Genomic DNA, 144,179 nt, shown 5'->3' on the forward strand with positions numbered 1-144,179 from the left:
GAATCACTTTCAATAGTGTCAAAATCTTTTTGACACGCAATAGCATGAAGCTTAAGATATCCGAAAATAAAGCTTCGTTTCTAGCTGACTGTCATATTCCGAAATGGCGTAACATCTGCTTTATAAACACTAACCAAGCAATAAAACAACGCATACTATTCACATTCAAAATAATAAATATGTGAAAATCATTCAGTTAAAGTACACTTTTTGATAACATACGCTTCTCTGTTCATGTACAGTAATCATATTAAGAAACGTTAGCAAGCCTACAAGATTCTGAATAAAAAAAGGCGTAGAGTGACAGTTTTTAGACATATACATAAATTTGATGTAGGTATAATTGCAAGCAATCTGTTGGACATATCACTGATAGTGTAATGGTGAACGGGAAGGACTAGGAAGCATGGTGAATTTATAGTAACGGTTCGAAACACCTTGAAAGACAAAATTTTTTTCTGTTATATTTTGTTATTTATTCGAATTATCTGTGAGTCTATACTCAATGTGCCTATTATCCACAATGATCATTGATTAGCAGGATGGGTGTATTACCCATACTAACTGAATGTGGGAATCCCAGTAGCATATCAGTTGTTTCTGCAGTTTGCTCCCACTTCCAGTTCGTTTGTAGTGGTTCTTCTGTCTTCAGCTATGGCTGTCCTCAGCCAATTGAAAAGTATGAAAGTCACACGACACGGAAGCAGCGCATTTGCTGCAGAAATACGAAACTGCCAAGACGCCTAAGTGATAATTTCATACTTTCTGCGATATGATTAGCGCTCTCGCAACTCATTTGTGTTTATGTGGACATACTTATACAGTAGACAGTCAAGATGATAAAATATGTAGGTTTATTAGATTACAAAACACAAACTGTTTCACTGTTTTGAAACGGCATATCGAAACATTACATTGTACTGTTTCATTTGTTTCGAAACAGTTACGTGTTTCAGTTTGCCCATCTCTACTGTATACGTGTACCATTTAAACACTGCCGGTTTTTCAGATAGGACAAACAATACAAGTGGATACAAAAATACTACCTGGAATAACATAGTCGTGGGCGGAGCTTGTGTAGTACGCATTTCAGCCGCTAGACTCATTTCCAGTACAGTGTCGCCTGTGTTGTCGACTTGGATTGTTCTGTTCATCTGCAATGAGTATTTTTGCTAGTCCTGTTTTGTTCTTATTTGTTTTTTATGTTGACAGGTGACCAACGTGCAACTGTGAAATTTTGTTTTCTGCTCCGTAAAACTGCTGCTGAAACCGTTTTAATTCTGAAACCAGCTTACCAAGAAAAAGCTAAGAGAAAAACTCAAAGAGTATGAGTGGTTTGCTCGATTTAAAAATGGCGACGTCGGCTGATGATAAATCTCGTTCTGGAAGTCCATTACCTGCACGAATCAACGACAATATTGAAAAAATTAGAGAGCTTGTGCTCACAGACCGTCGACAGAAAATATGAAAGTTTTAAGAAGATTGTGCGGCAGTGTTAGTAAAAAAAAGATCCGATCTGTGGCAGAACAGGAGTCTGGTTTTCCAACACAACAATGCACCTGCTCACACAGCCATCTCTGTTACACAGATTTTGGCTAAAAATGGGCAGGTTCCACTGCTCCACGTACCTTATTCGCCTGGCCTAGCTCTGTGCGGCTGTTTCTTATTTCGATACATAAAAAGGGGCATCAAAGGACACCGACTGGACAACATTGAAGTCAAGAAAGAGAACTAGGGAGAAGCTATCAGCCATTTCTAAAGATGACTACAAAAAATGTTTCGAATATAGGAAGCACTTGTGGGACAAACAAATGTGTTAGTTGTAATGGAGAGTATTTAGAAGGAAATAAGGAGAGAAAAGAGAACTACCTGTATGAATATCAAGAGCTCAGATGGAAAACTAGTCCTAAGCAAAGAAGGGGAAGGAGAATGGTGTTGTGTTGATCTCAAAAAATTTCTCCAGAAGCTGGACCATTACAGAATACGGAGAGTAGCTCATAATTGGTTCACCTCTTACTTTAGCAAGACAGCAAAAGGTCCACAATGTTGAAAATGGCTGTGACGTTGGGTCTGAGTGGGGTACGGTCGAGTTGGGAGTGCCCCAGGGATCAGTGTTGGGGCCACTCCTGTTCCTTACTTATAAAAATGATATGCCCTCTAGTGTTATGGGTACCTCTAAAATATTTGTGTTTGCTGATGACACTAGCTTGGTAGTACAGGATGTTGTGTGGAACATTGGCTTAGTTTCAAATAGTGCAGTTCATGACTAAGTTCATGGCTTGTAGAAAATAAACTAATGCCAAATCACAGTAAGACTCAGTTTTTACAGTTTCTAACACATAATTCAACAAAACCTGACTAATTTCACAGAATGGGCACGTGATTAGTGAAACCGAATAGTTCAAATTTGTAGGTGTTCAGAGAGATAATAAACTGTCGTGGAAAGCCCACGTTCAGGATCTTGTCAAAGACTTAATGCTGCCATTTTTACTATTCGAACGGTATCTGAAGTGAGTGATCGTTCGAAACGAAAATTAGTCTACTATGCTTATTTTCATTCAATAATGTCGCATGACATTATATTTTGGGGTAACTCTTCCCATTCTAAAAGGATATTTTTGGCTCAGAAATGGGAGGTTCGGGCAATAAGTGCTGTAAATTCACGAACCTCTTGTCGACCCCTGTTCACGAGTCTGGGTATTTTGACAATGGCCAGTCAATATCTATATTCCTTAATATCATTTCTTGTTAACAATATTAGCTTATTCCCAAGAATAAGCAGCTTTCATTCAGTTGATGCTCTGCAGAAATCGAACCTGCATTTGGATCGGACTTCCTTAACTCTTGTGCAAGGAGGTGTGCAGTATACTGCTGCATCCATTTTCAATAAGCTGCCACTCGAATTCAAAACTCTTAGCAGTAATCCACGCGCTTTCAAACCGAAACTGAAGAATTTTCTCATGTGTCACGCGTTCTATTCTGTCGAGGAGTTCCTTGGAAATTTAAGCTGATTCTTGTTGTATTGTTGATTGAGTTTACTTAAACATAAGGATTGACTTTTTTCGTGTTTATAAACTTTTATTTTTATCTGCTATTACTTTTACGTTGTAGTTTCATGTACGGAAACGTTCCATGACCTTTTAGATTTGCTCCTCAATTTGGTCCTACGGAACTTCACGTGTAAATAAAATAAAATAAATGGTGGAAGGCCTATATAGAGGGTCTATGGAAGGGCGATGCACTTGAGAGCAATATTATGCAAATGGAAGAGGACGTAGATGCAGATGAAATGAGAGATATGATACTGTGTGAAGAATATGACAGAGCACTGAAAGACCTAAGTCGAAACAAGGCCCCAGGAGTGGACAGCATTCCATTGGAACGACTGATAGCCTTGGGAGAGCCAACCATGACCAGACTGTACCATCTGGTGGGCAAGATGTACGAGACAAGGGAAATATCCTCAGACTTCAAGAAGAATATAATAATTCCAATCCCAAAGAAAGCAGGTCCTGACAGGTGTGAAAATTATCGAACTATCAGTTTAATAACTCACGGCTGCAAAATACTAACACGAATTCTTTACAGACGAGTGGAGAAACTGGTAGAATCCGACCTCGGGGAAATCAGTTTTGGATTACGTAGAAATGTTGGAACGCGCGAGGCAATACTGACCTTACGACTTATCTTAGAAGAAAGATTAAGGACAGGCAAACTTACGTTTCTAGCATTTGTAGACTTAGAGAAAGCTTTTGACAATGTTGACTGGAATACTCTTTTCCAAATTCTGAAGGTGGCAGGGGTAAAATACTGGGAGCGAAAAGCTATTTATAATTTGTACAGAAACCAGATGGCTGTTATAAGAGTCAAGCGGCACGAAAGGGCGGCAGTGGTTGAGAAGGGAGTGAGGCAGGGCTGTAGCTTGCCCCCAATGTTATTCAATCTGTATATTGAGCAAGCAGTAAAGAAACAGAAGAAACCTTTGGAATAGGAATTAAAATCGATTAAAAAGACATAAAAACTTTGAGGTATGCCGACGACATTGCAGTTTTAGAAGAGACAGCGACGGACTAGGAAGAGCAGTGGACCGGAATGGACAGTGTCTTGAAAAGAGGATATAAGATGAACATCAACAAAAGCAAAACGAAGATAATGTTATGTAGTCGAATTAAATCCGCTGATGCTAAGGGAATTAGATTAGGAAATGAGACACTTAAAGAAGTAAAGGAGTTTTGCTATTTGGAAGCAAAATAACTGATGATGGTCGAAGTACAGAGGATATAAAATGTAGACTGGCAATGGCAAGGAAAGCGTTTCTGAAGAACAGAAATTTAACCTCGAGTATGCAGTTAAGTGTGAGGAAGGCCTTTCTGAAAGTATTTCTGTGGAGTATAGCCATGTATGGAAGTGAAACATGGATGAGAAACATTTTAGACAAGATGAGAAAGAAGCTTTTGAAATGTGATACTACAGAAGAATGCTGAAGATTAGATGGGAAGATTATGTAACTAATGAACTGAGTAGAGAAATTTGCGGTATAAACTGATCAAAGAAGGGATCAGTTGGTAGGACACTTTCTGAGACATCAGGGGATCACCAATTTAGTACTGGAGGGAAGCGTGTGGGTTAAAAATCGTAGAGGAAGACCAAGAGATGACTATGGTAAGCAGATTCAGGAGAAAGTAGGTTGCAGTAGTTACTCGCAGATGAAGAAGCTTGTACAGGATAGAGTAGCATGGAGAGCTGCGTCAAAGCAGTCTCTGGACTAAAGACCACTACAACAGCAACAACAACAAAAATTTTGTTTTGTAAATATTTCTCTCTAGTAAGCAATGAGACCCTGGTTCAAGACCCGGCCGTGGTACCAATTTTAATTCATTTCTTCATCTTCCATCATTATCGTTTCGTAAACAATTTGAAAATATATAACTTTTAAAAAATAACTCCTGTTTTTTACTTTTTGGATTCGCCCTCGGAATGTCATTATTGAGGCTCAAATACGTACAAAATCAAAAATACGTAAGATATTTCTAGTCATGCTTGCAATTAGTCATGTTCCTTTCTTTGTATTTTCGGTCTAGTGTACGAAAAATTACAGCCAAAAAGGACGCATGTATTGAGCGTTATGTCGCAACTGTAAATTTAACGTAGCTGCATCAGTTTATCTTACGACTGTTATATCTGTAAAAACGAAAAAACAAAAAACAAGAAATAGCTGTGTACCCGTCCTTTGCGCTCCCCTGCAAACTGCGATTCTAAAGTGCTGGCTTCAGTGACCCCACTGATACTGTATACGGTATTGCATGGAGGTAAAAGAAGAAAGAGGGTGTCGTTACGTTACATTGAACCCGATGTCCGCCATCTTAACTAGGCCACAACATTAGGTTCACCGCATTCATTCATACCCTCATGGTTCACCGCCGTGGTACTTCCCAGTGACGTCACTCTTTGCCCGTGCCTAGTTTCGACAGCGTTGGAGACGCAGTTTTACCAAATTCCAGCTTGCATTGCACTGATCATTCCGATCGTAATCTAAAGTTTAAAGGAATCACATTTCATTCGTAAGTGGAGCTGTCCAAGCAATATTTTCTTATTTTCATTTCTGTGATTTGACTTTTAGATTTGCCTTACTTTACTCAGTGTCCATTCTTTCTCTTCTTGCCTGTGTTTTTCATTGCGCTGCAAATCGCAAAAGGTCCGACATACGCAGCACGCTGTATCAACGGTCTCGTCCCCGCACAAAACACGGCTACCTATCAGCGCTGGTTCTTGGCGTAGCATCTCGTAGCGTAAGTTCCTCGCGCCGAAAAATCTTCATTGTTTACATTTCCTCACTCTTTAAGAAAGATTCTCGCTACAATAGCCGGAGACAGCGGTCACGTGTTTGTGCTTTTGTGTCTGATTGTGTGAATGTGTATGTAAGCCTTTCTTCCGTTCTGAAGAAAGTTGTTGTTGTGGTCTTCAGTCCTGAGACTGGTTTGATGCAGCTCTCCATGCTACTCTATCCTGTGCAAGCTTCTTCATCTCCCAGTACCTACTGCAACCTACATCCTTCTGAATCTGCTTAGTGTATTCATCTCTTGGTCTCCCTCTACGATTTTTACCCTCCACGCTGCCCTCCAATACCAAATTGGTGATCCCTTGATGCCTCAGAACACGTCCTACCAACCGATCCCTTCTTCTGGTCAAGTTGTGCCACAAACTGCTCTTCTCTCCAATCCCATTCAATACTTCCTCATAGCCCGCATCTCGTGGTCGTGCGGTAGCGTTCTCGCTTCCCACGCCCGGGTTCCCGGGTTCGATTCCCGGCGGGGTCAGGGATTTTCTCTGCCTCGTGATGGCTGGGTGTTGTGTGCTGTCCTTAGGTTAGTTAGGTTTAAGTAGTTCTAAGTTCTAGGGGACTTATGACCACAGCAGTTGAGTCCCATAGTGCTCAGAGCCATTTTTGAATACTTCCTCATTAGTTATGTGATCTACCCATCTAATCTTCAGCATTCTTCTGTAGCACCACATTTCGAAAGCTTCTATTCTCTTCTTGTCCAAACTATTTATCGTCCATGTTTCACTTCCATACATGGCTACACTCCATACAAATACTTTCAGAAATGACTTCCTGACATTTAAATCTATACTCGATGTTAACAAATTTCTCTTCTTCAGAAACGCTTTCCTTGCAATTGCCAGTCTACATTTTATATCCTCTCTACTTCGACAATCATCAGTTATTTTGCTCCCCAAATAGCAAAACTCCTTTACTACTTTACTGAAGAAAGCTTCGGCTGAAAACTTATGTTAGAACTTTTCGTCGTGCCTGTTTGCTGCTCGGCGTCTGAGTAGCAATTTCTCCATTCCACAGTATAATTATTTCCCAATGAAGTTTGTTGTAAATAATCCACTGCACCCCAACAGGAACAATGATAAACATAATTACAATACCAGATGAACAAAATGGCATTCATTACGCCACATTAAGATTTTCTGTAGCGCAAACAGGGTTCACAATGCTGCAACCAAAAGTTTTGATCGCTTACCCATTGATAAAAAATGCCTGACACACAGCAAAATAAAATTTGAAACTAAACTGAAAACGTTTCTCTTTGATAATTCCTCTTATTCCGCAGAAGATTGTCAGTTACTGAAACGTGTAAATGGTAATGGGTAGGAATCACTGACTAACATCTGTCTTTAATTAAAAAACGTAAAAACTAACAAATGATGAGCATGGAGACATATTTACAAAAAAATTGATGTCAGTATATAAAGACTCGTTCCGTATCATTACGATTTACCACGCAGATGATACATGGAACAAGAAAGCAAGGAAATAATTATTGATATATCACAAAGCATGGTATAGGTTTACATACTTTGAAAACCTCAGAATGAAATTCAAAAGTAAAACTAAGAAGGTGATCAAAGTAGACGTACATTCCAATTGTGCTATGTTTTTTTATGCCTGAAAAACTGACAGTTACTGGCGAGAGATATCCTGGGAAAAGAAGAAAATGGGCTACTGTTGGAGAGGTAAGCCTACAAGGACCACGGGTTAGGCTAACGTTACTAAAAACTACTCCCATACATGTTAAGACAAAATATCCATATTGAAGGGTCTTAAGTGTTTGAGACCATGGCCTTAATCACATTTATAGCATTCCACAATGCTGGAAGATGTCTGAAAATTTTTATAGTTTTTTTTTGCTGTAAATTGCAAATACCGGTCACAGACTGAATGACACATAATGAGTAAGATTTTGAAGTGAGAAAATATGTAAACTACAGTGAAAGTAATGAACTGGCAAGCTAATAAAACGAACTCTGTTCTGCATGTAGATATAACTAACTCTATGCAGTCGTGTTTCCATGACATTTCAGTAATCGTTCGCTTCGCTGGCATGCACAAGATACAATAGCACGCCTAGCTTCTTTCCTCGTTGCACACGTTTATTTTAGAATCATTTTTACAAGCATCTATGTCTTCTGATATTACATAAACTCTTGGAGGCAAAAAAATAATTCAAATATTTCGTAAATCACGTAGGAAACGGATCCAAACCAAACACTACGCTTACGACGCATCTAAAGTTCTCCTTTCTCGCCACTTGGAACGCTAGTGTCGCTTCAGTTGTCAAACGGTAGCAACTTGTACAGCAGTGAGTGTCGCGTCTGTTATGTTAGACTGTGGTATTGCGTAAATCTGTAGTGTCACCTCCCTTCTTATTTTACCTCCATGACGGTATTGCCAGTCCAGCAATGCATCTGTGTAGTGTAAGCTATGCTCACTCCATAGATATTCCTACCTACAGATGGGACCAAAGTTATTCTATGCATCGATTTCAGAGATGATACTCTGTCGAATGTATAGCTGACATCATATGATGATCTAGAGACAGTAAACAATAAATAACGTGGTGCTTCCTCCAGCGTGTACAAAATTTTGTGTGAGCTTTCGTCGGCAACAAGTTAGTCGTTTGTGAAAGGGAGTGCGATAAAATTGTATAGGATAATCTTCTTGTTGGAAAGCGCGCCGATCATAAAATTTCAGCGAGACACTGAATGCAATTTACGTGTGACAGTCTGGATAGATAGGCGTCTGTTGAAGGACAGCGCAGCAAATTTTTTCTACATTGTCGCTGGTGGGCCGACAGCGAAAGTTGCCTGCAGACGCCGGACAAAGGAGTTGCGTATTGTACGAGTGGGGGGCATGGAGTTGGTGCTTCGGATTGTCGTGTGGAGCTCTGTCGTCGCGCCGATTGGGTGCGGCCTGAATACACCAGAGGAACTGCGGATGGGGAGAGAAGCCATCGAGCAGTGGCGCTCCGAGAGGGAAGACAACGGTTGTCTTGGGAACAGAGTGTTTGGAGGATTCGTGACCCACGTCAGCCAGTATCCGTTCGCCATCTACTTCATGGGGAAGGAGGAGGGGAGAGTCTGGGACTGCTCCGGCAGTATCCTGGCGCCCACGTGGATCCTGACTGCGGCGCATTGCATGGGCCTCAAGAGAATCTGGGCGGGTGAGTACAGCTCGCAGATGCGTATTCAGTTTCCAGAATGCGTGTATATCTAAATGTCAAAAAGTCGTATTCGTGTGCTGCGCTTGTTTACAGTAGATGTCTCCACGTCAAGTTGGTGGTAGCCACAGTAAGGATATTATGTTTCCAAAATGAGATTTTCACTGGGTAGCGGAGTGTGCGCTGATATGAAACTTCCTGGCAGATTAAAACTGTGTGGCGGATCGAGACTCGAACTCGGGACTTTTGCCTTTCAGGGGCAAGTGCTCTACCAACTGAGCTACCCAAGCACGACTCACGCCCCGTCCTCATAGCTTTACTTCTGCCAGTACGTCTCCTACCTTCCAAACTTTACAGAAGCTCTCCTGCGAAACTTGCAGAACTGCACTCCTGAAAGGAAGGATATTGCGGAGACATGGCTTAGTCTCAGCCTGGGGGATGTTTCCAGAATGAGACAGCTCAGCTGGTAGAGCACTTGCCTGCGAAATGCAAAGATCCCGAGTTCGAGTCTCGGTCCAGCACACAGTTTTAATCTGCCAGGAAGTTTCAGGATATTATGTGGTAGCCAAGAAAAATCTGTTACCTCTTGCTATTAACATAAGAGTTCATCATATTTCGTGGACGCCCCTTCTCCATATTCTGCTTTTGCTGCATACTGACATTTTGTTTATATACTAAGGTGACAAAAGCCATGGGATACCCCCTAAGATCGTGTCGGAGTTCCTTTTGCCTGGTGTAGTCCAGCAACTCGACGTGACAACGACTCAACAAGTGGATGGAAGTTACCTGCAGAAATACGGAACCATGCTCCCTCTATAACAGTCCATAACTGCAAAGGGTTTACCGATGCAGGATTTTGTGCTCAAAGTGACCTCTCGATTATGTCCCATAAATGTTCGATGGGATTCATGTCGGGTGATATGGGTGGCCAAAAAATTCGTTCGAACTGTACAAGGTGTCCTGACATGGCTTTTTGTCATCCATAAAAATTTAATTGTTGTTTGGAAACGTGAAGTCACATGAACGGCTGCAACTGACGTCCAAGTAGTCGAACGTAACCATTTCCAGTCAATGATCCGTTCACTTGGATCAGAGGACCCAGTCGATTCCATGCACACACAGCGCACACCATCATGGAGTCACCACAAGTCTTGTAAGTAGGCTGTTTAGGTTTTCATGTTGGTAACGCCACGTAGCGCTCTGTATGAAAATCACTGACTGTGCTGTGTGCAGTCTGTGGCTGGTTGGCATGGTTGGAATAGTCGCTATTGTTGGATGTGAACAGCGCGAAGCGTTGCGCATTTGGAGGTGAACCGCCAGCAGTGGTGGATGTGGGGAGAGAAATGGCGGAGTTTTGAGAGCGGATGATCTGGACGTGTGTCCATCAGAGACAGTAAATTTGTAAGACTGGATGCCATGAACTGCTATATATATTATGACTTTTGAACACTATTAAGGTAAATACATTGTTTGTTCTCTATCAAAATCTTTCATTTGCTAACCATGCCTATCAGTAGTTAGTGCCTTCAGTAGTTTGAATCTTTTATTTAGCTGGCAGTAGTGGCTCTCGCTATATTGCAGTAGTTCGAGTAACGAAGATTTTTGTGAGATAAGTGATTCATGAAAAGTATAGGTTATTGTTAGTCTGGACCATTCTTTTGTAGGGATTTTTCAAAGTCAGATTGCGTTGCACTAAAAATATTGTGTGTCAGTTTAATGTTGATCAGAATAAGTAAAGAGTTCAGTTTTGCTCAGCTGTTTGAAAATCAAATAACGTAAGAGGTTTATAAGCACAGTAATTCATTAATTTTTCTAAGGGGACGTATCAGTCTCTAGAGTTGATAACGTGGGTCTTCTGCTGCCATACTCCATAATGGCCAAATTTTGCCGCACAATCTAAATGGATACGTTCGTCGAACGTCCTACATTGATTTCTGCTGTTATTTCAGTCTGATACCACTGACATGTGCAAACGCCGCTGCTCCCAAGTGAAAGCCGTCGGCCACTACTTTGCCCGTGATGAGAGGTAATGCCTGCAGTTAGGTATTCTCAGTACACCCTTGAAACTATGGATTTCAGAATACTGAATTCCCTAACGACTTCGAAATGGAATGCCCTATGCGTCAAGCTCCAACAACCATTCCGCGTTAAAAGTCTTAATTCCCATCGTGCTGCCACAATCACGTCTGAAACCTTTCCACAATGATCACCTGAGTATAGTCAGTCTGCGTAGCTGTGTAGTAACGTGTTTGCCTCCCGTGCAAGCGGACCCGGGTTCCATTCCCGGCCGGTTAGTTGAAATAGCTCTGAGCACTAAGGAACTTAACATCGGAGGTCATCAGGCCCCTAGAACTTAGAACTACTTAAAACTAACCAACCATAGGACATTACACACATCCATGCCTGAGGCAAGATTCGAACCTGCGACCGTAGCGGTCGCGCGGTTCCAGACTGAAGCGCCTATAACCGCTCGGCCACAGCAGCCGGCTTCCCGGCCGGGTTGGACTGGATGTTGTGTTGTCATCATCATTTCATCCTGATCACCGGCGCGCAAGTCGCCCAATGTGGCGTCGAATGAAATAAGACTTGCACTTCACTGCCGAACTTCCCTGAATGGGGCCTCCCGGCCAACGATACCATACGCAAATGACAGTTCCGCCAATGTACTGCCCTTGTATACTTTGTATACGCGATACTACCAACTTCTTTCTACACTGCTGGCCACCGTAAATGCAACACCAAGAAAGACAAGAGGTAGCTCAACAAGATTTATTTTGTAGATAAGATGTTGACCAAGTATCAAATGATTACGTTTACAGACGTCTGTGACATGTGGTTCCTGCCAGAATCAGTAGCCAGAGTAGCCGCCATTGTTGGAGATCACCGCTGCCACACGTCTCGGCATTGAGTCAAAGAGACGTTGGATGTGTTCCTGGGGTACAGCAGCCCAAGCAGCTTCCACACGTTCCCAAAGATCATCTGGTGTGGCAGCTGGGGATGTAATATGGGTCACTCGTTGAGCAACCATGGACCACATGTCTTCTATCGGCAAAAGATCCGGAAAGCGAGCCGGCCAGGGAAGCAATTCAATCTGGTTATTGACGAAGAACCTTTGGACAATGCGTGCTACGTGTGGTCGCGCATTATCCTGTTGAAATATGGCTGTGGCCGAGCCCTGAAGGTAAGGAAGGACAACTGGCTCCAGCACCTCGGATATGTAGCGCCGGCTATTTAAAGTACCAGCAATGCGTACTAGAGGCGTGCGAGAGTAATATCCAATACCGCCCCATACCATAATACCCGGTGCAAGACCAGTGTGGCGGTGCATAATGCAGCTGTCCAGCATCCTCTCTCCACGGTGTCTCCACACTCGAATCCGATCATCGTGGTGCTGCAGACAGAAGCGTGCCTCGTCAGTAAAGACAACGTCATTCCATTCTGCCGTCCACATCCGTCTCTCATCACACCATTGGCGACGGAGACGTCTGTGGTTCTGCATCAATGGTAGACGAAGCAATGGACGTCTTGCGGACAGACCACTCTGCTGTAAACGGCGTCGAATGGTACGCGCAGACACTGGATGATGCGTTACAGACGCAATGTGCTGTGCTATGGTTCGGGATGTCACTGAGCGATCCGTCACTGCCATGCGCACAATTTGCCTATCAGCACGTGCAGTGGTGCACCGAGGTGAATGCGATCGACCACGTCGGTCCGTCGTACCCTCCTGCATCCAACGGTCACATATCCGCATTACAGTTGTTTGGTTTCGTCCAACATGACTAGCGATTTCTCTGTATGATAATCCACAATCTCGGTAAGCCACTATCCTTCCTCTGTCGAACTCGTATACTTGATCAAAAGATGTTCCCTGTTGTCTACGAGGCATAACTGATCGTCTTGTGAAACAACCACAAGGTAAACACACGTGCCGAACGTACACTCGTCGAAATCGCCAAGCCTTAAATGGCGCTATGAGGTGGCGCCACAGACGCGCGTGATGTGCGTCTGCGCTGAAATTCTAATCAGTTGCATATCTCATCGCTGCAAACCCATGGTGTAAATTTCACTTGATTCGGATGCTTCCTTCAGGGTGTTGCATTTACGGTGGCCAGCAGTGTATATGAATATCTCTATCCTATGACTTATCACGTCAATGTATACAGGCTGTTATATAAACTAGTTACACAAAAGTAACATTGAGTTGCGAAAAGGATAAACAACTTACGGAAATGTTTGATACACCGATGAATGCAGTGTATCGTCAAGTTTTACTCCCGGCTAACACTGTTAGTTCCGGAGGTTAAATTTTACTTATGGCAGCGGCGGCGTAGTGTGCTGATGTTGGCAACGAACGTTGAATGCTGGGATTTAGATGACGTTGATGTTAGCCAATCAACTGATAGTATACGGTATCCAATGACATTCGCTGTTTTGTTTTAGCGGAATATACGAACGTACATTGTTTGTCAAACTGGAGCTTGGGTAATGACTTATGGTGATCTTGTTACCATGGACTTTAAGATACAATCACGTTCTTCCGTATTTTTCGGTTTTTGGTATGTTTGTCGGACAATATTAGGGGTTTCGTTTTTCAATAGAGCTGCTTCAATTTGCGGGGTGAAAGAGTGGATTGGTGCTTTTCATGGCATTCTCTTCATATTAACGCAAAAAAGTTTGTTACGAAATTTTTGCCTTACGAGGATATTAGGGGTTTCGTTTTTCAATAGAGCTGCTTCAATTTGCGGGGTGAAAGAGTGGATTGGTGCTTTTCATGGCATTCTCTTCATATTAACGCAAAAAAGTTTGTTACGAAATTTTTGCCTTACGAGGATAATCAATGTAGTGTGTGCAAGTGTATATTGTAGAACCTGTCAACCACAGGGCAGGAACAGCAATAATTTTTTACTTCGTGGCGAACAAAACAAACTACTCCCCTCATTCCGTATGGTAGGGTTTTCAAGGAGTAATGATGTCTTGGTAATTAATTTGTAGCGTCTTGTTGATTATAATACTGCTTGTCATAAATGTTTTAATGTTTCTGTGTCAATTTCTTCCCGGTTACGATAGAATAATTACTTCAGGATCGCGACAAAACTACATACAACAGTTTAACGGGAATAGTATTCTTTCTTTTCAGTGATGGAGAACAGGCAGGATTATCCTCGTGAACCTGTGTAGCTAGGTTTCCATTCAAGATTTCCACACGGGCAGTTTGTTCGGCCATTCAACATTAAAGACAATTTTTCGTAAGCAAATTTAACGTGTCAGACACTAAAATATTGTGAGCATTCTGCTACGGGTAAGGAGTTGTTGTGTATCTACATCTATGCTCTGCAAACCATCGTGAGGTGCATGGCAGAGGGTACGTCCCATTGTACTAGTTATTAGAGTTTCTTCCAATTCCATTCACATATGGAGCGCGGGAGACATTATTTGGAAGTGTGAGCAGTAATTGTTCTAACCTTATTCTCACGGTACCTATGTGAGCGATACGTGGAGGATTCTAGTATATTCCTAGAGTGAGCATTTAAAGCCAGTTCCAGTTCTTGAAAGTTTGTTAATGAATGTTGCCGGGATAGTTCACGTCTATCTTAAAGAGTCAGCCAGTTTTCTTCAGTATCTCGGTGACATTCTCCCACGGATCAAACAACCCAGTGACCATTCGTGCTGTCCTTCTCTGTACATGTTCAGTATCCACTGTTAGTCCTTGTGCAATATTCTAGAACCCGTCGCACGACTGATTTGTTACCAGTCTCCTTTCTAGACTGATTGCTCTTCCCCAGTGTTCTACGAATAAACCGACTGAGATTATGTGATCATTCCATTTCATATTCTTACATAGTGTTACAGATACGTATTTGTATGAGTTGACAGATTCCAACAATGATTCAATCATAATACCGTCATAGGATACTACACATTGTGATCAGAAGTATCCGGACACCTGGCTGAAAATGACTTACAAGTTCGTGTCGCCCTGCATCGGCAATGCTGGAATTCAGTATGGTGTTGGCCCACACTTAGCCTCGATGACAGCTTCCACTCTCGCGGGCATACGTTCAATTAGGTGCTGGAAGGTTTCTTGGGGAATGGCAGTGCTGAACTGAGGAGAGGTATCGATGTCGGTCGGTGAAGACTGGCACGAAGTCGGAGTTACGAAACATCCCAAAGGTGTTGTGTAGGATTCAGGTCAGGACTCTGTGCAGGCCAGTCCATTACAGGGATGTTTTTGTCGTGTATCCACTCCGCCACAGGCCGTGCATTATGAACAGGCGCTTGATAGTGTTGAAATATGGAATCGCCATCCCCGAATTGCTCTTCAACAGTGGGAAGCAGAAATGTGCTTAAAACATCAATGTAGGCCTTTGCTGTGATAGTGCCACGCAAAACAACAAGGGGTACAAGCCCCTCCATGAAAAACACGATTACACCATAACACCACCGCCTCCGAATTTTACTGTTGGCACTATACACACTGGCAGATGACGTTCACCAGGCATTCGCCATACCCACACCCTGCCATCGGGTGGCCACATTGTGTACCGTGATTCGTCACTCCACACAACGTTTTTCCACAGTTCAGTCGTCCAGTGTTTAAGGTCCTTACCCCACGTCGTTTGGCATTTACCGGCGTGATGTGTGGCTTATGAACAGCCGCTCGACCATGGAATCCAAGTTTTCTCACCTCCCGCCTAACTGTTATAGCACTTGCGGTGGATCCTGATGCAGTTTGGAATTCCTGTGTGATGGTCTGGATAGATGTCTGCCTATTACACATTACGACCCTCTTCAACTGTCAGCGGTCTCTGTCAGTCAACAGACGAGGTCGGCCAGTACGCTTTTTTGCTGTACGTGCCCCTTCACGTTTCCACTTCACTATCACATAGGAAACAGTGGACCTAGGGATGTTTAGGAATGTGGAAATCTCTCGTACAGACGTATGACACAAGTGACACCCAGTCACCTGACCACGTTCGAAGGTGGTGACTTCCGCGGAGCGCGCCATTCTTCTGTCTCGCGATGTCTAATGACTATTGAGGTCGCTAATATGGAGTACCTGGCAGTAGGTGGCAGCACAGTGCACCTACTATGAAAAACGTATGTTTTTGGTGGTGTCCAGATAGTTTTTATCACATAGTGTGCGATTTTTGCACTTTTGTACCTTTAAAGCAAGTTGCCAAACTTTGAACCTCTTTCAAATCTTATCAAGATCTGTCTGTACATTTATGTAGCTTTTCTCAGACAGTACTTCATTATAGACAACTGCATCATCTGCAAAAATCTGAGGTTACTGTTAATATTGTCTGATAGGTCATTAATATACAACATGAACAGCAAGGGTCACTGCACACTTCATTCTGAAGTTACTCCTACAGCTCGCGATGACTCTCCATGCAAGATAAAGTGCTGCGTCCCCCTCCCCCTACCCCTCTCCGCAATGCGAGTGACAGCTGGTACCACTTCCGTGGCATTAATGAAAACTTCAGTCAAGCAGTTTACAAAAGATTTTCCAGTTGGAGGAACAATTTTAGCCCCTAATGCTCCTTGTGTGAAACTCTTACACTAAAGCGCCAAAGAAACTGGTACAGGCATGCACATGAAAATACAGAGATATGTAAACAAGCAGAATACAACCCGCCAGGTTAGCCGAGAGCGCTAACGTGCTGCTTCCTGGATTCGGGATCCGCCCGGCGGATTAACGACGAGGGCTGGTGTGCCGGCCAGCCTGGATGTGGTTTTTAGGCGGTTTTCCACATCCCCCTAGGTGAATACCGCGCTGGTCCCCACGTTCCGCCTCAGTTACACGGCTCGCAGACATCTGAACACTTTCGCATTATTCCATGGGTTACACAACTCGCAGACAGTTGGGGTACACTAATTCCTAGAGTGATCATTTAAAGCCAGTTCCAGTTCCTGAAAGTTTGTTAATGAATGTCCCGGGGGTACAGGCTGGCGGCAGGAAGGGCATCCAGCGACCACTTAAACTAACATTGCCACATCCGATTAACCAAGCCGACCCTGCGTCTCCGCGGGAAAACAGGCACAAACGAAAGAAAGAAAGTAAACAGGCGGAATACAACGTGCGGTCGGCAACACATACGTAAGACAACTAGTCTGGGGCAGTTGTTAGATCGGTTACTGTTGCTACAATGGCAGGTTAGCAAGATTTAAGAGAGTTTCAACGTGGTGTTATAGTCGGTGCACTAGCGATGGGACGCAGCAACTCCGAGGCAGCAATGAAGTGGGGATGTTCCCGTTCGACCATTTCACGAGTGTACCGTGAATATCAGGAATCCGGTAAAACATATATCCAGATCACTGCGGCCGGAGAAAGTTCCTGCAAGAACGGGACTAGCGACGACTGAAGAGAATCGTTCAACGTGACAGAAGTGCAACGCTTCCGCAAATGGTGGTATATTTCAATGCTGGGTCATCAACAAGTGTCAGTGTGCGAACAATTCAAGGGAACGTCATCAATATGGGCTTTCGGAGCCGAAGGCCCACTCTTTTATTCTTAATGACTGCATGACACAAAGCTTTACACCTCACCTGGGCCCGTCAACACCGACTACCAGACTCCCGAGACACGAACATTATTGAGGATATCTGGGATGCGTTGCAAACTGCTGTTCATAAGAGATCTCCAACCCCTCTTGCTCTTACGGATTTATGGAAAGCGCTGCAGGATACACGGTGTCAGTTCGCTCCAGCACTACTTTAGACCCTAATCGAGTCCATGACACACTATGTTGCGGCACTTCTGCTTGCTCACGAGTGGCCTACACGATATTAGGAATGTGCACCAGTTTCTTTGGCTCATGACTGTACTTATATTACAATCTGTGCACTAGGTAAAGTCTTATTTTAAACCACCATCCCATATTTGTCCCTAGTTGTGAAACGAACTCCAGATCGAACTTATCAAAGATATTTGTGATAAATTCCTACGGGACCAAACTGCTAGGCCTACACACTACTTAGTCTAACTTAAACGAACTTACGCTAAGGATAACTGACACACACAGTGGTTACGGTTACTACAAGCCACACCACAAGCTGGGAAACGGGGCCAAATTTCTTGTAGTTTACTGTCGAGTTGAGATTTTCACAAATGTTTTATTCCTATCTTACAGAAACTAGCAGTACGGCAATAAACAGCCTTTTAAAACACGCCGCTAACGCCAGTCAAAGTAATTTATAGCAATACAACAATTTAAAAAAATTTAAGAACATCAGTAAACAGGCTACTAAAGTAAATACAGAACTTTGTTAATAAGGTACGGAGAGGTAGTGAAGCTACCAACACCGCCAGGTCTCAGCAAACACACGATTAATGGCAATAAAAGGAATTTACAAACTTGGAGGAATTTAAAAAAAATCATTAGAACATAACAGATATGGCGGACCCGTGTAAGGCGGCCACAAATCACCCACTCAGGGATGCTCAGGCTAGGCAGAATACTGACCAATTCAAATACGCCCGTAAACACAATTGCCACTCCCAGGCTGGTCACTGCACCGCCTTTTAGCCAGCGAAAACTTGTTATAAGATGGCTTAACTTGCTGACAGTGTTAGAGCTAACCTGTGCAAGGAAACATTACACCACACAGTCCTGAATGAGCGACCACATGATCAACCAACAAGAAGCATGATTTTACTCATAACCCACGACAGAATAGCGAAACAATTAAACTGCCCAAAACTACACGAGAGGAGGAGGAAAGATCACTGTCTTCAATTACACCGGTGCCGGGGATAGGAGACCCGGTCACCGGTCGCCGGAGGCCACAATGGCAGAAGAGACGCTGATTACACAAAATTATTACTTAATGATTAAACTTTCCACGAACTTAACTTGCAATTATGCTCGAACAGGCAGTACACGACCGCCGATATCAAGGATCCACACATCCGACCGCGCACGCGTCGCCAGCGTACCCAACGCGCCACGGTCACGCGACAACACGCTCTGTCACCGGAGTTCACGTCTTCTCTGCAACGTTGACGGTTAGTGACCGCTCCTTCATGTTAGGTGTCTCCTTTTAAACTCCAGTGTTGAAAGGGAGGATTTAAAGAAGCTTGTTAACGTCCCACCAAGGCGAAATGAACAGCAACTACTCGTGGGGCGATTCAGTATACAATCAACACGCGGGGAGCTCTTCCGTCAACTCGACCCGCTCGTTACACACAGCCGACATACGTCATGTGGCGACTCGGTACAACCATGGAGGTAAGAATAGAGGGAGACGCCGTGACGTCACAGCTGTGAAGCTATGTGAAGCCGAGGGTAGCCATCTCAGTCAGACCAAAACATTGCTGCTGTAAGCTTGTGTGCATAGGCTTGTCGCTCGCTTTTGGAAGGATTTTGCGCTATTATGGTGACTTGTGTGGTGTTCGGATGTACGAATCGTTCTGATAGCGATGCGAAATCGAAGGGAATAACATTTCATGTGTAAGTTGTCTCGTTAAGTGTGATTTTACAACTTCATTGTGAATGAACGTGTGCTACATCGGTACTTGTACTATAGCGTGTTTTTCTCCTGTATGATTTTAATTTCCTAAAAATGAAAGTCGGAAAGCTCTGTGGGAGAATGCCGTGAGGAGGAAGAATTGGCGTGCGTCTAAATGGAGCACTATATGTTCTCAGCATTTCCGAGAAGAGGACATAGACCGAACTTCCCTTTCAACAGTAAGGTTCCGAGAAAATGCTGTACCATCAGTTTTCCCTACACACCCAAAACATTTGCAAAAGGTATGTTAATTCAAAGAATTAAATTCTTAGTTTTCAAGTTCACGTTTCAGTATAATACGTACGTATCGTCGATAATCGAAGTGTTGAGTAACTCACTTTGTCTTCTTCATGTACCAAATTAAAAGCTAACACTACATTAACTGGCGTAAAGTACAGGCCTAAACAGGACACTGTGTAGATTTGCCATTCTATGTACCGTATTTCAGTAAATATTGGTGGTAATGAACAGTGTTTCCCATTAGTGTAACGTAACTGAAATGTCCCAGTACGTATTACAAACAAGATGTATTTATGGGGCTTTGGAGGGAGGGTATAGCTAACTTAGTTTTCAGTTTCTATTATTTAGTTTGTGATACACGTTTATTACTGAATTAACAAAATTGTATCGTTTACATTGAAGACTAGCTATTCGTAATATTACATAATATTACATTAAAAACTATTTATAATCAGAAGACACGCGGAATTTCGCCTTTACGAGATTTTATTTTAAACAAAAACTTTGAAACAACCAATCTGATGACGTTACATGCGTATATGGTGCAATTAGCGACTGTAATACTCGCAGCGCTATAGCACACTGGCAATGTTTTGGTCAGAGTGTCATGGCAGCGAGCCACGCCCCCATGGCTTCAAAACGTAGTACGGCTGGGATACGTAGCGCCACCTCCCCTTATTCTTACCTCCATGGGTACAACCGACCACGGCTGCTTCGCGCTCGAGAGCCACACTGCCCTCCCGTGTCCACCAGACTCTCACCGCGCAACGCCCCTACTTCCGCGTCACCACCTGAGGTTACCACCGGTCAAAGATCTCCCTTCCTGCATAGCAGTTTCCCGGAAGCAAAAACGCAGATGCCGATAGCAGAGGGAAAAGACAACCAAGCAGCCACTTAATGACAGACAACATATCGAACAAACGTATCAGGGGAAGAAAAGGAAAACCAATGCAATCTAAACACAAGGTGTAGCACGAGTCGACACACGGCTCAATAACATACATAGCCACGTTCGAGGGAGGACTCTAACCTCCAATGGGGGAGCTGTGCGGACCGTGGCAAGGCGCCCTAGAGCGCGCGGCATCTTATCAAAATTATTATCTTTATCGTGGAGAGAAATTAGATGTTGCCGGCTGAAACCTGATTGGTTACCTGCTTCTGTTTTGAGATTGGTCGTCGTGAAATCCCAGCATTCGACGGTCGTTGCCAACATCTGTGCACTACACCACCTGTACCGTAAGTAAAATTTTACTATTCTCGACATCCCCCCTAGGTTTCCTCCGCGAATGACTTACTCCAACATTCGTCATCGAGTCTTACATCGGTGCAGAGTGTGTGCAGTGTTTAGGGTTTCATGAATTCAAATCCACTATATATTCCAGCGACAATTGAGGACTAAATATCGCAAGCCACCACCCCGAAGGCAGCTATTAATTGGTACAATCGTTTCACCAAAACTAGCTGTAAATCACGTAGGGCGCATAGTCAGTCTCCGACGTAGCAATTAAACTAGTTCGACAGTCTTACATTCGTAGTCCGAGTAAATCAATGAGACGTGCCAGCTGAGAAAATGCCTTTCGTAACAGTGTTGAAGGTATTACGGAAACGTTTGTTGTCCAAACCCTACAAACTGGAATTGTTGAAAGCTTTATGAGAAAGTGACAAAGAAAACAAGCTGAGTTTTGTGTAGAAATGCAGAAATGATTTAATTGCGTAGGCTTCCGCGGCCAGAGTGAGTCGACATAAAAGTTTTCTGGGTGTAGCACCGCGTCATAATGTAGAAACTACTGCTGCTGGAGAAAAGCCAACGTTTCGACCACGATTGCAGCGGCCTTCTTCTGGGTCTAATGGTGCGTTCTAGCTATGCAGTGCCCTTTATATTTTGTTGTTAGTGTTCACTGCGCATGGCATTACGTCATAATTTTAAAAAAGTAGTTAGTTTCATCGGTCACTTAAGGAAGAAGCAGAGGCAACTTTATTTTTAATAGGCTATTGCGGTGGAGGGAGAACGTGACCTCTGTTGTCTATTGGTCCTTGTGTTGTGTGCCATGACTGGTGGTCACCGTCGAATGAGAAGTTAGCTGCTGTTTGCCAACTGCTGGACGTCGGCAGTCACTCGCCGGCGGTGCTCGTGCCTCGTGTTGACAGTGCGGTCTGTTGGGCTCTGATTGCTGGCAGCCAAGATGGGGTAAGCCTGAGTCCATCCTCCCTGTTCATGTTGTTAGGGTGTTTCAGTATTTCGATTGCCTATGATTTTGCGTTTCGTCATTATTGGCTGCTTGGACAACACACGAGGCACGAGCACTGCCGGCGAGTAACTGCCGACGTCCAGCAGTTGCTAAACAGCGGCCAACTTCTCATTCGACGGTGGCCACCAGTCATGGCACATAACACAAGGACCAATAGACAACAGAGGTCACGTTCTCCCTCCACCGCAATAGCCTATTAAAATTGTGGTGTCACCGCCAGACACCACACTTGCTAGGTGGTAGCCTTTAAATCGGCCGCGGTCCGTTAGTATACGTCGGACCCGCGTGTCGCCACTGTCAGTGATTGCAGACCGAGCGCCGCCACACGGCAGGTCTAGAGAGACTTCCTAGCACTCGCCCCAGTTGTACAGCCGACTTTGCCAGAGGTGGATTACTGACAAATTACGCTCTCATTTGCCGAGACGATAGTTAGCATAGCCTTCAGCTACGTCATTTGCTACGACCTAGCAAGGTGCCACTACCAGTTTCTATTGAGATTGTTATTAATGTACAGTCAGACCGATGTACACCAATTATGGATTAAAGTTAAGTATTACATCAGCTACGTACTTTATTTGCTACTATATATTCCCTTAACTGTTCCAGACCTCACGCCAGTCTGCGTGAGCTTAACGCGTGCCTTTCAGCATCCTCGCATAGTGACTTGGCTGTCTTGCCAAGTCACAACAAAAATAAATTTCCCTCTCCTTCTTCCTTAAGTGACCGATGAAACTAACTACCTTTTTTAAAATTATGACGTAATGGCATGCGCAGTGAACACTAACAACAAAATATAAAGGGCACTGCAGAGCTAGAACGCACCATTAGACCCAGAAGAAGGCTGCTGCAATCGTGACCGAAACGTTGGTTTCTCTCCAGCAGCAGTAGTTTTTACATTATGACGCGGTACTATACCCAGAAAACCTTTATGTGAACATGATTTCCTTAGTAAAATTGTGTTCAGAGATGAAGCCACCTTCCATATCTCTTGTACAGTGAATCGGCACACTGTTCGGATATGGGGCGAACAGAAAGCACGTCATGTAGTCGAATATGTACGAGACTCGCCTAAGGTAAATGCTTTTTGCGCTTTAAGCTGTGAAAAGATTTACTCTCCTTTCTTTTTTTCTGAGTCAGCTGAAAGTGGCGTATCCTCCCTGGACATGTTTGAACATTATCTAACGCTTCAATTACAACAGGATATGGGCAGAAAATTTATTTTCCAGCAAGACGGTTGCCACCTCATTGCCAGCGTGATGTTGTGTATCTTCGTAGGAATGCGCCGACTTGGAATGGACGTGGTGGAAAAATACCCTGGCCACCAGATCACCTGATTTAACCCCACTGGACTTTACTGTATGGGGTTACATGAAAGACAGACTGTTTGTTTCTCCGCTTCCGGGACAAGTCGACGACTTGCGACAACAGATGACGCAAGCAGTTGCCACCATACATAAAGACTAGATTCATAGGATTTGGCAGGAAACTGATTACACATGGGACATTTGTCGTGTTAAAAAAGGTAGAAACACTGAACATTCGTAAATAAAACGTGAAGATTACTGCCTTCAGTGCTGTATCAAGCATATCTGCAAGTTATTCACGATTTTCACAATTAATGGACACTAGTTATTAAAGGTAACTAATTTATAAACAACCTGTATACAGGTTGACGTACTTAAGACAGACCACTTTAATACGTCAGTCACTTTTAGTGACAGAAGAATACCTTTGAAACAAACCCTGTTGAACTTGGAGGGGACACACAATGGTGTTCATAATTTTTCGTAGGTGGAAGGATAGGGGAGATATGATATTCAAGCTCGTTGTTTTAAATGGACTGGCATGTGATATTATTTACGTTTTACTTATACAGGGTAACACAGGAAAACGGGCACATTTCCACAATCCAATAAAACTAGAACTGATGAAGGAAAGAAATTACATTCATAGTAATTGAAACCTTACAATTTGGTAAATTTACGAAACATTCAGGGCATTTATCACTTTTTTAAAATTACGTCCTTTAGATGGTGTCCTCCTGTACGAATACATTCGTGAAATCTGCTGTTGGGTCTCTTCATTGACCGCTACAACATCTCAGCTGGGATACTGTGAATTGCATCCCGAATTCTCTGTTTTAACTCGTCCGGGGTTCTTGGTCGAGTCGCGTACCCTTAGCTCTTGAGATAGCCCCACAAGAAAAAAAAAAAAATCACAAATGCATAAATATGGCGATCTAGGGGGCTAGGAAATGTTACCAAATCGTGAGGTCACACGGTTGCCAAACAATTCTCGCACATAAGGCGTTGACTGCCGTCCAGTGTGTGATGTCGCTCCGTCCTGTTGAAACCAGTCTCCTTGAACTTTTGGAACATTGAACAATGCAGGCATAACGAACGTTCCTAACATCTCCACGTAACGATCGACATCGACAGTTATTAAGCTTCCCTGTTCATTTGCGAAAAAATACGGTCCGATAATTACATGTGATGAAACACCACAACATACTGCCACTTTAGTAGTGTGTGAAGAGCGCTCATGAAAGTCATTTCGATTTGTATTTTGCCCGCATTTGGTGGTCGTGCGGTAGCGTTCTAGCTTCCCACGCCCGGGTCCCGGGTTCGATTTCCGGCGGGGTCAGGGATTTTCTCTGCCTCGTGATGGCTGGGTGTTGTGTGCTGTCCTTGGGTTAGTTAGGTTTAAGTAGTTCTAAGTTCTAGGGGACTGATGACCATAGCTGTTAAGTCCCATAGTGCTCAGAGCCATTTGAACCATTTGATTTGTGTTTCCCCAGTAACGGTAGTTCTGTTTATTCGCATAACCTGTGAGATGAAAATGTGCCTCATCTGACACCCACAACTTGTTTAGAAATTCGTCATTGTTTCTTTTCGTTCTCAGTTGTTGACAGATTCCTAGTCTTAACCGGTAATCGTTGCCATTCAATTGTTGCCCTTCAATTGATGCACCATTTGACCATCTGTAGTTAGAACGGATTACATTTTAAATCAAGTTGAAGAATTCTGGAAACACTCTCCCGGGACATTCCAACCACTGCTGCTTGCTTACGAATTGAACGCCCTGGGCTCCGTCAGACAGACTCGCGTACGGTATCTATGTTCGCTGAAAAACGCACACTTCTTGGTCGTCCTGTTGGTTTCTTACATCTACATCTACATTTACACTCCGCAAGCCACTCAACAGTGTGTGGCGGAGGGCACTTTACGTGCCACTGTAATTACCTCCCTTTCCCAGTCGCGTATGGTTAGCGGGAAGAACGACTGCCGGAAAGCCTCCGCGCGCGCTCGAATCTCTCTAATTTTACATTCGTGATCTCCTCGGGAGGTATAATTAGGAGAAAGCAATGTAATGGATATCTCATCCAGAAACGCACCCTCTGGAAGACTGGACAGCAAGCTACACCGCGATGCAGAGCGCCTCTCTTGCGGAGTCTGCCACTTGAGTTTGCTAAACGTCTCCGTAACGCTATCACGCTTACCAGATAACCCTGTGACGAAACGCGCCGCTCTTCTTTGGATCTTCTCTATCTCCTCCGTCAACCCGACCTGGTACGGATCCCACACTGATGCACAATACTCAAGTATAGGTCGAACGAGTGTTTTGTGAGCCACCTCCTTTGTTGATGGACTACATTTTCTAAGGACTCTCCCAATGAATCTCAACCTGGCACCCGCCTTACCAACAGTTAATTTTATATGATCATTCCACTTCAAATCGTTCCGTACGCATACTCCCAGATATTTTACAGAAGTAACTGCTACCAGTGTTTGTTCCGCTATCATATAATCATACAATAAAGGATCCTTCTTTCTATGCATTCGCAATACAGTTCATTTGTCTATGTTAAGGGTCAGTTGCCACTCCCTGCACCAAGTGCTTGTTGAGGGCAAAGTTATTAATCCAACATTTTATCGCGTCTTTCGACGGAACTGCATTATGACGTCCTAAATCATGAAAACATCGAAACTCCCTCTGCGCCGCTACCAAACTGTCATTGTTTTTATAAAACTTTTTTGGGCTAATGCAGCCTGTTGTCCGTTCCACTGATCCATGATTACTGAAATGGCGGAGTGTTTGTTCGCTAACTGCCACGATCCCGCAGTGCTGCCACCTGCCCATGGCTGCCACTACTCATTTCAAACATTCCGTTATTCTCTGTCACCCCGTACGTTCGGAGACACATACAATGTATTAGGTTCTGTTGGATTTGGTTTTGTGTAGGGTCTGTTAATCATGGAGTATCAGCGATAAAGATCAAGCATACTACGTGGTTGTTTTGGTGTATAGGTTACACTGAATGTAAACAACATTCTACCCACCGCAGGGTTCGCCTGTTTATCTGCTGATGAAAGCTATTAGTCTGTAGTTTGAAGTCGTGGCGCATAGACGACAGTTATCAGAGTGTCCGCCTAGTTATACTGTGGCCATCATAAAATAAACCTGACAAACATTACGCCATGTATTCTTCCGCTTTTGCTTGAACCTCGTTGGATTTCGTATCAAGTGGAGCGGAAGCTAAGCTGTATCCAGTGCAGTCCAGTACGGCCATAGGGATAGGTTTTATGCTGTGTTACGCGCGCATAGATTGAGCGATAATGCGAGATAACTTTACCGACGCATTTAATTTGAGTATGTGCCAAGCAAGGTCGTAAGAGATGGAAAAGAGCCACCGTGGTACAACAACCGAGCTAGAAAACTGCTACGGAAGCAAAGGCATCTTCACAGCAAACATAAACATAGCCAAAGCCTTGCAGACAAACAAAAATTACACGAAGCAAAATGTAGTGTGAGGAGGGCTACGCGAGAGGCGTTCAACGAATTCGAAAGTAAAGTTCTACGTACTGACTCGGCAGAAAATCCTAAGAAGTTTTCGTCTTATGTCAAAGGAGTAGGTTGATCAAAACAAAATGTCCAGACACTCTGTGAACAAAATGGTACTGAAACAGAGGATGACAGACTAAATGCCGACATACTAAATGTCTTTTAACAAAGCTGTTTCATAGGAAAGACTGCACTGTAGTTCCTTCTCTAGATTGTCGCACAGATGACAAAATGGTAGATACAGAAATAGATGACAGAGGGATAGAAAAAACAATTAAATTCACTCGAAAGAGGAAAGGCCGCTGGACCTGAGGGGATACCAGTTCGATTTTACACTGAGTACGCGAAGAAACTTGCCTCCCTTCTTGCAGCAGTGCACCGTAGGTCTCTAGAAGAGTGTAGCGTTCGAAAGGATTGGAAAAGGGCGCAGGTCATCCCCGTTTTCAAGAAGGGACGTCCAACAGATGTGCAGAACTATAGACCTATATCTCTAACGTCGATTAGTTGTAGAATTTTGGAACACGTATTATTTTCGAGTATGACTTCTCTGGAGACTGGAAATCTACACCGTAGGAATCAGCATGGGTTTCGAAAAAGACGATCGTGTGAAACCCAGCTCGCGCTATTCGTCCACGAGACTCAGAGGGCCATAGACACTGGTTCCCAGGTAGATGCCTTGTTTCTTGACTTCCGCAAGGCGTTTGATACAGTTCCCCACAGTCGTTTAATGAACAAAGTAAGAGCATATGGACTATGAGACCAATTGTGAGATTGGATTGAAGAGTTCCTAGATAACAAAACGCAGCATGTCATTCTCAATAGAGAGAAGTCTTCTGAAGTAAGAGTGATTTCAGGTGTGCCGCAGGGGAGTGTCGTAGGACCGTTGCTATTCACAATATACATAAATGACCTTGTGGATAACATCGGAAGTTCACTGAGGCTTTTTGCGGATGATGCTGTAGTATATCGAGAGGTTGTGACAATGGAAAATTGTACTGAGATGCAGCAGGATCTGGAACGAATTGACGCATGGTGTAGGGAATGGCAATTGAATCAATGTAGACAAGTGTAACGTGCTGCGAATACATAGAAAGAAAGACGCTTTATCATTTAGCTACAATATATCAGGTCAACAACTGGAAATTATCTGGGAGTAGGCATTAGAAGTGATTTTAAATGGAATGACCATATAAAATTAATCGTCGGTAAAACAGATGCCAGACAGATTCATTGGAAGAATCGTAAGGAAATGCAATCCGAAAACAAAGGAAGTTGGTTACAGTACGCTTGTTCGCCCACTGCTTGAATACTGCTCAGCAGTGTGGGATCCGTACCAGATAGGGTTGATAGAAGAGATACAGAAGATACAATGGAGAGCAGCGCGCTTCGTTACAGGATCATTTAGTAATCGCCAAAGCTTTATGGAGATGAGAGATAAACTTCAGTGGAAGACTCTGCAAGAGAGACGCTCAGTAGCTCGGTACGAGCTTTTGTTGAAGTTTCGAGAACATACCTTCACCGAGGAGTCAAGCAGTATATTGCTCCCTCCTACGTATATCTCGCGGACCATGAGGGTAAAATCAGAGAGATTAGAGCCCACACAGAGGAATACCGACAATCTTTCTTTCCACGAACAATACGAGGCTGGAATAGAAGGGAGAATCAATAGAGGTACTCAAGGTACTCTCCGCCACACACCGTCAGGAGGCTTGCGGAGTATGGATGTAGATGTATACACCACTGGTCAGCCAGCTGGCCCAAATAACCTGCAATGATGTGAGCAGTTAGATGTCAGACGTAAAAAGAGACGAGCAGAGAAACAATATAGCTTTGAATGTTATTTAATTTTTAAAGAGAATGAAATAATATTCGGCAAACCTCGAGCACTACCACATACTGCTTAGGTGACTAGACGGAAAGCATAAAATGCCCTCGTTCTCGCCTAACAAAGTATTCTAATTAAAAATAAGCGTGATGAAAATTTCTGATTAAACACAGGGTAATTGTTTTTATTTATTTACGCGTCAAGTTCCGTAGGACCAAATTGAGGAGCAAATCTGCAAGGTCATGGAACGTGTCAGTACATGAACTTACAACACAAAAGTAATAACAGTTCATGAACCTGAAAAGGTCACTCCATAAGTTTAAGTGAACGCTATCAGCAATACAATAAGAATCTGCTTAATTTTTCAAGGAACTCTTCGACAGAGTAGAAGGAGTGACCCATTAGGAAACTCTTCAGTTTAGATTTGAAAGCGCGTGGATTATTGCTAAGATTTTTGAATTCGAGTGGCAGCTTATTGAAAATGGATGCAGTAGTATACTGCACACATTTTTGCACAAGCGTGATAGGACCTTTATTGTTTACAATATACATAAATGACTTAGTTGACAACATCGGTAACTCCGTGAGGCTATTTGCAGATGACACGGTTGTCTACAAGAACATCAGAAGACTCGTACGTACTCCAGGAGGACCTGCAGAGGATTAATGCATGGTGCGACAGCTGGCAGCTTTCCCTAAACGTAGATAAATGTAATATAATGCGCATACATAGGGGCAGAAATCCATTCCAGTACGATTATGCCATAGGTGGTAAATCATTGGAAGCGGTAACGACCGTAAAATACTTAGGAGTTACTATCCGGAGCGATCTGAAGTGGAATGATCACATAAAACAAATAGTGGAAAAAGCAGGCGCCAGGTTGAGATTCATAGGAAGAATTCTAAGAAAATGTGACTCATCGACGAAAGAAGTAGCTTACAAAACGCTTGTTCGTCCGATTCTTGAGTATTGCTCATCAGTATGGGACCCTTACCAGGTTGGATTAATAGAAGAGATAGACATGATCCAGCGAAAAGCAGCGCGATTCGTCATGGGGACATTTAGTCAGCGCGAGAGCGTTACGGAGATGCTGAACAAGCTCCAGTGGCGGACACTTCAAGAAAGGCGTTACGCAATACGGAGAGGTTTATTATCGAAATTACGAGAGAGCACATTCCGGGAAGAGATGGGCAACATATTACTACCGCCCACATATATCTCGCGTAATGATCACAACGAAAAGATCCGAGAAATTAGAGCAAATACGGAGACTTACAAGCAGTCGTTCTTCCCACGCACAATTCGTGAATGGAACAGGGAAGGGGGGATCAGATAGTGGTACAATAAGTACCCTCCGCCACACACCGTAAGGTGGCTCGCGGAGTATAGATGTAGATGTAGATGTAGATTTAAGGAAGTCCGATCCAAATGCAGGTTCGATTTCTGCCGTATATTAACCAAGTGAAAGCTGCTAATTCTTGGGAATAAACTAATATTGGTAACAAGAAACGACAATAAGGAATATACATATTGAGAGGCCAATCTCAAAATACCCAGACTCGTGAACAGAGGTCGACAAGAGGTTAGTGAACTCCTACCACTTATTGCCCGAACCGCCCGTTTCTGAGCCAAAAATATCCTTGTAGAATGAGAAGAGTTACCCCAAAACATAATACCAGACGACGTAAGTGAATCAAAATAAGCAAAATAGACTAATTTACGTGTCGAAGTATCACTCGCTTCTGATACCGTTCGAACAGTAAAAATGGCAGTACCAAGTCTTTGAACAAGATTCTGTACGTGGGCTTTCCACGACAGCTTACTATCTATCTCAAATTTGAACTGTTCAGTTACACTAATCACATGCCCGTTCAGTGAAATTAAAATGTCAAGTTTTGTAGAATTGTGTGTTATAAAATGTAAAAACTGAGTCTTACTGTGATTTAGCGTTAGTTGATTTTCTACATACCATGAACTTAGGTCATGTACTGCATTATTTGAAACCGAGCCAATGTTGCACACAACATCCTTTACTACCAAACTAGTGTCATCAGCAAACAGAAATATTTTAGAGTTACCCAAAAATACTAGAGGGCATATCATTTATATAAATATGGAACAGGAGCAGCCCCAACACTGATCCCTGGGGCACCCCCCCCACTTGACCGTACCCCACTCAGATCCCACATCACAGCCGTTAACAACATTGTGAATAATGACTTTTTGCTGCCTGTTGCTAAAGTAAGAGGTGAACCAATTGTGAGCTACTCCCCGTATTCCGTATTTGTCCAAATTCCAGAGCAATATTTTGTGATCAACACAATCAAATGCCTTAGTTAAATCAAAAAATATGCCAAGCGTTCGAAACCGTTTGTTTATCCCATCCAGTACCTCACAGATCCGTGTGATATAAAATGATCAATTATCCTTACATACACATCCTTTCCAGTAACTTTTGCAAACACTGATGGCATAGAAATAGGTCTAAAATTATCTACATTATCCCTTTCTCCATTTTTATAAAGCGGCTTTACTAGTGAGTACTTTTCGCTCGGGAAACTGACCATTCCTAAAAGAAAAATTACAAATAAACGGCTAACATGTGCAGCGCAGTACTTTAATATTCTGCTAGACACTCCATCATAACCATGAGAGTTCTTAGTCTTCAGTGATTGAAATATTGACTCAATCTCCCTCTTGCCTTTAACATAGAGGAGTATTTCAGACATCAGTCTCCAAAAGCATTTGCCAAGAAAGTTATATGATTTCCTGTAGAAACTAAATTTTTATTTAATTCACCAGCATTGCTCAGAAAGTGATTGTTAAATACTATACATATATCTGATTTATCAGTAAAGGAAATATTTTTACTGCGAACTGACTTTGTATCATCGACCTTGTGCTGCTGACCAGACACTTCCTTCACAACTTACCACATGGTTTTAATTTTATCATGTGATTTAGCTATTCTATTTGCATACCACGTACTCTTTGCCTTCCTAATAACATTTTTAAGCACCTTACAATACTGTTTGTAATGGGATACTGTAGCTTGAGTGTGGCTACTTCTAACATTTTGATATAATTCTTGCTTTGTTCTACATGATATCCTTATCCCACTTGTCAGCCACAATGGGATGCCCATTACTGCTAGTACCCCATTTAGAATGTTCTAATGGAAAGCAACCCTCAAAGAGCATGAGAAATATGTTATGGAAAGCATTGTATTTATCATCTATATTATCGGCACTATAAACATCCTGCCACTCTTGTTCCTTGACAAGGTTTAAAAAACTCTATTGCCTTTGGATTAACTTTCCTACATATTTTGTAATTACATATGACATTGGTTCGAGTGCAAAAGCCTTTATGTCTTAAATTTGTGCATCATAGTGTGAAAGGCCATTCATGCTTTTACTAACAGAACGCCCATCATCTAGTAATGAAGAATGAATGAAAATATTGTCTATCGTCCTGCTAGTGTTCCCCTGCACCCTAGTTGAAAAAAAAAAAAACAGTCTGCATTAGATCATATGAATTTAGGAGATCTACCAACATCCTTTTTCTTGCACCATCATATACAAAATTTATGTTGAAGTCACCACATATAATTAGTCTCTGGTACTTCCTACAAAGTGAATCAAGAACCCTCTCTAGCTTGAGCAGAAATGCTCTGAAGTCAGAGTTAGGGGTCCTATAAACAACAACAACAACAACTAGAAGTTTAGTTTCACTAAATTCAACCACTGGTGCACAATATTCAAATATCTGTTCAGTGCTGTGTTTTGATACGTCTATGGACTCAAACGGAATACAGTTTTTTTTTAACGTACATAGCCACTCACCCACCCTGCCAGGAACTCCTTGAGAAACAGCCAGCTAATCTGCTAATCTGTAGCCTGGTAAAGGAAGCCTCTGAATTGTCAAATTATTTAAGTGGTGCTCTGATATACCAATAATTTCGGGGTCAACATCTATAAGCATTTCACTAACTTTATCTCTAATACCTCTTATGTTTTGATGAAATATGCTAATTCCTTCTCTACTTGGAAACATTACATCCTTGGAAGGTGAGCCCTTTGTTAGAGGGACTTCCTTTAAGCAGGTATACCTATCAGCTGACTTCAATCTAAAAAATGTGCAGCTCTAACACCAACTACTACAGGAATTTTTCCATGAGTGACACCACCACTACTACCACTACCACCACCACCAACTACACTGTAACCTATAAGCTTTGTCAGTCTCCCCTTCCCATACCTATTGAGGTGTAGGCCACGCCTAGTGAAATCCAATCTACTGATAGACTCAACTGGCACCGGTGCAATGTGAGCCATGCTCTCCGCCATCAGTGCCTTCTCCAGCCCCATGTTAACACGCCTAACAGCAGCGTTAAGATGAGGTCGATCACGACGCTCAAAAAGTTGCATGAAGAGCACATTGGTGCCACCGGTTTGAGTAGCCATCTTTACCAGGTCACCACCTACGTCATATTCCCCGTCCCTATTAAGACTATTCTCAGCTCCACCCACAATCACTACTTGATCCTTTTTCGTAAAATTCCTACATAACTCCCCTATGTCTTCTGAGCAAACCCTCCGCTAAGCTTCACAATGCTGGTGACCTGGTGTTCACTCCCCAACACTTCCTGCAACTGCTTGCCCACACCTCTGCCATGTGAACTACCTAGCAGCAGAGCTTTCTTCTCCCTGTTAGACTTTGCAACTGACTTAGGCCTCCTAACTGCTGAAGACTGCTGCATGTTTACTACAACTACGGCTACAAGAGGCTCCTCTCCACTTAACTCTGACAGTTGGTCATATCTACTGCATGCACACAAAGTAAAACTGTCTGAATACCTCCTCTTCCTAGCGGCCTTCTTGGCAACTGCCAATTCCCATTCCCCACCACCCTTCACCCTCCTCAACCTACCTAGTTCCTCCTTTGCGCATTGTAACTGCACCTGCAGTGCACAGATCTTACGCTCCTGCTCCTCTATTAACTTGTTTCTACTACAGATTCTGCATTCCCAGGAGAGGATCTCACTAAGATGACCACTGGCTTCTCCACTGCACTCCCCACAATGAAAGTACTTTTAACAAATCCCACACCGCAACCCACTACTCACAAAGCTACGACAGAGCCCACACTTCTCACTCATGGTAAAATTTTACAGTTACTGAAAGAAAACCATACGTCTACGTTACCAAAGTTGCGTTACACCAGTAGGACTATTTAAGAACCAACAATAATCGTCTCGAAATTCTCTGCCTACTAAGAAAGCAACTACTCGTGTTAATACTGCTACACCGCAGCTAACACCAGTACCAACAAAACTTCACAAAATTATTAGCTAAAACCAAAAAATTCAAACCGCCACTGGAACACTAAGCGAAGCTAAAACACTGAATGAAAATTTTACTGAAATATTTCACTTGAAACAATAAGAAACGCCAGCTGAAAACTAAAGCACGAAATTTACTAAACGACTACAACGCACAGGAAACTCTAAAAAACACAGCGAGCGAACGATTACAAAAGTTTATTAAGTCGTTATTTCTCCACAAACGGCACGCAACACGGCTGAAAACTATTAAATTTAATAACTGTATTACAGAGCACAAATAAGTTCGTCAGTACTTAGCTTCATATACGCTACAGCTGCGGTGCACGCCGCCAAATGTAAACACACTACCGAGGCGCGAGGCGTAGACGAACGACACAAGCGCAGTGATGTATAATAGACCACTCGAGCCAATAACACAGGAAGAAAGACTGAGATTAATGGAAATCCAATAATAAGTTACTTTTACAGCAAATATTAACACAAATTAACTTTAAAATAATTAAATGAAAACTAAAATTTTATAAAATATTAACGAGCAGTTTCAACAGCAGTGCAGCACACGTGACGTCACACCAGAGTTACTTGTGATGAAGAAGCATACTGCGGGGATTTCGCCGTAATGTTGAATACTGAAGCTACTGGAGGTATTAATTACAGTCAGTCGTTTGGTAATCTCTTAGCTCCTTCCTTATCCGAATCCGAGAAATATATTTCAGCTCTGCAACTGTCGTTTGCTACGTTGATAACGAGACGATCAAGAGCAGAATACACAAAGACACCCGGGCGCCTCAATTTCTCCTCTTCTTTTATGACGTACCATTCTATATCCCGCCAGCGTTCGTCAGTGACATGTGAATAAGCTGCGCGCGTTAGCTCCAGTACGTCAGACAGCTAAACAACCTTGTTATCTCTCGCGACAAATCCCTTAATTAGTCTCCAGATCAGTTTCGTTGGGTTCATATTGTAATCGAACAGTGGCAAATGTAAAAACGCAGCATTTGTATGGTGTGATCGATGCTGTGAAAATGATTCGTTTTTCATGTTTCCACGACTCTTATTACTCTGGTTCCTGTGAGACTACATCTATGACATAAAACAGTGGACATAGTCCAAAGAAAGAGTATTTGGTTTTTCATTTTGTCCTAAAAAATTAAATCGTTATGGTTTCTTAAGTTAAGCAGCCTTTATTTACAATAATTCGTAAAATATCGATAATTAAGGCTTTATATTTAAAATGGAAACAGGAATTTCGCGTTCAGTATGCAATTAGAAACAAGAAGACGTGCGTTACTCATAAAAATGATGATGAATTTTACAGTTACGAGATGTGGTTATTTCAAACTGAATGAAAAGCAAAGATGACAAAGGCGAGATTGAACCAGCAATCCATGAACTGCACCAGATTATCGTCTTACTACGCTACTGATACCGATATACATCCAGCGTGTATTTGTATCTCAAACGTATCAAACACAGGCGCAGTAAATATACACTGAAAAGCCAAAGAAACTGGTACCTACCTAATATCGGCCCCTGCGAGCACGCAGAAGTGCCGCAACACGACGTGGCATGGACTCGACTAATGTCTGAAGTACTGCTGGAGGGAACTGACACCATGAATCCTGCAGGACTGACCGCAAATCCGTAAGAGTGTGAAGGGGTGGAGATCTTCTGAACAGCACTTTGCAACACATCCCAGATATGCTCAATAATGTTCATGTCTGGGGAGTTTGGTGGCCGGCGGAAGTTCTTAAATTCAGAAGAGGTTCCTGGAGCCACTCTGTACCAATTCTGGACGTGTGGGATGTCACATTGTCCTGATAGCATTGCCCAAGTCCGTCAGAATGCACAGTGGACATGAATGGGTGCAGGTGATCGGAAAGGATGCTTACGTACATGTCACTTGTCAGAGTCGTATCAGGGGTCCAATATCATCTCAATTGCACACGTCCCACACCATTACAGAACCTCCAACAGCTCGAACAGTCCCCTGCTGACAAGCAGGGTCCATGGATCCATGAGGTTTTGTCTCCATACCCGTACACGTCCGTACAATTTGAAACGAGACTCGTCTGACCAGGCAACATGTTTCCAGTCATCAACAGTCAAATGTCGGTGTTGACGGGCCCACGCAAGGCAAAAGCTTTGTATTGTGCAGCCATCAAGAGTACGCAAGTGGACCTTAGGCTTCGGAAGCCCATATCGATAGTATTTCGTTGAATGGTTCGCACTCTGACACTTGTTGATGACACAGCACTGAAATCTGCAGCAGTTTGCGGAAGGGCTGCAGTTCTGCCACGTTGAACGATTCTTTTCAATCGTCATTGATCCCGTTATTGCAGGATCTTATTCCAGCCTCTGCGATGTCGGAGATTTGATGTTTTAGCGGATTCCTGATATTCACAATACATTCGTGAAATGATCGTTCGGGGACATCCCCACTTCATCGCTGCCTCGGAGATGCTGTGTCCCATCACTCAAGCGCCGACTATACCACCACGCTCAAATACACTTAAATCTTGATAGCGTGCCATTGTAACACAAGTAACTGATGTATCTGACAACTGCGTCAGACGCATGTTGTCTTATATAGGCGTTGCCGATCGCACCGCCGTATTCTGCCTGTTTACAAATCTCTGTATCTGAATACGCATGCCTGTACCAGTTTCTTTGGCACTTCAGTGTACAATGTCTCGGAAAAATTCACAGCCGATTTTTTTCTGTACGTTTATTAAAAGCATTAATAACCTACTTCTCAGCGCTTTTTAACCGTGTTCCACTGGCAAGTTACACTACGGAGCAGGAAGAAGCTTCAGCCATTTTCATACTGCTTATTAACAGTGTTTAAAAAAAATGGTTCAAATGGCTCTGAGCACTATGGGACTTAACAGCTGAGGTCATCAGTCCCCTAGAACTTAGAGCTACTTAAACCTAACTAACCTAAGGACATCACACACATCCATGCCCGAGGCAGGATTCGAACCTGCGACCGTAGTGGTCGCGCGGTTCCAGACTGAAGCGGATAGAACCGTTCAGCCACTCCTGCCGGCTTTAAAAGTGGACAATCAGTACAAAACAGTACAGAGACTGTGATTGTACACAGTGTTTGAAAGAAAAACTACATAGCTTAAGCGTAATTAAGAAAAGCCTTGACGATTGTTCATGGATGAGGATATCTTAAGGTTTTATTTAACGTAATTTTGTAATAAGACATCTAATACAAAAGTAGGACCTACTTCCAAAAGCATAACAACACCAGTGTACGTGTGCTGCGACTGCTGATCAATTACCGCCTTTGTGTTTGTTTACCTCCGGTTTATTATTATTATGATAAACAGAGGATAGTTGCGCGATCAGTGCATAGGATTGCTAAGCGAAAGGACCCGGGTTCGATTCCCGGCCGTGTCGAGATTCTCTCCGCTCGGTGACGGGCTGTTGTGTTGTCCATACGCTTGTATCATCATAATTGATATTACACTATTGAGACAGCTGTATGGGCAGGTTCATAAATCTAGTTAAAAATATGAAATCTACACAATGTTCTACGTAAAAGCTGAGAAAGTTTTTATTTGCGGGAACGTCGCAGTGCGACTGTCTGCTGAGATATATCCTGATCATGTAACCCCTTCGCGGATCTACCTTTGCATACATAACACAAACATGTCAGCAAACAGGAAACATTGATAATAAAAGACGCAAATGGCTCAAATCAGAAAACGTCGAGCGACATGCAACTGAAATCTTAGCAGCCGTAGCACACAAGTCACATACACTACTGGCCATTAAAATTGCTACACCACGAAGATGACGTGCTACAGACGCGAAATTTAACCGACAGGAAGAAGATGCTGTGATACGCAAATGATTAGCTTTTCAGAGCATTCACACAAGGTTGGCGCCGGGGGCGACGCCTACAAAGTGCTGGTATGAGGACAGTTTCCGATCGATTTCTCATACACAAACAGCAGTTGACCGGCGTTGCCTGGTGAAACGTTATTGTCATGCCTCGTGTAAGGAGGAGAAATGCGTACCATCACGTTCCCGACTTTGATGAAGGTTGGATTGTAGCCTATCGCGATTGCGGTTTATCGTATCGCGACATTGCTGCTCCAATGACTGTTAGCAGAATATGGAATCGGTGGGTTCAGGAGGGTAATACGGAACGCCGTGCTGGATCCCAACGGCCTCGTATCACTAGCAGTCGAGATGACAGGCATCTTATCCACATGGCTGTAACGGATCGTGCAGCCACGTCTCGATCCCTGAGTCAACAGATGGGGACGTTTCCAAGACAACAACCATCTGCACGAACAGTTCGACGACGTTTGCAGCAGCATGGAATATCAGCTAAGAGACCATGGCTGCGGTTACCCTTGACGCTGCATCACAGACAGGAGCGCCTGCGATGATGTACTCAACGACGAACCTGGGTGCACGAATGGCAAAACGTCATTTTTTCGTATGAATCCAGGTTTTGTGTACAGCATCATGATGGTCGCATCCGTGTTTGGCGACATCGCGGTGAACGCACATTGGAAGCGTGTATTCGTCATCGCCATACTGGCGTATCACCCAGCGTGATGGTATGAGGTGCCACTGGTTACACGTCTCGGTCACCTCTTGCTCGCATTGACGGCACTGTGAACAGTGGACGTTACATTTCAGATGTGTTACGACCCGTGGCTCTACCCTTCATTCGATCCCTGCGAATCCCTACATTTCAGCAGGATAATGCACGACCGCATGTTGCAGGTCGTACGGGCCTTTCTGGATACAGAAAACGTTCGACTGCTGCCCTGGCCAGCACATTCTCCAGATCCCTCACCAATTGAAAACGTCTGGCGGAGCAACTGGCTCGTCACAATACGCCAGTCATTACTCTTGATGAACTGTGATATCGTGTTGAAGCTGCATGGGCAGCTGTACCTGTACGCTCCTTCCAAGCTCTGTTTGACTCAATGCCCAGGCGTATCAAATCCGTTATTACGGTCAGAGGTTGTTGTTCTGGGTACTGATTTCTCAGGATCTATGGACCCAAATTGGGTGAAAATGTAATCACATGTCAGTTCTACTATAATATATTTGTCCAATGAATACCCGTTTATCATTTGCATTTCTTCTTGTGTAGTAATTTTAATAGCCAGTGGTGTAGTATGTCACTGTACATTTCAGTGATATAGAAACGGAATATTTGTTTCTTGCAGGTACTACGACAGAATGCTAACCAAAGAAGAACGAATCGCTGTTGTTTCTGCTCGTCTTCGTGGAATGACGTATGAACAGGTGCAGACAGATTTTGACCGTCGTTTCCGGAGGCCCTACCAGGCTTGCTATCGAGACCCTAGTTAATAAAGTCCAGCGTACTGGTAGTGTTGCAGGTGAAGAACGTCCAGGGAGGCCGGCCATAACGCCAGACACCGTGCGAAGTGTGCAGGGTACGGTCACACGAAGCCCTCCCGCATCTACCAGGAGAATTAGTAGGGAGCTCGGTATTCCTCAAACCACTGTATGGAGAGTTCTTCGTTACAAGCAGCACAAACGTGTGTACCACCATATCCAGGTCGTACATTAGCTTGAAGCGAAGGACTACGCGGCCAGACAAGCTACGTGTCATGACCTGCTACAAGTTGTTGAAAATGACAATTTGATGCAAAATGTCTTGTTCAGTGATAAAGTTACATCTCATACCTGTCCGCCCCCGGTAGCTGAGTGGTCAGCGCGACGGAATGTCAATCCTAAGGGCCCGGATTCAATTCCCGGCTGGGTCGGAGATTTTCTCCGCTCAGGGACTGGGTGTTGTGTTGTCCTAATCATCATCATTTCATCCCCATCGACGCGCAAGTCGACGAAGTGGCGTCAAATCGAAAGACTTGCACCAGGCGAACGGTCTACCCGACGGGAGGCCCTAGTCACACGATATTATTATTATCTCATACCTGTGGATATGTGAACAGACACAACTGCAGGATCTGGCAAACGAACAACCAAGTGTGCTGCAGAAGTGACAACGGGACATAGCAAAAGAGAATGTGTGGTTAGGGATGACGAGGTCAACAATGTAGGGCCCTTCTTCTTTGCAGAACAAACCGTTACTGGAACCGCATACCCAGATACGTTGGAACAGTTTTTGGAGCCCCAGTTGATATCTAATGCCATTATGGATACTGTTGTTTTTCAAGAGGATGTTGCACCACCCCATTTTGCCCTCGTTGTTCGTGATTATCTGAATCGAGCATTTCCCGGCAGATGGGTTGGTCGCGCCTCTCCACGGATGTGGGCCCCCCGCTCTGCTGACTTGACACCCTTCGACTTCTTTGCATGGCGGTTTATCAGGTCTAAGGTAGACCAGGTGAAGATCCGCAGCACGGAACACTTAACACAGCGGATTCGAGCCGCAGCCGCTGAGATTACACTATATATACTTGGACAGGTTTTTCGATCTACAGTGGAGCGCTGGGGGGGTGTGCCTAGACATGCAAGGTGGTCACATTGAAATGTACTGAAATTATATCCAATTGTAACATACTTTACAGTGCCATTACATATTGGTTAATAAAATTAGTTTAAGTACAAAATGTATAGTGGCTTTAGAATCACCCTGTATTTCCTTTCCTCTGCTAAGTTTCTTTGTACCTTGGAACTCTGTTCTCCAGGTAATTTTTATTTGCCTCACCCTGTACAAGACAGCTCAAATGCGCGTTTGGAATCAGTCAACGAAGTGTCCTGCCAATATTGCACTCCACCAAATTCCACACCCACCACATTTCACATCATCAGGAGCTCCATGGCAATGACTTTCGAAGAAAAGTAGCCGGCCGAAGTGGCCGAGCGGTTCTAGGCGCTTTAGTCTGGAACCGAGCGACCGCTACGGTCGCAGGTTCGAATCCTGCCTCGGGCATGGATGTGTGTGATGTCCTTAGGTTAGTTAGGTTTAAGTAGTTCTAAGATATAGGGGACTGATGACCTTAGAAGTTAAGTCCCATAGTGCTCAGAGCCATTTGAACCATTTCAAGAAGAGTACAGTTCTTCGAATGGGAGCTACGGAAACCACAAAAGGATGACATGTTCTCGACCAAGATGTTACTTACAGGTGAAGCATCATTTACAAACCGTGGGAACGCTAGTCTTTGGAGCGTGCAATACTCGTCCTATGAGAAGCCTAAGTGGCTGATAGAAGTGGACAGACAAAGACCTCGGTCAGTCAACGTGTGCTGCTGTTTTCTAAATAATTGAATTATAGAACTTATTTTATTGATGGGAACTTAAGTAGTGCAAGGTATCTCGATCTCTTATCAGAGGTACCGCAACAATTTGGAGCGTGCAGTACTCGTCCTATGAGAAGCCTAAGTGGCTTATAGAAGTGGACAGACAAAGGCCTTGGTCAGTCAACGTGTGCTGCTGTTTTCTAAATAATTGAATTATACAACTTATTTTATTGATGGGAACTTAAGTAGTGCAAGGTCATGGACATAAGACAAGGCATATGGTACCAACATGATGGATGTCCTGCATTTTCTGCATGGAGGATTATTGAGGATCTGAACAACAGATATGAAGATCGTTGGACTGATCGGTCCGGCAATACAGAATGGACTGCACGTTTTCCGGACCTACCCCTCTGGACTTTTACTTGTGGGGTAAACTGGAACCGCAAGTTTACAACAAAATTCCAAACACCTGCGAAGACATGAAAGGCCGTATTACACAAACTTGTCCTGCTATCAGCTTGGATCGAATTCAACGTGCAGTATTGTCCACATCCAATTCTTATACAGCATGTACGAGGTTGACTGAAAAGTAATGCCTCCACCTTCGTACTCTTCAACAGTTGGTAGCATTGGTATGCGGTAGGTACTTGCTTGTTCCGTAGCCTCTTCTCTACAGCTCCAGTTCACGGGAAGGCTTAGAACTGAACGGTTGTGTTGTTACTGTGTAAAGCATGGAACCCTGCGCAGACGGTCGGTCAATACGATTTAAACAACGTGGAGTCACTGAATTCTTGAGAGCAAAAGGTGTCACCAGAAAGGAGATTCATCAGAGAATGAAAGCAGTTTATGGTGATTGTGTTGATGTGAGTACTGTGCGTCGTTGGGCGAGTAAGTTTAAAGATGTTGAGAGGCGAGAACATCTGACCTGCGTGACAAACAAAGAGTTGGACGGTCTTTGACAGCAGCCACCGAGTTTCACAAGAAAAAATGTCGACAGATTGATTCAGGACGATCATCGTATCAGTCAGAGAGAAATTACAAGCACAATTGGCATTTCACAAGAACGTGTGGGTCACATTATTGCTTTGCTTGGCTATCAGAAGATCTGTGTACGATGGGTACCCCGGGTGCTGACTCCTGAAATGAAAGCCCACAGACTTGAAATTTGCCAGGAACTCGAGAATGAAGGTGACACCTTTCTCCATTCAATTGTGAGAGGAGACGAAACGTGGGTACACCATTACGACCCAGAGACGAAACATCGGTCTATAGAATATCGGCACAAGGACTTGCCCCAGAAAAAGAAATCTAAGACTCAGACCTCAGCTGGAAAAATCATGGCCACAGTGTTCTGGGATGCAGATGGTATTATCCATGTTGATTTCCTTGATCGTGGAACAACAATACATTCAGACCGTTACATCACAACGATGCGAACTCTGAAACGAAGGCTAACAAGGGTCCGCAAGGAAAAGGGAAATGTTTTCCTGCTGCATGACAGTGCCAAACCACACACTTCACGTGCCACCACAGCAGAACTTCAGAGACCGAATCTCACCAACGTACGGCATCCTCCGTACAGTCCAGATTTAACACCGTCTGACTTCCAACTGTTCCCGATAGTGAAAGACGATCTGCTGGTACATCATCATGCTTCTGATGAAGACGTTCAGAGAACTGTGAGACTGTGCTTGCGGAAACAGAGTGTCGACTTCTTCCGTGGCGGCTTCAGAAAACTTGTTCATAGTTGGCAGAAATGTATCCAATCGGCTGTTGATTATGTGGAAAAGTGAATACTGGTAATTAAAGATCACATTCTAAGGATTATTTCTGCGTCTGATTTATTAAAATATTCCCCCAATTAACGAATTTGGCGGCATTACTTTTCATTCAACCCTCGTATGACCGCTGATGGTCACCATTTTGAATACGTATTGCAACACTGTTATCTGACATTATTAAATTACTTATTGTACATTTCGCCCTAGTCTCATTGTATGTCTTTGCAAATGCATGTGTGAAAGGCCAACACCACTTTCGAATGTAAGATAATTACTGCACAAGCTAATGCATTGCATGCGTCTTCAGATTCATTAATAAAACATAAATAATGTAAAATACCAGTTCATGCAAAATAACAGAGTTGATTGTCATATCTCGTCTGTCCTTGTACCTAAGAAAAAAATAATGTACACCGCACTATGTCAAAAATGATGAGCACCACACTATGTTCACCACAGTATGTCCCCCTTCAAGCTAAGCAGCTTTTGTCTGACAGATTTTCTCCTGTCACTGAAAGTGGCTGGGTTATTCAGGTGGCCTGTCTCGGCTGCCTCTTTTACAGGGTGTAGCGGTTGTTAAGTGCAGATCTTTTTTACGTAGTATCTTAATATGCACATACCTTATTGTGTTGGTTGGATTGTTTTTTCTCTGCATTGAAAAGTCTTCCAGCAAACATGTCACGTAATTTACTACCTGATAGAATGAAATTTTCACTCTACAGCGGAGTGTGCGCTGATATGAAACTTCCTGGCAGATTAAAACTGTGTGCCCGACAGAGACTCGAACTCGGGACCTTTGCCTTTCGCGGGCAAGTGCTCTACCAACTGAGCTACCCAAGCACGACTCACGCCCCGTCCTCACAACTTTACATCTGCCAGCACCTCGTCTCCTACCTTCCAAACTTTACAGAAGCTCTCCTGCGAACCTTGCAGAACTAGCAATCCTGAAAGAAGGGATAATTGGTAGAGCACTTGCCCGCGAAAGGCCAAGGTCCCGAGTTCGAGTCTCGGTCCGGCACACAGTTTTAATCTGCCAGGAAGTTTCTTACTACCTGATATTTTCTGCACAGCTGTAACTGTACCTCTAAGCGGATTACGCCTGTCGGTATAAACTAACCATTTTGTATATATATATATATATATATATATATATATATATATATATATATATATATATATACAGGGTGGTCCATGGATAGTCACTGGGCCAAATATCTGACGAAATAAGCATCAAACCAAAAAACTACAAAGAACGGAACTCGTCTATCTTTAAGGGGGAAACCAGATGGCGCTATGGTTGGCCAGCTAGATGGCGCTGCCATAGATCAAACGGATATTAACTGCGTTTTTTAAAAATATGAAATCCCGTTTTTTATTGCATATTCGTGTAGTACGCAAAGAAATATGAATGTTTTAGTTGGACCACTTTTTTCGCTTTGTGGTAGACGGCGCTGTAATAGTCACAAACGTATAAGTACGTGGTATCACGTAACATTCCGCCACATATATCAGAGGGTTGGATCCCCTCATTCGAAGGCGTCAGATTGCAAAGCCTGGGCTACTCTCAGGTTGGAATCTCCGTCTTCGAAGTTTGTGTCTGTCTGTCCGTCCGTCCGCCCGCCCGTCCGCCTGCCTGCTCGCTGTCCGTCGCCGCCGCTACCGCTGCTGCCTGCTGTCCGTCCGTCCGTCCGTCTGTTCGCCACCGCCGCCGCCAGCCGGTTCTCGCCGCCGCCGCCGCCGCCGCCGCCGCCGTCTTCGTCTTCCTCCGTCCTCGTCTTCCTCCGTCTTTGTCTTCGTCTGTCCCCTGTTTGTGTCCTTTCCTTCTGCGCGTTATTGTTTCTCCCTGACGTCATGTCCACCCCCACCACCACCGCCACCGCTACCACCACCGCCATAGTTTACACTTCCCCTTCCGCCGCCTCCACCACTATAACGTGGTGTGCCCAGTCCCACCCCCCTCCTTCCATCCCCCCTCTTCTCTCTCTCTCCCTTCGCCCTCGCTCTTTGTCGCCCCCTCTCCAGCTTCTTCCTCCCGCTCCTCTCGATCTGATCCTTTCCTCCCACTCCCCCGGTCTGTCACTGCAGCTCCGGCTCGGGTGGTGGCCCGTCGTGCCACTGTCCGTGCCCAGCTCTCCCCGTCACCTTCGCCATCACCACCGCCACCGCCACCGCCACCGCCACCACCACCGCCACCGCCACCGTCATCGTCACCGTCACCATCTCCGGCGCCGACTCCGGCCCCGGGACCTGCCCCTCCACGCCACATTCCAGTTGTTCCCATCCCCCACACCTCCTCCGCCGCCGTCAAGCGCCCCAGTGGCACCCCTGCTTCCTCTGCTTCCAAAAAGGCTCCGCCTCGTCCCCCTTCCCCCACCCCTGATGCCATGGATGTCTCCCCGCCCGTCCCTGCCCCCTCCTCCTCCTCCTCTACCCCCTCCTCCTACCGCTACCTCCTCTCCCGTCCGGATCCCTCCCTCCTTGAAGCCCGGAACCTCACCCTCTTCCTTCGCCAGAATTGTCCTGGTGCCCCCATCTCCCTCCTCACTCCTTGCCGTGATTCGGTACTCATCTCCTCCCCCAGCCCTACCCTCCACACAGACCTCCTTTCCCGCATCCCTGTCACCTGCTTTGGCCCTCATGCCTCTCTCACCCCTGCTCCCTCGCCACCTCCCTCCCACCAACCCCAACCTCCGCGTCGCCCACCGACCCTCACTGCCGTGATCTCTCGGCTCAGCCCAGTGATCACGGAGGAGGAGGTGTTGGCGGAGCTTCAGGCCCATCCCCATCTGGAGGTGCGTGCTGTTCGCCAGATCCATAACGCTGCCGGCCCCACCCGCCTTATGCGGGTTTTTTCTGAGCACGCCCCCTCCATAGACCGTCTCCTGAAGGAGGGTGCCCTCCTTTTTAAGGTTGACCCCTCCCGTTCCCCTCCTCAATCCCTGCACTGCCAGAGGTGTCTGCGCTATAATGCACACCCCACAGCTGAGTGCCGCGAGGCCCCCACCTGCCCGCATTGTAAGCAAGCGCACTTCCTCAGGCAGTGCCATAACCTCCAATCCCCTCCTTCCTGCAATACCTGCAATCTCCCCCATCCCACCTACTCCCAAAAGTGTAAAGCCTGACCCCCTCCGATCACTCCTGAACTCACTGTCCCTGTCCATCCCCTGGACGCCCCCACCCCTCCTGGCAATTCCCTTCGTCGTCCCCCCACCGCTGAGGACATCATCAGGTTCATCACCATCGTCCTTCAAAATGTTCATCCCTTTCAGCGCCCCCACACCCTTCAGCAGATCTCCATTGCCGCCCGTTCCATATTCCAACTCAAGATGTACGCCACCTACTCCAACAACCAGGCCCATTTCACCTTCTCCCGTCTTGACACCCTCGTCTAAATCCCTGTCATGGCGCCACAATATCTGCTCCCTCTCCGCCAACAAGAACCTCTTCCTGCACACCCTTGCCACCCACTGCGTGGATGCCTTCCTCCTCAATGAAACCTTCCTCCAACCCCACCACTCCATCCACACCTCACCCTATCTCCTCCACCGCTCCGATAACCCCCTCCCAATTGCGCGTGGCAGAGTTGCCATTGGTCACCACCGCCAGATCCCCGTTCGGCTCCAACCTCTCCTTCCCGACCCCACCGAACACCTGATCCTTAGTCTCTTCTTCCCCGGCCTTACCATTACCTGCGCCACCATGTATGTCCGCCCTAACGCCCCTATTCCCTTCGGCTTCCTCTCCCACGTTGACCGTACCTTCTCCTCCTACGTGATCGCCGCCGACCTCAACATCCATAGTCGTTCCACCGCCCAGTTATGGCGGTGGCATCAGTTCCTCTCCTCCCTTCAAGGCGACCTCATCCCCATCCCCCAGCACACCCGTCCCGAATCCAACTCTACTCCTGATGTTATCCTCTCCTCCCCCAACCTCCTTGGCCGCATAACGGTGGATGTCCTGGAGCCTATTGGTAGCGACCATCTACCTGTCCTCCTCACCGTTTCAGACAGTCGTCGCCCTCGCCCCGACCCTCGTACTGACCCTCCCCCTAAGTATGTCCATGACTATTCCCATGCCGACAGGAATGCCTACTGGGATACCCTTTCCACCCAGGTCGATAGCCACCCCTTCACCTACCACCACCCTGACGATGTCACCCATGCCGCCTCCTTTCTCCAGCAGACCTTGTCTGAGGCCGTGGAGGCCCACGTCCCTACTGTCGCCATCCACCCCCACCGTCCTACCTTACCCCCACAGGCCATTCTCCTCCTCCGTGAATCCCGTCGTCTCTACCATGCCTTCCTCCGCACGCGTGACCCGGACACACTATGACGCCACCGGCAACTCCAGCGACACATTCGTAATTTGCTCGCGGCTAAGAAACGCCAGGACTGGCAACAGACATGCACCCGTTTAAATGCTACTCTACCAATCAACTCGTCCAAGTTCTGGTCGGCCTTCCATCGCCTTACCGGAACGAAACCCTCCCCCTATTATCCTCTTCTCCATGATGATCGCCCTTTCCCTGACACCCTTAGTAAGGCCAATCACTTTGCCTCCTACCTCTCCGATGTGTTTTCCATCCTCGATGATCCCCGGTTCGATTACTCCCTCTTCCCAGATATCCGCGATCGAACTGACACCTCTGTCCGTCCCCTCGCTCCTGGTTTCCAGTACTTGGACAACATTGCACACACGGAACTCAATGCCCCTATCACTACACAGGATCTCATTGCTACACTCCGCACAAAACGCAACACCGCTCCTGGTCACGATCGTGTCACCTACCGTCACCTTCGTGAAGCTCCTGTATCTTTCCTCTCCACCCTGGCCAGGCTCTACAATGTAGTCTTGTCCACCGGTTACTACCCTGACCTGTGGAAAACCTCCCATATCCTCATGTTCCTTAAACCTGGCAAGCCGCCGTCCGCCATCTCCTCCTACTGTCCCATCAGCCTTACCTCGGTCTTCAGCAAGGTCTTGGAATCTATCCTCACCCGACGCATCCACCGGCATCTCCGCCAGCACCGCCTCCTTCCCGTTACCCAGTGTGGCTTTCGGCCGTCCTTCTCTTCCGACGACCTTCTCCTTCACCTCACTCATCTCCTTTCCGAACGGCTTAATTCCCGTCGCTCCGCAATCTTCCTCTCCCTGGACCTCGAACGTGCATATGACCACGTATGGCATTCCGGTCTCCTCTTCAAGCTCCAAACCTTCGCCCTTCCCATTAACTACGTCCGTCTGATCGGCTCCTTTCTCTCCCACCGTCCTTCCTATGTCACCATCCATAACACAGATTCCTACACCTTTTTCCCCTCTACTGGTGTGCCCCAAGGCTCCGTACTCTCCCCCCTTCTGTACCTTTTGTACACGGCGGACATGCCGCCGCCGTCAGCCCCCGTCCACCTTCTCCAGTTTGCCAATGACACCGCCTTCCTTGCCCTTGGCCCCACCCTACAGCGCTCCCAACACCTTCTCCAATCCCATCTTGACCGGTTCACTGCTTGGTGCAACCAGTGGTTGCTCAAGGTCAATCCCTCCAAAACCCAGGCGATCACTGTAGGCAAAACCACCCCTTCCTTCCGCCTCCTTGATTTCTATCTCACCATCTATGGCCGTCCTATCGCCCTCACTCCCACCCTTAAGTACCTTGGCGTCACCCTCGACCGTCGCCTCTCCTGGACTCCCCACCTCCGGACAATCCAAGCCAAGGCATGCTCCCGCCTCAGTCTCCTCAAGCTCCTCTCTGGCCGTACATGGGGTCTGGACCCCTCCACCATCCTCCACACCTGTAAGTCCCTCATCCGCCCTATCCTTTGTTATGCCCATCCGGCTTGGATCTCCACCGCCCCTACCTTTTATAAATTCCTCCAAATCCTTGAACGTCATGCTCTCCGCCTCGCCTATCGCATCCGTCTCCCCTCCCCCACACGGATCCTGTACAATCTCATCCCCTTCCCCCACCTCCTCCTTTTCCTTGAAAGGATACGGATCCTGTACACCTCCCGCAAACTCGATCCTCCTCACCCGCTCATCTCCCCGATCCTCTCCCATCCCCGCCCGCAGCCGCACCTGTATTCGCACGTCCCACCCGGTCTCCATCTCTCCACCCTCCTTACCCTCTCCCAAGGTGGCTTCCGCCAGCTCCCCCTCCCTGATGATGTCCTCCTCCCCTCCATCTACCCCTCCTATCAGCTTTGACCCTGCCCCACCCCCCACTTCCGGTGTCCTTTCCTTTAGGCACCCTCCCTCCCTTCTCTTCACATCCCTTCTCTTTCCTTTTCCCCCGTCCCCTCCCTCCACCCCTCATCCCCCGGGCTTCCCCTCCCCCTTCTTCCCTCCCCCCTATCTCCCCTGCCCGTGGCATCTCTGCTCTCCCCTCTCGCTCTCCCACTCCCCTTCCTCCTCCTCCACCTCCTCTCTTGGCAGGTCCCCGGACTCGTACACGCTCAGTGAACATTCGCGCGCCGTAGATCATCGCCATCTGTGTGTCACGTGTGTGCCTCGATTTGTGTTTAGTGTTCTGTGACCGTCACGCATCAACTGTTCACGTGTGCCGTCGCCATCATCCGTGTTCTGTGCGCCATGTCACCAAGTGTTTCCCGTTTTTTCGAGTCCAGCGTGAACGGCTTCATGTTTATTGTTTTTTAAATCTCCTTTTTTTGCCCGCCGTTTTTACTGTAGTGTCTGTATCACCCATATGTATTGTTATTGTTCTGCTTAAGGCTGAAGAGCAGCGTACTATGCTGCTGACAGCCCGCCTGTATCAGGTGATGAAAATTACAATAAAGGAAAAAAAAAATAACATTCCGCCAATGCGGACGGTATTTGCTTCGTGGTACATTACCCTTGTTAAAATGGACCGTTTACCAATTGCGGAAAAGGTCGATATCGTGTTGATGTATGGCTATTGTGATCAAAACGCCCAACGGGCGTGTGCTATGTATGCTGCTCGGTATCCTGGACGACATCATCCAAGTGTCCGGACCGTTCGCCGGATAGTTACGTTATTTAAGGAAACAGGAAGTGTTCAGCCACACCACGACCTCCAACAAATGATGATGCCAAAGTAGGTGTTTTAGCTGCTGTCGCGGCTAATACGCACATCATTAGCAGACAAATTGCGCAAGAATCGGGAATCTCAAAAACGTCGGTGTTGAGAATGCTACATTAACATCGATTGCACCCGTACCATATTTCTATGCATCAGGAATTGCATGGCTATCGTGATCCACGGACAACGCCTGACAACATACGTCAGCGCATTGTCAGTGCATGTGCGAACATTACGGAAGGCGAACTACTCGCTGTTGAGAGGAATGTCGTTACACGTATTGCCAAATGCATTGAGGTTGACGGACATCATTTTGAGCATTTATTGCACTAATTTTGTATTTACAGTTAATCACGCTGTAACAGCATGCGTTCTCAAAAATGATAAGTTCACAAAGGTACATGTGTCACGTTGGAGCAACGAAATAAAACGTTCAAACGTACCTACGTTCTGTATTTTAATTTAAAAAACCTACCTGTTGGCAACTGTTAGTCTAAAATTGTGAGCCATATGTTTGTGACTATTAGAGCGCCATCTATCACAAAGCGAAAAAAGTGGTTCAACTAAAACATTCATATTTCTTTATATACTACACGAATATGTAATAAAAACGGGGTTCCTATTTAAAAAAAACGAAGTTGATATCCGTTTGACCTATGGCAGCGCCATCTAGCGGGCCAACCATAGCGCCATCTGGTTTCCCCCTTCAAGCTAGACGAATTTCGTTCATTGTAGTTTTTTCGTGAAATATTGAAGTCTTCCTGTTTTTGCTAGTTCAGAAGTAAGGAGAATTGCTTTATTATTCTATAAGAAAGGTTATTGGAAATACATAGTACCAATTGTTTCACTGACTCATTTGTTAGTGGTTTAATAGAACAACCAATGAAACTTAATACCATTTATATCAAATTTTTCCACTGTAAAATTCAATTAGGCGCTGATTTTGACGATAGTGAGGGACCGGCGAGGGGAGAGGTTAGTAGTAGCTATCATCCGATTACACTCAAGGGCAGGGGTCTCAGAAGCTGTGGGAACCACTGAGTTAAGACGGTCAAAGTTGTAGGCATTACCGACCACGGTACTCTAAAGCAGTGTCACTAAATATGGTTTCCCGCAATTACTTCAACAAGGAAGGCGAAGCAAATATTTGAGAATTCGAATCAAGAACTGCATACAGAATGGATACCGTAGAAATACATATCCTCGGTGTAGCGAAGCAACTCGAATCACTTAAGGGGGGTAGGACGTCAAACGGACCGACTTGGAGCAGGAGAGGCACCACAGGACATTTTAGCTTCTACTGTCTATACTTTTACAAAAAAAAAAAAGCATAAAACATTGTCAGCATGACCAGGAAGGATTCAGAATTCACACTCACAGCAGTGGAAGTTCGAAAACAATGAAATAATTTTTTTACATGTGAAATTTCATCATTTTTTTCACTTGCTAATGGCAGTATTTGTTGCTATAGGTACACTTTTCTTCATACGTAAGAGAGATTCTTCGATGAATTGTGCACAGCATACAAACGATGCTTAAAGGTGTATGAAACTCTAGAATTTTCGAAATCTATTAAAAACTGTGGTAAAAATTGAGGTAATTAACTATAAAATTTGTGTTTTTCGTAAACATGAAGTTTTAAATGTAACAGTTCATTCGTTTTTTCATAAATTAAATAAATTCTAGAGTTTCTTACACCTGTGAGTATGGTATGTATGATGTGCAAAATTCATCGAAGAATCTCTCTTACTTATGAAGAAAAGTGTACCTATAGCAACAAATGCAGCCATTAGTAAGAGAAAAAATGATGAAATTTCACACGTAAAAAAAATTATTTTGTTTGTGTTTTCGAACTTCCACTACAATGAGTGTGAATCCTGAATCCTTCCTGGTGATGCTGACAAAATTTTATGAATTTATTTGTGAAAATATAGACATTGGAAATTAAAATGTCCTGTCATGCCTCTCCTGCTCCAAGTCGGCCCGTTTGACGTCCTACCCCCCTTAATAAAGGCAAGTCCTCCGATCCATGCCACTAGGTTCCTTTCAGAATAAGCTGATACAACAACTCTGTGCTTAGCAATCATATGCAACAGCTCGCTCGACGAAAGACCTGTATCTAAAGACTGGAAAGGAAATAGGAATAATCCGCTGAATTACAGACCCACATCACTGACGCCGATTTGAGGTAGGATGTAGACTCATAGTCAGAAAGTATTCAGAACATAGCTTTCTCGTTCAAGAGAACTAGATCTTTATTCTCATGCAGTAATGAGAGTCATCGATAGGGGATTTCAAACTGATTTCATATTTCTACATTTCCATAATGCTTTTGACACCGTTCCTCACAAGCGACTTATAATAATGCGTGCCTAATGACCAGTATCTCAGTTGAGTGAGTGTACTCATGATTTTCTGTTGGGAACGTCACCGAGTAAAACAGAAGTGATGCCCGGCATTCCCCATGAAGTGTTGTAGGCCGTCTACTGTTTATAATCCATATTAATGATTTAGGAGACAATCCGAGCAGCCCTCTTAGGTTGTTTGCCGATGATGCTTTCATTTGCCATCTAGTAAAGTTAGCAGAAAACGTATTGCAAAATTATTTAGACAAAGTATCTGTATGGTGCGAAAAGTGGCAGTTGAACCTAAATAATGGAAAGCTTTAGTTCATCCACTTGAGTACTAAAGGAATCCGTTAAATTTCAGTTACACGATAAATCACACAAATCGAAAGGATGTCAATTTAGGTAAATACCAAAGGATAACTATTACGAACAACTTAAATTGGAACGATTGCATAGATAACGTTCTGGAGTATGTGAACCAAAGACTACGTTGTATTGGTGCAAGACTTAGGAGATGCAACGCATCTTCTAAAGAGACTGCCTAGACTGTACTTATCCATTCTCTGTTAGAGCAATGCTATGAAGAATGGGATCCTCAGCAGACACGACTGACAGGGGACTTGAAAAAAGTTCAAAGACGGTGAGTTCTTTTTTCCCCCGAATGCGAAAATATTTTGTTGACGCACACCTACACAGGGAGAAGTGACCATCGTAATAAAATGAGAGAAATCAAAGTTCGCACGGAAAGATTTAAATATTCGTTTTTCCCCTGCTGTGTTCGAGAATGGAATGATAGAGAATCCGTGTGAAAGTAGTTCAGTAAAACCTCTGCCAGGCACTTTGGTGTAAACTGCAGATTGGTCATGTAGATATAGGTGCGATGCAACATGCTGTACATGACTGACTGTTTTCAGCTGCACATTGCGGTTGCGGGATGTTCATTTAAGTGAGGTGTGTAAACAAATACCCACTTTGCTGAACACACAGTACAGTCCCCCCTTACATGCGACCTGAGGACGAGATGTAAAATTACTGGCTTCACGGAGCGACAAGCTTCCTCGATTCGCTGTTTCAAGTCATCTGGGGTTGTGGGTTCCGTGGGATGAATACGATTCTCTAGAAATCCCCACAAAAATAAATCTATTACTGTTAAATAGGGCGAGCGCGCTGGCCATTCTTGACAAGGGAACATACCCATCGCACCCTCCTCAGATTTAGTTATAAGTTGACACATTGGATAGGCCTTGAAAAACTGAACACAGATCAATAGAGAAAACAGGAAGAAGTTGTGTGGAACTATGAAGAAAATAAGCAAAATATACAAACTGAATAGTCCAGGCGCAAGATAAGCAACATCAAGGATAGTCTGAGCTCGGAAGCGCCGTGGTCGCGTGGTTAGCGTGAGCACCTGCGGAACGAGAAGTCCTTGGTTCAAGTCTTCCCTCGAGTGAGTAGTTTAATTTTTTACTTTCAGACAATCATCACCACACGTACTGTTTATCAACAAATGCAGGAAATAATCATACAAATGCTCGACAATCGTTCGATCTCTTAAGGAACTTTCCGATGCCTTACAGCTCGGAAAATATTCATTGACATTGTTATTGAAGTCACGAGCTATATTTGCTGGATTCATATTGCCAACGGAATGCGTCTCACGTATTCAATTCACTCTCGTCCAAAGTAGCGAACAGTCGACTGCCAGCCAGGGAGCCTCGTTAGCAAGAATACTCTCTCTTCCACGCGCTGTAGTCGACTGACGTCGTGTGTTTCGATGTTTGTTTAGGTGTGGCGTCATCATACTACGGCGCAGTTACCTCGCATCGGACGGACGGACGGACAGATAATAATTGTCTGAAAATAAAAAAATTAAACTTTCCACTCGAGGGAAGACTTGAACCAAGGACCTCTCGTTCCGCAGCTGCTCGCGCTAACAACGGGATCACGGCGCTCTTGAGCTCATCCTCTCCTTGATGTTGCCTATCTTGCGCATGGACTACTCAGTTTGTATATTTTGCTTATTTTTTTCATAGTTCCACACAACTTCTTCCTGTTTTCTCGATTGATCTGTGTTTAGTTTTTCTAGGCCTATCCAATGTGCCAACTTATAACCAAATCTGAGGAGGGTGCGATGGGGAGGTTCCCTTGTGAGGATCATGGCATCTTAACCATTTTTCACAAAATGTGTTGCTCAGTATTACATGCTATTGCGTTCAGAATAGGCCCTGTGAGCATGATGATGTATCCACAAATGGCCTTTAATGTCCAAGCTGATATGTTCAAAAGTAGCAATTGAATTATCGACAGTGAAAGGTCGATACATCTCAGTTGTCAGAGTACAGGGCTTGGAAAAACATTGAAACATCAAAAACACAATTCACTACTATGGTATCGCCCAGAAATCGTGGTGCTACGGCAAAGTCGGCAACAAGTTTCGATACCACAGACATTAGTGAGATCTTGCTGCAATCAGCAACGATATATGGGAAGTGCTCCTAAGACCATGCTCCCCTGTCAGCACAGCAGCACACTCACGCCAGAGGTCAATATAGAACCGACCATGGAAGCACTCTGCCTCAGTGCGTAACCTCGTCCGAAGGACTCAACACCATAGTTTCAACGAGTTGTTAAATTTTAAGATACACTCCTGGAAATTGAAATAAGAACACCGTGAATTCATTGTCCCAGGAAGGGGAAACTTTATTGACACATTCCTGGGGTCAGATACATCACATGATCACACTGACAGAACCACAGGCACATAGACACAGACAACAGAGCATGCACAATGTCGGCACTAGTACAGTGTATATCCACCTTTCGCAGCAATGCAGGCTGCCATTCTCCCATGGAGACGATCGTAGAGATGCTGGATGTAGTCCTGTGGAACGGCTCGTCATGCCATTTCCACCTGGCACCTCAGTTGGACCAGCGTTCGTGCTGGACGTGCAGACCGCGTGAGACGACGCTTCATCCAGTCCCAAACATGCTCAATGGGGGACAGATCCGGAGATCTTGCTGGCCAGGGTAGTTGACTTACACCTTCTAGAGCACGTTGGGTGGCACGGGATACATGCGGACGTGCATTGTCCTGTTGGAACAGCAAGTTCCCTTGCCGGTCTAGGAATGGTAGAACGATGGGTTCGATGACGGTTTGGATGTACCGTGCACTATTCAGTGTCCCCTCGACGATCACCAGTGGTGCACGGCCAGTGTAGGAGATCGCTCCCCACACCATGATGCCGGGTGTTGGCCCTGTGTGCCTCGGTCGTATGCAGTCCTGATTGTGGCGCTCACCTGCACGGCGCCAAACACGCATACGACCATCATTGGCACCAAGGCAGAAGCGACTCTCATCGCTGAAGACGACACGTCTCCATTCGTCCCTCCATTCACGCCTGTCGCGACACTACTGGAGGCGGGCTGCACGATGTTGGGGCGTGAGCGGAAGACGGCCTAACGGTGTGCGGGACCGTAGCCCAGCTTCATGGAGACGGTTGCGAATGGTCCTCGCCGATACCCCAGGAGCAACAGTGTCCCTAATTTGCTGGGAAGTGGCGGTGCGGTCCCCTACAGCACTGCGTAGGATCCTACGGTCTTGGCGTGCATCCGTGCGTCGCTGCGGTCCGGTCCCAGGTCGACGGGCACGTGCACCTTCCGCCGACCACTGGCGACAACATCGATGTACTGTGGAGACCTCACGCCCCACGTGTTGAGCAATTCGGCGGTACGTCCACCCGGCCTCCCGCATGCCCACTATACGCCCTCGCTCAAAGTCCGTCAACTGCACATACCGTTCACGTCCACGCTGTCGCGGCATGCTACCAGTGTTAAAGACTGCGATGGAGCTCCGTATGCCACGGCAAACTGGCTGACACTGACGGCGGCGGTGGACAAATGCTGCGCAGCTAGCGCCATTCGACGGCCAACACCGCGGTTCCTGGTGTGTCCGCTATGCCGTGCGTGTGATCATTGCTTGTACAGCCCTCTCGCAGTGTCCGGAGCAAGTATGGTGGGTCTGACACACCGGTGTCAATGTGTTCTTTTTTCCATTTCCAGGAGTGTAGATTTGTACTTTCGTAACGTGAAACTTTGTACTTTCCTGTACTAATTAGTGGATCAAGTGGTGCTTCCAGAGAATAGTTTGATAATTAATTAATCATGTGATGCTCCAATAGTCAATGACGGTTGTCACTTATCCAGTACTCCTGTGGAAAAGAACTCTGTAGTTAAGTAAATTTCTTTATCATTTATGTGATAAAGTGAACTGATAGCCTATGTGATCAAAAGTATCCGGAAACCTGGCTGAAAATGACTTACAAGTTCGTGTCGCCTTCCATCGGTAATGCTGGAATTCAGTATGATGTTGGCCCACCCTCAGCCGTGATGACAGTTTCCACTCTCGCAGGCATATATTCAGTTAGGAGCTGGAAGGTTTCTTGGGGAATGGCAGCCCATTCTTCACGGAGTGCTGCACTGAGGAGAGGTATCGATGTCGGTCAGTGGAGCGGTCCTTACAGATCTCTGGGCGACTAAACCATGTCTGTTCAGTCGTCTGTTGACTGTGTGTCTGGAGACAACTGTTCCAGTGGCTGCGGTAAGGTCCCGAACAAGGCTACCTGAAGTACTCCGTGGCCGTCTGCGGGCACTGATGGTGAGATATCGGTATTCTTGTGGTGTTGTACACTGTGGACGTCTCGTACTGTTTCCCATCTGCTGGAATCGTTACCATAATCGTGAGATCACACTTCGTGGCACACGGTGGGCCCATGCTATGACCCGCTGTGTTCGACCAGCCTCCAGTCGCCTTAGTATTCTACCCCTCATAACGTCATCAATATGTGTTCTCTGAGCCATTTTCAACACACAGTCACCATTAGCACGTCTGAAAACGTCTGCACACCTACTCGCTGCACCGTACTCTGACATGCACCAACACATCTCTGCGTATGTGGACTGCTGCCAGCGCCACCGTGCGACGACCGCAGGTCAAATGCAACGCAAGGTCATACCCCGAGGTGATTTAAATCCGCAAACCGCCCACCAGAGTGTTGTTTCACCGTGTATCAGCATTGTCTTTAATTTATGAGCATGAGTGTAGTACAGATCATACCCTGAACTGACCTCCGCCGTTCAATAACGTCACCGTACATTTGTACAGATTTGTGCCATCATCGATCTTAGGCAGCGAAACCAGATTGGAAAAATTCAGTATTTTGCTTCTTGATACACGATTTTAAAGATTTTTTAAGATCATCCATGAAGAGAGAGTGTGACTTATGACCTAAGATATTGAGTCCCATAGTGCTCAGAGCCATTAGAGCCAAGAGAGAGTGTAGGAAGGCTGTAACAGACATCGGCAATGTGCGGCGTTGGGTGAAGGAAATCGATACTGGAGAAAGTGACATTCCAAATAAGGTGCGCTGCAGCTGAGGAGTTACTTCCATAATGGACGCCAATCGAGGACGCTCCGATTAAGTGATTCGAGGAACCAGAAGCTCCAGAGTTTACAATTAACAGTTTCAAAACCATTCTGAGAAAAATGGTTAACGAAGCAAACCCTTGAATTTTTCCAAAGTTGTTTTGATGCCTGGGTTCGACGACGGCGCAAAAGTGTACCAATGCAAGGTGGATATTTAGAACGCTAGTGTGTTGTAGAGGACAGTTCCGGATATGTGTACTAATGCCGCTTTTATATGTCGATTATTAATTTTCTACGGCGTGCGAGGCATTACTTTTTGATCCATTATAGTATTTTCCCTAGCGCGTCTCGTGTCAGCAAGATCCATATCCACACGACTACTGTAGTTCACACTTCAGTGCCTGGCAGAAGGTTCTTCGAACCACTTTCAGACCAGTTCTCTAGCGTCCAACCGATATGGTTACGAGCCCAGGAGAGGCGGTGCAGGCGATGTCGTGCTGTCAGCAAAGGCTCTCGCGTCGCTCGTCTGCTGCGACAGACCATCAACGCCAGATTTCGCCGCATTGTCCTGACGGATAGGTCCGCCGTACGTCCCACGCTCATATCAGTGATTATGGCTCGCAGAGTTGCTTGTTTGTCAGCACTGACAGCTCTACGCAAAAACTGCTGCCCTCGGTCGTTAAGTGAAGGCTGTCGGCCATTGCGTTGTCCATGATGAGAGGGAATGCCTGAAATTTGGTATTCTCGGCACACTCTTGACACTGTGGATCTGGGAATACCGAGTTCCCTAACAATTTCCGAAATGGAATGTTCCATATGTCTATCTCCAACTACCATTCAGCGTTCAGAGTCTTTTATTTGCGGTCGTGCGACCGTAGTCACGCCGGGAACCTTTCCACATACATCACCTGGGCACAAATGACAGTTCTGCCAATGCCTTATCCTTTTATTACCTTGTGTACGCTGTACTACCGCCAGAGTATATGTGCACGTCGCTATCCCACGATTTTTGTCGCCTCAGTGTATTTGTTGCTACGACGTCAAGTATGTTTTCGCTACCGTTTACAATTCGAGTAGGCTCCTGAAATTCCGGCCGGTGTGGCCGAGCGGTTCTAGGCGCTTCAGTCTGGAACCGCGCGACCGCTACGGTCGCAGGTTCGAATCCTGCCTCGGACATGAATGTGTGTGATGTCCTTAGGTTAGTTAGGTTTAAGTAGCTCTAAGCTTTAGGGGACTGGTGACCTCAGAAGTTAAGTCCCATAGTGCTCAGAGATATTTGAATCCATTGAACCACGAAAGAATTACCCAAATAGGACGGAAATCGTTACATCTGACGTATATGTGCAGACAAACAAATGATTACAATTTCAGGGAAGTGGATGATTTATTCAAGAGGAAGGGCTTCACATATCGAGTAAGCCAGTAACACATTAATACACCTCTGATCCTTGCGTAACAGTTATTCGGCTCGGCCTTGACTAATAGCGTTATTGAATGTCCTCATGAGGCCAAATTCTCTCGAACTGCCGTGTTAGATCGACAATATTCCCAACTGGTTGGAGGGCCCTATCAATAATTCTCCGAAGATGCTCAATTGGGGTGATATCCAGTGACCTTACTGGACAGGGCAGGGTCTGGCGAGCACGAAGACGAGCCGTGGAAACTCTCGCCGTGTGTGGGAGAGGATTATCGTGCTGAAAGATAAGCTCAAGATCGCTTGCCACGAAGGGCAACAGAGCTGGCGTAGCATATCGTCAACGTACCCCTGTGCTGTAAGAGTGACGCAGATGCTTTTCAAAAGAAACGGCATCCCAGACAAACATTCCTGGGTGTCGGGTTGCTTTGCGGGCGACATTCAGGTTGGCACCCCACTGCTGCTCAGGGCGTGCCCAGGCACGTATTTGGTCTGGAATCGCATCGACTGTAGTAGAAACGTCTTCAGCGACGAGTGGCGCTTCGGTCCGAACCCTGGCCACCTGCGAAGACGTCTCTGGGGACAACCCAACCAGCAGTGGGATACCGGCTTGACGTGCCTGCGACATGGCCCAACACCCAGGAGTGATGGTCTCTCTCACACTGAGGTTAATTCCTGTATTATTCCTTTGACATTTTATTAAAAACGTTACCAATATACGAGGGTGAGTCAAATGAAAAACTTAAATATTTTTAAAATATTGTTTATTGTGCAGAAGTGGTACAGACCTGTATCACTTTTCAACATAACCTCCCCCACGCTCAATGCAAGTCCTCCAGCGCTTACAAAGTGCATAAATTCCTTTAGAAAAAAATTCTTTTGGTAGTCCGCGCAACCACTTATGCACCGCGTGGCGTACCTCTTCATCAGAACGGAACTTCTTTCCTCCCATTGCGTCTGTGAGTGGTCCAAACATATGGAAATCACTCGGGGCAAGGTTGGTGAGTGTGGTGGATGAGGAAGACACTCAAAATGCAGGTCTGTGATTGTTGCAACTGTTGTACGGGCAATGTGGGGCCTTGCATTGTCATGTTGAAAAAGGAGACCTGCTGACAGCAATCCGTGTCGCTTTGATTTGATTCCAGGCCGCAGATGATTTTTTTAGGAGATTTGTGTATGATGCACTGGTAACAGTGGTCCCTCTAGGCACATAATGCTCCAAAATGACGCCTTTTTCGTCCCAAAAGAGAGTCAGCACAACCTTCCCTGCTGATGGTTCTGTTCGAAACTTCTATGGTTTTGTTGATGAGGAATGGCTCCATTCCTTGATCGCTCTCTTCGTTTCCGGTTGGTGGAAGTGAACGCAGCTTTCGTCCCAAGTAACGGTTCTTGCAAGGAAGCCATCAGCTTCTCGTTCAAAGCGCCGAAGAAGTTCTTCACAAGCATCAACACGTCGTTCTCTTATTTCAGGAGTCAGCTGCCGTGGCACCCATCTTGCAGACACTTTTTGAAACTGGAGCACATCATGCACAATGTGGTGTGCTGACCCATGTCTAATCTGTAAACATGCTGCATGTCATTCAGTGTCACTCGGCGGTTTTCCTTCATATGGCTTCAACTGCTGCAATGTCCTGTGGAGTCACAACTCGTTGTGCCTAACTTGGACGAGGAGCGTCTTCCACTGAAGTCACACCATTTGCGAACATCCTACTCCATCCGTAGACTTGCTGCTGTGACAAACATGCGTCACCGTACTGAATCTTCATTCGGCGATGAATTTCAGTAGGTTTCGCACCTTCACTACGCAAAAACCGAATAGCAGAACGCTGCTCTTCCCTGGCGCAAGTCGGAAGTGGGGCGGCCATCTTTATACTGAAACTGTGGCGGTATTTATGCATCTGCACTATGCTGCCACCTACAGGCCATTCTGCACGCTGTTTGTAGCACACTTACCAACCTACAGGATAACGGCGCGAAATTTCGATTTGTTATTACAAATTTAAGGTTTTCATTTGACTCACTCTCGTAATTTACGGAGAAAGCGTGTAGTACAATTTCTGACAATGTTTTACACCTCCCACAGGCTTCGAACAGATACTTTCGCCAACATATCGAAGGAAGAGCGAAGTATTTGAGATGATACTGAAGGTTTCTTTGAAGTGTCCGGCAACTGACTCATCTGAGTCGGGGGGTCGGTAAAAGGAATGCAACCAGGTGGCAATCAACATGTGGTGGACAGTGGTATAATGTTTCGGCTTATCGGTGTACGTAAGAGATTCACACGTCTTTTGTAGGCGGGCGGTGGTTGTTCTACGCCAAGATCTCTAGCCAAAGAACAAAAAAAGATGAATCTGTATTATTTAGTGTTTTTCCGATAGTGAGTGAAAACCTGGGATATGCTTCATCATTGTTACCGGGCTCTGTTCTAATCATGTTTCTTTCTCTACAGGGATTCTTTTCGCTGGCGACGTAGACTTTACGACTGACAGGGTCTTCACAAAGATAAACATCCAAATCCGCGCTCTCAAACAAGCCTATCAGTACAAAGTGAACGACACCTACCGCCATGACATCGTGCTGTTTAAACCTTTCAGAGGCTTCGTCATTGAACGGGGATTCGTCGATACCATTCCTATAACGGAAACCAGATCGTGAGTAACAAGGCTATTTGTTTTCACAGTGTAAGGTGCAGTCAAATGAAAACGTGACAGGTGGAAAAAAGTAAGTAAACCGTTTACTGTTTCCAAACTAACTGTTAATTCATTTACCACACTGTGAGACAACATATTCGATGCCTTGAAAGGTAAATATTTGTGGCTGATTATGGAGCCGTGATTGTACCCAGGCGTCGAAGAAAAATATCTTGACTTTCGTGGACCTGAAACTTCCTGGCAAATTAATACTTTGGGCTGGACCGAAATTCGAACATCTACATCTACATCTACATCCATACTCCGCAAGCCACCTGACGGTGTGTGGCGGAGGGTACCTTGAGTACCTCTATCGGTTCTCCCTTCTATTGCAGTCTCGTATTGTTCGTGGAAAGGAGGATTGTCGGTACGCCCCTGTGTGGGCTCTAATCTCTCTGATTTTATCCTCATGGTCTCTTCGCGAGATATACGTAGGAGGGAGCAATATACTGCTTGACTCTTCGGTGAAGGTATGTTCTCGAAACTTTGACAAAAGCCCGTACCGAGCTACTGAGCGTCTCTCCTGCAGGGTCTTCCACTGGAGTTTATGTCATCTCCGTAACGCTTTCGCGATTACTAAATGATCCTGTAACGAAGCGCGCTGCTCTCCGTTGGCTCTCCTTTGCCTTTTGCGGGCAAGTGCTGTACCACACTCTTCTGCAGGATGAAAATTTTATTCTGGAAATATCCCCCAGGCTGTGACTAAACCATGTCTCCGCAATATCCTTTCTTCCAGGAGACCTAGTTCCGTAAGTTTCGCAGGAGAGCTTCCGTGAAGTTTGGAGGGTAGGAAACGAGGCACTGGCAGAATTGGAGTTGTGGGGACGGGTTCTGATTCCTGCTTGGGTAGCTCAGTTGGTAGAGCACTTGCCCGCGAAAGGCAAAGTTCCGGAATTCGAGTCTCGGTGCGGTACACAGTTTGAATCTGCCAGGAAGTCTCATAACAGCGCACACTCCGGTGCAGAGCGAAAATTTCATTTCGTGGACCTGACATGCACAGTTTCGGATTTCTTTCTGTGCGGGTGAATCCATATTCTTCCGTTGTTCGTTCTGACTCTTGCTCTCGGCGCATAATCATGACATCATGCTTCATCTCCCACGAAAAGATGGGATTGGTTACAGGTGCTGCAGTGATGTCGACATTCTCTTCAACTTTGCTCTTCCCTCAAGCTGGGCACAGAGTTTCCGGAACTTCGTAGTCTACATCATTAAGTTTCTTTTCCCGAAAGGTCGGAGCGCCTACATACCTCCACCGACGTGGTGGCCATCACTAACGTTGTACTGTCAGCTTCGTTTGGCGAGTTACAGTAGAGGAGTTCACGGGTTGTGGTGCCGTGATGTCCGTATGTCTGGGTAGGGTTACCCACTAACACAGGTCCATCATGAGATAGAAGTGGTCGGAAAGCGAATGGAGGGTAGAGGTTTTAAGGGCAGATGGAAAAAATGCTAAGGCAGACGACAAGGGGAAAAGCATCTGACAGAGTTTGGATGGGTGGTAATTTTTTTTTTTTTTTTTTTTGCTATCTGCGACAGATCGTGCAGTGGGGCGGTTGTTAGTTATGGGTATTGTGTCAATGGTCTGTAGCGTTGTCATAACTTCTTAGGTCGTCATAAAGAGTGTCAGTCCTGTCGAGGAGAGGTAGTGATGGGCTGGGGAACTATGAGTCTCCCCACAGGTCAGCGTCTGTCCTAACAAGCCAAGTTACTGCATGAGCAGTCGATTGGCCATAAATCGATCGCAGGGTGTAAGAGCTTTGGTTGGATTTGCTTGCGTTAAATGTGCGATACAGCTTCCCTGCACTGCCTATTGGTTGGCTAGGCATTTGGAGCTGGCAAAGCCAGTTAGTTTTGCCACGGTGGCACGAGCGGTACCGTGACTGATGCCCATCACGAGCGGAATGTCTCACGACAACATCCACCGCAAACCGGTTCACGTGAGATCACCGAAGTTAAGCGCTGTCGGGCGTGGTCGGCACTTGGATGGGTGACCATCCAGGCCGCCATGCGCTGTTGCCATTTTTCGGGGTGCACTCAGCCTCGTGATACCAATTGAGGAGCTACTCGACCGAATAGTAGCGGCTTCGGTCAAGAATACCACCATAACGACCGGGAGAGCGGTATGCTGAACCCACGCCCCTCTTATCCACGTCCTCCTCTGGGGATGACACGGCGGTCGGATGGTCCCGGTAGGCCACTCGTGGCCTCAAGACGGAGTGCTTTTAGTGCTTTAGTATCCACCACAGATGTGACAGAAGGAGGAATGACACAATGAGCCTGTCCTGCCGTATAATGACACCCGGCTTTTTCGAAATTTCATGTTCCACGCAAACACATGTGCTAGCGACGTACGGTGTCCGCAAACACAGCAGGTATTCGGGCATCAATATCATGTCTTGGCACTTCTTTTGTAGTCAAAAAGCGCTCTACAACTCTCTGGACGTTTTTCCCGGCCTCCACAGTGAAGTTGGACACAAACACGACACTCTGACCTCATGTAAAGCTCTTCTAACAGGCAAATGGCACATCAGTGAACTTTCCCACTGTTCCCTTCTGATTCCCAATAGGGGAGACTTCTATACACATTTACCTGGATTACCAACGTTCTATGTACTGACTTGGCATAAAATCCTAAGAAATTTTGGTCTTATGTCAAAGCGGTAGGTGGATCAAAACAAAATGTCCAGACACTCTGTGACCAAAATGGTACTGAAACAGAGGATGACAGACTAAAGGCCGAAATACTAAAAGTCTTTTTCCAAAGTTGTTTCACAGAGGAAGACTGCACTGTAGTTCCTTCTCTAGATTGTGGCACAGATGACAAAATGTTAGATATCGAAATAGGCGACAGATGGATAGAGAAACAATTACAATCGCTCAAAAGAGGAAAGGCTGCTGGACCTGATGGGATACCAGTTCGATTTTACACAGAGTACGCGAAGGAACTTCCCCCTCTTCTTGCAGCGGTGTACCGTAGGTCTCTAGAAGAGCGTAGCGTTCCAAAGGATTGGAAAAGGGCACAGGTCATCCCCGTTTTCAAGAAGGGACGTCGAACACATATGCAGAACTATAGACCTATATCTCTAACGTCGACCAGTTGTAGAATTTTGGAACACGTATTATGTTCGAGTATAATGACTTTTCTGGTGACTAGAAATCTACTCTGTGGGAATCAGCATGGGTTTCTAAAATGGCGATCGTGTGAAACACAGCTTGCGCCGTTCGTCCACGAGACTCAGAGGGCCATAGACACGGGTTCTCAGGTAGATGCCGTGTTTCTTGACTTCTGTAAAGCGTTTGATAGAGTCCCCACAGTCGTTTAATGAACAAAGTAACAGCATATGGACTATCAGACCAATTGTGCGATTGGAGTGAAGAGTTCCTAGATAGCAGAACGCAACATGTCATTGCCAATGGAGAGAAGTCTTCCGAAGTAAAGGTGATTTCAGGTGTGCCGCAGGGGAGTATCGTAGGACCGTTGCTATTCACAATATACATAAATGACTTTGTGGATGACATCGGAAGTTCACTGAGGCTTTTTGCGGATGATGCTGTGGTATATCGAGAGGTTGTAGCAATGGAAAATTGTACTGAAATGCAGGAGGATGGCAATTGAATCTCAGTGTAGACAAGTCTAATGCGCTGCGAATACATAGAAAGAAAGATCCTTTATCATTTATCTATAATATAGCAGATTAGTAACTGGAAGCAGTTAATTCCATAAATTATCTGGGAGTACACATTAGGAGTGATTTAAAATAGAATAATCATATCAAGTTGATCGTGGGTTAAAGCAGATGCCAGACTGAGATTCATTGGAAGAATCCTAAGGAAATGCAATCTGAAAACAAAGGAAGTAGGTTACAGTACGCTTGTTCGCCCACTGCTTGAATACTGCTCAGCAGTGTGGGATCCGTACCAGATAGGGTTGATAGAAGAGATAGAGAAGATCCAACGGAGAGCAGTGCGCTTCGTTACAGGATCATTGAGTAATCGCGAAAGCGTTACGGAGATGATAGATAAACTCCAGTGGAAGACTCTGCAGGAGAGGCGCTCAGTAGCTCGGCACGGGCTTTTGTTAAATTTCGAGAACATACCTTCACCGAAGAGTCAAGCAGTATATTGCTCCCTCCTACGTATATCGCACGAAGAGACCATGAGGATAAAATCATATAGCTTAGAGCCCACACAGAGGCATACCGACAGTCCCTCTTTCCACGAACAATACGAGACTGGAATAGAAGGGAGAACCGATAGAGGTACTCAAGGTACCTTGCGGAGTATGGATGTAGATGTAGATGCACGTGCCATGCCCCTTATACACGCTGTAACGGGTACAAGTGCAGATGTTTCTGTGGGTGACAGAGGACGGTGTACAGAAAAACGTTACATCAGCATTTACTTCATTTGCAGACTAATAAATGTGGCTACTAGGTGTAATATGTTTTTAGGTTGGGTAGTACCTAGAACTACATGTGGTAAGAGCGAGACATTAATGCTTATTTTCCCCTGGGGAGCAGATGAGGTGTTGCAGTGTGGACACGAAATGGTTAGCCTGTACTGACAGCTGTAATCCACTTCCTGTTGCAGTTGCAGCCATGCAGAAAACACCAGGTCGTAAAGTTTGTGACACGTTTGTGGAAAGTCTGATGCGTAGTACATATTAACCCTTTCACACCTTCTGGCTAAAAGTGTGTACGTTAATATTGCAACGTAAATATTTTTCATCGCTAGACACCTCATGTACACACCTCTGAATATTCAGTCTTTTTATTATGCACAGGTGCTACCATCTGCTGGGCATCACTGCAAAAATATGAGCAGGTGAATGTAGCAGTGCGCAGCAGCTTGTGACTGACATAGTTCACGGAAGGTGTTGGTTAGCTGTACTCCACTGTATAATTGAATATTATCATGGCAATTACTGAATTATCAGTGTATTTATTACAGCAGTGAATATTTCAAAACTATTTATTTTAGCCCACAAAAAGAAACCAAAAGTTCAAAATATGTATTGAAAATGGGTACATGTATTTGTATAAGTCATACATCTAAAATCATTAAAAAAAACCTTAGAGAATTAGAGCATAAAAAAATGTCTAGAAAAACTTCAGGTCTGAGAGGGTTAAGGTACCAGACAAACAAATACACTCCTGGAAATTGAAATAAGAACACCGTGAATTCATTGTCCCAGGAAGGGAAAACTTTATTGACACATTCCTGGGGTCAGATACATCACATGATCACACTGACAGAACCACAGGAACATAGACACAGGCAACAGAGCATGCACAATGTCGGCACTAGTACAGTGTATATCCACCTTTCGCAGCAATGCAGGCTGCTATTCTCCCATGGAGACGATCGTAGAGATGCTGGATGTAGTCCTGTGGAACGGCTTGCCGTGCCATTTCCACCTGGCGCCTCAGTTGGACCAGCGTTCGTGCTGGACGTGCAGACCGCGTGAGACGACGCTTCATCCAGTCCCAAACATGCTCAATGGGGGACAGATCCGGAGATCTTGCTGGCCAGGGTAGTTGACTTACACCTTCTAGAGCACGTTGGGTGGCACGGGATACATGCGGACGTGCATTGTCCTGTTGGAACAGCAAGTTCCCTTGCCGGTCTAGGAATGGTAGAACGATGGGTTCGACGACGGTTTGGATGTACCGTGCACTATTCAGTGTCTCCTCGACGATCACCAGTGGTGTACGGCCGGTGTAGGAGATCGCTCCCCACACCATGATTCCGGGTGTTGGCCCTGTGTGCCTCGGTCGTATGCAGTCCTGATTGTAGCGCTCACCTGCACGGCGCCAAACACGCATACGACCATCATTGGCACCAAGGCAGAAGCGACTCTCATCGCTGAAGACGACACGTCTCCATTCGTCCCTCCATTCACGCCTGTCGCGACACCACTGGAGGCGGGCTGCACGATGTTGGGGCGTGAGCGGAAGACGGCCTAACGGTGTGTGGGACCGTAGCCCAGCTTCATGGAGACGGTTGCGAATGGTCCTCGCCGATACCCCAGGAGCAACAGTGTCCCTAATTTGCTGGGAAGTGGCGGTGCGGTCCCCTACGGCACTGCGTAGGACCCTACGGTCTTGGCGTGCATCCGTGCGTCGCTGCGGTCCGGTCCCAGGTCGACGGGCACGTGCACCTTCCGCCGACCACTGGTGACAACATCGATGTACTGTGGAGACCTCACGCCCCACGTGTTGAGCAATTCGGCGGTACGTCCACCCGGCCTCCCGCATGCCCACTATACGTCCTCGCTCAAAGTCCGTCAACTGCACATACGGTTCACGTCCACGCTGTCGCGGCATGCTACCAGTGTTAAAGACTGCGATGGAGCTCCGTATGCCATAGCAAACTGGCTGACACTGACGGCGGCGGTGCACAAATGCTGCGCAGCTAGCGCCATTCGACGGCCAACACCGCGGTTCCTGGTGTGTCCGCTGTGCCGTGCGTGTGATCATTGCTTGTACAGCCCTCTCGCAGTGTCCGGAGCAAGTATGGTGGGTCTGACACACCGGTGTCAATGTGTTCTTTTTTCCATTTCCAGGAGTGTATTTGCATGTATACCCGTTACAGCCTTCACTGTCTGTCTCCTTTTCATTTGACTGCCTCTTATAGATATATGTGGTTAAACTGAAGAACATGATGCTGGTATCATTTGTTGACTTTGCGGACAATATTACTGGTAACCACAGACTTTTCTCATACGATGCTGGTAGCTATAGTGAATACTGTCTGTCAGAAGAAGTTATGCTCCAATATTCAGTCATATCTTAATAAGGACTGAAAATGGGACCAAGACTGATACCTTGCTATAAATATTCAGAAATGTAAAAATGTACACTCCATAAAACGAAAGCAAGTAATATTACGGTAACAAAGTCTTTGGGACTGTTGAGAAGACATAGTGAATTAGAGGTGAAATGTGTATTTGTTGTCCAATGTAAAGTAGCTACAACTTATATTTCACATTCAGTTTAATATAATACCTGGGTTTAGTTATTTACAAGGATGTAAAGTAAAAAAAATCACATAGGCACAGTTGTAGGTAAAAAGGTGGTAGGCTTTGGTTTATTGGTCGAACACTGGGAAAATGCCGTCTAGAAACGAGATTGCTTAAAAAACCACTCTTGCGACACATCCTAGAATATTGCTCCGTTACATATAAGACCAACAGCAATCTGGCCAATGATCGACTCCGAGTAGCATCTTTGTGCATGGCCACCATACACAAGCAGTGGAGTGGAGGCGCCCCCTTTATGGGCAACTTGCGGGACATTATGTCCACGTCTGTTTCCCTGCCGGTACCAGTACGTCGTATCACGTCCCATCTGGCGGACACTTCTGATGTCATCAACGGCTTCTGTTGCGTTCACCCTTACTCACTGTCCGCCCCTGTAGCTGATTGGTCAGCGTGACGGACTGCCCTCCTAAGGGGCCCGGGTTCGATTTCCGGCTGGGTCGGGGATTTTTCTCCGCTCAGGGACTGGGTGTTGTGTTCTCTTCATCATCATTTCATCCCCATCCGGCGCGCAGGTCGCCCACTGTGACGTCGAATGTAATAGGACCTGCACCAAGGCGGCCGGACCTGCCCGTAAGAGACCTCCCAGCCAATGACGCCAAACGCTCGTTTCCATTTTTACCCTTACTCACAGAGCACGCGCCCTTCTCGTACCAAAGATGTCTACACCCCACTACAGCGTTCCATATTTCGCAACAACGTCAAACTCAAACATTTGTCGACACTGTGGCCCACAGTTCGGCGCCATGTTATAATGAATCATCCTCCTCCAACACCACCTTTTTGTTTTATAGAGATAACCGATACCATGTATACAGGGTGTTACAAAAAGGTACGGCCAAACTTTCACGAAATATTCCTCACACACAAATAAAGAAAAGATGTTATGTGGACATGTGTCCGGAAACGCTTAATTTCCATGTTAGAGCTCGTTTTAGTTTCGTCAGTATGTATTGTACTTCCTCGATTCACCGCCATATGGCCCAATTGAAGGAAGGTAATGTTGACTTCGGTGCTTGTGTTGACATGCGACTCATTGCTCTACAGTACTAGCATCAAGCACATCAGTACCTAACATCAACAGCTTAGTGTTCATCACGAACGTGGTTTTGCAGTCAGTGCAATGTTTACAAATGCGGAGTTGGCAGATGCCCGTTTGATGTATGGATTAGCACGGGGCAATAGCCGTGGCGCGGTACGTTTGTATCGGGACAGATTTCCAGAACGAAGGTGTCCCGACAGGAAGACGTTCGAAGCAATTGATCGGCGTCTTAGGGAGCACGGAACATTCCAGCCTATGACTCGCGACTGGGGAAGACCTAGAACGACGAGGACACCTGCAATGGACGAGGCAATTCTTCGTGCAGTTGACGATAACCCTAATGTCAGCGTCAGAGAAGTTGCTACTGTACAAGGTAACGTTGACCACGTCGCTGTATGGAGAGTGCTACGGGAGAACCAGTTGTTTCCGTACCATGTACAGCGTGTGCAGGCACTATCAGCAGCTGATTGGTCTCCAAGGGTACACTTCTGCGAATGGTTCATCCGACAATGTGTCAATCCTCATCTCAGTGCAAATGTTCTCTTTACGGATGAGGCTTCATTCCAACGTGATCAAATTGTAAATTTTCACAATCAACATGTGTGGGCTGACGAGAATCAGCACGCAGTTGTGCAATCACGTCATCAATACAGATTTTCTGTGAACGTTTGGGAAGGCATTGTTGGTGATGTCTTGATTGGGCCCCATGTTCTTCCACCTACGCTCAATGGAGCACGTTATTATGATTTCATACGGGATACTCTACCTGTGCTGCTAGAACATGTGCCTTTACAAGTACGACACAACATGTGTTCATGCACGATGGAGCTCCTGCACATTCCAGTCGAAGTGTTCGTACGCTTCTCAACAACAGATTCGGTGACCGATGGATAGGCAGAGGCGGACCAATTCCATGGTTAGACACTGGACTCGCATTCGGAAGGACGACGGTTCAATCCCGCGTCCGGCCATCCTGATTTAGGTTTTCCGTGATTTCCCTAAATCACTCCAGGCAAATGCCGGGATGGTTCCTCTGAAAGGGCACGGCCGACTTCCTTCCCCATCCTTCCCTAATCCGATGAGACCGATGACCACGCTGTCTGGTCTCCTTCCCCAAACCAACCAACCAACCAATTCCATGGCCTCCGCGCTCTCCTGACCTTAACCCTCTTGACTTTCATTTATGGGGGCATTTGAAAGCTCTTGTCAACACACCCCCAGTACCAAATGTAGACTCTTCGTGCTCGTATTGTGGAAGGCTGTGATACAATACGCCATTCTCCAGGGCTGCATCAGCGCATCAGGGATTCCATGCGACGGAGGGTGGATGCATGTATCCTCGCTAACAGATGACATTTTGAACATTTTCTGCAACAAAGTGTTTGAAGTCACACTGGTACGTTCTGTTGCTGTGTGTTTTCATTCCATGATTAATGTGATTTGAAGAGAAGTAATAAAATGAGCTCTAACAGGGAAAGTAAGCGTTTCCGGACACATGTCCAGATAACATATTTTCTTTCTTTGTGTGTGAGGAATGTTTCCTGAAAGTTTGGCCGTACCTTTTTGTAACACCCTGTATTATCGATTCTTGCATAGGTTAAAATTATCTCAGCTGTTTCATTAGAAGAATTCATATGATTTTCTGTACGATGTATTATACACACATCAAAAAAAGTTTTACATCACTCCAGTTCCCAGAACTCCTGAAGATAGACGTTGACTGTGGATACTGTATCACAGTTGACTGTTCAGAGATGTCACTAAACCCGCCCAAAGATGTAAACAACCGTGCATGAGCAGCGCCTATTAGACGGAGGGGGTCCGACAGCCGATCAGTTCCAGTCATTCCAACAGGAAGGAGGTACACGGCTCGTGTTGTCTGTAGTTCAACCATGTCTAGACGGTCAATGCCGCGGTCCGATCGCGTCCGCATTGTTAGTTTGTGTCAGGAAGGGCTTTCAACAAGGGAAGTGTTGAGGCATCTCGGAGTGAACCAAAGCGATGTTGTTTGGACATGGAGGAGATACAGAGAGACAGGAACAATCGATGACATGCCACGCTCAGGCCGCCCAAGGGCTACTACTGCAGTGGATGACCGCTACCTACGGATTATGGCTCGGAGGAACCCTGACAGCAACGCCACCATGTTGAATAATGCTTTTCGTACAACCACAGGATAGGTGTTACGACTCAAACTGCGCGCAATGGGCTGCATGATGCGCAACTTCATTCCCGACATCCATGGCGAGGTCCGTCTTTGCAACCACGACACCATGCAGCGCGTTACAGATGGGCCCAACAACATGCCGAATGCACCGCTTAGGATTGGCATCACGTTCTCTTCACCGATGAGTGCCGCATATGACTTCAACCAGACAATCGTCGGAGACGTGTTTGGAGGCAACCTGGTCAGGCTGAACTCCTCAGACGCACTGTCCAGCGAGTGCAGCAAGGTGGACGTTCCCTGCTGTTTTGGGGTGGCATTATGCAGGGCCTACCTACGCCGCTGGTGGTCATGAAAGGTGCCGTAACGCCTGTTCGATACGTGAATGCCATCCCCCGACCGATAGTGCAACTCTAACGTCAGCATATTGGCGAGGCATTCGTCTTAGAGGACGACAATTCGCGCTCCCATCGTGCACATCTTTTGAATGACTTCCTTCAGGATAACGACATCGCTCGACTAGAGTGGCCAGCATGTTCTCCAGACATGAACCCTATCGAAGATGCCTGGGATGGATTGAAAAGTGCTGTTTATGGACGACGTGACCCACCAGCCACTCTGATGGACCTACGCCGAATCGCCGTTGAGAAGTGGGACAATGTGGACCAACAGTACCTTGATGAACTTGCTGACAGTATGCCACGACGAATGCAGGCGTGCATCAATGCAAGAGGACGTGCTACTGGGTATTAGAGGTACCGGTGTGTACAGCAGTCTGGACCACCACCTCTGAAGGTCTCGCTGTATGGTGGTACAACATGCAATATGTGGTTTTCATGAGCAATAGAAAGGGCGAAAATGATGTTTATGTTGATCTCTGTTCCAATTTTCTGTACAGATTCCCGAACTCTCGGAACCGAGGTGACGCAAAACTTTTTTTGATGTGTGTATTTCAAGATAAAATGTATAAAAAGAAATTAATCTGTTACAATCTATATGTACTAACAGTGAAAAGTACTCTTCTTTTAAGAATAACTGAAATTACAAAATTTCTGGCATACTTAAAATTCATATTATTAATTGCGCAATCAATCGCTAATTATTAAATTTGTTCTAGATTATTTACGAAAGCATTACATAATTTGGTAAAGATTCTTCGCCTGTCGAGAAAGTTTGTAAACTCTTCTGCTTTGTAAACTCTTTGGAAATTGTGAGCACCACAGAACGTAAGTAGTAGTGGGCATGCCTCAGATGAAAGTTGACGTTTCTATAAGTTTGTCACCAACAATGCAATTAGTGGTTTTCTTGACTGTGGAAATTATACAGTCGGTGTGATTTACAAGAATAGGATAAAATAAAAAGATATTCATAGCAACGGGCAGCTCTTGATCAGTTATTTCCTCTTCCAGAACACGCAACGTTAAATCAAAATTTTCAGCAGCAGGAATGTCCTCCTAGACAGAACAAGACTTTCAACCAGCAACAAGACCAACAACGAGATAATGAAGATGAGTAAAAAAGTTCTTTCTTTTGTAGTCTTACTGCTCCCGAAGTTTTCCGAATTTGTGCTAAGAATGAGAACTTAAATAGTGATGTATGGAGGGTTGTTGTTGTTGTTGTTGTGGTCTTCAGTCCTGAGATTGGTTTGATGCAGCTCTCCATGCTACTCTATCCTGTGCAAGCTTCTTCAGCTCTCAGTACCTACTGCAACCTATCCCTCTCTGAATCTGCTTGGTGTGTTCATCTCTTGGTCTCTCTCTACGATTTTTACCCTCCACGCTGCCCTCCAATGCTAAATTGGTGATCCCTTGATGCCTCAGAACGTGTCCTACCAATCGATCCCTTCTTCTATTCAAGTTGTGCCACAAACGTCTCCTCTCCCCAATCCTATTCAATACCTTCTCATTAGTTACGTGATCTACCCATCTAATCTTCAGCATTCTTCTGTAGCACCACATTTCGAAAGCTTCTTTCACTTCCTTTCCAAACTATTTATCGTCCATGTTTTACATCCATACATGGCTACACTCCATACAAATACTTCCAGAAATGACTTCCTGACACTGATATCTATACTCGATGTTAACATATTTCTCTTCTTCAGAAACGCTTTCCTTGACATTGCCAGTCTACATTTTATATCCACTCTACATCGACCATCATCAGTTATTTTGCTCCCCAAATAGCAAAACTCCTTTCCTACTTTAAGTGTCTCATTTCCTAATCTAATTCCCTCAGCATCACCCGACTTAATTCGACTACATTCCATTATCCTCGTTTTGCTTTTGTTGATGTTCATCTTATATCCTCCTTTCAAGACGCTATCCATTCCGTTCAAGTGCTCTTCCAAGTCCTTTGCTGACAGAATTACAATGTCATCGGCGAACCTCAAAGTTTTTATTTCTTCTCCATGGATTTTAATACCTACTCCGAATTTTTCTTTTGTTTCCTTCACTGCTTGCTGACTATACAGATTGAATAACGTCGGGGAGAGGCTACAACCCTGTCTCACTCCCTTCTCAACCACTGCTTCCCTTTCATGCCCCTCCACCCTTATAACTGCCATCTGGTTTCTGTACAAATTGTAAATAGCCTTTCGCTCCCTGTATTTTACCCCTGCCACCTTCAGAATTTGAAAGAGAGTATTCCAGTCAACATTGTGAAAAGCTTTCTCTAAGTCTACAAATGCTAGAAACGTAGGTTTGCCTTTCCTTAATAAGTTGTAGGGTCAGTATTGCCTCACGTGTTCCAATATTTCTACGGAATCCAAACTGATATTCCTCGAGTTCGGCTTCTACTCGTTTTTCCATTCGTCTGTAAAGAATTCGCGTTAGTATTTTGCAGCCGTGACTTATTAAACTGATAGTTCGGTAATTTTCACATCTGTCAGCGCCTGCTCTCTTTGGGATTGGAATTATTATATTCTTCTTGAAGTCTGAGGGTATTTCGCCTGTCTCATACATCTTGCTCACCAGATGGCAGAGTTTTGTCAGGACTGGCTCTCCCAAGGCCGTCAGTAGTTCTAATGGAATGTTTTCTACTCCTGGGGCCTTGTTTCGACACAGGTCTTTCAGTGCTCTGTCAAACTCTTCACGCAGTATCGTATCTCCCATTTCCTCTTCCATTTCCATAATATTGTTCTCAAGTACATCGCCCTTGTATAGACCCTCTATATACTCCTTCCACCTTTCTGCTTTCCCTTCTTTGCTTAGAACTGGGTTTCTATCTGAGCTCTTGATATTCATACAAGTGGCTCTCTTTCCTCCAAAGGTCTCTTTAATTTTCCTGTAGGCAGTATCTATCTTACCCCTAGTGAGATAAGCCTCTACATTCTTACATTTGTCCTGTAGCCATCCGTGCTTAGCCATTTTGCACTTCCTGTCGATCTCAATTTTGAGACGTTTATATTCCTTTTTGCCTGCTTCATTTACTGCGTTTTTATATTTTCTCCTTTCATCAATTAAATTCAATATTTCTTCTGTTACCCAAGGATTTCTACTAGCCCTCGTCTTTTTACCTACTTGATTCTCTGCTGCCTTCACTACTTCATCCCTCAAAGCTACCCATTCTTCTTCTACTGTATTTCTTTCGCCCATTCCTGTCAATTGTTCCCTTATGCTCTCCCTGAAACTCTGTACAACCTCTGGTTTAGTCAGTTTATCCAGGTCCCATCTCCTTAAATTCCCACCTTTTTGCAGTTTCTTCAGTTTTAATCAGTTTAAGATTACAATATCGACTTCCTTCCAACGTCTGGCGAACATGGTACCTTGTTGCATGTGGAAAATTCGTGAGAAGTCAACGTCTTCACACAGTCAGATCCTCAGACACTCCACTTTACATCTGTTGTGTCCCAGGTAAAAGCTACCAAATGGGAAGTCGGAATTAATTACAACTCAGAAGATTTATTCTGGAAACAAGGTGAAACACAACTTAGCGCATTCGCTCGTGCCCAGGTCTGTAGCCAAATTTCAGCTCCCGTGAACACTAACACAGCAACTCCAGGAGGCCCACTGGACGACTATCCTTCCTGGCCGCGACGCGACTTAGTCACGTGCGGCTGCCTCCCGATTGGCTCCGTCGACTCCAGCGGTACGACTGCTGGATCCCTTGTGGCGTCGCCTGTGAGCACTTTGAACTGTGCCGCGCTGCTGCCACTCAAGCGTTGGTACACGGTGCTCGACAAGGCGGTGGCTGTGTCTTATGCGCGGCGACCGCGCTGTATAAACGCACGGCACAACGGTATCATTTCCGACCGCATGGACGACGATGCCCACCAGCTCACTTGTGCTGCCACCAGTGACATCTGGAAACTGGACTGACTGTTTGTTGCTTGCTGCCTCCACATTCCGCTGGACTCGGCTAACCCATGGACTTTTATCCATCCTCAGGACACTTATGTACCCACAATCAAAAATCGCCTTGTAGGATGGGTCAGAGTATGGACAATTACTTAACTGTATGCCAATATCGATAAAACATGTCTTGAGTCCTACCACTACTAACAAAGCGCTCACAATGAAATCGAATACGGACCATACTACCGCATCCTCTCCATCAATTACCTTCACTTTATGTCACCCCAGTCAGCTGGGTGGTTCCATACGCAGTCGCAATCTCATCCCCCTGCCCAACCCGTCTGCTAACGTCTGAGGCTCCCCACGCTAGATACCATACCCCACAGAGGGGTAGGCACATGCACATGTGCCCCTTTCCTTTATGCACTATACCAGCTCAAGCCGGGTATTTCCCCATTTCCATGGTCTCCCTCGCCCCCACCTCCCTTTTGTGCCCTCCTGCACAGTGCTGGTGCCAGCTCACTGCGGCCAGGTCTCGCATGTTGACCCCTGTCAACTCTGCCCTCCGCAGTCCATCTGCCGAGCAAGAGAATGCCTGCAAGTGTTATCGTGCCCCGCCGTTGTTCATGGCACCACACCTCTTAGATTACTTTCAGTTTTTCTTGTTTACAGATTCTTATATTTTTATTGCTCCCACGCATTAGTAATAAAGACTTCTGTACGCCTTGTTAAGAAAAAGTAGGGGGAGGGGGGTGGGGGTTGGGTAGAGCACTTGCCTGTGAAAGGCAAACATTTCGAGTTTGAGTGTCGGTGTGGTACACAGTTTTAATCTGCCAGGAAATTTTTTACCACCGCACACTCTGCTGCAGAGTGAAAATCTCATTCTGGAAACATCCCCCAGGCTGTGTCTTTGCAATATCATTTCTTCCAGGAGTGCTAGTCCTGAAACTTTCGCAGCAGAGCTTCTGTGAAGTTTGGAAGGGAGGAGACGAGGTACTGGTGGAAGTACAGCTGTGAGTCGTGGTTGCCTAGCTCGGTCGGTAGAGCACTTTCCCGCGAAAGGCAAAGGTCCCGGCTTCGAGTTTTGGTAAGTGGTTGTATACTGGTTGCAGACTTATTGGCGGACGAAGACTAATGGACAGACTTATCTGTGGGAAAGTTTATCTTATGAGTGTCTGGTCTACGCTTAGAGATGGAGGAATTAGCTTCAGCTGAAGGCCATGGCCGATTCTGTTAACAGGAACAGGCACAGGGAGTAGGAACAAAACTCGGACCCACACGTATTTGCACTGGCACAGCAGACTCTGGGTGCGTCGATGTTTTAAACATGACCATTAGTAACAAAGTAACTTAGTCGAGCCCCATTAATGTTGACAGACACTCTAATCCCCTATATTGATGTTTTTAGTGAAAAGCCTGGGACTGTGCATTGCTATAAGTGGCAAACTTGTCGTAGTGCCACACTAACAATTCAGTTTGCTGCCCATCTCTATTCCTCTGGCAAAGAGATCTACGGTGACTAAGTAAATAAAAACAATGGTAACTAGGATATTAACTGAAAAGGGCATGATAAATGTGTCTTTTCCAGCAAACAAATGCTCTGATGTAATATATGTACTACTGTAAGTTATTGTCTGATGTAAGTATGTATTTTAACTGATTTTTGTGTTTAAATGCTTCTTTTTCGTTAATTTCTTTCATCACAATCGATGTTTCTGGAAATCCTGTGTTCCATTTTCTGTAGATTGTATTATATACATAGAGTTGTGATTTAAATAATGAAAACCTGCCCCAGTTCCTAATTTTTTCATGCTTAGCACAACATGTTTCGAGATTTTTTCTCATTTCATGTGCATTTCTTTACAGAATTTCTTTGGGGATGTTGCATGTATCGTTTTCTGCCTCTCTTGCACTGTAGTTCTCTTTCTGAGGTTATACTACGAGAATCGACTAATGAACCTTGGAATTTTTTTGTATGTTATTTTTGTTTTTCCCTTACGGGTATTGTGCCTTCTCCATTACATAGAATATCACAGGCTTTATATACAGTCAGAGGCGTTCCGTTTTCTGTAATTGTGTTATACAATTTTTTACCATTATTGACTATTGAATCAACTATTATGTTTCTGTTTTGTTGTAGACGTTGAGTAGACTCCATGGGGTAATGTACACGTTTATGTAAATGACTACAGTTATCATATGCAAGAGAACCAATGTTCCAATATTCCTATTAAAGAAGACGTTGCAGTAATGAAGAACAATTTACCAAGCCACACTAAGTGTTCACAACCTGAAATTACTGAATTTATAGATCTACTAGACCTAATCATCAACTACAATTACTTTGCGTTCAGTAGTAATGTTTATCAACAATTAGTTGGGCTAGCCATGGGCTCATTCATATCTGGTACAATAGCAAACTTTTCATAAGCAACGTAGAACAAAATATTCAGTAACCAGGAAGCATAGTTTTAAAAAAAAGCTTGGTTTACTAAATATGATAATAGATGATGCTTTAATTTTAAAAAGAGGTCGCACCAATGATAACAGTAACGTCATAAATGTGTTAAATAATGTACACAAGAAAATAAATTTCACAGGTGAATACCAATAAATGATAGGATTAATGTCGTAGAGTTGTCCTTAGAAAATCAAAACGAAAGCCACGATTTCAAGATATACAGGAAAAGACAACATCCAGCAACACAACTACTGCCACATTGTCACCTATATGCACACAGGAAAGTTGCATGCAAAACGATCTTACACAGAGCATTCAAAATTCGACTGAAAGAAGAGGACAAGGAGAAAGAATCAGAGTTCAATAAGAAAACTACAGTGGTAATGCAGCTCAACGATAATAAGATGCAGAAACAAATAATAAAAAAATAAGTCAACACCCCCAGCTCTTTAGAAGAAACCAATAACAGAATCAAGTGGTTCAAATGGCTCTGAGCACTATGGAACTTAACACCCGAGGTGATCAGTCCCCTAGAACTTAGAACTACTTAAACTTAACTAACCTAAGGACATCACACACGTCCAGGCCTGAGGCAGGATTCGAACCTGCGACTGTAGCAGCAGCGCGGTTCCGAACTGAAGCACCTAGAACCGCTCGGCCGCAGCGGCCGGCAATAGCAGAATCAAATGTTTGACTAGCGTACTCTGTTCAGGAAAGTGTTCTCAAAAAACCTACTTAGGTCCATAGACTGAAATTAGCTTTCTCCACAAACAACAAAGTATAACATAAATTAGTCCACATCGTAAACAACAAAAAAGTTAAATTCTCAGACAGTAACACACAAAATCAAGTGTAAAACTTGCTCAACTATTAATAGGACAACTTGGCAGGAATTTTCAAGTTAGATACTCTGAACATATCAACCGTTATACACATACCCAGTTTTCAAAATTAGCAGTAGAAACACACACAAAAACACTGAACATCAGTTCAAAAACATAGAAGAAGATCTTAAGATACGACACCAGTTCCAAAGATCATATAAACCGGGTTTAATGGAGGAGCAGATATTTTTGTACTCCACAAAAAGCAAAGACAAAATATTCTCAATAACAGACTAGACAGAGAATAATTTTTTTTTCATGTGTCACTCCTGTGTATGGTAGCTGTAGTAATTTCCATAAATATATATATTACCCCATAGACACAACTAAAAAAACAACTTTACTGATATAAAATAGTGTATTTTAATAGTAAAATAAATTTTATAATTGATAACTTTATGTATATAATGTAACACCTGTGACTGTATACAAAGTCTTTGTGAAACCACATTGTTGTAATGTCTTTGCAGGATATTTTGGTTGCAAAGAAAAAAAACATTGTAAGTGATGATTTGCCTGTTTGTGATATGTGATATTCTGTGTAATGGAGGAGGCACAATACTTATAAGTAGAAAAGCAAAAATAGCCTATAAAACATTTCAAGAATCATTTATCCGATTTTTAGATTGCAGTATAACCTCAGAAAGACATCTGCAAAGCAAGCGAGGCAGGAAATCACACACACAAATATCCCGAAAAATATTAATGCATACAATGTACTTGAAAATGGGAACAATTCTCTAAATGCGTTGTGCAAAGCACGAAAAAAATAAGTAGCAGGTGCAGTTCTTCATTATTTAAATGACTCTCTGTGTTCTCTCTACAATTTAGAGCTAAAACTCAGTGTAGGGTTTGTCTGTGAGGGACTTGTCTGGGTGCAGGCCGATGTGGCCGAGCGGTTCTAGGCGCTTCAGTCCGGAACCGCGCGGCTGCTACGGTCGCAGGTTCGAATCCTGCCTCGGCTATGTCCTTAGGTTAGTTAGGTTTAAGTAGTTTCTATGTCTAGGGGACTGATGACCTCAGATGTTAAGTCCCATAGTGCTCAGAGCCATTTGAACCATTTTGAACTTGAAACTTCCCGGCAGATCAAAACTGTGTGCCGGACCGAGACTCGAACTTGCCCGCGAAAGGCAAAGGTCCCGAGTTCGAGTCCCGGTCCGGCACACAGTTTTGATCTGCCAGGAAGTTTCATATCAGTGCACACTCCGCTGTAGAGTGAAAATTTCATTCTACATTTTGAACTTGTTTGGGTCGTGCTTGCAACCATGCAAAAAGGTAGTGGATATAGCTTTCTCACTTCTGAATACTTGCCTTGAAGTGCAAGGGGTGCCATAACAAATTGATAATTAATGAGAATAAGTTTCACTGGTTTTTCTTTAAAGTTGATTTTGTTTGCTATTTCAAGGTTTAGTGGTACTGACGTCTAATTTATTGTGTTGTTCGTTGAGAACAGGGCGTTTCGTATGACAAAAGTGTGCTGGAATCTTGCATTGTCTTTCAAGTAGCATTCATCGTAAGTCCTTCGCTCAGGCGTACACGCGCAAGCTGTGCTGCCAGTAACATAGCGATTGAAACTTGTCTTTTGCTGGGCGATCTGTTTCGCCGAGAAAGGCTGGTGGACTGAAGGCTTACACTGGAATTATGTGGTTGGTGACGATCCTACGAATTGTAAAATGTAAAATTTCACTCGCGGAAATGTCATAATTAATAAACTGTTCCGGGCTATTATGCCGTGGTCGAATGGATGTCACCTTAAAACCCTACGTTTCCTCCCCAAGAGGTATCGTAGCTTCTTTGAATGTCAGTAGCGGGCCAGGGTGCGAATCGGACATTCAAAGAAGCTACGACACCCCTGGAATATGTTCTCAGCAGGTGGGGTCGAAACCATGGGTTTGAAGGTGAAACCAGTTCGACCACACCGTAATAGTACGGAACATTTTATTAATTGTGATCCTACTAATGCTCACCAACATTAGTTGCAACAAAAACACAGTCACGTGAATGTTCTGTTCCACAAAGATGTGCATCAGACACTAGGAGTGTTGTTGCCTGCTTAAACGGAATCGTGACGTAATGTCTACCGCTCCACCTGTCAAACACCATGCAGGGGAGTGACTGCTATAGACGATGGGCATGTGTAGCCAATATCTAGAGCCACTGAGCTTTGTGCAGTCCTATCAGCAAAGAACTACAGTTAAAACAACAAACTAGTCAAAGACAGAATAAATAAATGAAAAAAGGAATAGTACCACTAAACGTTAAACAGCGCCATGTTGAAACATGCCTCCACCCACCCGGGTAGTACGGTCTGCTAGTGGCAGGTGAGCTACAAGGACGTACGCTGTTTACGTCCTCACTGCTGTGAGTCAAGTGCCGAGGTGAGTGGTGAGTAAACTCGGTGCGAAAAACGGTTGCTTGAACATGTCGGACGTGACAGTGACGTAACAAATGGTTCAATTGGCTCTGAGCACTATGGGACTTAACTTGTGAGGTCATCAGTTCCCTAGAACTTAGAACTACTTAAACCTAACTAACCTAAGAACATCACACACATCCATGCCCGAGGCAGGATTCGAACCTGCGACCGTAGCGGTTGCGCGGCTCCAGACTGTAGCGCCTAGAACCGCTCGCCCACCCTGGCTGGCGTGACGTAACAACGGCATCCCAGGTCCGTAAGGACACTCTGAAACTTAGTTTTGACAGTCACAGCACGACCAAGGCCTTTCAAAGTAGAGATACCTTTGCAAGATGTGGTGAAACTAAGCATTCACGAAACTATCAGGATTAACTTGTCGAGAGTTAGCTGCATGGTCTATTTAAAGCCTATGAACACAGACTACTGTGAAAGAGTCATAGCCACAACAGGAGGATGAGTTAAATTCGACCATTGTGATGGAAATGTGGGAGAGGTAACAGCAGAAATGGCGGGATTTGGGACCAAGAACATAAGGATGTCTGAACTTCCCTTTGAAGTGACTCAAGAGTAAATCACTTTAGTTCTCAAAACATACAGCAAGGTCCTGAGTAACAAGTCGGAAATGTGGATACGTTTTTAAACCTTCCCTGTCCCAAACGATGTTTGACAGGTGGAAGCTGAACTCTATGGACGTGTCCCATCAAATATTAATGTCTGTGGATGTAGGGCGGTCATAATGTATGAAGGGCAGCCCCAAACTTATTCAGGATGTGGCAAGGAGGTACATGTGTGATATGAATGTGTGCAGAAGAGAGTGGCCAAATTACCAGTGTGAGAAGCAGTTGGCCCTGCGCAAATGTCAAAACTACCAGTGACTTACGTTACAGCAGTCAGAAGAGACGGATGGGAGTAGAACCGTTACAAGCCAAGGAGGAGGGTTCAGGATTGATGGTTACTGGGGAAAGCATCACAGTAATGGGCACAGATCATACAGAGGTGACAGAATCACCCGCTGAATCGATGGATCAATAGGAAACCAGTGATGGTGAACAACACCTCAGAGAGGTCCCTGTTGAACACGTCAGGCGAAAGAGGTGGACGATCTGAAGCCAAGCATAATCTCAGATGATGGCGTGAATATACCACGGCACTCACCACGAAAATACAAAGAAACAGCGGATAGCACCCCAAAACGTGGACCAAAAGGGGAGGGAAATGTATGAAAGAGCGCAGAGGATCGCCTGCACATGGGGTGGGGGGTTGCGGGGGGGGGGGGGGGGGGGGGGGAATTCGGACGGCCACCGAGACCGAATCTTCAAGATATCTCATCTGGCGGCCGTCCCTGAGTCGTCCGAGAAAGGAAATGCACCCACCCATCAGACAGAAGCTGCTGGGACACAAGGAACGACGCTGAACGAGCTAACTGCGCAGCGGCGCAATGGTGGGATGGCATTGAGGTGCCTCAGGACGACAGGTGATTGGGCAGATGAAGCGGAATGTGATTCGTCGGGTGAAGCCGGGAATGAAAGAGCGAAAGTAGGTGTCGGGATAGGGGAAGTGAACAGAGTCAAAGGACATACTTCACGAGTTGTATATTTAGGATATAATCATATTATTGGTTAGGTGTGCTTCCAGGGTGTTTCAAAAAGAATATATTTATTTTGGATGAATATATTTATTACACCTTAAGACGTACTAATATGAAACTTTACGCACATATTTCCGAACCTCTAAAGTACAGATTACTGATGTTCAATAAGTCCTCCATCAGCGACACGAACAATATCACATCGATACTCAAATTCCTCCCAAACTCAGGCAAACATGTCCACCGTCACTGATGTTACGACAGTATGGATCCAGTTCTTCAACTCTTCCAAGTTCTGTGGGAAGTGGTGGTACATAACTGTTGTGTTTAACGAAGCCCCACATGAAGAAGTCAGAGGGTGTCAACTCTGGTGACCGTGGAGCCCAGCTGAGGCGTGCTAAGTCGCCGGCTCCTTGGCGACTAATCCAACGGTTCAGTAGAGTTTCAGTCAGGTATTCACGCACTTGGCGACTCCAGTGAGGGGGTGTCCCGTGCTGTTGAAAAATGAAGTTGTCTTCGTGCAGCCTCGGAAACAACCAGTTTTGTAACATAGCGAGGTACTGCTGACCATTAATTTCCGTCAAAAAAGAATGGGCCATAAACAGATGGTCGGGATATCGCACAAAACAAATTGACTTTCGGTAAATCTACACGTTCAATGGCTGCATGTGGGTTCTGTAGGCCCCAAATTCGGACACTCTATTTGTTTACCTGACCACTAACATGGAAAGTCGCTTCATCACTGAACACGATGCGTTGTGCGAAAGTGTTGTCATTGTCAACAGCATCAAGAATCTCGTTACAAAATGCCACACATTTGCGTTTGTCATCAGGACGCAGAGCTTGTAACAGCTGTAACTCGCTCGGCTCCGTAACCAACCGACGTCTCAAAACACGCCGAATTGTTCTTGTAGGCTGTTGTAACTCCCGACTGGCACGACGAGTTGATTTTGAAGGACTACGTTGGAAAGCAGTTTGAACTCGTGCAAGATTTTCTTCAGAAACACGGGTGCGGCCAGGAGTCTTTCCCTTACACACACGTGTACCTAGAAACTGTCGATACCATCTGCGAATGTTCCACCCATTCGGAGGATGAATTTGGACGCTCAACCTGAAACGTCTTTGCACTGTAATCACGCAATTGCACTTCGCAAACTCGAGAACACAAAATATTTCTCCTGAGGAGTAGCCATTTTAAACATGTGACGGTTACGAAGCAAAACAGAAGACAACTGACACCTAGCGGCTATAAATATAAGCTGGACTATGTATTCGTTTCTCCAGTAGCTGAGGCGAGGCGCAGCGATCGATAGCTCGGACAAAATAATACTTTGTGGTACGTATATTCTTTTTGAAACACCCTGTATTTTCTACTCTGTTTGACGTTTTTTCCGATTTTCGCATTTATAGATGCGGCACAAAAATTTTAAAATGTTGAAATTTAAGGGGTCGAACTGTGCCGATGTGGAAGCTGGATAAATACGTAATAGTCACTAGATCTAAGGCATTGCTTCAATATATTCCCGCAAACGTATGTCTTCCTGTTTGGCCGATGTACAGCTTCGCTCATGAATTGGAGTTAAGTATGTATCTTCCTGATCGACTGCATGGCTTGCTGTTATTTTTAATATCGTAGATGGCTTCGTCTTTATTTTGTTATTTCTGTAAAAACTGATTCTGACATTTGTTACTCGGAAAACGTTTGTTACTGTGTACGACAGTGCTGCAAAAAATGGCATGCCCACAATTTTTTCTGTGAGCTATGATATGGTGTCATTTAGAGTTGGTTTGTCTTTCTGGTTACTTATGTGGGAATTTATTTCACTGTTTAGGTCATGTACTAATTCTGAAACGTAGCCATCATTGTAAGCTGTTGCTGTAATGGTGTTCAGTTCGCCAGTTTGGTCAGCTGTTTTTAGTGGATTTTGTGCATTCTGTTGAATGCATTGTGCATTCTGTATGAAGTCATTTTGTGCTTAGGGTTGCTTCAGATCTTATTGTTGTCAAACACGTCAGTCACTGCATTCCCGTGAGTTATCTGGATATTCTGTATTCTGAGATACACTCGTGTTTTACAGTGGTCTCATAACGATGTTAAACATCTGGAGATGGATCTTGAGAGTTCTAAATTTGTTACTCTTTTAGGAGTCCGTACAACAGTCGGTAAAAACGGAACCACTATTGGATCACCTTGTTCTCCGTATGTCTGTTTGGACTGTAGAAAACCCTTTTTTCAGGAAAGGCTAGACGCATCAGCTTGAAGTTTATGCCATGTAGTTTATGTTCCTTTGGTGACATAAAAAACTGAAGCTTCTAAATCAATGTGATCGAAAGATACGGCCATTTACGTCACGTGTTTTGCTGCTCGCAATATCACGCATCAAAACCTATAGAGTTCTTCCCGTTGACCTGAATTATGAAATTTGGCAAGAAGCAAGGTTTCACAGTACAGCCAAAGCGAAAAAGAATCCGAAAATTGTTCATTTGAAAGTACATCACTCAAAATTTTGTCGTTTGTTATCTGTCTGTCCGTCCGTCCGTTTGTTAAGGCCGCTTGTTTTCACGAACGGATCGAAGTATCACGTTGAAATCCACCTCATCTACATCTACATTTATACTCCGCAAGCCACCCAACGGTGTGTGGCGGAGGGCACTTTACGTGCCACTGCCATTACCTCCCTTTTCTGTTCCAGTCGCGTACGGTTCGCGGGAAGAACGACTGTCTGAAAGTCTCCGTGCGCGCTCGAATCTCTCTAATTTTACATTCGTGATCTCCTCGGCAGGTATAAGTAGGGGGAAGCAATATATTCGATACCTCACCCAGAAACGCACCCTCTCGAAACCTTGCGAGCAAGCTACACCGCGATGCAGAGCGCCTCTCTTGCACAGTCTGCCACTTGAGTTTGCTAAACATCTCCGTAACGCTATCACGTTTACCAAATAACCCTGTGACGAAACACACCGCTCTTCTTTGGATCTTCTCTATCTCCTCCGTCAACCCGATCTGGTACGGATCCCACACTGATGAGCAATACTCAAGTATAGGTCGAACGAGTGTTTTGTAAGCCACCTCCTTTGTTGATGGACTACATTTTCTAAGGACTCTCCCAATGAATCTCAGACTGGTACCCGCCTTACCAACAATTAATTTTATATGAACATTCCTCTTCAAATCGTTCCGCGCGCATACTCCCAGTTATTTTACAGAAGTAACTACTACCAGTGTTTGTTCCGCTATCATGTAATCATACAATAAAGGATCCTTCTTTCTTTGTATTCGCAATACATTACATTTGTCTATGTTAAGGGTCAGTTGCCACTCCCTGCAAAATGGTTCAAATGGCTCTGAGCACTATGGGACTTAACTACTGTGGTCATCAGTCGCCTAGAACTTAGAACTACTTAAACCTAACTAACCTAAGGACATCACACACATCCATGCCCGAGGCAGGATTCGAACCTGCGACCGTAGCAGTCGCGCGGTTCCGGACTGCGCGCCTAGAACCCCTAGACCACCGCGGCCGGCCCACTCCCTGCACCAAGTGCCTATCCGCTGCAGATCTTCCTGCATTTCGCTACAATTTTCTAATGCTGCAACTTCTCTGTATACCACAGCATCATCCGCGAAAAGCCTCATGGAACTTCCGACACTATCTACTAGGCCATTTATATATATTGTGAAAAGAAATGGTCCCATAACACTCCCCTGTGGCACGCCAGAGGTTACTTTAACGCCTGTAGACGTCTCTCCATTGATAACAACATGCTGTGTTCTGTTTGCTAAAAATTCTTCAATCCAGCCACACAGCAGGTCTGATATTCCGTAGGCTCTTACTTTATCAGGCGACAATGCGGAACTGTATCGAACGCCTTCCGGAAGTCAAGGAAAATAGCATCTACCTGGGAGCCTGTATCTAAAATTTTCTGGGTCTCATGAACAAATAAAGCGAGTTGGGTCTCACACGATCGCTGTTTCCGGAATCCATGTTGATTCCTACATAGTAGATTCTGGGTTTCCAAAAACGGCATGATACTCGAGCAAAAAATATGTTCTAAAATTCTACAACAGATCGACGTCAGAGATATAGGTCTATAGTTATGCGCATCTGCTCGACGACCCTTCTTGAAGACTGGGACTACCTGTGCTCTTTTCCAATCATTTGGAACCTTCCGTTCCTCTAGAGACTTGCGGTACACGGCTGTTAGAAGGGGGGCAAGTTCTTTCGCGTACTCTGTGTAGAATCGAACTGGTATCCCGTCAGGTCCAGTGGACTTTCCTCTATTGAGTGATTCCAGTTGCTTTTCTATTCCTTGGACACTTATTTCCATTTCAGCCATTTTTTCGTTTGTGCGAGGATTTAGAGAAGGAACTGCAGTGCGGTCTTCCTCTGTGAAACAGCTTTGGAAAAAGGTGTTTAATATTTCAGCTTTACGCGTGTCATTCTCTGTTTCAATGCCATTATCATCCCGGAGTGTCTGGATATGCTGTTTCGAGCCATTTACTGATTTAACGTAAGACCAGAACTTCCTAGGATTTTCTGTCAAGTCGGTACATAGAATTTTACTTTCGAATTCACTGAACGCTTCACGCATAGCCCTCCTTACGCTAACTTTGACATCGTTTAGCTTCTGTTTGTCTGAGAGGTTTTGGCTGCGTTTAAACTTGCAGTGAAGCTCTCTTTGCTTTCGCAGTAGTTTCCTAACTTTGTTGTTGAACCACGGTGGGTTTTTCCCGTCCCTCACAGTTTTACTCGGCACCTACCTGTCTAAAACGCATATTACGATTGCCTTGAACTTTTTCCATAAACACTCAACATTGTCAGTGTCGGAATAGAAATTTTCGTTTTGATCTATTAGGTAGTCTGAAATCTGCCTTCTATTACTCTTGCTAAACAGATAAATCTTCCACCCTTTTTTTATATTCCTACTAACTTCCATATTCAGGGATGCTGCAACGGCCTTATGATCACTGATTCCCTGTTCTGCACTTACAGAGTCGAAAAGTTCGGGTCTGTTTGTTATCAGTAGGTCGAAGATGTTATCTCCACGAGTCGGTTCTCTGTTTAATTGCTCGAGGTAATTTTCGGATAGTTCACTCAGTATAATGTCACTCGATGCTCTGTCCCTACCACCCGTCCTAAACATCTGAGTGTCCCAGTCTATATCCGGTAAATTGAAATCTCCACCTAAGACTATAACATACTAAAGTCTACGATCTGTTGGTCGTATAAGAGACTTAAGCTTCTACGTTTGTGCAATCAACAGATGTGGCCATATATGTCACAAATTTTGATATTTTGCCAATATCGATTCCGATAAGAGGCAAAACTCATCGAAAACCTCGATTATCGGTATGGATGAACTGTGCATGTGTTAGGTTGGTCCATAAGTTCGTAGCGTTCTTGTTTTGCATGTTGGTATTGTCGTTCCTACGGTTTTATTTATCGATTGGTATTTTAATTTGTAGTTCATTGTTGCTATTTGAGTTTACATGTTCTCATTTGAAGATAGTGAGTGGAGATGTGGACGACAGAAGGTAGTGTGCCATGTGGAGAAATCGGAGCATTTCCGACGTATTCTTCTGTTTGAGCTTAATAGAGGGGTGACAGCAGCAGATGCAGCCAGATATATTTGCGTCGTTTATTGGGATAATGCCACAGGACAGAGCACGGCAAGAAAAAGGTTTCCCAGTTTCAAGGAGGATCGTTTCGACATTGATGACTCTCCACGTTCAGGAAGACATTCAGTGTTTGATGAAGATGGTTTAAACGCATTAACCCACAATAATCGACGTCAGTGCAGTCGAGAATTGGCAAATGTGATGAACTGTGATCATTTCACCATCGTCCGACATTTGCATGCAATGGGGAAGGTTCAGAAATTGGGTGTATGGGTACCACATACTCTAAGCCAAAACCACAGTAATCAGTAGTTGGCCATATGTGCGTCGCTCGTTGTTCTTCATCAACTGACTCGTGAACAACACCTACCACTCCTATTTTGTATCGTTACTGGTGACGAGAAGTGGGGTATTTATGCTAACATAAGGAAAAGAAAGATAATGTTATGCACCTGGTGGAACAGTGATGGTGTGGCGTAGCACAAACTGCATTCCCGATGTGTAACCATCATTGCCAACAACTGAGACGTCTTGCAGACGCAGTCCAAGAACGACCAGGAAGATTGCCTGAAGACTCCACGATAACGCCCATCCGCATTCTGTTAGTGTCATAAACAACACTATACAGGGGTTGGGTTTGGAAATCATTCTGCACCCACCTTGTTCACCTGATCTTGTGCCCTCAGATTTTCACCATTTCTGCTCTCCATCAGACAACCTTTAAGGAAATTCCTTTCTGGATGTACAGGATGACACACGGGAGACGGACGGTTTTGAACTGCGTAGTACTGAGGGCGCGGTGGTGGGAGGTGGTCGTGGTGGGGATAGTTCTGATCCACACAAGACGCCATTTCGTTTACTCAGTCACTATGGAGCAGTGGGACTTGCAACGTCGGGTGTTTGTCTATGACAGTTTCGTGAAAAGTGGTGGATCTATTATTGCTATGCAGCGTTTCGTGCCGGCTGGTGTGGCCGTGCGGTTCTAGGTGCTTCAGTTTAGAACCGCGTGACCGCTACGGTCGCAGGTTCGAATCCTGCCGCGGGCATGGATCTGTGTGATGTCCTTAGGTTAGTTAGGTTTAAGTAGTTCTAAGTTCTAGGGGACTGATGACCTCAGATGTTGAGTCCCATAGTGCTCAGAGCCATTTGATTGTTTCGTGCGCAGTTTAATGTCGCTCGACACGGAGCTATTCCGAGGCGTAACACACTCCTCAGATGGGTGGAAAACTTCAGATCAACTGGAAATATACTGGATAAGAAGCATCCTGGCCCGAGACGCAGAGCAACGACACCAGAAAATGTTGAAAGGGTGAGGCAGGCGGCAGTCAGAAGCCCAGGACGGTCAGCTAGACGTCATGCTAGTGAGTTACGAATTAATCGTGAATCAGTTAGACGAATTTTGCATAAAGAATTAAAATTACATCCCTACAAAATGCTCATTGTCCAACAACTTAAGGAAACTGATTTTTCTGTACGGGAAGACATTGCGTACAGAATGCAAGTGATTTTGGGATCGATTGAAAATTTAATTTTATTGATGAGCGATGAAGCTCATTTTCATTTAAATGGGACCGTGAATGAGCAAAACCTATGTTACTGGGCTCCAGAGCATCCACACCTCATCCTCCAGCGTCCTCTACACTCAGAAAAAATAACAGTCTGGTGTGCTCTTGGCTCTGTTGGCATTATTGGACCTTATTTTTTTGAAGAGAACAGGACCACAGTTACTGTTAATTCGGTTCGTTACATTCGTATGCTTGAAACTTTCTTGAAAGCAGAACTAAGAAGACGACGAATCCTTTTAAAATGCGTTTGGTTCCAGCAGGATGGAGCAACATCACACACCGCAAACACTTCAATGACAGTTCTTAGATGCATGTTTCCTGGCCGGATTATCTCACGTTTTGGCGATGTTCCTTGGCTTCCCAGGCCTTCCGACTTGTCAGCGTGTGACTTTTTTCGGTGGGGGGTACCTTAAGAACCGTGTCTATAACCACAAACAACGAAATTTGGACGAGTTGAAGAATGCAATTGCTGCCATCCCTCCAGAGATTTTAGTCCGTGTATGGAGGATTTTGAGAAGAGACTTGAGTTCTGCATTCGAAATGATGGACATCACCTTGACGACATTAGTTTTCACAAATAACTTTGTTAACTAAAATAGCAAATAATGAGCTTTGATTTTGTGTAAATAAACATGCATTAATTTTAAAGTTGGCTGAGTATTATTTCATTATAAACCGTCCGTCTCACGTGTGTCACCCCGTAAATGCGCTCCGCACATGGCTCGACAAGTTCTTCGCCTCAGAACCACGTAATTTCTATGATTTCTACAGTAACAGAAACCAGACGTTACCCCAGCGTTGCAGACTGTTATAAATATTGAAGGAAATTACATTGTTGATTATTAAAGGCTCTGTTATGTGTATCTGTTGTATTTTTTAAACTTATGGAAAAACGCTACGAACTTATGCACCAACCCAATACTTAACCTAATCTGTAAGGAACCATCAGCGGCGTAAGTCTTATCCAGATTGATTTTTAATAAGCAATTGCGACCTGTGGCTACAGGGGGATACTTTTCCCGTCATGTCTTTTTCCTTCTACCGTTAACTCCTGCTTTATTTGGATCGAAGTGTTTTGCAAGTGTGACTGTCTCAGGTGTGTGGTTTCGTGTGTTGCCCTGTAGATACGGCCCAGACTTCAAGGAAACCTGCACAATAGTAGGATATGGGCAGCGTGGCAGGAACCTCCGTCCAGCGACGGGGATCCAGAGAGCAGCTAGCTTCCTGATGGAGCCCGGGGAGAAGTGTGGTGCTTCAGGCATCAGGGTAAGTAAGGTAATGTAGGCCAGGCTGACTGACTACCACTCCTATCATTAACTGATCACTGCTGCGTCGCCACAGGAAACTGTAGATTTGTTTCTTTTCTCTTCTTACCATGGCGTTTAATACTACACTACTGAGGGAAAATGCAATACCATCAAGGACAAGGTGGTCTTGTTGACAAGTGAGGTGACAGGTACTTCAGCATTATAGGAGTACATGATAACAAGTGCAGAACAAATAAAACACACACGTCACAGTGAAAGGTGCTCAAACACTCGCATCAGCGCACAGTGTATCTCTCTATGGTGGCAATGCAAGGGTGTATTCCCGCATGCAAAAGATCATTAAGGTGCCGAATGGCACCCTGCCACTGATTGTACCAAGAATCTTCCGCCTTTTTTTGCAACTCGTCTTGCAGGCTCTGGAGACAGGGTAAAAACCTGCCTCATCCTGTCCAGCTGGAGAGGGATCTGGAGATCTTGGTTGCCAGGACACTTGCTGTACACCACAATGAGCTCATTGTGGATCTACGTTGCTGTGCTGAGGAAACGATGTCACCTTCCTGTTGAAGAAATGGCAGTAACACGAGTATAACAGTCTGTGAAATGTAGTGAGCACTGGGTACTTTATCCTGCAGAAACACCAAATGTGGCTGAGAGTTGTAACTGGCGACCCCTCACACCTGGGATGCGACCTGTATATCATACGTGAGTGCAAAAAAATAGCTCTGAGCACTATGGGACTTAACATCTGAGGTCATCAGTCTCCTAGACTTAGAACTACTTAAACCTAAATAACGTAAGGACATCACACACATCCATGTCTGAGGCAGGATTCCAACGTGCGACCATAGCAGTAGTACGGTTCCAGACTGAAGCGCCTAGAACCACTCGGCCACTACGCGAATGCATTCCACAATAGGCTACTCACATGTGTGTGTCATCACTCATATACGAACAAAATCTACTCTCACCAATGAAGACAACAGAACGCCATTCCACCCTACAGTCACCTCTTTCAAGGCGCCAGAGTAGCCATCCTTCGTGACGTCATGTAGCCAGTTGTAGCATGGCCAGAGGCAAACACGATCTGCTGCGAGCAGAAGGTGCAACACGTGCCTGGGTTACGTCCCTGGACGATATTCAGATGCCAATCTAGACATGGCAACCAAACACGAAGTTACCAAACTAGGTTACTCATTTAACTTGTGTAATAATGAGTGATGCTCGTGGTTTTTTGATTCAAGACAAGTGTATAAAAAGGGGTACCCTACAGAGGAACAGTAGGACAGCTATCATAGTTCACTATATTCCTGGTGTTTGTTTTTATTCTTGTATGTTATTTAGAGCATGTTGCATGGACAGGTGATAGGTTACTGTAGTAGGAGGAGCTAACCAAGTAAACAGTTTGAGAAATTCCAGCCCAGAACAATGATGTGGCATTTGAGGTGCGACAATGGATATTTAATGTCTAGCAGTAATATTTTTTTAATGTCCAGTGATATGTACACTACTGGCCATTGACATTGCTACACCAAGAAGAAATGCAGATGATAAACCGGTATTCATTGGACAAATACACTCCTGGAAATTGAAATAAGAACACCGTGAATTCATTGTCCCAGGAAGGGGAAACTTTATTGACACATTCCTGGGGTCAGATACATCACATGATCACACTGACAGAACCACAGGCACATAGACACAGGCAACAGAGCATGCACAATGTCGACACTAGTACAGTGTATATCCACCTTTCGCAGCAATGCAGGCTGCTATTCTCCCATGGAGACGATCGTAGAGATGCTGGATGTAGTCCTGTGGAACGGCTTGCCATGCCATTTCCACCTGGCGCCTCAGTTGGACCAGCGTTCGTGCTGGACGTGCAGACCGCGTGAGACGACGCTTCATCCAGTCCCAAACATGCTCAATGGGAGACAGATCCGGAGATCTTGCTGGCCAGGGTAGTTGACTTACACCTTCTAGAGCACGTTGGGTGGCACGGGATACATGCGGACGTGCATTGTCCTGTTGGAACAGCAAGTTCCCTTGCCGGTCTAGGAATGGTAGAACGATGGGTTCGATGACGGTTTGGATGTACCGTGCACTATTCAGTGTCCCCTCGACGATCACCAGTGGTGTACGGCCAGTGTAGGAGATCGCTCCCCACACCATGATGCCGGGTGTTGGCCCTGTGTGCCTCGGTCGTATGCAGTCCTGATTGTGGCGCTCACCTGCACGGCGCCAAACACGCATACGACCATCATTGGCACCAAGGCAGAAGCGACTCTCATCGCTGAAGACGACACGTCTCCATTCGTCCCTCCATTCACGCCTGTCGCGACACCACTGGAGGCGGGCTGCACGATGTTGGGGCGTGAGCGGAAGACGGCCTAACGGTGTGCGGGACCGTAGCCCAGCTTCATGGAGACGGTTGCGAATGGTCCTCGCCGATACCCCAGGAGCAACAGTGTCCCTAATTTGCTGGGAAGTGGCGGTGCGGTCCCCTACGGCACTGCGTAGGATCCTACGGTCTTGGCGTGCATCCGTGCGTCGCTGCGGTCCGGTCCCAGGTCGACGGGCACGTGCACCTTCCGCCGACCACTGGCGACAACATCGATGTACGGTGGAGACCTCACGCCCCACGTGTTGAGCAATTCGGCGGTACGTCCACCCGGCCTCCCGCATGCCCACTATACGCCCTCGCTCAAAGTCCGTCAACTGCACGTACGGTTCACGTCCACGCTGTCGCGGCATGCTACCAGTGTTAAAGACTGCGATGGAGCTCCGTATGCCACGGCAAACTGGCTGACACTGACGGGGGCGGTGCACAAATGCTGCGCAGCTAGCGCCATTCGACGGCCAACACCGCGGTTCCTGGTGTGTCCGCTGTGCCGTGCGTGTGATCATTGCTTGTACAGCCCTCTCGCAGTGTATGGTGGGTCTGCCACACCGGTGTCAATGTGTTCTTTTTTCCATTTCCAGGAGTGTATATTATACTAGAACTGAGATATGATTACATTTTCACGCAATCTAGGTGCACAGATCCTGAAACATCAGTATCCAGAACAATCACCTCTGGCCCTAATACCGGCCTTGATACGCCTGGGCATTGAGTCAAACAGAGCTTGGATGGCGTATACAGGTACAGCTGCCCATGCAGCTTCAAAACGATACCGCAGTCCATCAAGAGTAGTGACTGGCGTATTGTGACGAACCAGTTGCTCGGCCACCATTGTCCAGACATTTTCAATTGGTGAGAGCTCTGGAGAATGTGCTGGCCAGGGCAGAGGTCGAACATTTTCTGTACCCAGAAAGGCCCGTACAGGACCTGCAACATGCGGTCGTGCATTATCCTGCTGAAATGTAGGGTTTCACAAGTGTGACTGTCTCAGGTGTGTGGTTGCGTGTGTTGCCCTGTAGATACGGCCCGGACTTCAAGGAAACCTGCACAGAAGGTGGAAATGAGGATGGAAACGTAACGTCCACTGTTGAAAGTGCCGTCAATGCGAACAAGAGGTGACCGAGACGTGTAACCAAAGGCACCCCATACCATCGCGCCGGTATGGCGATGACGAATACACGCTTCCAATGTGCGTTCACCGCCATGTCGCCAAACACGGATGCGACCATCACGATGCTGTAAACAGAACCTCGATTCATACGAAAAAATGACGATTTGCCATATGTGCACCCAGGTTCGTCGTCGAGTACAACATCGCAGGGGATCCTGTCTGTGATGCAGCGTCAAGGGTAACTGCAGCCATGGTCTCCGAGCTGATAGTCCATGCTGCTGCAACGTCGTCGAACTCTTCCTGCAGATGGTTGCTGTCTTGCAAACTTCCCCATCTGTTGACTCAGGGATCGAGACGTGGCTGCACGATCCGTTACAGCCATGCGTATAAGATGCCTGTCATCTCGACTGCTAGGGATACGAGACCGTTGGGATCCAGCACGGCGTTCCGTATTACCCTCCTGTACCCACCAATTCCATATTCCGCTAACCCGTATTGCCCTCCTGAACCCACCAATTCCATATTCCGCTAACAGTCATTGGATGTCGACCAACGCGAGCAGCAATGTCGCGATACAATAAACCGCAATCGCGATAGGCTACAATCCGACCTTTATCAGAGTCGGAAACGCGATGGTACGCATTTCTCCTCCTTACACGAGGCATCACAACAACGTTTCACCAGGCAACGCCGGTCTACTGCTGTTTGTGTACGAGAAATCGGTTGGAAACTTTCCTCATGTCAGCACGTTGTAGGTGTCGTCACCGGCACCAGCCTTATGTGAATGCTCTGAAAAGCAGATCATAGCATCGTCTTCCTGTCGGTTAAATTTCGCGTCTGTAGCACGTCATCTTCGTAGTGTAGCAATTTTTATGGCCTGTAGTGTATATCATTTATTACCTTTCTTACAAATAATGAAGAAAGAAGATACTTTTTTTTATACAACGATCATAATTTTGTATATCTAGTTTGTAAATAAATGTCTTATCTTCTTGTGATGAGAAGCGGTAAAGTTTTTACGAATAGTTTCAGGAGAACGTCATTTAGTTTTAATTGGTGAGATGTGAAGTCCAGACACCTATCACATGATAATACTGTTCGTAAGCCTTCTATGTAAAGTCAGAGATGGGGTAGTATTGTTCTGTGTGTGCATAGATAACTAAGATGTTTCATTGTCCTGTGTAAGATTAATAGATGTGCAGAAGTGCGAGATTTACGAGCAGCAAATACAGACAAAGAGCCAAGGGGTCTCAGCAGCAGACAGAGTTCACTGGACACAATTAGTGAGTGGGACGCACTGGCTGAGACGTGGCTTTTCCCTACCCAGGGACAACATACGGTCAAATCATAGCATGTAAGCTTTCACGGCCGGCGTCTTCATTAATTAAAACTTCCGGGCTGAATTGCCGTGGTCCATATATATGAAACTTCTTCTCCTTCCTGACGTTTCGTTGCCTACTGCGGGCAAAATCTTCTGAGGTGAGTCGGCGACTGGCTGCTAGGCGCTGGAGGTCCCGCTTATATAGAGCGCTTAGATGGCGCCACCACTCGTCACGTGCTTTCGACTTTAAAACTATCTCTGGCTAGTGCCATCCCTCTCGATTACAGGTAATCGATTGTCACGTCGTTGGTACGAAGTCGAACGCCATATCTTGTCTAGTTTTAATCCTTCTTCTTTTCTATTAAAATTATTTCCGTGCTTGTAGATCGCTATAGCTTCTCTATACATGCGAGCGTAATAATGTGAGTTCCTAGCTATCTCGTTTGTCTCACTAAAGTTTATTTCGTGATCACCGTCTTTGAGAACGTGTTCCGCTACAGCTGATTTTTCAGTCTGTCCCAATCTACAGTTCCTTTTGCGTTCCGTTAGGCGGGTATTAACACTCCTTTTAATTGTTCCAATATACAGTATATAGGTAAAACTGACACTCATATTAAAAATTCCAAGCATTTTATCGAAAAACTGAGAGAGATCACAATTAGTCCAAGTGACATCCTTGTCAGTTTAGATGTAGTATCCCTGTTCGCCATGGTCCCTGTTGACGAAGCTCTTTCTTACATAGCTGATATGTTTCCTTCTGATATAATAGCTTTGTATCGACATTGTCTATACTCGACTTATTTTCAATATAACAACGAGTTTTATGAACAAATTGATGGGGTGGCCATGGGTAGCCCTCTAAGCCCTGCTATTGCTAATCTATTTACGGAATTTTTCGGACAACAGGTGCTGCAGTCGGCCAAAAAAAGCCCTTTGAAATGGTATCAATACGTGGATGACACCTTTGTGATATGGAATCATGCTGAAGAGGAACTGAGTGATTTTTTGGTGCACATAAACAGTTTCAATCCAAGGATACAATTTACCATCGAGAAAGAGAGTAATGGACAACAAAATTTTTTGGATGTATTGGTTATTAAACGGGCAGATGGGACTCTAGGGCACGAGGTATATGGAAAAGACACACACACCGATCGTTACCTGCATAAGAATTCGAATCATCACCCTAGGCAGAAGAGAGGAGTCATAAAAACTTTAGTGGACAGAGCTAATAACATCTGTGAGCCAATTTACTTACAAGATGAATTAAGCCATTTGCGAACAGCTTTCAAGAGAAATGGGTACACTGACAAGGAAATAGATCGAGCACTCCACCCTAGAAGAAAAGTGTCCGAAAATACACGACAACAACAACCGTCGGCTGGAAAAGTTTTTCTTCCATTTATTCATAACATCGCGGACCGTATTGGTAAAGTTTTGGCCAAGTTTCAAGTGGAGACAATCTTTCGACCTACCAAGAAAATTAGTGAAAGTTTAAGATCGGTGAAAGACGCACGACACCTCTTAGCTACCCCAGGTGTGTATAAAATTCCGTGTAGCTGTGGTATGGGTTATATTGGAACAACTAAAAGGAGTGTTAATACCCACCTAACGGAACACAAAAGGAACTGTAGATTGGGACAGATTGAGAAATCAGCTGTAGCAGAACACGTTTTCAAAGACGGTGATCACGAAATAAAATTTAGTGAGACAAACGTGATAGCTAGGACCTCACATTATTACACTCGCATGTATAGAGAAGCTATAGAGATCTACAAGCACGGAAATAATTTTAATAGGAAAGAAGAAAGATTAAAACCAGACAAGATATGGCGTTCAACTTTGTACCAACGACGTGACAGTCGATTACCTGTAATCGAGAGAGATGGCACTAGCCAGAGATAGTTTTAAAGTCGAAAGCACGTGACGAGTGGTGGCGCCATCTAAGTGCTCTGTAGAAGTGGGACCACCAGCGCCTAGCAGCCAGTCGCCGACTCACCTCAGAAGATGTTGCCCACAGTAGGCAACGAAACGTCAGGAAGGAGAAGAAGTTTTATATATGGACCACGGCAATTAAGCCCGGAAGTTTTAATTAATAATGAACATATGGTCAGTCTGCCACTGCAGAACAGAGGTGGGAGAGCTGAACAGAACTATTCTGACAGGGAATCTGGTACCTGTGGGAAGAAGTGTGTCGTTGACCTGACACACAGCTGGTTTCGACCAGAGAATGACTTGCTAGTGCACCGCTCAGCCACCGCCACCTGCACCATCTGCTGTGAGACAACTCAGGAGCAGTTGGGTACCAGTTCATTGTGTGTTCCCGCTGGAGAAGGCCCTGACCTTGACCAGCGCCAGTCTGTCTGTGAGAACTGTCACTGCAGCAAAACTTCTTTCAATACTCAACGGGCATCTACATGTCTCACCACTTGAGTGAACAGAACTGTCACTCGAGATGCCTAGGGTCTGGTCCCCACATAGCGGCTCTTTTCACTTTGCTTTCCAAAACTTCAGGACAGTGAATGGTTGGAATAATAGGCCACACTTAATCACGTGATCACAGTGAATAAGGGTGCTTTGAACGTAAGGCACACCTAGGTCGCAATGGAGCCGGCGGTTTCATTTTATACTTCCCACCCTCGAGAACGTTAATTCTGTCCTGCAGGGGTGCTGAGGATATAAGTGCATGTGGCACAGCTTGGCGATGATAAGGTTTTGGTCTGTAAAAATCGATGATTACAGAACGATCTGCCAATAGCACGTCAGCATTGACAGGAGATGTCAAAGATGTAACTTGTTGCTGCCCTTTGTAAGGCGGAAAAAAATTTATCAGATTTCCCTTTTTTAATCACTGGCCTTCTGTACCAAGGCCTAGTCATCTGGTCAGCATGGTGGTAACACTGGTCCTTTATCGCCCCATTGCGTCTGGCCTGAAGCTGTCTTGAAGTAATTTTTCTAACCCTTTACTTCACCCAGATCAACACCAGCTGGCAATTTATTTAATTCAAACGAGGCGCTCATATACTTCTTCATAGGGCACATTGTCTGTTGTTTTGTGGATCCTGCTGTTGTAGGCAGACAGGATGTACAGAAATTAATGATCCAATCATTAAATGTCTTAGTTAGATAGAAAGATAGCATTCTAACAATAGTTTTATGAGCAAATTCAACTCTGCCGTTGACCTTAGGGTAGAAAAGGGTGTTTTTTTAATTTATTGGGTGTTTTTTTAATTTATTGATTTTTGAAACGTGCCTATATAGCTATCTCAACAATGGAATATCAGTTATGACAATACAAACACAAGTACAGGACAACACTCAGTCCCTGAATGGAGAAAATCTCCAATCCGTCTGGGAATCGAACTCAGGTCCCTTCAGTTAGCATTCTACCGCACTGACAATGCAGCTGCTGAGGCAGACGATGGGAGTGGATCTCAATTTCTTAATCGCTAACAGTGTATGCACTTGTACAATTAAAGTGGACATGGAACTCATTCCTTGGTCTGTCAAAATGACATCACGACTTCTGAATGGTAACGTTAAGTGATTCACAAATGATTTTTTTCCCATCGTCTCCACCATAATATCCACAACTGGCACCAAAAGAGTTACCAACAAGTGATCAGTAATTGACAGAATACATTTATTCTCCTGTTTTGTCAGGAGAAAAGCTGCCATAATATCCAGGTCACTACCTTAAATTACCAACAAGCTTCCAGTACGGTTTGGAATGGAATCTGCAGTCGTGTTTGCTGTGCTCTTTGTGGCATGAAAGACAAGCATGTATGTATCATTCAAAGTCATATTGCTGGTTTTACCACCAGTAGCATGTGGCAGTTCGAACATCGTTAACTTGTTTGCTGCTGTGGCAGGCTTGGATGCTATCATGACACTGGGTGATGTCATGGAATCGGAGTGCTTTCAGTATAATTAACCAATTTCCATGGGGCATTTTGTGGTACAGAACGTCATCTTTGGATGCAAAATCCAGGAGTGTTGCATTCTATCAACAATGAGCATTCTCTCTTGCTATCTCTTTCAGCTCTGCAATAAGCACAGCATCCGTTTGCACTACACAGACTTTTCTACGAGGTGCATTCAAGTTCTAAGGCCTCCGATTTTTTTCTAATTAACTACTCACCTGAAATCGATGAAACTGGCGTTACTTTTCGACGTAATCGCCCTGCAGACGTACACATTTTTCACAACGCTGTCGCCATGATTGCATGGCAGCGGCGAAGGCTTCTTTAGGAGTCTGTTTTGACCACTGGAAAATCGCTGAGGCAATAGCAGCACGGCTGGTGAATGTGCGGCCAAAAAAAAAGCCAAAAGTCACTAGGAGCCAGGTCAGGTGAGTAGGGAGCATGAGGAATCACTTCAAAGTTGTTATCACGAAGAAACTGTTGCGTAACGTTAGCTCGATGTGCGGGTGCGTTGTCTTGGTGAAACAGCACACGCGCAGCCCTTCCCAGACGTTTTTGTTGCAGTGCAGGAAGGAATTTGTTCTTCAAAACATTTTCGTAGGATGCACCTGTTACCGTAGTGCCCTTTGGAACGCAATGGGTAAGGATTACGCCCTCGCTGTCCCAGGACATGGACACCATCATTTTTTCAGCACTGGCGGTTACCCGAAATTTTTTTGGTGGCGGTGAATCTGTGTGCTTACATTGAGCTGACTGGCGCTTTGTTTCTGGATTGAAAAATGGCATCCACGTCTCATCCATTGTCACAACCGACGAAAAGAAAGTCCCATTCATGCTGTCGTTGTGCGTCAACATTGCTTGGCAAAGTGCCACACGGGCAGCCATGTGGTCGTCTGTCAGCATTTGCGGCACCCACCTGGATGACACTTTTCGCATTTTCAGGTCGTCATGCAGGATTGTGTGCACAGAATCCACAGAAATGCAAACTCTGGAGGCGATCTGTTCAACAGTCATTCGACGATCCCCAAAAACAATTCTCTCCACTTTCTCGATCATGTCGTCAGACCGGCTTGTGCGAGCCCGAGGTTGTTTCGGTTTGTTGTCACACGATGTTCTGCCTTCATTAAACTGTTGCACCCACGAACGCACTTTCGACATATCCATAACTCCATCACCACATGTCTCCTTCAACGGTCAATGAATTTCAATTGGTTTCACACCACGCAAATTCAGAAAACGAATGATTGCACGCTGTTCAAGTAAGGAAAACGTCGCCATTTTAAGTATTTAAAACAGTTCTCATTCTCGCCGCTGGCAGTAAAATTCCATCTGCCGTACGGTGCTGCCGTCTCTGGCACGTATTGAAAATGAAAGCGGCCTCATTTTAAAACAATGCGCATGTCTCTATCTCTTTCCAGTCCGGAGAAAAAAAATCGGAGGCCTTAGAACTTGAATGCACCTCGTACTTAATGCACCTGCATTTCGATAAAGTTCCTCAGTTTATGATGTATGCCATTATTATATTCACTCAGCTTCAGTGTCCAGTATGTTAGTTGACTGCTGGGGTCCTTCAACTCAATTCAGCAACCACAAAAGGGGAGGATGGTCAGTTACCAACTGAACTTCTTGCCATACAAATAGAATTTAAAATAACTAACTCCAGACACAAGGCTAAAATTCTTTCGCTGTTGTACTGTAAATAATTCAGTCTTACTGAGTTATGACAAATGTTACCAGTCGGCTTTTCTTTGCCATCCTGTTCCTGCCTGAGAATGCACTCCAGGGCATAATCTGAGGCATCACACCATAATATAAAAGTTTCCCAAAACCTGGGTGTGTCAGCAGACGTTAATTCGTCTCACATCTTTGCAGTCCACTCAAAAGTTGCTCATTGTTTTAATAGATCTGTTAATTGTTTGGTTACCGTAGCATAGTTATTCACGAAGTGATGGTAATAATTTGCAAGTCTCAGAAAACTCTGTAAATCCTTCAGATTACTGAGGGCAGGAAAACTGTCTACCGCATCTGTTGGTCGTTGATCACGTTTTTACACCTTGCAAGCTAATGTTTTGGACCAGGTATTGAAGAAACACAACGATGTCATCTAGAAAGATCAAACATATAGTTCGTTTTAAACCCCTTAATAACGAACCTACAAATAGCTGGAACCTGGCAGATGCTTTTCTTAAGCCAAAAGGTTTCCTTCACAACATGCTATTTAATTATCGATCTCATAATTGTAATTTTTGAAACAGACAGTACGTAAATACATATGTTTATTAATTCAATACGCAAGGCTGTAACTCCATGCAATAATATTGTAACACACACAGAGTGTAGCAAAATAAAAACATCTGAATGCAAAACTGATGTCATGGCACTTCCATATATGCATACAAATTCTATGTAAAGTTAGGAAAGTTCAAATACAACATTTCCTCCCCAGTTAATTTGAGGGCAGGCTGTAGTGACCCATGATTCACTAAATCCTTGTTGATCTCCTAAGTTCAGCAGATGTCCCCACTATCTGTGTATTTTCTGGTTCAGTCCCTGAAGTAGCACGGAATCCATTTTCATCATGTTCTACTGCAGGTCCAGGAGGTAGTCAAATTAAGTGCTATTCCTTTTCAGATCTTTGTCGTCCACTGTTTATCGAGAATATGTATTTTCTGAGTTGGATTTGACGCGTTTAAACACTTCCTTGATGCAGTTTTATAATGTAAAGCATATTTCCACAGCTGTTTGTGTACACTGTCAGTGTTCCATGGTTAAAATGGTTCAAATGGCTCTGAGCACTATGGGACTTAACTTCTGATCCATCAGTCCCCTAGAACTTAGAACCACTTAAACTTAACTAACCTAAGGACATCACACACATCCATGCCCGAGGCAGGATTCGAACCTGCAACCGTAGCGGTGGCACGGTTCCAGACTGTAGCGCCTAGAACCGCTCGGCTACCCCGTCCGGCAGTGTTCCATGGTGATCTGCTTGACAATTGGTTTGAGAAATTTTTGGCTTAATCTTAATTACCAGCCAGAGACTTTGAACCTTTCTTTGTTTTTATCTCCTCTTATGATAGAAAAGTTAATGACAATATGATCCTTCGCTAATGTCCATGAAGTTGTTCAACAGGTAATTTTCAAATTATTACATTTGGAATTGTGGAATAGGAATAAGTAATCAGCATTTTCTGCAGAGCATCCTGCCTGTTCTCTTCTCCTCAGTTAGCTTTTTACGCATGTTGTCTGCTGTGAAATGGAGGTATAGTTAGGTGTACTTGCCATTGCTGCCTGCTTTGAACTATGGTCTTGGGGAACCTTTCTAAGGCAAAGACTTTTTAGTGCCTTTTTTGTGGCTTCTGAAGTTGTTGATATGATATCAAATATATATGAGAACTGTGAGGATGCGTCCACAGGCATGAAACAGGATGGTTTCCAAAACGGTCCAGCTTAATCAGTGTGAATTCTTGCCCATTGTTCTGTCACCTGGGGCCAGTTTTGAAAATCCTTTCGGAATTTGATTTTGCCATTTCACAATGCTCAGATTATGAAATCATTTTTTCAATTTCTTTGTCCATATCTTCTTGCCATTTATTTCATTCTGATGATGCCCCAGTGCCTATCATGAGCTGTCTTCAAAATTTTCTTTTGGCATATATTAGGTAGATTAAAACTGTGTGTCAGACCCAGATTCGAACTCAGGGCTTTTACCTTTTGCGGCCAAGTGCTCTACCAACTGAGCTACCGAAGCACAACTCGCGACCTATGTTGCCCGCGAAAGTCAAAGGTCCCTAGTTCGAGTTTCAGTCTGATTCACAGTTTTAATCTTCTAGGAAGTTTCATATCAGCACACACTCCGCTGCAGAGTGAAAGTTTCGTTCTGTAAACATCTCCCACACTATGGCTAAGCCATTTCTCCACAATATCCTTTCTTCCACGAGCGCTAGTTCTGCAAGATCTGCCAGAGAGCTTATGTGAAGTGTGGAAGGCAGGAGAGGAGGTAATGGTGGAATTAAAGCTGTGTGGGCGAGCTGTGAGTTGTGTTTGGGTAGTTCAGTCAGTAGAGCAATTGACCGTGAAAGGCAGAGGTCCTGATTTCGACACTAGGTCAGAACACAGTTTTAATCTGCCAGGAAATTTCATATTAGCATATGGTCCGCTGCAGAGTGAAAATTTCATTCTGGAAACCCTTGTGAAACCTGTCAGAAGAAGTAACAAGCCATGGATGGCTCTGATAGGGATCTTTTTATTAAAATATGGCTGCATATTTTTTTTTCTTTGCAAATATTCTGGCCATCAATTTTCATGGAATGCAGCATCATTGTTAGCGGTGTATCTTGGCTGATGGGTTCTAACATTTTTCAGTGATCAACTGAATATGAATGTATCCGTTTATTAATTTCTTCATTAAGTTGCAAGCAAGATTCTTCAGACATATAGAATATTTCTCCAGACCAATAGTGAGTTCTGATAAGTCTCTAGCATTGCAATGTTTTTCCATTGACCTGCATCTGATTTCATAGTTATACCCATCAATGTGATTTTCCATCTGTGTAACCTCACTCACAGTTATTAGCTTGTGTGAAATAATTGAACCAGAGACTTGTCATCTGTGATCAGTTCAAAACTTCTTTTGTACAAGAATTGGTGAAATTTCTACACACCATAAATCATAGGCCTTCTTTTCAGTCTAGCTGTATCTGGCCTGATGTACATTTAAATTCTTGGAAGCAAAGGCGATAGGTTTTTGTATGACCTGTCCGAGTACTTGTCAGGCGATACTGCTCCAGTTCCATATCAAGATGCATCAGTGGGTAATACCACAGTCTCAGTTGGCTCAAAGTGCACCAGTTTAGATTCCATGATAATTTACTTCTTGAGCTTTAAAAATGCTACTTCTTCTTGCTTGGTCCATTTCAACTGTGCATTTTTGTTTAGAAGTTGATTCAGCAATCCAACAATTTCAGCAAATTCCTTGATGAATTTGTTGTTGTACTTTACTTTTTCAGAGAAAGATTCTAGTTCCTGAATATTCTTTGGATGAGGTAGCTTTTTTATTTCTTGCACACTAGCTTTGAATGGTTGTATTCCACCTGCATGAATGATGTGGTATTCTACTTTGTTTTTGAAGAATTCGCATTACTTTTTGTTGTAGAGGACAGCTTCTCCCCAGTCGTGAGAAATGCATTCCAGATTCTTCATGTCTTTATCCATATTTGTGCCAGTGACAATTATGTCGTTAGAGTAATTGCCAGATCAACGTATGTTACTTGTGATTTGTTCCACAAATCGCTGGTATATTGCAGAAGCACTTGCTATGTTAACCAGTAATTTCTGGTATTCGAACAGTTCAAGTGGAGTACTGACAACTGCCATCTTCTTGCATTCTTTTCCCAGTTGTAACCGCAGATATGCGCCTGATAAAACTATTTTTGTAGAACATTTTTTGCAGGAACTCCTCAGGCCTTGGAAACGGAGACTGGTCTTTTTATGCTGGGAATTTATAGTCACTCTGAAATGTCCACAGATTCTTACTGGTCCATTTGGTTTTGGTACAGCCAGAACTGATGGAGCCCATTGACTGGTCTTCACTGGCTCCCAGATTCGCTCTTTAGATCCCATTCATTCTCTAACTTTATCCATCATGGCAAAATGGTACTGGTCCGGGTCCAAAAAATTTTGGTGTGGCTCCTGTCCTTAATTTCAGAACTGCTTTGTAGATTTTGCAGGTGCCTAAGTCAGATACTTTTTGTGATAATATTCAGACTGAAGGCATTGAACCAGTTCATGCCAAAGAGATTGACTATTTTTTGTGAGTTGACAATCATTAATTTAAGCTTTTTGGTTGTTCCATTGTATTTGACAACTGCAATCATTTTTACCTTTAAGTTAATTTGGGCTCCATTGAATGCCTTTAATGTCGAATTTGAATTAAAGTATTCTAGTGAACCCAGAATTTCGTAAGCATCTAGGTTTATTAGTGGGCAACTTGCACCAGGATGAAGCAGGAATTTCTTTCTGCATTTTCAGTGGTACACAGATTTTTCCTGAATCTTCATTGCTGATGAGTTCATTACTGCTAGCTGCATCAGCCAGTCCAACTTCATTATCTTCAGTATATTTTCCCATGGTCAATCAGTTTGAATCTTGATGGTTCCTGGCAGTGAAAGATATTTTATTTCTTCGCAGGTGGGCGGGGGATATGTGGCCAGTCTTCTTGCGTACTGAATTTCTGAATTTACATTCATTCTGAAAATTGTTTAATTCACATTTTGGGCAAGACACATTTTTCCTGGTTGGGGGTTCGTTTCTTTTGATGAACTTCTTGAATGTGTCCTTTCCGATTTGTAGCGACTGGCTACCTGAAAAATTTCAGGTGAATCTTCTGAATTTTCACCCTCGATTTCTTTCACAGTTTGTTGAGTAGGTTCACATGCATCAGCAGTCTTTAAAACTGCATCCAGTGAAATGCTGTTGTATAGTAGAGCCGAATTCTGCGCAGTATCATGAGAAAAATTAAGTATAGTGACATCTGTGATCGATCTGTCAGTATACACTGAGGTGAGAAGTCAGATGGCGGTAGTATCACTTACAAAAAATATAAAACAGTAGTACATTGGCGGAGCTGCCATTTGTACTCTGATGAATCATGTGAAAAGGTTTCTGACGTGATTATGGCTGCGTAACAGGAATTAAGGCTTTGAACACGGAATGGTAGTTAGAGACAGACGTATTAAACATTCCATTTCGAAAATTGTTAGGGAATTCAATATTCAGCGAGTGACAATGTCAAGGGTGTGCCAGTAATACCACATGCCAGGCATTACCTCCACTCAAGGACAAGCAGGGGCCCACGGCCTTCACTTAACGACCAAGAGCAGCAACGTTTGTGTAGATTTGTCAGTGCTAATAGAGAAGCAACGCTGTGTGAAACAACCGCAGCAATCAATGTGGGACGTACGACGAACGTACCTGCTAGGACAGTGTGGCCACATTTGGCGTTAATGGGCTGTGGCAGCAGACAACTGATGCGAGTGCCTTTACTAACAGCACGACACCGCCCGCAGTGACTGTCCCAGGCTCGTGAACATAGACAACTGGAAAACCATGGCCTGGTCAGACGAGTCCCGGTTTCGGTTGGTAAGATGTGATGGTAGGATTTGAGTGTGGTGTAGACCCCACGAAGCCATGGCTCGAGGTTGTCAACAAGGCACTGTGCAAGCTGCTGGTGGCTGTGTAATGGTTTGGGCTGTGTTTACATGGAATAGACTGGGTCCTGTGGTTCAGCGGAACCGATTGTTGACTGGAAATGATTATGTGCAGCTATTCAGAGACGATTTGCAGCTCTCGATGGACTTCATCTTCCCCAACAACGATGGAATTTTTATGGATGACGCTGCTCGTGTCACTGGGCCACAATTGTTCGAGATTGGTTTGAAAAACTTTCTGGATAATTTGGCCACCCCAATCGACTGATATGAATCCCGTCGAACATTTTTGGGATGTAATGAGAGTTTGCTTCATGGAGAAAATCGTGCACCGGCAATACTTTCACAGTTATGGATGGATGTAGCAACAGCATTGTAAGGTGGTAGAATAAATGGTCAGATTCGCGTCTTACATGAGACCTTTACAAATCTCAATGAGAAGGTGAAGATGACACCTAACGTAAATCGATAGTTATGAGAACATTTTCCTATCAATATGTAATGAAAAAAGGGATGACACTCAATTGACGGTAATTAACACACCATTCCTATACAAAGCATGTCTTTGAGCGGAAGGTAGAACAGGGAACGCGAGTCGAGTCACTTTTAGTTTTGAAAAGCCAGCTCCACAATGGCGTAGCGAAACTGCGCTGCGGGAGTTACGCTGGCAACCACTTAAAGGGGTGGCAGGAAAGAGGACAGCGACCCTGGGCCAGGTGGCTCAAGCTGGAGGGCCGCCTGCAGCAAGGGCATCAGTACAAGAGCAGAGAAGTAGCTTTAAAAAACTGCATCCAACGAGTGCAACACACGGAAAGGTCAATGTACTTGAGGCATCTAGAATGGGCATAAAACATCCGATTGGCGGAAACTCACTAGGAAGCAGAAAACTACTGAAGTTTCGACGCAGTTTGATACAAGGGAAGCTGCAATTGGTAGAGGGTGTTTCTACAGAATAAGAGGAACGCTCCTATTGGTCGAAAAAAGCCGTGATGTGAAAAAGGAACCCAAGTGGAGGGAGGCAGTTCTGCCATCAGAGGACAAGAGACAAATTTTGGAAGAGGTGTCTTCTCTGAACTGGCGTCAAGGGCAGAACAGGGCGCTTATTGCTCCATACGACGCAGAGAAGAAATTGGTGTGGGCACTGCGTTGACAGTGCCTGCACTCCAGCTACAATTACCTGTAGCAACGTTTAGTCCCAACTGTGGAGAAACGGACCAGCCAGATTGGTTAATTGTTCTTGTGAGAACCGAGAGGGCGCTATAATATGCACACTGCTCCAACCATGCGTGTGTATATCGCCACATCATAAGACTAGGGCTGAGTACACGTTTTCTCGCATAACGAGAAACATAGGGAAAGTTTCTGCTGGGAAGTTCAGCAAAGGCCAGATTAGTTTTGTAGGAATTTCAGTGGGAGAGAGCGGCCTTGCAGAGAGCAGCACGTCGCAGCTTAAGGTAAATATCACGTGCAGAGGCATAAACTTTCTTGGTTTACCAGCTTGCGTCCACTGTAAACTCGAGCGACCATGGGTAATCTTGGTCTCAGATTTGTCACTTGACTAACCATCCACTGTCGACTTGATTGCCATCGTAAATAGTACCGAACTTTGAACCGGAATCGGATGATTTTCGTAGTACTGACCAACATTATAACGTATGTGTAGGAGCAATTTTGTAAAGAAACGTCCAATTATACTTTCATATTATTGTGCTTAGGAGTAATGTAAAGAAACTTCCAATTAAACTTTCATAATATTGTGCTTAACATTAATGTTCTTTCAGAGAGTTAATATTTAACATTGTTGTGTATAAACTTCTTTCACTTTTTGTTGTTGGCAAGATGCGTTATCCATTGCGCTGTTTTTATGTTGGCGAGTTAAAAAATTGTTTGAAAAGCTGTAATGTGGTGAGAAATATTGCGACATTAAACTTGTCGTTTCACCTCACACAATTGTTCTCAATTCAAGAATAAGCAAGCAAGAACAAAACCCCCACAACCCTTACAGCATGTCTCAATACTTCTGCAGGGGACATCAAACGACTTGTTGAGTCCCTGGCATGTCGAGCTGCTGCATACACAGGACGAAAGGAGCTCCGACACGATGTTAGCAGGTATGCCATGACTTTTGCCGTTTCAAGATAAGACACAGTCGTTCAAGGCAAAAGCACGACAAGGTGGTGCTTGAGGCTCCAAGCTGAGAGAGGTCCTAAGCGTAAGATTTATGTACAGTGCGTATCACAGTTACTAGCGAAAACTCACATGGGTGAAAGTGTATGAGGGAAAAGGGGGGATGTGGGATGGGGCCATATGACAAGTAGCTTGTGTGGAAAAATATTCTAGAACCAGCCCTGGTTAAGCAATATCTTAACCATCATATGAGATTGTAATTCCATGCAATACCACGCAGATCAGTGTTTTTGGTTTAAAATGTGCCGATAGTTGCTTCCTTACTGAAACACTTCTGTCCAAAGAGGTTCGTCACTAGATCGAATATGTCAGTCCCGACACGTCAAAGGAAATACGCCAGTCGTGAGATCTGTCTGATTCCGGTGGCACAGATGCCTGTCCATCGTTCGTCCGTCCTGTCACTTGATTTTTGATCCAGTGATGTAGTGCTGCGTTTTGCTAGCATTTTTAGCAAATCGTGTTGGTCTTTTGACGCTTTCTGTTGTGCCACAAACTGCCGCTGTTGGAGAGTCAACATCTTGATAAGCTTTGTGAGTTCTGCCGTTAGCATTCTGGATGGTCTTTATGATTCTTTGAATTCTCGTCGCCAGATAATACTTAATTGTAATTCTTGATGTGGGGTCCTGCCCACTCATCACGTGTAGGGTGCCTAAAGGATGCTGTATTCTTGGAATGGTATACAACAATTCAAGCAAATAACATTAGTAAGAACTACCCGGCATCGGCGTAGGAAGAAAAAGGAAAAAGATTCATCAACTCTTAACCATAGTCGCTTTTCTTTTATTTCTATCAAGTTATGTGTGCACTATTACTAATTTATTAGGAACAAGTAAAATCTTTTCTTTATTTTACATCATACTGTGGGTTACATCATACAGTAGGTTACATCATACAGTAGGTGCCATCAACAAGGAGATTTTGATTTACTGAGCTTTCTTTCAGTTTATTTAGGAATTTAGGGAAATTTGTACTTTGTCTATGACCAGTGAACATCCAGCCCCAATATTTTAACGAATCGAAATGCCAAGTGTACAACAGCTCTCCAAATGAGTGCTTTCAGAAAAGCTAGTTTGTATGATGTCATACAGGGTGTGATCAAAAAGTTGTAGGACTGATTTTATTACAAGTAATTAATGGTACACACCGGTACAAACCCTTAATAGTGTTCGAAGTAGAATCCTTGTACTTTATACTACCGAGTATAAACGTGTCTGTCAATCCATGAACGCCTTCTGAAAGTCTCTGGCCGCAATGCTGTTGAGTCTTCATTACAGTCACTTGGAGGTCTCCGATGGAGTCGAAATGTTGTCCCTTCACATCCTGTTGCAGGCGAGGGAAGAGGAAGAAGTGCAGCAGAGCCACGTCTGGGCTGTAGGCATGGTGAGACAACGTGGCAACGCTGTACTTAACCAGCCACTTCCAGACCAGCAGTGCAGCGGGGCATGGCACTTTGTCATGGCGAAGCATCCAGGAATGGACAGTGTACGGTTGCATGCAGTCGACAAGTTTCTGCAACATCTCCAGCACTTCCTCGTAAAACTGTGCATTCACAATTTCCACAGGCGGTAGAATCTCCTTGTGGACAACAGCGTGAGGATCAAGAAAGACCAGAAGTACGGTTTTCACCCTGGGATCACCCATTCAAGCCTTCTTTGAATAAGGAGACAAGCTTGCGTGCGATTCTGAAGTTCGGAACATCGTCCGTGGATCGTACTGGAAACGCCAGTAACTGCGTTATCTAGAAAATGTGGTTCTCTCAAACACAGTCGAGAATTCCTGTTCAAAGTTGCTCATAATGCGCTTTTCGTTCGTCAGTCAAGAATTTTGACGCAAACTTTGCCCAAAATTTTGTCATCACCAAATCTTGTGTAATGATGGTTTGAGTGGTTCTCTAAGAAAGGTTTACTGCTCACTAATCAGACGAATCGATAATCGACGATCAGAGTGCGGAAGCTGATTCACTTTTTCTCTCATTTTCATTGACTACTGATGTCGCTGGGTGACCGTTGCGTTGGTCATTCATCAAGAGCTCGCCTCCCCCCTCCCCGAAAGAACTTGTGCCACTCAAAAGCACTTGAGTGGCAGCATCCCCATATGCCTGCTTGAGCACATTGCCAGTTGCTGAGGCGGTTTTCTTTTCCAAGTTTGAAGCAAAATTTCATGGTGTAGCACAGCTTGAGATTTGTTGAATGCTGTAAATGACGACACTAATTCACAACGGGTCACGGGAAACAGTATGCTCACCTTCCACCGACCCGCACACGACCACACGACTGTGGAGAGTCACCTCCTACCCCTCCCCCCCCCCCCCCCCACACGCCCAACCAGCAGCCACCCTTCTGTCTGTTTGTCTGGCCTACACAAAATCATCTGACTATTTTTTGATCGCATACTGTATATCCTGAGCTATGTGCCGTACAATGATATAGTGTTTCAGGTTTGAATCCTGCCTCGGGCATGGATGTGTGTGGTGTCCTCAGGTTAGTTAGGTTTAAGTAATTCTAAGTCTAGGGGACTGATGACCACAGCAGTTAAGTCCCATAGTGCTTAGAGCCATTTGAACCGTAGTCTTTCAGGCACATTCAGTGGTACATAAGGATACTGTCTGCAAAATGTGTTGCGGATAGAGTTTTTAGGAAAGAAGTAATAAATCAAATCGTCATTAGCGGAGCTGGAGTTTTACCGCAAGAGCAGCGAAATCTTATTAAGGGATAAACTTTTTCCCTTCATCGTTTTGTGGGGGTGTCAATGAGAAAGAGTTTCGTTAAACTTTGACATTACGCATAAAGTGTGTTGAAAGTCGCTAAGATGTCGCATTCTGAAATACTGGTTGAATGTAGTCTGCATAATTTTCGCGCCCTGATTTATGCTGCATCGTGAGATGTACACAGTTACTAACTTTAATACTTGATTTATTGTGTTAAGCCTTTAATTCATGATCACGTCTCTTCATGAGTAGATTATGACAGCACTTTAAATTAGATTAGTAATTATTTAAAACACTGAGAATCAAGTTTGGGTTTCAGCCAATTATCGATATATACTGACGCATTTAATCTGTTGTGTGCGATATATCAATATAGTTCCTTTAGTAACATTTATCAATAATATTTTTCTTTTAATTAATCTCTTGCAAAATTATAAAATTTCATAATCTTCCATAGAAAGAAACCAGGCAACTGAGAGCAGGACTTACTGTCTGAGGGTTTCATACAAACTTAATTTTGCATACAGGATGATTCCATGATGATTTTACAAGCGTTCATGAATGAAGGAGAAGGGTAGATATATCAATTTGAGGTACAGGATCATGGTCTGGAAAGTTTTAGGCCAAAATCGTTCCGATACCTCTCACTGTGGACTTCTACTGCAAGCTCTTTCCTTTCCATATTTTGCGGGGAGATAAATTTGTTTTGTCCACATTGGCTCTAAAATGCATTAAGAACTATGAGCACTTGTTCAGTAGGAGAGATATATTTCACAGTAGCAAAAATGAGCGAGTGCTCATACCTCTTAAGGTATGCATCTTAGAGCCCAATTGTACTCGACTATTTTCTTTCCTTTCGTTGGCCTCTACTACCTCCTACCAGCATATGGGAAGCAAAGAGCTTGCGACTGAAGAGACCCGCTATCGAAGGTATCAGAACGATTTTCGTTTGTAACACCTTCATCTGTAGACTGTGATGAGTGACTCTGCCAGTGTCAGAATATGAGGCATCCACTGGTCGGCCACAACATTATGCCCTCCTAACTAATAGCTGATATGCACACTTTAGTACGGATAAGAGCAGCAACGTGGTATCGCAGGGAAACAATAAGGGCTTGGTGTCGCTGGACGGAGTTGACACCACATCTGCACAAGTCATCTAATTCCTGTACGTTCAGGGGAGGGGGGGGGGGGGGGCAATGAGCTCTGACGCAACATTCAACCATATCCCAGATATCTCCAGAATGAGATTTTCACTCTGCAGTGGGGTGTGCGCTGATATGAAACTTCCTGGCAGATTAAAACTGTGTGCCGGACCGAGACGCGAACTCGGGACCTTTGCCTTTCACGGGCAAGTGCTCTACCAACTGAGCTATCCAAGCCCGACTCGCGCCCCATCCTCACAGCTTTACTTCTGCCAGTATCTCGTCTCCTACCTTCCAAACATTTTTTACATCCCAGATATGTTCGATCGGGTTCAGATCTGGCAAGTTTGGGGGCCAGCACATCAATGGGAACTCGCCACCATGTTTCTCAGACCACTCTGTCACACCTGTGGCCTTGTTACGTGGCACATCGTCTTGTTGAAAGATGCCACTGCCGTCAAGAAACATGATCGTCATGAATGAGTGTACGAGGTCGTCAGATACTGTACGATACTCCTTGGCCATCATAGTGCCTTGCACGAGCTCCACTAGACCCATGGATGCTCACATGAATGTTTTCTGGAGGATAACGGAACCACCGCCAGCTTGTCTCCATCGCGCAGCATAGGTACTAAGGAGCTGTTGCCCTGGAGGACGACGGATTCGCGCCCTACTGTCGGCATGATGAAGATGGTATCGGGATTCGTCAGACCATGCCAACATAACATTTACCATGGAAGTAGAAAAATACAAGAAACTGCCATTTCTAGATGTGCTGGTCACAAGGGACGGCGAAAACCTGGGACACAGCGCGTATCGAAAACCGACACACACGGACCGATACCTGCACAAACTGTCAAACCACCACCCGAGCCAGAAAAGAGGCACGATTAGTACGCTCGTAACGAGAGCAGGACGAATATGTGAGCCGCAACACCTCAAACGAGAAATGCAACACCTGGAAACTGTTCTGAGGAGCAATGGGTACTCCACAAATTACATTAGAAGTGTAACAGAGCCAAACACTCGGCGAAGTAAGGAACCAGAAGAAGAAATGTCGGGTACGGCCTTTCTGCCATACATTCCCAGAGTGACGGACAGAATCGGCCGTATATTACGCAAACATGGCGTAAAGACGATTTTCAAACTGACAAGGAAGATCAAAGAGTGTCTTAGATCGGCGAAGGAGAAAAGAGAGCCACTTGCAATGTCGGGAATATACCGTATACCATGCACATGCGGAAAAGTTTATGCGGAATGACTGGACGATCCATTAACACCAGGATCAAAGAGCATAAGCGACATTGCAGGTTGGGGCAGGTGGAGAAATCGGCCGTGGCAGAGCACGCACTGAATGAGACGGACCACGTAATAAAATTCGCCGACACGGAAGTTCTGGCTGTAGAGAAGCACTATCACACGTGCTTGTTTAGAGAAGCTGTAGAAACACAAAAACACGCGAACAGTTTCAACAAGAAAGAGGAAAGCCTTAAAGTAAACGGATCCTGGCTTCCCGTACTGCAGCGAACGACCGTCGCAGGTAGCAAGAGGAGAACCGCACCGGAAATGACCGCGGAGAAGCCGTCGGACGTTGGCGCGCCATGTACATATAGTCTGCGGCCGCGAGCTCGGCTCCAGTTCACCACCGGCAATGGAGGGTGAAGCTTTGACAATGCCAGCCACTCGTGCTGGCGAAACGTCAGAAAAACCATTAGATGAACGTCGGCCGAAGAACCCGAGACAGAAGCCAATAGGCAGTTTGTCAACAAGTGGCCACGAAAGCCTTAACAATTTTGTAGACCATGGAACGCTCTGCCACTGCGCCAATGTCCCGTGTCGAAGCTGGCGTGCCCGTTTCAGTCGTAGTTGCCGATGTCGTGGTGTTAACATTGGCATGTTCATGGGTCTTTGGCTGTGAAGGCCCATCGTCAGGAGCGTTCAATGCACTGTGTGTTCAGACACAATGGACTCTGTCGAGCATTAAAGTCTGACGTTAGTTCCGCCACAGTTCGCTGCCTGTCCTGTTTTACCAGTCGGCCCAGCCTATGACGCCCAGCATGTCTAATGAGGGATCGGTGCCCTGCATGGTTTCACCTTGGTTCCACCATGTGTTGAAAATACTCACTGCAGCAAACACCCAACAAGTCGTGCAGTTTCCAAAATTTTCGTGCCAAGACTCAGGGCTATCACTGTCTGCCCTCGGTCAAACTCAGGTAGATCACACGCCTTCCACATTCTACATACGGACAGCACGGTCGCAGATACTATGAGCACTGTGCGTGTGTATGACCAGCACTCATTCCTCACCACGTGATGCTGCTACAGCTGAAATAGGTTTGTATTGATAGCAGGTCAGTGGTCATAAGATTCTGGATGACCAGTGTAAACGGCCGTAATTTTTGATTGCATTGTCTAACAAGCTTATGTAGGCTGACAGAAGCTGAAGAAATGAATTAAAATTTGTGCCACAGCCAGAAGTTGAGCTCTGGCCCCCTTACTTAAGGAGGTGTGCTAGCCATTACACCACCGCAGCAGTATAGCCAGCACAGCTGCGTGGACTATCATAGTACACCTATCATGAACTTCAATTCACATCTTCATCTTCATCTTTTCCCTTCTTAGATCGTCACTATTGACAAGGCTCTCCTGCATCAAAATATCACCCCACCATTGTACGTAATGAGGAAATCCTGCCTGTACCTTAGGTTCAAATGGTTCAAATGGCTCTGAGCACTATGGGACTCAACTGCTGAGGTCATTAGTCCCCTAGAACTTAGAACTAGTTAAACCTAACTAACCTAAGGACATCACAAACATCCATGCCCGAGGCAGGATTCGAACCTGCGACCGCAGCGGTCTTGCGGTTCCAGACTGCAGCGCCTTTAACCGCACGGCCACTTCGGCCGGCTGTACCTTAGGTGTAGGTGATCTATAGATCTATATAATTAAATTTTCCTTGACACATTTGAGTCGTATGTTTATCTTGTTCAGCTTCTATCATCATCGTGACCTGCCAGGGTAGCCGAGAGTGATAACGTGACTCATGTAGGCCTGCTGGCCCCAAATCGAATCCGCCCAGCGTATTAACGTCGAGGACTGGTGCTCCGGGCGGCCTTTATGTGGTTTTTAGGCGGTTTTCCACATCCCGATAGTTGAATACCGAGCTGGTCCCCACGTCCTGCCTCAGTTACATGGATTGCAGAAATCTGAACACATTTACACTCTTCCATTCCACTAGATGCAAACAGTTGCGGTATACTAATTCCTTCCTGGGAGGGGGGGAGGGGGTTACGGGGTGGCGACAGGAAGGGCATCCAGCTACCCCTTCAAATTAACATGCCACATCCAATTAACCAGCAGACCCCACAAGCCGGGATTAATGCTTGGAAAGAGGGAAAGAGAGAGCTTCTATCATTATTGTGGATAAAGATAAGACTCAAATGTCTCAAGGAAAATTAAGCGATATCAGGCATATACAAACGTAGGCTTCCGCGCCACTGTCACAATCAATAAAATTTTTCTGGGTTTGTGACCACAATATGTAAAACTACCACCTCAGCCGGCGCTAGAAAGCAAGAAAACGACGCCACGTCACAACTGCCGCCTGGTTTTCCATTCGCCGATTTCCACCAATCACAAGCATTAATGCAAACATCAATCGAAACGTCTGGTTTGCACCAATGAAAAGAAATAATAACTTCTAACACCCCTCTCCTTCATCCGTAACAGCCTATCAGAATTAGATAACGGCCAAGTTTGGTATACAAGAAACAGAGTTTTCTCATTCAGCAGTAAACAAACACAAAACAAAAAAAGGTCACTTGAAATAGTGACCTAAGCGTCGGTAGTTTTACCTATTGACAATGCGGTCAGAAACCCAGAAAAATTTTATTGACGATATCAGACTTATACAGAGTGTTTCATAATTCGTGTTACACACTTCTATACGTTGTAGAAGCGACTTAGCAAATCAAGTTTTGCATAGGGACCCATGTCTGGAAACGTCATCCAGTGACACTACAGAACATCAAAGTTATAGGCGCCAGCACCTGTAAATGTAAGGAAATAGAGGGTGACTCTGTGGTGATGTTACAGACCTTCAAGGATGACGGAGAAATGTATCAGTTTGAGGTAATGGTCCTGGCACCAGGAGCGAACAAGTCAAGAGAGATAAGAGACAATCATTCTCACGTCTCTTATGGCGGTACATGTAATGGCAGTGTTGTTGCTGCGATTGTAGGGTAGACAACTTTCAGAGGTGGTAGTACAGACCAAAATAGGAAAAAAATGTCTAGTAAACATGGGCTCTAAAAGGCTTGGCTTAAGCTCCATGAGCACTTGTTCAATAGAGGAGATGTGTTTCAGACTAGTGAAGATGAACAAGTGTTCATAGGTCCTTAGTTATGAATTTTAGAGCCCATGTTTACCAAACATTTTTTCTTGTTTTGGTCCATTCAACCACCACTGAAAGTTGCGTACCCTACATTCTTATCTGCAACAGTACCGGTACATGTATTCCACTGTCAAAGGTATCAGAATGATTTTGACGTGTAACTTATGGCTAGTTCGTTTCCAAACCAGAGACACTCATCTCAGTTTGAGACATTTGTCTAACAACGAACTGATCCTATAGCGGTACCATTTTGGCAGTTGAAATACGGAATCCAAAAAAGTGTAAAAAGATTTGACTGTCTACCAGGGTCGTAGGTATGCATGTGATGGGTGAGACGGACTGACACCTGTCGCTATCCACAGGACAATGGGCTCTGCACCTTCGATGTGAAGACGAAGTCCGCCTGCTCCGGGGACTCTGGTGGACCTATCTTCTGCGCCGGTAGGGTCATCCAGTTTGGACTCATCGTAAGCGCCAGGTACGAGAACTGCACGTTTTGGTACTGCGGCGCGCCGGCCGTCTGGAACGTCCACATGTTTGTGGGCTTCTACCGTGACTGGATCGTCCAAACGATGAACAGATATCCAGACGAGACCCGGTCGGCCAGCAACCGCCGCCGATCCGCAGGCTGGCTGGTGGCTCTACTGTCCAGCCTACTGCTGCCCCAACTGAGCCCTTTAATAAATGCGCGTACACCTCTCTGACCTGTCGTTTATTTATTTCCTTAAGTAACCTGGCCCTTTTTCTACAATTATCGTCGAACGGGGTGAGAGTGTACCTAGGTGGGCGAGAATGTGCCAACGTCGGATTTGACTCTTGCGTGCCATATAGCGGTTTTTCTGTGGAAGTAGGGCGTTCCATCTACTCGCTAAAGTTCACTAGTGTTGTCAACGCTCACGCTGGACGCGTTCCTTTGTTTATTTCGCCTCATCGCTGCTATCTGTACTTTAAATTGGTGGCTGCTTCATCAGTTTTATGGCTAGCTGGAGTATAGTCTTGTTTGTTCACTGTAGTGTAATTTAAATCACAGGAAGGTGAATTAGTCCATCAGTGCTGTGCCTGTTTAGGAACGTCCCCCCCCTGCCTCCCCCCCGAAATTCTATAAGTCCCTCCAGATCACTGAGCGCCATGCACTCCACTCCACCTTTCGTTTACGCCTCCCGGCCCCCCTGCAGATCTTCTATGACCTCACTCCTTTCCCTCATCTGCTGCTTTTCCTAGAACGTATCTGTGTCCTCTACACCTCCCACCGCCTCGATCCCCCTCATCCCGTAGTTGCTCCTCTCCTCTCCAACCCCTTCCATGCTACTGCGCCTTCACTGTTGTGTCCCCCCTACCCTCCACCTGTACACCCTCCATCTCCTTTCCTGAGGTGGCTTACACCAACTCCCCCTCCCCAATGGTGCCCTCTCTCCCTCCATTTATCCCTCCTATCAACTCTGATCCTCACCTCCCTCTCCCTCCCTCTGTCCTTTTCCTTGGCTCCCTCTCTCCCCTTCCTCTCTTTGACTCTCTTCTCTATCCCCGAGTCCTTTGCTTTCCCCTCCCCTGCCTTCCCCATTCCTTCTCGCATTCGCTCTGCTACATCTTTTTCTATGTCCTCTTCCTCCATCGACTCCCCCCCTTTTTCTTTTCCACTCCTCCCCCTTTTTCCCCCTCATTGGTCCGGATCCTTCCCCCACCCCCATCTGCTGCTGTGTCGCCTATATTGAGTTTTCAGTGAATGTTGAGTGTTGTGCGTCCCATGTCAGTGTTACGAACAGCCACCATAGTGTCGCTAGTTGTGTTTCCTATCTCGTGCAAACAGACACCAGACTGTCACCATGTTTTTCAGTTGTGCCTGTCTACTTAATGTGTGTCTTCATCCGCATCATTTTTATATTTTAAATTCCGTAACTTTCCGCCATTCTATGAGGCTGAGTCGAATGAAAACCTTAAATATTTTTTAAAAAAATATTATTTATTGTGCAGAAGTGGCACAAAGCTGTATCACTTTTCAACATAACCACACTCAGTGCAAGTCCTCCAGCGCTTGCAAAGTATATAAATTCCTTTACAAAAAAATTATTTTGGTAGTCCGCACATCCACTCTTGCACTGCGTGGCATACTTCTTCATCAGAACGGAACTTCTTTCCTTCCATTGCATCTCTGAGTGGTCCAAACATATGGAAATCACTTGGGGCAAGGTTGGTGAGTGTGGTGGATGAGGAAGACACTAAAAATGCATTTCTATGATTGTTGCAACTGTTGTATGGGAAGTGTGGGGCCTTGCATTGTCATGTTGCAAAAGGACACCCGCTGAGAGCAATCCACGTCGCTTTGATTTGATTGCAGGCCGCTGATAATTTTTTTAGGAGATCTGTGTATGATACACTGGTGACAGTGGTCCCTATAGGCATGTAATGCTCCAAAATGACGCCTTTTTTTGTCCCAAAAGAGAGTCAGCATACCCTTCCCTGCTGATGGTTCGAAACTCCTTTGGTTTTGTTGATGAGGAATGGCGCCATTCCTTGCTCGTTCTCTTCGTTTCTGGTTGGTGGAAGTGAACCCAGGTTTCGTCCCCAGTAACGATTCTTACAAGGAAGCCATCACATTCTCGTTCAAAGCGCTGAAGAAGGTCTTCACAAGCACCAACACGTCGTTCTCTCATTTCGGGAGTCAGCTGCCGTAGTACCCATCTTGCAGACACTTTGTGAAACTGGAGCACATAATGCACAATGTGGTGTGCTGACCCATGTCTAATATGTAAACATGCTGCAATGTCATTCAGTGTCACTCGGCGGTTTTCCTTCACATTGGCTTCAACTAGTGCAATGACCTGACATGGACGAGGAGCATCTTCCACTGAAGTCACACCATTTGCGAACTTCCTACTCCATTCGTAGACTTGCTGCTGTGAAAAACATGCATCACCGTACTGAACCTTCATTCGTCGTTGAATTTAAACAGGTTTCACACCTTCACTACGCAAAAACCGAATAACAGAACTCTGCTCTTCCCTGGTGCAAGTCGCAAGTGGGGCGGCCATCATTATACTGATACTGCGACGGTATGTGTGCATCTGCACTATGCTGCCACCTACAGCTCATTCTGCACGCTGTTTGTAGCACGCTTACCAACTTACAGGATAACGTCGCGAACTTTCGATGTATTATTACAAATTTAAGGTTTTCATTTGACTCACCCTCGTACTGTTATTAACAAAGTCACCGTTTTATCGCCTTTCTTTATATTGTTTGTTATCTTACCATTGAATATTTATCCCTTTTCTGGGCTGTAGAGCAGCGTCTTAAGCTGCTGTGAGCCCACCCCGCTCCCCTCTGGGGGGCAGGGGAAATCGAAAATCAATAAAGGAAAAAAAAAAGGGTCGTTTCTACAAATTCAACAGTTTCTGTAAAACACATGAAGTTGTGAGAAGTCAGCACTTATGGGGATGAGTGTGTGCGTGTGTGTGTGTGCCACTAACTTTTTGTTCATTTTTCCTTTGTTATTTAGAGTATACACAAGAAGTGTCGGAGGATGGCAGTATCGCAATTGAACAGATGAACAATTACGCCTAGCATTGGAGAAAATAAAAAAATATCAAGATTTCCATCACTGAAGCTCTAAAAAGTGCTTCAGACGACATTTGAATTTCATTTTTTGATTGGGGCCATTATTATCTTTGAAACAGAAGCTGCGACATGGTCGCGAACTGAATAGTGACCCAAATGTAGAATAAATTTCCTGTAATTCCCTTCTAAAGTCACAAATTTTTTGTCATCAGACTAGCGGTTCCAGTCTATGATGACCATCTTCAGATCTGTGTTAAAAGATGTCCCAATATACTGGAGCCATAGTGGCATCGTCAAATGCTAAACACAAAATCAACGCCAGCATCGTCAAAAATGAGGTCTGTCTAAAACGTATCCGACCTTTGATTTTCCCGCGCAGAATGGAGACGACAGCGCGGCACCACTGTACACAGTAAAGGAAGAGGCCTTTATGCGCATGCGTGAATTTTGTCCCCGCCTTCCAGCGGGTCAGTCGCTGCCTGTCGGTCGCTGAGTGAGGTGCTACACAACAAGATGACTGAATGTGTTGAGCAAAGATACTGCATCAAATATTGTCTAGAGGTTGGTGATTCTCAAAGCGAAACAATTTGTAAGATTCAGCAGGTGTTTGGAGAAGATGCGATGGGTGAAACACAAACTAAGGAGTGGTTCAACCGATTCAAAAATGGCTGCACATCAGCAGAGAGTGACCAGTGTTCTGGCAGGTCCCAAACTGCTCAGAGTGCAGCTGTTCATGAGGGAGTGCAAAATTTCGTGATGGCAGATCATCGTTTGACCGTTTTGGATGTTGCCCAAGAGGTTGGAGTGAGTAGAGATTCTGCACATGCAATTTTGTGTGATGATTTGAACTTGCACGGAGAGGCTGCGCAATTGGTGCCAAAGGTGTTGTTGCCGGAACAAAAGAAGCTCCGTTTTGACGTTGCACAGGACCTTCTGGACACCACCAACAGTGATCCCGGGTTTAGGAACACCTTGACAACTGGAGATGAGTTGTGGGTGTACAGGTACGACCCAGAAATAAAAAGACAGTCGTCACAATGGAAGCATCCCGAGTCTCCAAGACCGAAGAAAGTGCGGCAGCTACGAAGCAAAATCAAGGTGATGCTGACTGTCTTCTTTGATGTCCGTGGAATTGTGCATCACGAATACGCACTGGAAGGACAAACAGTGACAAAGGAGAACTATCAAGATGTTCTCCAGCGACTCGCTGACGCAGTTCGGCGCAAAAGACCAGACATGTAGACGGCGAAAAACTGGCAACTGCATCACGACAACGCCTCCGCACATTCATCCCACATGATCCAAAATTTCTTGGCCAAACATGGAATTACAGCCGTTCGCCAACCTCTCTACTCTCCAGATACGGCTCCTTGCGGCTTCTGGTAGTTTCCAAAATTAGAGACGCCACTGAAAGGATCCTGTTTTGAGAGCAGAGAAGAGATAATACGAAACACGACGATATGAGCTGAACACCATTCCAAAAGAAGACTTCCAGAGGTGTTTCCAGCAGTGGAACGAATGGTGGGATAAGTGTGTGCAAGCACAAGGTGCCTACTTTGAAGGGGATAAGGGCCCCAACCCCTTCAGGTATTCAAAATATTGTTTCTGGCCAAAGGTCGGATACCTTTTAGGCAGGCCTCGTACATATAAATAACAGTATATGCAGAGAACTAGCGGCACTGGCCACAAAAACTGACAACGGCTGGGTGGGCAATGTACTGGCCACGTGACACTCCACACTCGCATCCAGTGACACCTAAGGGCTGTGGATGAAAAGGCGGCCGGTCGGTACCATTGGGTCTTTAGGGCCTGTTTGCACGGTATTTGTCTGTTTTGTGTTTCTCATGCTATCACTGAAATTTAAATTGCACAAGCCCGATGCAGACAACAATAACTCATTTTAAACACTTCCCCTTCTTGTTCTTAAATGCTTCACAAAGTCTAACAGTCCGTTGCATTTGAGTTAACTGTGGCACAAGTTGTGTCTTCGTTGTCATCAAAGCTTTTAACATGGATTTCTATCGACAGTGCTGTAACAAGGTATGATAAAGTAGTCCTCTGCCAAAGTTATGAGAAACACAACTGAACAACATTTATGAAGCAATCTAAATATTAGGAGTAAACAACAACGCATTTTTTCAGGCAACAGGGTCTACTTACACCGCTGCAGGGACAGCCTACATCATCTAATAGTGAATTTTACAAAGAATTATGTTTGGCATTGGTTGCAGGGAAAATACTCTGGAACAATCTTCAGATACCTGAATTTAAACACCATCCTACAGAAATACAGCAACCGCAGCATTCCCGACGTGTCCAGACTCAGGAAGAATCACCTAGGTTTTTGCTATGCTGACATGTTACAAAAGTCAGGGCTGACATTTGCAAATTATCCATATGTAATTCTGCCCATGAGACGACGGATGCTGTAAGCAGTTTCATAGCTATTTAATTTATTGTAAATCTTTGAAGGCAACAAATGCTTCAGCAACTGATGGATTTAACGTACTATGGCCAGCTGGTGTAAAAGGTGAGAGGGTCCTATTGATGTACACAGTTGCAGCTCCATACGTGTTGAAAGCGGGGAAATCGCTTAATGTTTTTTATCCAAACCTAGTGCATGTTACATGTACGGCTCATACATTGCAATGAGTGGCAGACACAGACATCAGTTCCCAGACGTAGATGCACTGATATCGCAAGGAGGCAGGTTTTCTTGAAATGTTCTGATCATGTACATCGCTACAAACAGTAGCTACCCTATGTACCTCTGCCTCTGGAGCCAGTGACAAAGTAAGAAGGTGGGCAGCATGGACTGAAGTTGTGATTTTCTACAGTACACGCTTCGAAGCTGTGAAGACAGTGATGGAGAAATTTTCTTCTGATACTGCAGTGTCTGTCAGTGAATCCTTGTCAATATTCAACTGTTATAAAGAGCTAAGTTCAGTTTCATAGATCGCAAGATCGAAGATGCAGTCTGGGAGGCCAGTGTTGTACCAGCTGAAGTGGGTGGTGTAGTTTCCAGCAAACTGCAACATATGCTGAATAAAACCCCTGATTTTGTTAGCTAGTCAAGCTTCTTTAGTGATGAAGTTGTAGAACCCCCTGAGAATATTATTTCTTGCATAATCTCTCTGTATAAATATGCAACCTTGACTTCTTGAGGAACTGAGCGATCTTTCTCTATTTATGAAAACATATTGTCATAGACATGACTATGCATGGCAGCAGAACATTTGGAAAAGAATATTATAGAATGAGATTTTCACTCAGCAGCGGAGTGTGCGCTGATGTGAAACTTCCTGGCAGATTAAAACTGTGTGTCGGACCAAGACTCGAACTCGGGACCTTTGACTTTCACGGGCAATTGCTCTACTCTACCAACTTCTTCTTTTTTTTTTTTAATCTGCTCGGGGCGGACGTCGCAAGGCACACGTTTCAGTTCGTCGTTGATCCATTAACTTAGTTTTTTTATTACAGAGGGCAGCTAACCCTTTGACGGAACACGCTGAGTTACCGTGCCGCCGAAATGATGATGATTAGGACTACACAGCACCCAATCCCTGAGCGGAGAAAATCTCCGATCCAGCCGGGAATCGAACCCGAGCTGAGCTACCCAAGCACGACTCATGCCCCGTCCTCACAGCTTTACTTCTGCCAGTAGCTCGTCTCCTACCTTCCAAACTTTACAGAAGCTCTCCTTTGCAGAACTATCACTCCTGAAAGAAAGGATATTGCCGAGGCATGGCCTAGCCACAGCCTGGGGGATGTTTCCAGAATGAGATTTTCACTCTGCAGCGGAGTGTGCGCTGATATGAAACTTCCTGGCAAATTAAAACTGTGTGCCGGACCGAGACTCGAACTGGGGACCTTTGCTTTTCGTGGGCAAGTGCTCTACCAACACATGCCCGCGAAAGGCAAAGGTCCCGAGTTCGAGTGTCAGTCCGGCACACAGTTTTAATCTGCCAGGAAGTTTGAAGAATATTATAATTAATTGTGCATCCCCTTCCAGTCTAACTTAAATCTACATCTACATTTATACTCCGCAATCCACCCAACGGTGTGTGGCGGAGGGCTTCAAGAGGCGACACTTGTACTTCAGTATTTTGTAGCAGAAGTGAAGTGGTTAAGAATTAACATACTTGTTTGACTAGCCTACCTGCGAACTTTTATTTTGTGGCAAATAAAACAAAATGAAATTTTAGCTTTTACACATAATTTCTTCAATACATATTTGTTTACATATTTCACAAATTTTAAATACACAATTACTACATATTACTTAATTTGAAACTTCAAAGGTGGTCTGATGAGTCTGATAAATTCCCATGAAAAAATGGAACATTGTTGTTGCATCTTAATGGTTGATAAGCTTGATATTTCCAAGGATCGTACAAAGAATTTCCACAATGTACAGTGCACAGTTCGTTGTTGGCAGCCATATGAATTGGTCAGTGAGTCGACTGTGACTGAAAATGGAGAAAACCGAGTTTTATGCTGTTATAAACATTTTCATTTGAAGGATTGGACTGCTGTACAAATCAAAATACAACTGGCTAAAGTTCGCACGACCTCTACACCATCATCAAAGACCATTTACTTTTGGATTTATGAACTTAAATGTGGTCGGACGAGCACCAAAGACGAAAGACGCTATTCAACTGAGGTCACCACAAAGTAAATCATGGACAAAATCCATGATATGGTAATGAAAGACCGCCGGATAAAAGTCCGTGAGATTGCTGAGACTGTAGGTATCTCCACTGAGCAAGTGCATAATATCCTGCACGGAGGACTGGCTGTGAAGAAGCTGTGTGCGAGGTGGGTGCAGCGATTGGGCACAGTCCACTAAAAGCGTATCCAGCACATTATTTCAACACAATGTCTGAGTATTTTTAATACCAGTAAGTAAGATTTTTTTCGCCGATTGGTCACTGTTATTGAAAGCGGGATCCACCATTTCACACCAGAGTCAAAACGGCAGTCAAAGCAATGGGCGAAGGGTGGTCCAAGCGCACTGAGGAAGGCAAAGACCATTTTGTCAGCTGTTAAAGTGATGGGATTCTCAGGAAACAACCCTCACAGACCATTTGGACCCTATTATGCTTCATTGTTGGATCGTTTGAAACTTGCGCTTGCTGAAAAAATATCAAGGTTCGCACACAAAGCCGGCCGGTGTGGCCGAGCGGTTCTAAGCGCTTCAGTCTGGAACTGCGTGACCGCTATGGTCGCAGGTTCGAGTCCTGCCTCGGGCATTGATGTGTGTGATGTTCTTAGGTTAGTTCGATTTAAGTAGCTCTAAGTTTTAGGGGACTGATGACCTCAGATGTTAACTCCCATAGTGCTCAGAGCCATTTGAACCACTTTGGCACGCAAAAAAGTGGTCCTTCACGAGGATAATACTCCATCCCACACATCAGCGATGACAATGACGAAAGAGCATTACCTGGGATCTGAGTTGGTTGCTCGTCGGCCCTGCTCACCAGACTTAGCTCCAAGCGATTTCCTACTGGCCCCTAATTTGAAACTTTGGCTTGCTGGGAAGAAATTATCGTCAACGAGTATTCTGCAGAGTTTGATAGAAAATGTGGTGGTACCGCCAGACACCACACTTGCTAGGTGGTAGCCTTTAAATCGGCCGCGGTCCGTTAGCATACGTCGGACTCACGTGTCGCCACTATCAGTGATTGCAGACCGAGCGCCGCCACACGGCAGGTCTAGTCTAGAGAGACTCCCTAGCACTCGCCCCAGTTGTACAGCCGACTTTGCTAGCGATGGTTCACTGCCTACATACGCTCTCATTTTCAGAGACGACAGTTTAGTATAGCCTTCAGCTACGTCATTTGCTACGACCTAGCAAGGCGCCATATTGTTACTATGAATGTATTCTGAACTGATAATATTGTGAATCATGTACCGTCAAGAGCGACGTTCATCATAATGGATTAAAGTTAAGTATCAAACTAATTACGTCCGCTTTCTGAACTCTCATTCCTTGTCATGTTCCAGACCTCACGTTAGTATAGTTCTTCCCTCCTCACGCCAGCCTGCGTGAGCTAAAACGCGTGCATTTCGGCCTCCCTTAGAAACACGGTGTTGGCTCTTCTGCCAACACAACAGAACCTATTTTTCCGATGGGATGAGAAAGCTGGAGGATCGATGGACCAAGTGTAATACCCCTCAAAGGAGAAGGAAGATAAGTCGGTTACGAAGCAAACATTTTTTCTTGCCTTTTTACCAGGCTTATCAAACCACTCTCGAACATAAAATCCGGGCTCTACTTATTACCCATTTCTATCTCCAAGATGTCGAATTTGTGGCAAGAGAACGTAGCAGCAGAGTGAAGCATATTGAGTTGTCTGCTCGCACAGCACAGTGCAGCGGTGCATCGCCACTTTTGTCTGTGGCCAGCACATCACAGCCAGCATCTATGAGAAGCGCCACGCAAGCCAAATTCCTGGCAGACACGGCGTAGTGCAGCGCTGTTTTCCCTTGGTCGTCTCTGGTGCCCGAGTATGCGCGCGATGCCAGCAACAACTTGATACATTCCGCCGCACCGTCAATTGGTCCATGCTTGCTGAGAGAAATCGCCTTGTCTGACATGGCTGCATAGTGGAGTGCCGTTGCGCCCTTCTTGTCTCGTACATCCACACTCGATCCAGCGCGTATGAGGAACAAAATGCATTGTGGGTTAGGTGCACGCGCTGCATAGTGAAGGGCTGTCAGGCCGCCTGCGTCCTGGATGCGAATGTCTGCGCCGGCGCGGACGAGGAGTGAAGCGCAGTCGGTATTACCGGCACGTGCAGCATAGTGCAAAGGTGTTGCGCCATCCTTGTCTGGCGCATTCACGTGTACGATATCTCTGATAAGCAGCCGGGCATCTTTTGCGCTGCCCCGAGACGCAGCATAGTGCAAAGCTGTTACCCCGTGCTCATTGCGGCTGTGCGCACGTGCCCCGGACTGAACCAGTAGCTCGATGACGGCCGTGGCGTTTTCCTCCGCCGCATAGTGCAGAGGGGTGGCGCCAGCTATGTCGCGTACGTTCACATCTGCTCCTGCACTGACCAGCACCGAAGCGCACTCTGCCCCACCTTTATGTGCCGCATAGTGTAACGCCGTCTTACCGTGTGTGTCGCGTACCTTCAGAGACGCACCAACATCGATAAGTAACTTGGCGACGCCTGCGGCATTCGCTTTTACCGCGTAATGGAGGGGTGTTTTGCCGAAGTTGTCTTGCTCGTTCAAGGCTGCACCGCTACTAACGAGCGACCAAACGCATTTTGCGCTGCCCTTATCCGCAGCATAGTGCAAGGCCGTCATTCCGTCTTCGTCGCGAAGATGCAGTCGCGCCCCGGCCTCGAACAGTATGTTGACCACATCCGCGACCTTTCCTCCCCCTGCGTAGTGAAGAGGAGTTGCACCAAACCTGTCCTGCCTGTGTACACTCGCACCTTTGCAAACGAGCAACCGAGCGCATTTGACGCTTCCCTGGAGCGCAGCGTAGTGCAGCGGTGACATTCCATCGTTGTCGCGCGCCTTGAGGTCTGCACCAGCTTGAGTGAGCACCCTGGCGGCTTCGTCAGCATCTGCTTCCGCCGCAGTGTGCAGTGGTGTCGCGCCGGTGTGGTCCCGAACGTCCAGCTCTGCACCACCACCTACCAGCAGCCGAGCACATACCCCACTGCCCTGGCGCGCGGCACAGTGCAGAGCTGTCCGTCCACCGTCATCTCGGGCCTCCAGAGATACGCCAGCCTCAATGAGTAGCTTCACCATGTTCGAGGCTCCAGCTTTCGCTCCGTAATGCAGAGCACTCTCTCCATTTTTGTCCTGGACTTCGAGATTTATACCTGCACGAATGAGCTTCCTGGCTTTCTCTTCATCTCCATTCTGTATTGCACTGTGCAGCTCTGTCCTTCTTCTCCAAGACTTGCTCTTGTGATCTTTGGAATCCTCAGAGGCCTCATCGTCCACATCCGCGCTTCTTCTTTCTGGGCCACTGTAGATATTCCAGAGCATATTCAGCACCTGAAAAACACCATATCTCAAAAGACACGTACTACATAAACCACATATCTTTTCCATGTACACAAATTATACACTACTTGACAAACAATGAAGAGTCTGCCAGAAAAATGTATACACTCTGTTGTGTACATACTTCCGCGTAGTCAGCGCGTACAGAACTTTCCCACTAGAGCGCGCCCCGCTAAGCACAACAGCTCAGGCGCAGTGCTCGTCTGTCTCCGCTCTACGAGATGGCGCTGCCATAGAGACGGACCAAATTCTGCTTCCACCAATCCGCGTATTAATATGTAATGCAGCCAATGAGATTGCTGCTAACATAGAACCTTTTCTCCTCGCGGATCACACTCGCGCAGTGATACATGAACACGCAAGGTATTATAACGAGTGTACAGACCTCTGATTAGTCAGTCTGCATTTGTCTGCATCAGTCTGTACCAGTCTGCATTAGTTTGTACCAGTCTGTACGAGTTCTACATTTGTCTGTACCAGTCTATAGTCAAGCTTCAGTCTGTGCCTAGTAAGATTACCATATTCCTGTACCTAGCCATGAAGATAAATGTATAGACACTTTTGGCAAGTATCAGAGATATATGTGAAAATAAGATAAATGTACCAATACTAATAGAACTTCAGATTGTCAATTGTAAATAGCATCCAGAACCAAGTTAAGTAATTTTTATGCTTGTTATTATTTTTAATAAATGTGTGTTAAAATTAATCATGTTCTGTTTAAAGTTGGTCACCGTCAATCTGCTACTCTAAGCATGCAAGTGCCATTTCTATTGTCTGACCTAATGGCAGGAGATAAACACACCACGATAAGACCACGAGACATATTGCTGACACTCGCCTATTTCGCCAGAGCGACCAGTCAAATAATCTGATGGTGTGTGTTTGAGGGTCTTACAGTACGCACACCACACACTCTTTGCAGGTTCTATCTAGATGTCGATTTTGTCATTCGATTTGAGTTACGGGTGTGTTGTAGTATGGTCTTTGCCTCAACAGATGTTAGTACCTCAGTATTGAGAAAACAAGGTGGCTGGAGCACACTTGACATTCGAGCAACGAAAATGTACTGTGAAGTGGTTTTTCAAGTTTGGTAGCACCGTTGAAGTGCAATGTCAGTGGAGGCGTGAGTTTGAAATGGAACTGCCAACCTGGCTAAGAATTAAACGCGTCATTGACAAGTTTGAATTGCACGGAACGATTTGTGATATTCACAAAGGAAGATCAGGAAGGCAGCGTACAGCTACAAGTTCTGCTTCGTCGGCTCTTCTGTTGGAAACGATCGTTAATTCTCCACAGAAGCCTGCTGTGCAATGTGGACGTGAATAAAGTGGAAAGTTTGCATTCCACGATTACTGCACGCGATTAATGATGATCCTGATCGCTGAATGCAATTTAGCGAATGCTCTCAGCAAATGTTAAATGATGACAAACAATTTGTGAAGAAGGTAGTGTGGAGTGACGAGGCACAATTTAAACTTAATGGAACTGTAAATTGGCATAACAGTGTGTACTGGGCACCGGAAAATCCGCAGGAGCAGGATAATTTTGTATGTTCTGGCTCACTACCTCAATTTTATAAAAAATAACAAATTGCTCATTAGCACTCGCATTTTTTATTTTCCACAAAACTGATCTAATTATCCACAACTTACAAACTCATTCTACTATCCCTTTCACCTAATAATAATAGCTATAATAAAAAATCATTTATTTTACATACATTTCCCATAGGTGAACATAATAACATAAATAAATGAATTAGTTAACAAAGTACATTATTTTAAAAAATCGCATTGTGAACATAAGTAAATAATTAAAATGTATTGGGTAACAGAAGTAAATTTTTTACATTGTGAACTCTATATTATGAAATTCATTATTTCTATTTTTAAGTTTCTTCATTCCTTTATATTTCAGTTTCATTTGCGCTTTTCTAATTATTTCAAGTTCCCAGGGATCAATTAATTTGTAATATCTATTTGGTAAAATTACTTTAAAATCATTATTAAGCTCCATACAAATTTTTCTCCATGTCTAGTATTTAAATTTTCACAGTCAGTAACAATGTATAAAATATTTATCTCTAGTTGAGTTATTCATTTAATCTCTTTCCTGACACTAACATAATTGAGTTTATTGATTATAGCCTCCATTTATATAGAAAAAGTTTAGTTTTTTTAGATTTATATATAATAATTTTTTATTGAATAATGACCATATGGTAATTTATCTAGTTTACTTTCCAATAGATATATTTTATTATCATGAGGACTTTGTGCTTTTTTGTTTACTTGAATCGTATATATTTCATGTTTTTCACTTTTAATTAAATTGATTTTTCTATATTGTTCTATATTGTTAAACAAACAATTTTTATAATCATCTACACTTATTTTGTTTCTAACAACACGTTTTTAATTACTTTTGATTTCTTTTCTATTTTGTCACCATCTTTATAAGCATACATTTTGAACTTTACCCATTTTAATTTTGCATGTTCATAATCTTCATCACTTATGTCACAGTCATTTAATTAACTATAAAATTTATCTTTTGTTGGTAATTGTGTTTCTTCAAAATTTTTTTCCAAGTATCCATGTAATCATATGGATAAACACCTTTTCTAATTACTAAATTAAATAATTCTGGAGAAAAATACTATCTAATAATTTTTAATTGATTTTTTTTAAATTTGATGAAAGTTTATCAAGATAAGAAGCCATAAATCTAAATGTACAACAAATCACATTTTTAATTTTTTGTATATTTACTAAAAGTAAGGTATTAATTTTCATTGTTTGGCATGAATTCTATTTCTTTATTATCATAAACAAGTTCATTTAGAAAAAGATGTGAATCATAACCAGATAAATTATATAAATAAATAGATACAAAATTAGGTTGTTGTAGTTTTAAATTACAACTATTACATAATGAAGTAATATATTTTCCAGTTAAATGATCATGAAGACTAACTTTTCATTCTTTTTTTGTATGATGACATTTCCATAGTGTACAAACTGTAGATTTATGATACATTTTATATTCATCAAGTGTAAGTGGTTTCATTTCTTCAATTTCAGAATATATTTTTCCAATTTCTTCAACTTCTTGTTTTATACATTCCATAAATTATTTATGACAATTTGGTCCTCTATAAACAATAGAATATTTATATTTTCCATATATATATTTAATATAATAACAAAATCCACTTGGTTCATGTCTTTGATAAACAATTTAAAATATGGGTTACTTATAAACTTTTACTATCAATTAGAAGACATGGAGAACATAGAATTAAAACTTTTTATAAGGATCGAATAAAACATAATGATAATTGTATAGAACAACCAAAAACATTAAATAAAATAAACACAGAAATAATTCAATTGAAAGTTGTTCAGATTCAAAATTTGATAGTAACACTTCATACTTCTTCAGAAACAATAGGTGAAAAAATGAAGAAATAAATAGTTTATTACCGTATGCAGTACCTAAAAAACTAATAAAAAATTAAGACCAACATTCATTCTTTTAAAATTATTTGATGATGAATGTGAATATAACTATTATGTCATTAGAACACAAGGAAAAAATTTATAGAAACAAGTACGTAAAATCGAAGATAGACATCCAAATTGTGAAGAAATGTTAAGATTGAGCCATAATCCTAATTCAATAAATCTGTATCAAAGAATGAAAGAAAATTTAAGGATTGTATGTCATCTGGTGTATTTCAATATTTTGAATAACTATACACAAGAACAGTTGATTAATAATATAATTAGTCTTCATCAAACTGAACTATTATAAAATTACTTAATCATTATTTACCCAACTATTGTGTGCATTATCAAAACCTAACCATTTAACATAAAGTTTATTATCTTTCTTTTTTAAAACTTTTCAACTAAGTAGACATCTGGATATTTTGTTTTCTGTAGTTTTGATAGTAAAAATTACCTTTTATATCTTTAATTTATATGTAATTGGATTACAATAAATAACACCTTCAATTTCAAGTAATTCTGTTGACCAATTAGCTGTATATCCTTTTTCAAAAAGACTTTTAAGTTTACTAATTCTAACTCTATCACCTTTGTTAAATTTAGCTTGCTCATTAGATACACTGTTACTTATTTTTTCAATTTTTTCATTTACTTCTATTGGATTCATTTTTATTGTAGAATATTTTGCGTTTTTATATTTATCAATTAGATCTTTAACTAAATTTAACCATTTATAATTTCCTTGTAAAGCAAATTTCTTCCACATCTTTTCTTTAAGTGTTCTGTTAAATCGTTCAACAACAGACGCTTTTAATTCTCAAAATGTTGAATAATGTTTAACGTTATATTTCTTCATTAAAATCTTTGTTATAGAATTCTTTACCATTATTCATTTTTAATTATTTGGTTTTCTATCTACAAAATTTTTTTCTAATGCATCAACTACATTCTTACTTGTTTTTTCTTTAATAGGAACAGCAAACGCATATTTTGAAAAAAAACATCAATAGTGTCAATAAATATTTATAACTTTTATTTATTTTTGAAGTTCCTTTTAAATTACCTAAAACCATTTATACTAGATTTGCCTACATAAATCATCTATATTGAACGAAACACCATTTATTTGTTTAAAATTCTTTCTAATTGGTTTATGTAGTTCATTAATTATATTTTCACAAATATTTTTATTATTATTGTTCAAACCCTCACCATTCACAAATTTTTTAAAGTTATTTACTTCTTTTACTTTTACATATTGTACAAAGACCTTTGTCTTCCATTTTTAGTTGTTACTCTGTGTTGATAATGTATATCAGTAAACTTTTTACACTTCAAACAATAAATATGAGAGTCATATGAAGTATGATTTTCCATTTATATAGACAAAAAAATTATTAAAATTTAAATTATTTCACCAAATACAATTATATTTACATCTACAGGAACAGTTTAAACAGAAACTTACAATTTTACAGTTATAAACTTTGATTTGTGTACCATTGTTGATTGATTATTATTATTTATTTGATATAGGTTTTTCAGCTACACTTACTGTTATATCAAAATCATCAAAGTTTAAATCACTTTTATATATTTACCAACAGTAATAATCCTTTTAAATATGAAATCATATCAAAACAGTACATTTTATGTTCACCAACTGTCACAAAAGTAAATTCCATTATTTGTTTACCATATACATTTTCTTTAAGATTACTTCATTGTTTTAAGTATGGAGTTAAATCTACTTTTGAAAAATTATCTGCAAAAGCTTCTTCTACTTCGTTTTTGGTAAAATAATTATTGAACTCTGTTAAAAATGCATGTGTATTCAGTTTTATAACGTATTCTCTTTCTAAGTATTGTTTGTTAACTACATTTTTGTCTTCAATTGGATCATTTACATTAGCAGCTGTTCTATTTTTAAAACCAATATATCCTTTAGTTATTTTAAAAATAACATTAAATTCTTTTTGAAATTGTTTAATTGGATTAGTTACCTTTGCATCTATTGATGATTGTAGTTGTTTAATAATATTTAAATTCTTCAATTTTTTCAATTCTTTCTAAATTTAATGTAGTTGTATTAATTAATTGTTCATTTTGTTTAAAGAAATAGATCTTCCAAAAATGCCCATTCATTAAATCCTAAATATTGTTAAAATTATAATTATCATAAAGCACATTTAAAACAAATATACATAAATGACCACATATTAATTTATCAAAATTTTGAATTCTTTCAATATTGTAGTATAATTCACTTTTTCCTAAATAGTTAACTCATTGTTTTGGTATATTACCACCAAATGAGTCAAAAACAAGTTTTTTACTTTATTTTTATAATAACAAATCCAATGAGTACCCGGATTATCAGATGTATCAAAATTTACTATACCACATTCAATTTTAAATTGTTTATTCGGTAATTCATCAATCATGTATACAAAACGAAAGTCTTTAATTTTTAATTATTTAGTAATATCTTCTGTATCAAAATTACTTAATGCATTAGGATATTTATCAATAACTTTTTGTAATTTTTTGTTTTCTTTATTCCAGTTCCAGCTTTCTTTTCCATTTCTAATTTATGTCTTTTTGTTCTTCTAATTGTTTATCAGCTTTCTTCTTATTTATACCTGCATTTCCACTTGCTGCAGATCCACCAGCCAAAGAACCAGTTGTTGCTAAATAAGGTAATGCAGCAAATAATAATGGAAAAAAATCCGCCTTCATGTTGTGTTAGCTCTATACCATCTTTCTATTTTGTTAGATATTCAATAATTTTTTAAAAACAGGAATAATTTATTTAACAAGTAAATTTCCACCAACTTTCTTTTCTTTTTTCCTTTTTTCAACATCTGTTAAAAATGGTTCAATTCCATTTAATTGTTCATTATTTAACTTTAATTTCACTGACGACCTCCTATGTTAAGTCCCATAGTGCTCAGAGCCATTTGAACCATTTTTAACTTTAATTTAATTGACTTTGGTTTAGTTTTGCCACTAGGTAGCAAAATATAATTAATTATAAAGTTATTCATTTATATAGTTAAAAATTTAATAAAGATTTTTTTATATAGTTGTAAGATTTTTATAATCCCCAACCATTAATATCAACAACAATTCCCATTCCTAATTTTCGTTTTCCATACATTATTACTCTAGTAGGTGTTTTGCTGGTACTTTTTCACCAAATGAAGCATCAACTGGTTACATTTTTTCTTTTGCAGTTAATTGTAGTTCATTATCAAATTCATGCTTTTTTTGTAAATCTTTATTATCTCTATAAGCAATATCATGTTTTTTACAAGCTTCATCTAATTGATTTATTCGTTTATCACCTTTATCTAATGTTTCTTCTAATTGTATACCTCTACTTCAATAATTATAATCTGGAAGATGCATTTCAAACTGTAATTTGTTAATTAAAGTATTTACTGATCCTTTTGCATATTTATCACTTTTCCAAAGTGTATGTGGAAGATTATTGAAACATCTAATTAAATAATGATTTACTTTTGGATTATCAATAATAAAATCTCTAAATATATTTGTTAACATTTGCGGAATACTAACTTTTCATTATGATAATTTTTATTTCCAGGTAATTTTTCACCATGAATTACTGTTAATCTATCAATTAATTGTCAAACATCATTCATCCAAACATATTCGATTGGTTTATCTAAATATTTTTGAACTAATCCCTGACCCATTTTCTTAAGATACGATTTTTTAAATTTTTTCACATATTGGTTTGATTATTCGTTCATATTTCTCACTTCTACTTGATTTACATTTATTAGAATTTGGATCATTATTTTGATATATAGCATTTGTTAATATTAAGATGTCTTCATAATTCTCAGAGGCATTTGTTTCATATTCATCTTCAACATTAGTTTCAGTCAAGAGTTTCGTTAAGTTGTTAGTTGCTTTATACCTTTTTCGATTGATTAAGATGTTGTCATTGTTAAATTTAACTTCAGAATCTCCTATATAGTGTTTGCCATTTTCAAACCGTAATCCAAAAACTTTATCATTGATAGAACCAATATACTCTGTTATTGTTCGACACTATGTCGTTTGAGGTAAAATCTTGTTTTGACTCGATTTTAGTTTCTCCACTTCTTCTATATTTTTCAATGTTTCTTCAAATGTTTTTCGTGTTTTTGGAGATGGACTTTCAGTATTAAATAACCTTTTTTCAAATGGAGATCCTAAAGGTGTTGATGGAATATGAAAAATATCATCCTAATTTTCTTTATAGTGGTAAGGAACCGTTTCTTTTTCAACTTCTCTATTTTCTTCAATTGCTTTTCAAACATTATCACCTAAACCTTCAATACCTTGTTTTACTTTTTCAATAGCATCAATAACAGGTTGATCTTCCTTTTTATATATCTCATATTCTGCTCTTGGTTGCTTTTTCCAACTCTTAAATTGTTCTATTCATTCTTCAGCTTTATTTCTATTTTGTTTAACTTTTTTAACAACTTTTTCATCATACTTTGCAAACATTTATGAAGGAAGAAAAACATTAGTTATAATTTTGTTTATGTTGGACATTCATGTTTACATTTACATTTACGATTATGATTATGTTAAATGTTAAATTTAATGTTATAGTTAATGTTAATGTTATTGTTTAATGTTTACATTGTTAAGAAATGTTGTGTTTTATTTCTAAATATTCCTTCATTTGGTTTTATAGACATCTATTGTGAAAAGTCCAAAGTCATCATTCCAATGTTTCACACACATTTCCTTGATTTTATCAAACTTGAAATCTCCACCAACAAACTCATGGTAAATATGATTTAAATTTTTTATCATCTTGTCTAAATAATTTAATGAATTTAGATTGTCTCTAACTAACTGTTTTGGTATTTTTGAATAAGTTTGAGCTAAATAAAAACAATCTATTCCTTTATGTGTTCCTCTAGTAAAATATTCTCTTACAATATCTTGATTTTCTAAAATAAAATCTTTCAAATACAACTACTGAATTTTCTTGACATTCATCTAATTGAATAATTTCGTCATTGTTTTCAATAAAACTAACAATGCTGTCATTAAATTTATCGTCAATTTTTTTACATTGTTTTATAAATTCTCGATACTTTGGTTGTACTAAGCTTTTTGAATAAATATATAAATGTTTAATTTTATTCCAATTTAATGATCCTTGAGCTAAAATATAATTATCAATCATTGATGTTGTTTTTCCACAACCACTTGGTCCAATAATTGCATACCAAATGGAATTTGGTAGAAATTTACCATGTTTGTTTTTTAACTTATTTTCTGGAATTTTTACTTTTGGTTCCGAAAGTGTTTTGTTCATTTATTTAATAATTTTTTAGTAGTAAATGAGTAGTTTATTTCAACTTAGTGTTAAATCTTCAATACATAGATAAAAATTAACTGTTCCAATACAAGATATTTATACTAATGTTTCACTAGTTGTTTCTTATGCAACTTTTTTAACACCAAATATTACAACAAAGATAATAAACTTTATTGTGATGGAGAAACGATAGAAATTCCTGTAGGTTCATATAGTTTTAAAAGTTTTTAAAAAATTATTCATTTGAAACAACGCAAATAACATTAAACCAGATGAAATATTAAACGTAATAACTAATGAAAGTTATGTAAAATTGTTTATGGATATAGAAGATAGTTTTGGAGGTTTACTTGGTTTTAAAAATCAAGTTGTTTTACCTAATGAAAAAGCTGTAGGTAAAGATGTTCCTAAAATAATTCCTTTTGAATTAATAAATATAAATTTTAATCTTGCTTTTGGAATGTATGTAAAACATAATGATTATTTTCATAAAGAAAGTAATATTTTTGCTTCTTTTAAACATAATAAGGAGTTTGGTAGACCAATAATTTATGAACCAAAATATCCTGTAAATGTTCCTATTTTTGATACAATTCAATATTTGGAAGTTACTATATCAGATGAAAATGATAATTTAATTGACTTTAATGGTGCTACTGAAACAGTTATTTTAAAAATATCTTAATAATTTTTTCCTTAATAAATAAGTAATTGCTAATACAATCATGAATAAAATTGAAAGTTATCAGTTTTACTCATTCCCTGTGAATGAGAAAACTAAAAATAATTTAAATGTTCCTAACAAAGATACAGAAATTGAAATAAATATTGGTTGGCTTCATCCAAATCATCCACAATCATACATGAAATTTAGTATTATTGGAAATGATGGAACAGATTATCCAATTTATGATGGAAAATCAAACAAAAAATTAATTGATAATTATGGAACAAAACTGTTTGACTTTGTAACAATAAAGAAAGCAAATAAGATTTTAACAAGAATTGAACATCCTTTCATTTCTTCATCAGTTTTACTACATCTAACTTCATCTGTTACTGACAAAAAAAGTTTAGAGGGACATATAATTAATACAGGAAAAATAAATAGTAAATGAAATGAAGTTCTTTATCCATTGTCAGTGCTTGGTGGATTATTTAAAGATTATAAAAAAATTATGTGGGAAGGAGATTTAACTGTAATTTTTACACGTAGTTCATCTTCTAGAGACGTAATTCTTCGTTGGGTTGATAAAAATGATGATGGAATTGAAATAAAAGATATTCTTCCTCAAGAAGATGAAATTGTTATAGAATCTATGGAAATTCGTGTACCTGTTGTTAAATATGATCCAAATTACGAACTTGAACAACGCGAAAATATTCTTAAAAACACGAAAATACCTATTTCTTTTTTTGAACTTCAAACAGAAGAAGTTGCTGGTTTATCTAATAGAAATAGTTCTGAACTAGATTTTACAAATTGCTATAACTCTACAGAATTTGATGTGCCATATTTTGTTTTTGTTGTATTTCAGATAAATCGTAAAAATAATCAGTTAGTTGATTCATCATTATTTGTTCATGTTAAACTACAGAATATTTATTTAAAAAATGGTAGTAATGAAGTTTCTCCTCAAGAAATGTGGAATATTAATCGGCTAAATAATTTTCTAAAAGCATATGATGCATTTTTATATTTTAAATGAATTACTTTATTAAAATCAGATATTGATCTTAGTCGATTTAGTTTTATAAATAATTATCCAATTTATATAATTAATATGACACATAGAAAGAATGTTGTAACTAGACAAAAAACAACTATGTAACTTTGTGCTACTTTTAATGATAAAATTCCAAATGATACACTTGTTTATGTAATTATGCATGGTAAAAAATTCTTACATATGATGCACAACATAGATTACTTACTGAAAATTTTTAATTATTAACATTTGCTTCTATATAAATGAATTAAAAACTTAAAAAATTTATAAAAGTGTTAACTTCATGCTTATACACATTACTGAAACATTTTAAGAAAGATTGAAAAAATAAAAAACTGAAAATTTTAAATATAATTTACATTTGTTAACCAATTCATTTTAATTATTTACTTTTGTTAACTAATAAATTTTAATTATCTTCTTTTGTTAACCAATACATTTTAATTATTTACTTACATTCACAATGCGATTTTTTAAAATAATGTACTTCATTAACTAATTCATTTTATTTATTTTATTACATTCACCTATGGGAAATGTATGTAAAAGAAATGATTTTTTATTATATACTATATATATTATTATATTCTTTTATTATATTTTATTATTATTAGGTAAAAGAGAAAGTAGGATGATTTTGTATGTTCTGGATAATTAGATCAATTTTGTGAAAAATAAAAATGCGATTGTTAATGAGCCTTTTTTTATTTTTTATAAAATTGAGTAAGTGAGCCAGAACATACAAAATCAACCTACTCGCATGTTTTTGTGGATAAAGTGGTCAATCTACCAGGGGTTCATATGTGGTGTGGACTACCATCTAGGGGCTTAGTAAGACCCTTTTTCTTTGATGCTACTGCCATTGGAGAAGTGTACATAGAAATATTATGCACATCAATTTTGCCACGTATATGTGCACTTTATGGAGCTGATGAAGAGGTCTTCTATCAACAGGATGGGGCATCACCACACTACCACCTAGCCATATGAGCTTTCTTGGATGATAATTTTCCAGAGAATTGGATTGGATGAAGAGGGCCCATTGAGTTCCCTCTACGGTCGCCAGATCTAACACCTATGGACTTTTACTTCTGAGGAACTGTGAAATATAATGTCTATCGACGTAAGCCACGACGCTGGAGCAACTTCGTCAGGAAATTACAGCGACATGTGTAGTGATCTCAACTGTAACATTGACTGACGTACTTGCGACGACCGCTCGTCGTTCTGTTATGTGTATAGCCACCAACGGTGAACATTTTGGTCATTTAAAGTTACCATGTGCTAAACTGACAACTGTACAACATGTGTGACCAGTTATTAAATGTGAAATAAACACATAAATAACACTTTTCATTCCTTAATGTGTGTATACATTTTTCAAGTGGACTCGGTAGAACCACCCAGAAAGAGTGGGGGAAAAGCAATGAAACTTCACGGACTGAGAGGGTATGAATTCTCATTCCAGTCATTATCAAATTGGGTGAAATTTGTGAAGTACTTATATATACTGCAAAGTATATAAATTTTTAAGTACTTATATATACTGCAATTTTGGAGCTTTTGGCTCAGTTCCTGTTCTTGCAGAACAATAACAATGAGTTAAGAGCATGGGTCCATTCTTCTGCTTTTCTTTTTGCATGTTGTGCAGAAGCTGACATTTTGCTTACAGTAACTTTGACACAGTTAGGAAAAACAGTTAGCCTGCAAAGACTGTGATTCAGTATACATCGGACAGACATGACACTGAGAACATTTAAGAGCACTGAAAAGATGATAGCAAACATTTCACATATGCAGACCATCTCATTATAAACAACTACCTACCCTGTGGCGTAGAGACAGACCTTCAAATCCATAACACTTTTTACCAAATTTTAACAATAGAAAAAAATTACTACATACAGAAAGCGATCACACAGTGCAAAAAAGTTATCAATGACCAAAAACTGCTATGTACCAAAACAGTATTCAACAGTCTAAACAAATTATTGGAAAACACAAAATAAGATACACACACACATACCCACCCACCCACACACACCTACACCCACACCCACACCCACCCACCCACCCACCCACCCACACAAACACACACACACACACACACACACACACACACACACACACATATATATATATATATATATATATATATATATATATATATATATACAGACATGACTAACCTCATGGCAACTGCACTGATGGGAGGCAGTGTTAGGAATGGGACACTGACCATTTACACACCATTTCCTCCTCCAGCTGGAGGATCCACCAACTCTGTGATATTTCTAGTGTGTCACTTTCATTCCAGCATGTTTTAGCTATGTGTATTAATTATATACCAACATCACAGCAATGTGCAGTTTGGCTGGAGATCTGTCCACTATCTTTGTTGATGTCAACACCAGTGCATTTGAATTTCTGTGACAGGCCTCATCCCTAAAGCGTGGAGGTAAGCATCCTCTGAATGTGTAACTCACCAAGGGAGCTTAACGTTTTTGTTATTCAGTTTTAACTGTCATAGTCTATTGTAACACATGATGGCAGTTTTTGCAATTTCTAGATGGGTTTTAATGTTCATTGGTGGACAAGATTAAGAAATGGATACCTCTTTCTCTCATTTCTCCAAAAACGTTCACACAAAGTCGGTACCATAGCATGCCATACAAAAACACTGTAGCGCTGCTGTTGTGTGGGTGGTCCAGTGCCAGTAGGAGGTATAAAAGTATGAGCAGCGACATCGGGTCCACAGTCCATTAGTGATTGTTGTTGCATTGCATGACTAATGGTGTTTTCTCTCTGTTTGTTTTGGTGAAATGAGTGCACACAACCGCTTATACGATGGTGTAAGATGGAGAATCGTCAGTAGGCTGGAGGCAGGGCAGTTCTGATCTCAGGTTGCAAGAGAACTGGATATAACAACGAGCGTGATCTCGAATTTGTGGAAGCTGTTTAAAACCAGTGTGACAGTGACCAGAAGACCAGGACAAGGTTGCTGAGAGCCACAATGCCTAATGACGACTGATATTTGATGCTTTCAGCCAAGCACCAGAGGATGTCTACAACAGCTGCTCCCTCGTGACCCTGCTGCTGCTGCCACAGAAACGTTAGTTTCCAGGAAGACAGTTGCCAGAAGGCTCCATGAGACAGGGCTGTATGCCAGAAAACTGGCCATGTGCATCCCATTCACACCTTCCCCCAACACAGACAGTGGACACTCAAATGGCTAGTGTTCTCTTCACAGATGAGTCCAGCTTCAGTCTGCAACCTGATTCTTAGTGAGTCTTTATATGGAGCGAACATGGGA

At 43.6% G+C, this 144,179-nt stretch overlaps 1 protein-coding gene across 1 annotated transcript; it reads left to right on the forward strand.

Annotated features, from left to right (window-relative positions):
• The first annotated feature begins 8,701 nt into the window (after positions 1-8,701).
• LOC126424713 (trypsin 3A1-like) lies at positions 8,702-119,380 on the forward strand. The gene is made up of 4 exons (XM_050087435.1): positions 8,702-9,011; positions 61,704-61,905; positions 92,140-92,281; positions 119,039-119,380. The coding sequence occupies exons 1-4, from the start codon at positions 8,702-8,704 to the stop codon at positions 119,378-119,380; spliced, it is 996 nt and encodes a 331-aa protein (XP_049943392.1).
• Positions 119,381-144,179: the final 24,799 nt, after the last annotated feature.

Source organism: Schistocerca serialis, chromosome 10, assembly GCF_023864345.2.
Source record: "Schistocerca serialis cubense isolate TAMUIC-IGC-003099 chromosome 10, iqSchSeri2.2, whole genome shotgun sequence".
NCBI lineage: Eukaryota > Metazoa > Arthropoda > Insecta > Orthoptera > Acrididae > Schistocerca > Schistocerca serialis.

What these genes read in the sequence shown, in the direction of transcription:
- LOC126424713 (XM_050087435.1), top strand. Translation starts at nt 8,702, where the DNA reads ATGGAGTTGGTGCTTCGGATTGTCGTGTGGAGCTCTGTCGTCGCGCCG. An exon ending in CCTCAAGAGAATCTGGGCGG is followed by an intron (nt 9,012 to 61,703) that starts GTGAGTACAGCT and finishes CTTTCTCTACAG; the next exon opens with GGATTCTTTTCGCTGGCGAC. An exon ending in GTGGTGCTTCAGGCATCAGG is followed by an intron (nt 92,282 to 119,038) that starts GTAAGTAAGGTA and finishes CGCTATCCACAG; the next exon opens with GACAATGGGCTCTGCACCTT.